Below are 144,179 nucleotides of genomic sequence, written 5' to 3'. Positions count from 1 at the left end.
TCATCTCATGCATTCGAGCATTTTCCCCGTTGTCCGTTTTGCATTCCGGCGCTTCGTTCTCCTCCGGTGGTCATTTCTACCTTTCTTTCGTGCGTGGGGATTAAAAATTTCCGGATTGGACTGAGACTTGCCAAGCGGCCTTGGTTTACTACCGGTAGACCGCCTGTCAAGTTTCGTACCATTTGGACTTCGTTTGATGCTCCAATGGTTAACCGAGGGACCGAAAAGGCCTCGTGTGTGTTGCAGCCCAACACCCCTCCAAGTTGGCCCAAAACCCACCTAAACCCTCTCCATCATCAGGAGCATTCGATCACGATCACGTGGCCGAAAACCTCACCTTATTTGGACTCTCCTAGCTCCCTCTATGTCTATATATAGACCCCTCATTCCAAATCCGGATCTCTCCCCCGTCCAAACCCTAAAACCGCCTCGCGCCGGCCGGACACGTCCGTCCCCGGCCGGACAAATCGCCCCGCCAACCATAGCCTGCCACGTCGCCCCGCCGCCCCAAATCGCCGCCTCAGCGCCGCCGGCCCACCAGGCCCACGTCGGGCCCCCGCAAGCCCGAAACCACCGCCGCCCGCGCCCGTCCGCCCCGCCGCCTCCTTCCCCGCGTCCGGCGCCCGACGCTGCCGCGATCCTCGCCGCTCCTCCGTGACAGGCTCCCCGTCGGTGCCAACCTCCTCGCCGGCCGATGCCGCGGGTCGTCGCCGCGCCGCCGCAAGCTCGCGAGCCGCCCCGCCCATCGCCACTCCGGCCGCTCCTCCCCAACTCCGGCAAGTCCTCCGGCCGCAACTCCTTCTCCGGCGAGCCCGTGCCGCCGACCTCGGTTCGGGCGCCGGTTGCTACAGTGCCCCGGATCCAGATCTGGATCGGATCCGGTTGACCTCTTTTGCCCTAACCCTAATTTATTTGCTCCTTTTCATCGTGCTATAACTCCGCATCCATAGCTCCGTTTTGGGCATATAGCATATCAAAATGTTCGTCTCAGAGAGCACATCATTTCATCTCATTGCATCATTTTCATTTGAGTTCATATTGATGCCCGAAATGCTGTTAGAAGAGTGCTATTTGAGATATTTGTCAGATCTGCTGCTCCAATTAGATATTTGTCATTTTTGCCATGATTTATGTGTGCATGATATGCCCCTGAGTTCTACATATGTTTTGTTAAGGGTTTTGCCATCTTTCCAGAGGTGCAACCCATGTATTTTTGTGATGTGTGTAGCAAAAGCTTGCAAAGTGAGGCATTTGTTAATGTTGATTTCAGAGACTTAGCATTTCCACTAAGTCCTTGAGCTGGTTGTCTCATATTGCCATATGTTCATGTTGTTTCTTAGTGATCCGTGCCTCTTTTGAGGATGATCAATAAGGATGTTTTGTTAATCTTGTAGTGCTCTATCCATCCATGACTTTGTTTGCAATTATGGAGCACCCTAGCTTGAGTCAATCGAGCTCTACTTTTGCTATTTCGTGAATCTGCGCAGATTGTCTACTTGTTAGCGATTTTGCCGAGGATGTTGTAGTTGATCCGTGCATGCTATGTTATTGTTCTTGCCATGTCTAGCTTGTATTTTGTGTATTCTTGATGGATGCATGCTTAGTTTGTCATGACTTGCTCTGTAGTGAGTTCATCGAGCTCGTAAACATGCCTACTTGATATCTGTTTCAGCATGTTCCAGTTTTCACAAAGTCTGAAAACTGATTATGTTTTTGCTATGTTCACATGCTTGCAAATGTATTTTCTGGTCCCTTTTGGCTCAAGGTCACTAAGGGACTTTTGTTAAGCTCTTTGAGTAGCTCCATGCCATGCTTTACTTTGCCATGTTCAGGTCCTGTAGCATATTGTTTTCATGCTCCAAAGAGTGCTATCTAATCTGAAATTCCAGACAAGTGTTAATTTCACTAAGTCTGAAATCTGTTTGTCAAATGCATTTTTGCCATGCTTGTTTGAACCTGTTAACGGATGAATTGGCCGTAGCTCAGTGCTAGGATTTTGTTAAGCATCATGAATGGATTCCTGCCATTTATTTTGATGCCATGTTTGGGTGTTGTAGCATGTTCATCTTGTTGCATTTAGATGGCTACTTGCTGTAAATCGCAAAACGTGGTCATATTTGAATTGCTTGCCATTTCCAAACCGTAACTCCGATTCCGGCGTTCTTTATATCGTTTTCAAGTGATTTCATCTCATATTTCCAGTGGCGCACTTGGATTTCCAAGTTGAGGCCAGGTTCATGCATTCCTTGTCAAATCTTGCATATGCATCCCATATTGCATTCCGCATAGCATACCATCTTTGCACCATGTTGTTTGATCCTTGCACGTGGTTGATTGTGTCCTTGTTGCTTGTTTGTCTTGTTTGGGTAGAGCCGGGAGACGAGTTCGCTAACGAGGAGCCCGTTGAATTTGCTTTCGAGGATCCAGTCAACTCTGACAACTTTGCAGGCAAGATGATCATACCCTCGAAATCACTACTATCTTTGCTATGCTAGATGCTCGCTCTTTTGTTATGCCTATGATACGATGCCTACCACTTGCTTATCATGCCTCCCAAATTTCCATGTCAAATCTCTAACCCACCATGTCCTAGCAAACCGTTGATTGGCTACGTTACCGCTTTGCTCAGCCCCTCTTATAGCGTTGCTAGTTGCAGGTGAAGATTGGAGGCCGTTCCTTGTTGGAACATTATTTACTTGTTGGGATATCATTATATTGCCATGTTATCTTAATGCATCTACATACTTGGTAAAGGGTGGAAGGCTCGGCCTCTCGCCTAGTGCTTTGTTCCACTCTTGCCGCCCTAGTTTCCGTCATATCAGTGTTATGTTCCCGGATTTTGCGTTCCTTACGTGGTTGGGTTATAATGGGAACCCCTTGATAGTTCACCTTGATTAAAGCTTTTCCAGCAATGCCCAACCTTGGTTTTACCATTTGCCACCTAGCCTCTTTTTCCCTTGGGTTTCCGGAGCCCGAGGGTCATCTTATTTAACCCCCCCCCCGGGCCAGTGCTCCTCTGAGTGTTGGTCCAACCGAGTAGACTGCGGGGCCACCTTGGGGCAACTTGAGGGTTGGTTTTACTCGTAGGATGTCTCATCTGAGTGTGCCCTGAGAACGAGATATGTGCAGCTCCTATCGGGATTTGTCGGCACATTCGGGCGGTGTTGCTGGACTTGTTTTAACCTGTCGAAGTGTCTTGAAGAATCGAGATACCGAGTCTGATCAGAACGTCTCGGGAGGAGGTCTATTCCTTCGTTGACCGTGAGAGCTTGTCATGGGCTAAGTTGGGACTCCCCTGCAGGGATTTGAACTTTCGAAAGCCGTGCCCGCGGTTATGGGGAGATGCGAATTTGTTAATGTCCGGTTGTAGATAACTTGAACCTTAACTTAATTAAAATGAATCAACAGTGTGAGTTACCGTGATGGTCTCTTCTCGGCGGAGTCCGGGAAGTGAACACGGTGTTGGAGTAATGCTTGCGCAGGTTGTTCTCTAGTTACTCGTTCGCTCTTTGCCTCCTCTTCCCGCTCTCTTTTGCGAACAGGATAGCCACCATATATGCTAGTCGCTTGCTGCAGCTCCACATATTTTACCTTGCCTTACCTATTAAGATTAAATAGTATTGACCGCGAGGGTGTGAGATTGCTGAGTCCCTGTGGCTCACAGATTACTTCCAAACCAGATGCAGGGCCTGATGTTTCCGCTCCAGATGACGCGCTTGAGCTCAAGTGGGAGTTCGACGAGGACTCTCAATGATACTACGTGTCTTTCCCTAATGATCAGTAGTGGTGCCCAGTTGGGTGTGATCGGGACCATGTCGCATGTTGGGTTATCTTTTATTTTGGCGCCGTAGTCGGGCCATGAGTGTTTGAATGTTGTAATGCTATTTATGTACTTTGTGTGATGTGGCGAGAGTAAGCCAACTATGTATCTCCCCTTTATTATTTATATTACATGGGATGTTGTGATGATTGCCTAACTTGCGACATTGCTTTCAATGCGGTTATGTCTCTAAGTCGTGCCTCGACACGTGGGAGCTATAGCTGCATCGAGGGCGTTACAAGTTGGTAATCAGAGCCTTCCCCGACCTTAGGAGCCCCCATTGCTTGATCGTTTTTAGCAGCCGAGTTGTGTCTAGAAAAATGTTTTGAGTCATTTAGGAATTATATATCGGAGAGTTTAGGAATTCTTTTTACTCCCCAGTCTCCTCATCGCTCTGGTAAGGCATCTTGACGTAGAGTTTTGACTCTTCTCTTCTCAAATTTCACTAAAAAAAATTTAGGATCACGCGGGTATCTTGGAATCGTTCCGATGGTTTTATGACGAGAACATTGTCTTGGTGCCTCCTGTCAGGGGTTTTGTGGAAGTGTCCCGGGGAGTTGAGCTCCGAGGTGTTGTCGTCATAATTTTATCGTTGCAGTTCTGGAATACCTGAGTTTAGTACGCCGACATCGAAAATCTCTTTTATGTAGTTCGTTGGTGAGATAACCTCGACGCCACCCAGTACTGGGGCGGGAGTTCGGGAGTATCGCCATAACTTGTATAACGGATGCTTTTCGAAGGTTGAGGTAGATGGTTTCCGAAGTTTTTCTCGGTTATGTGTTGAAGGATGGATACAGCTGGATGTAGGATTTGCTAGGTTTGGGTGAGATATTATGCTTCCCCTGTATCCCCAACACCTGAGTGCATAACCGAAAAGGTTCGGGAGTTTCATAGGTGGGAATTCTTATAGCTCTAGTTCTTCTTCCATGGATATTTGGTTTGAGATTGGGATTTCTTACCGATTATTCGTTCTTGATCCGTACCTTGTTGATTTATTTCTCTACCTAAATTCTAAGTGGCTTCTCAATTTATGGGTATGTGACCATTTCAAGAGGAATGCATTCGTTCATTTTGTTCGGATGTGAAGACTTTATGTTGCAATTTTCATTCCATTGGATTCAGCTTCATTTATCTGTCAATGTGCTAACGGTGGTTAACCTCTTCAGGATGGCTCCCGCTAAGAGCACCAACCAGAATCAGAATCAGGATCCGCCACCACCTCCACCTCCTCCGTAGGCATGGCAAGCTGTGATGGCCGCAACCAGTGCAAACACACAGTTGATCATGCAAATTCTTCAAGAGCGCAATCAAGGCAACCAAGGGAACCAAGGCAACAATCAGAATCACTTTGCTACACTCAACCAGTTCCTTGCTAACGGGCCAAAAACATTCAGCAATTGTGTTGAGGCAACTGATGCTGACGATTGGCTCGTGGATCTGTGCAAGCATTTCGAGTGCAGTAACGTCAGGCCTGAGGACTTCATCAAGTTTGCTTCCTTCCAACTCAAAGATCAAGTTGTAGAATGGTTCCAGTAGTACAAGGATTCCAGAGGTGGACGTGCGATTACCTGGGATGAATTCCGTCAAGATTTCAGAGCTCATCATATCCCTCAGAGCGTGGTTGAAAGCAAGCGTGAGGAATTCCGCAACCTGAAGCAAGGCTCTTTGTATGTCTATGACTACAACAAGTTGTTTCAAAAGCTCGCCCGCTTTGCTAAGCAGGACGTACCTGATGAGAAGAGCATGATATACCAGTTTAGGGGTGGTCTCAGAGAAGAAATTCAGCTAGCTCTTGTTCTCTTTGAGCCCTTGAGGTACGATGAGTTCTATAACATGGCATTGAAGCAAGAGGCTGCTCAACTGAGGTGCGATGCTTCCAAGAAGCGAGTCAGAGATGCTACTCCTTCTTCCTCTACTCAAGTGGCCAAGCAGCAGAAGTATTGGCTTCCTCCTCCTCCGTTTCGTCAGCCGTATCAGAAGAGCAAAGGTGGCAGTGGATCTTCCCACCCACCCAACCCTGGCTTCCAAAACAAGACTTTGTCTCAAGCTCCAAGATAAAGTGCTCCGTATCACCGTCCGCTTTCAGAGGTCACGTGCAACAAGTGCCAATAGAAGGGTCACTATGCCAACAAGTGTTTCAACCAGAGGCGCCTTCCTCCTCCTCCTCCTGTGAGATTGGAAAGTACAACTGTGGTCAAGCATAACCCCAAGCACGCCAAGGTCAACTTGATGAATGCAGCTCAGGCAGAGGACTCGTCAGATGTCATCATGGGTAACCTTCCTGTTAACAATGTTCCTGCAAAAGTACTTTTTGATACTGGTGCATCGCATTCTTTCTTGTCATGCCCTTTTGCATCGAAGCACAATGTTGATACTGAGATCATGCCCAAAGTCATGCAAGTTGTTTCTCCCGGCAAGCTTTTGACTTCTAGTTTGGTTGCTCCCGATATCTCTATCACGTTGGGCGATTACAAGTTTCTTTCTTCTCCGGTGGTTCTTGGTAACTCGGATATTGATCTTATTCTTGGGATGGATTGGCTTTCTAAGCACAAGGCGCATCTTGATTGTGCAGCCAGGCAGATTCAATTGACTCATTCGTCTGAGGATGTAATTGTCTTTGCCGCTCGTGATGATACCATCCGTCTATTTTCTCTCAATGAGAAGGGTGAACTGGATGCTATCTCGCAAATTCCAGTCGTTTGCGAATATCAAGATGGTTTTCTAGAAGAGCTTCCAGGAATGCCTCCGCACCGGCCAGTTGAATTCGTCATCGATCTTGAGCCTGGCACGGAACCTGTGTGCAAGCGTCCTTACAAGCTCGGACCTGAAGAGTTGAAGGAGCTGAAGAAGCAACTCGATATTCAAGAAAGAATGGATCTCATCTGGCCTAGTTCTTCTCTGTGGGGTTGTGGTGTTCTTTTTGTGAAGAAGGATGGAACGGACCGACTTTGTGTTGATTACCGTCCATTGAACAAGAAGACCATCAAGAACAAATACCCACTTCCCAACATCAACGAGCTGTTCGAACAACTCAAAGGTGCCCAAGTATTTTCCAAGCTTGATCTCCGTATGGGTTATCATCAGATTCGTATCCGTGAGCAAGATATTCCCAAGACGGCTTTCAGGACAAGCTATGGTTCATATGAGTACACTGTCATGTCTTTTGGCCTCGTCAACGCTCCTCCGACTTTCTCTCGCATGATGAACTTCATCTTCAACGCCTACACCAATGACTTTGTTTTGGTCTATCTCGACGACATTCTGGTTTTCTCGAAGAACAAGGAAGATCATGCCAAGCACTTGCGTTTGGTACTCGATAAGTTGAGGGAACACCAGTTCTACGCCAAGTTCTCCAAGTGCGAATTTTAGCTCGATGAGGTTCTTTATCTTGGTCATATCATCTCTGCCAAGGGCATTGCGGTGAATCCTGAGAAGGTGTCTGCAATTGTGAATTGGGAACCTCCTCAGAACGTGAAGCAACTCCGTAGCTTCCTCGGTCTCGCAAGCTATTGCCGAAGATTCATTGAAAACTTTTCTAAGATTACGAAGCCTCTCTCAAATCTTCTCCAGAAGCACGTCAAGTACGTTTGGTCTCCGGAGTGTGACATTGCTTTCAACACTTTGAAAGAGAAATTGGTCACCGCTCCAGTTCTGACTCCGCCTGATGAATCCAAGTCGTACGAGGTCTTTTGTGATGCCTCTCTCCAAGGTCTTGGCGCAGTGTTGATGCAAGAGAAGAAAGTTGTGGCTTATACCTCTCGCCAGTTGAAGCCTAACGAGAAGAATTACCCCACTCATGATCTCGAGTTGCTGGCAGTTGTGCATGCTCTTTTGACTTGGAGACATCTCTTATTGGGAAGAAAAGTGGACATCTTCACTGACCACAAGAGTCTCAAGTACATCTTCACTCAGCCTAATCTCAACCTCAGGCAGACTCGATGGGTCGAAATGATTCAAGAGTATAATCCGAGTATTGAGTATACTCTAGGCAAGGCCAATGTGATTGCTGACGCATTGAGCAGGAAGGCTTATTGCAACAGTCTGATTCTCAAGCCTTATCAACCCGAGCTTTGTGAAGCTTTCCGCAAACTTAATCTGCAAGTTGTTCCTCAAGGTTTCCTCGCCAACCTTCAAGTATCTCCTACCTTGGAAGACCAGATTCGCCAATCTCAGCTTCTTGATGCTATGGTGAAAAAGGTGAAGATTGGGATTGCCAAGAGTGAACCCAAGTACAAGTGCTACCGCCTTGATGACAAGGATACTCTCTTCTTCGAGGATCGTATTGTTGTACCCAAAGGTGACCTTCGTAAAGTGATCATGAACGAGGCTCACAATTCTCTCCTCTCCATCCACCCTGGGAGCAGGAAGATGTATCAGGACCTCAAGCAGGCTTATTGGTGGACTCGAATGAAGCGCGAGATTGCTCAATTCGTGAATGAATGTGATGTCTGCAGAAGAGTGAAGGCAGAACACCAAAGGCCAGCGGGTCTCCTCCAACCTCTTGCCATTCCAGAATGGAAGTTTGACCACATTGAGATGGACTTCGTGACTGGGTTTCCAAAGTCCAAGCATGGCAATGATGCTATATTCGTTGTCATCGACAAACTCACCAAAGTGGCTCAATTTCTGCCTATCAAAGAGTCAATCACTGCAGCTCAATTGGCGGAACTCTATACCTCTCGAATTGTCTCTCTACACGGTATTCCACAGGTGATCTCTTCAGACCGTGGCAGCATCTTTACCTCCAAGTTTTGGGATTCTTTTCAGAAGGCCATGGGCACCAACATCCGCTTCAGCACAGCTTTCCATCCTCAAACTAGCGGTCAAGTCGAGCGTGTCAATCAGATTCTTGAAGATATGCTCAGGGCTTGTGTGATCTCCTTCGGCATGAAGTGGGAGGATTGTCTTCCATATGCTGAATTCTCCTACAACAACAGTTTTCAAGCAAGTTCGGGCAAGGCCCCATTTGAAATTCTGTATGGCAGGAAGTGTCGTACCCCTCTCAACTGGATTGAAACCGGTGAACGTCAGCTTCTCGGAAATGACTTAATCACAGAGGCAGAGGAAATGTGCAAAGTCATTCGAGATAACCTCAAAGCAGCCCAATCCCGCCAGAAGAGCTACTATGACAGTAAGCACCGTGATTTGGCTTTCGAGATCGGAGATCATGTTTACCTCCGCGTCTCTGCAATGAAAGGTACTCGTCGCTTCGGTATCAAAGGGAAGCTTGCCCCTAGATATGTAGGACCTTTCAAGATTGTCAGCAAGAGAGGCGATCTCGCCTATCAACTCGAGCTTCCTTCAAACTTTGCAAATGTTCATGATGTGTTCCATGTCTCTCAGCTCCGAAAGTGCTTCAAGACTCCTGACCACACCGTCAACTTCGAGGACATTGAGCTCCAAGAAGATCTCTCTTATCGTGAGCACCCAGTTGCTATTCTTGAAGAGACTGAACGCAAGACTCGCAACAAGTCAATCAAATTCCTCAAAGTCAAGTGGTCACACCATTCCGACTGTGAAGCTACCTGGGAATGCGAGGATCACCTCCGTTCTGAGTACCCGGCGTTCTTTCAGTCCTAGATCTCGGGACGAGATCCTTTCGTAGTGGTGGAGTGTTGTAACACCCCGGATATGACTTACCCAATATGTACTCCAACTCTTGCCGTTTCTGGCGTTAAGTTATTTTATTTTCTCGGGTTCGGGTTTTTGTCTCTGTGTGTTGTTGTCGTTGTCATGCATCTCATATCATGTCATCATGTGCATTGCATTTGCATACGTGTTCATCTCATGCATTCGAGCATTTTCCCCGTTGTCCGTTTTGCATTCCGGCGCTTTGTTCTTCTCCGGTGGTCATTTCTACCTTTCTTTCGTGTGTGGGGATTAAACATTTCCGGATTGGACCGAGACTTGCCAAGCGGCTTTGGTTTACTACCGGTAGACCGCCTGTCAAGTTTCATACCATTTGGACTTCGTTTGATGCTCCAACGGTTAACCGAGGGACCGAAAAGGCCTTGTGTGTGTTAAAGCCCAACACCCCTAAAAGTTGGCCCAAAACCCACCTAAACCCTCTCCATCATCGAGAGCGTTCGATCATGATCGCGTGGCCGAAAACCACACCTCATTTGGACTCTCCTAGCTCCCTCTATGCCTATATATAGACCCCTCATTCCAAATCCGGATCTCTCCCCCGTCCAAACCCTAAAACCACCTCGCGCCGGCCGGACACGTCCGTCCCCGGCCGGACAAATCGCGCCGCCAACCACAGCCTGCCACATCGCCCCGCCGCCCCACATCACCGCCTCAGCGCCGCCGGCCCGCCAGGCCCACGTCGGGCCCCCGCAAGCCCGAAACCACCGCCGCCCGCGCCCGTCTGCACCGCCGCCTCCTTCCCCGCGTCCGGCGCCCGATGCCGCCGCGATCCTCACCGCTCCGCCGCGACAGGCTCCCCGCCGGCGCCAACCTCCTTGCCGGCCGGTGCCGCGGGTCGTCGCCACGCCGCCGCAAGCTCGCCAGCCGCCCCGCCCGTCGCCGCTCCGGCCGCTCCTCCCCAATTCCGGCAAGTCCTCCGGCCGCAACTCCTTCTCCGGTGAGCCCGCGCTGTCGACCTCAGTTCGCGCGCCGGTTGCTACAGTGCCCCGGATCCAGATCTGGATCGGATCCGGTTGACCTCTTTTGCCCTAACCCTAATTTATTTGCTCCTTTTCATCGTGCTATAACTCCGCATCCGTAGCTCCGTTTTGGGCATATAGCATATCAAAATGTTCGTCTCAGAGAGCACATCATTTTCTCTCATTGCATCATTTTCATTTGAGTTCATCTTGATGCCCGAAATGCTGTTAGAAGAGTGCTATTTGAGATATTTGTCAGATTTGCTCCTCCAATTAGATATTTGTCATTTTTGCCATGATTTATGTGTGCATGATATGCCCCTGAGCTCTACATATGTTTTGTTAAGGGTTTTGACATCTTTCCAGAGGTGCAACCCATGTATTTTTGTGATGTGTGTGGTGACTAGCACAAGCTTGCAAAGTGAGGCATTTGTTAATGCTGATTTCAGGGACTTAGCATTTCCACCAAGTCCTTGAGCTGGTTGTCTCATATTGCCATATCTTCATGTTGTTTCCTAGTGATCCGTGCCTCTTTTGAGGATGATCAGTAAGGATGTTTTGTTAATCTTGTAGTGCTCTATGAATCCATGTATTTGTTTGCAATTATGGAGCACCCTAGCTTGAGTCAATCGAGCTCTACTTTTGCTATTTCGTGAATCTGGGCAGATTATCTACTTGTTAACGATTTTGCCGAGGATGTTGTAGTTGATCCGTGCATGCTATGTTATTGTTCTTGCCATGTCTACCTTGTATTTTGTGTATTCTTGATGGGTGCATGCTTAGTTTGTCATGACTTTCTCTGTAGTGAGTGCATCGAGCTCATAAACATGCCTACTTGATATTTGTTTCAGCATGTTCCAGTTTTCACCAAGTCTGAGAACTGATTATGTTTTTGCCATGTTCACATGCTTGCAAATGTATTTTCTGATCCCTTTTGGCTCAAGGTCACTAAGGTACTTTTGTTAATCTCTTTGAGTAGCTCCATGACATGCTTTACTTTGCCTTGTTCAGGTCCTGTAGCATATTGTTTTCATGCTCCAAAGAGTGCTATCTGATCTGAAATTCCAACAAAGTGTTAATTTCACTAAGTCTGAAATCTGTTTGTCAAATGCATTTTTGCCATGCTTGTTTGAACCTGTTAATGGATGAATTGGCCGTAGCTCAGTGCTAGGCTTTTGTTAAGCATCATGAATGGATTCCTGCCATTTATTTTGATGCCATGTTTGGGTGCTGTAGCATGTTCATCTTGTTGCATTTAGATGGCTACTTGCTGTAAATCGCAGAACGTGGTCATATTTGAATTGCTTGCCATTTCCAAACCGTAACTCCGATTCCGGCGTTCTTTATATCGTTTTCAAGCGATTTCATCTCATCTTTCCAGTGGCGCACTTGTATTTCCAAGTTGAGGCCAGGTTCATGCATTCCTTGTCAAATCTTGCATATGCATCCCATATTGCATCCCGCATAGCATACCATCTTTGCACCATGTTGTTTGAGCCTTGCACGTGGTTGATTGTGTCCTTGTTGCTTGTTTGTCTTGTTTGGGTAGAGCCGGGAGACGAGTTCGCTAACGAGGAGCCCGTTGAGTTTGCCTTCGAGGATCCAGTCAACTCTGACAACTTTGCAGGCAAGATGATCATACCCTCGAAATCACTACTATCTTTGCTATGCTAGATGCTCGCTCTTTTGTTATGCCTATGCTACGATGCCTACCACTTGCTTATCATGCCTCCCAAATTGCCATGTCAAACCTCTAACCCACCATGTCCTAGCAAACCGTTGATTGGCTATGTTACCACTTTGCTCAGCCCCTCTTATAGCGTTGCTAGTTGCAGGTGAAGATTGGAGGCCGTTCCTTGTTGGAACATTATTTACTTGTTGGGATATCATTATATTGCCATGTTATCTTAATGCATCTATATACTTGGTAAAGGGTGGAAGTCTTGGCCTCTCGCCTAGTGTTTTGTTCCACTCTTGCTGCCCTAGTTTCTGTCATATCGGTGTTATGTTCCCGGATTTTGCGTTCCTTACGCGGTTGGGTTATAATGGGAACCCCTTGATAGCTCGCCTTGATTAAAGCTTTTCCAGCAATGCCCAACCTTGGTTTTACCATTTGCCACCTAGCCTCTTTTTCCCTTGGGTTTCCGGAGCCCGAGGGTCATCTTATTTAAACCCCCCCCCCCCGGGCCAGTGCTCCTCTGAGTGTTGGTCCGGCCGAGTAGACTGCGGGGCCACCTCGGGGCAACTTGAGGGTTGGTTTTACTCATAGGATGTCTCATCTGAGTGTGCCCAAAGAACGAGATATGTGTAGCTCCTATCGGGATTTGTCGGCACATTCGGGCGGTGCTGCTGGACTTGTTTTAACCTGTCGAAGTGTCTTGAAGAACCGAGATACCGAGTCTGATCGGAACGTCTCGGGAGGAGGTCTATTCCTTCGTTGACCGTGAGAGCTTGTCATGGGCTAAGTTGGGACTCCCCTGCAGGGATTTGAAATTTTGAAAGCCGTGCCCACGGTTATGGGCAGATGGGAATTTGTTAATGTCCGGTTGTAGATAACTTGAACCTTAACTTAATTAAAATGAATCAACAGTGTGAGTTACCGTGATGGTCTCTTCTCGGCGGAGTCCGGGAAGTGAACACAGTGTTGGAGTAATGCTTGCACAGGTTATTCTCTAGTTACTCGTTCGCGCTTTGCCTCCTCTTCCCGCTCTCTTTTGCGAATAGGATAGCCACCATATATGCTAGTCGCTTGCTGCAGCTCCACATATTTTACCTTGCCTTACCTATTAAGCTTAAATAGTCTTGATCGCGAGGGTGCGAGATTGCTGAGTCCCTGTGGCTCACAGATTACTTCCAAACTAGATGCAGGACCTGATGTTTCCGCTCCAGATGACGCGCTTGAGCTCAAGTGGGAGTTCGACGAGGACTCTCAATGATACTACGTGTCTTTCCCTGATGATCAGTAGTGGTGCCCATTTGGGGGTGATTGGGACCGTGTCGCATGTTGGGTTATCTTTTATTTTGGCACCATAGTCGGGCCATGAGTGTTTTAATGTTGTAATGCTATTTATGCACTTTGCGTGATGTGGCGAGTGTAAGCCAACTATGTATCTCCCCTTTATTATTTATATTACATGGGATGTTGTGATGATTGCCTAACTTGCGACATTGCTTTCAATGCGGTTATGTCTCTAAGTCGTGCCTCGACACATGGGAGCTATAGCCGCATCGAGGGCGTTACACCCTTCCCTTTACATTCTTGCGTGTTGCATGCTTTACTTTCCGCTGCTCATAGACTCTTTGCATGCTTGCTTGAATTGTGTTAAGATTGCTTGACTTGTGCAAAGTTGCTAAAATCTGCCAAGAACTAAAATTGGGAAAAGGCTAGATTTTTATTTGGTCAAGTAGTCTAATCACCCCCCCCTCTAGACATACTTTCGATCCTACACATTTGATATCATTTTCCTTCGAAACACTAAAATAGGCAAAAAAAATCAGCAATTTGGGCTGGGCCTCTTGTTAATAGGTTAGTCCCAAAAATAATATAAAAGTGTATAATAAAGCCCATTAAACATCCAAAACAGAATATAATATAGCATGGAACAATCAAAAATTATAGATACGTTGGAGACGTATCAAGCGTCCCCAAGCTTAATTCCTGCTCGTCCTCGAGTAGGTAAATGATAAAAACAGAATTTTTGATGTGGAATGCTACTTAGCATAATTTTCAATGTAATTCTCTTATTTGTGGTATGAATATTCAGATCCGAAAGATTCAAGACAAAAGTTTAATATTGACATAAAAATAATAATACTTCAAGCATACTAACTAAGCAGTTATGTCTTCTCAAAATAACATGGCCAAAGGAAGTTATCCCTACAAAATCATATAGTCTGGCTATGCTCTATCTTCATCACAAAAAATATTTAAATCATGCACAACCCCGCTGACAAGCCAAGCAATAGTTTCATACTTTTGGTGTTCTCAAAATTTTTCAATCTTCACGCAATACATGAGTGTGAGCCATGGACATAGAACTATATGTGGAATAGAATGGTGGTTGTGGAGAAGACAAAAAAAGGAGAAGATAGTCTCACATCAACTAGGCGTATCAACGGGCTATGGAGATGCCCATCAATAGATATGAATTTGAGTGAGTAGGGATTGCCATGCAACGGATGCACTAGAGCTATAAGTATATGAAAGCTCAACAAAAGAAACTAAGTGGGTGTGCATCCAACTCGCTTGCTCATGAAGACCTAGGGCATTTTGAGGAAGCCCATCATTGGAATATACAAGCCAAGTTCTATAATGAAAAATTCCCACTAGTATATGAAAGTGATATCATGGGAGACTCTCTATCATGAAGATCATGGTGCTACTTTGTAGCAAAAGTGTGGAAAAAGGATAGTAGCATTGTCCCTTCTCTCTTTTTCTCTCATTTTTTGGGCCTTCTCCTTTTTATGGCCTTTTTTCGTCCGGAGTCTCATCCCGACTTGTGGGGGAATCATAGTCTCCATCATCCTTTCCTCACTTGGGACAATGCTCTAATAATGATGATCATCACACTTTTATTTAGTTACAACTCAAGAATTACAACTCAATACTTAGAACAAAATACGACTCTATGTGAATGCCTCCGGTGGTGTACCGGGATGTGCAATGATTCATGGTGACATGTATGAAAGAATTATGAACGATGGCTTTGCCACAAATACGATGTCAACTAGATGATCATGCAAGCAATATGACAATGATGAAGCGTGTCATAACAAACAGAACAGTGGAAAGTTGCATGGCAATATATCTCGGAATGGCTATGGAAATGCCATAATAGGTAGGTATGGTGGATGTTTTGAGGAAGGTGTATGGTGGGTGTTTGATACCGGCGAAAAGTGTGCGGTATTAGAGAGGCTAGCAATGGTGGAAGGGTGAGAGTGTGTATGATCCATGGACTCAACATTGGTCATAAATAACTCACATACTTATTGCAAAAATCTATTAGTTATCGAAACAAAGTATTACGCACATGCTCCTAGGGGGATAGATTGGTAGGAAAACACCATCGCTCATCCCCGACCGCCACTCATAAGACAATCAATAAATAAATCATGCTCCGACTTCATCACATAACGGTTCACCATACGTGCATGCTACGGGAATCACAAACTTCAACACAAGTATTTCTCATATTCACAACCACTCAACTAGCATGACTCTAATATCACCATCTTCATATCTCAAAACAATTATCAAGCATCAAACTTCTCATAGTATTCAACACACTCATAAGATTTTTTTACTAATCTTGGATGCCTATCACTTTAGGACTAATTTTTATGATTAAAGCAAATTACCAAGCTGTTTTGTAGGACTCTAAAAATAATATAAGTTAAGCATGAGAGAACAATAGTTTCTATAAAACAAATCCACCACCGTGCTCTAAAAGATATAAGTGAAGCACTAGAGCAAAAACTATATAGCTCAAAAGATATAAGTGAAGCACATAGAGTATTCTAATAAATTCCGAATCATGTGTGTCTCTCTCAAAAGTTGTGTACATCAAGGATGATTGTGGTAAACTAAAAATCAAAGACTCAAATCATACAATACGCTCGAAGCAAAACACATATCATGTGGTGAATAAAAATATAGCTCCAAGTAAAGTTACCGATGGACGAAGACGAAAGAGGGGATGCCTTCCGGGGCGTCCCCAAGCTTAGAATTTTTGGTGTCCTTGTATTTTACCTTGGGGTGCCATGGTCATCCCCAAGCTTAGGCTCTTGCCACTCCTTGTTCCATAATCCATCAAAACTTTATCAAAAACTTGAAAACTTCACAACACAAAACTCAAAATAGAAAATCTCGTGAGCTCCGTTAGCGAAAGAAAACAAAACACCACTTCAAGGTACTGTAATGAACTCAATCTTTATTTATATTGGTGTTAAACCTAATGTATTGCAACTTCTCTATGGTTTATAAACTCTTTTACTAGCCATAGATTCATCAAAATAAGCAAACAACACACGAAAAACAGAATCTGTCAAAAATAGAACAGTCTGTAGTAATATGTAGCTAACGCAAACTTCTGGAACCCCAAAAATTCTAAAATAATTTGCTGGACGTGAGGAATTTATCTATTAATCATCTGCAAAAATAATTAACTAAATAGCACTCTCCAAATAAAAATTGCAGCAATTCTCGTGAGCGCTAAAGTTTCTGTTCTTTACAGCAAGATCAAAAGGACTTTCTCCAAGTCTTCCCAACGGTTCTACTTGGCACAAACACTAATTAAACACAAAAACACAACCAAAACAGAGGCTAGATAAATTATTTATTACTAAAGAGTATCAAAAATCAAGGAATAAAAATAAAATTGGGTTGCCTCCCAACAAGCGCTATCGTTTAGCGCCCCTAGTTAGGCATAAAAATAAGGATAGATCTAGGTATTGCCATAATAATAGTATAGATCACGAAAACTCATTTCATATTCTCTATGTTCAGCAGCAAGTTTTCTTTGAGTAAAGCAAAAGTAATCAAAAGGGCTAAATTTAATGCGATAGAAGTCCCCAATGTCGGCGTTCTGGGAACGGGGGTCCCCAGACTTGCCTGCCTGCAGCCTGCGGCGTGGCTCAAAGGGGGGCCCAGCATGGCCCATCTTCACCAACACAAACCCAAGACCCTCGCGAGGGGCCAAGACTTGCGGGGCGGACGGCGTGGAGCTTCCTCAGGCACGGCCTCGTCAGGCTGGCTCATGAGGAGGCGGAGAGATCAAGGTGGGGTACCTCACTAGGTGCCCGTGACGCAAGCCATGACGACTCAGGGCGCTGGGCGGGTGCCAGCCCGCGCAACGTCCTCCTTTCCTCTTTGGTGCAAAGGGGGCAAGCGCAGCCGCGGAGTACCGAGGCATCAGGCAAAGGTTGCCATTTCGGTGCAACAAGAGCAAGACCAGGAGGACTACGAGACGGAGGTCACCGTGGAGCCCAAGACGGCGTCATCACCAGAGCTTTGCGCAGGCGAAGACTACTTTTGTCAGGATAGCTGATACTTGTTGTCCCCCTTCAAATTAGCCCGCCATTGTTGGCTCCCTTCCCGGTCGATATTTGGGAAGAGGACCAGGGCCTCTATAAATAGGACCAGCCACCCACATAGCAAGGGGCCGGTTGGAGGAAGCAGAGAAAGAGAAAGAGAGAGAGAGAGAGGAAGGTGACTGAACTCCTCCGAGCAGTTCATCGTCCTAGCCAAGAACAGACCCTCGCGAGGTTGTTCTTCCTTGTATTGTTCATCATCATCAGCCCAAGAGGCAATCCATCACACCACACACTGGAGTAGGGTATTACACCACAACGGTGGCCCGAACCAGTATAAACCCTGTGTCTCTTGTGCTGTTCTTTCCGTAGTTTTAGATCCTAGCATGGCGGAGGGGTGCAGGTAGGTAGGAGGCGAAATCTCCGCGCGCACCCCAGTGTTCGAACCTCAAGGGTCTGCCGAAACCCGAAATCCGACATTTGGCACGCCAGGTAGGGGTGCGCTGGAATTCGTCTTCCACCGCTCCGTGCCCCGTCACGTTGTCATCACCATGCCCGGCGACCGGGAGGGCAACCCAGACCCATGGGCGGCATGGCCCGCCCGCGCAGCGACGCTCGCCTCGGGCGACCCCGTGCCCCAGGCAGCTCGCGGTCCGCAGGGCGCTGCGGGCCGCGGGCGATGCAGACAGGCTTCGACAGCTCTCACACCGTGGCAGGCGCGGTCGGCAGCAAGGGCCTCCAATCACGCCGCGACCACGACACCGTACACCCGCCGGGAGCAAGCGAACTCGAGGGCCGCGCTCACGGTGGCCCGAGAGCTGCTGTAGTGCAGACTGCTGGACGGTGGCCGCGACGTGCTGCTAGAGCGGGTGGCAAAGCTCCTGGGCTTCGCTGCCTCGGGGGCTCACCCCTTCTGCACCCAGCTCCCATCTCCAACCCAGGGCGGCCCGCGCGGGGGCCCCGCGCGCGCCCGCGGGCTCCAAGGCTACTCCAACACCAGCGAGGCTATCAGCACTGGACCGGCGGCGGCGCAGCCCCCGCTCCTAGTCCGCGAAGAAGAACTCGATGCGACCCGCGGCCCCAATGGACAGCCGCGCTGCCACCCCACGGTTGGCGCGTCAGGCAGGACCACGTGGCCCGCAGAGCACTATGGCATGGCCTTCGGGGTGATGGCGCCAGAGGAATACGTGCCCCTCATGATGGACCAAGGACACCCACACGAGGGCGAACAAGGCTCGCTCCTCAGCCCAAGCTGGGGGGACGAGGCGCCAGAAGCTGAGCCCTTCCAGGAGTCTCGGGACGGTCCCACTAGGCACGCTGGAGGCAACGATTATCGGGTACCGCTAATTCTTCAGCAGGCATACGCTAACCATGGATCGCAGGAGGTGCAGGTTGCCACGGCGGGCAGCTGCCCCGCTCCCACAGTCTCCTACCCCTCGGGAGGAGGGCGCAGGGGGCTGCAGGAGAGGGGCAGGGATTCGACATCACCACCGCGGTGTTCGGAGCAAGGTGTTCTCAGGAGGTAGGCCCTTAGCTGGGGAGGTGCCCCAGGGCCTGCCCCGCGGAGGACCCGTGGTCGTCGGGGGAACTGCTGGCGACCGCTCTACCCCATCGGCGCCGTCCTGGTTTCCGGTCGTTGTTGATGGCACTAGAGTGTGGCGCAAGGCGGGCCCCTCATCTGGCGATATGAAGCAAGGCCAGTACCTATGAAGAAGGCCCAGTGCCTGTGAAGCTCGCCGCCCCGTGACACTCTCACGTAATAATGAGTGGGGCTGTACACGCCCCGGAGTCTCAGGGGTGCCGGCCTCAGGCCCTGAGGCTCCCTCCCACGCCCAGTGGTAGCACTTAGCTCCGCGCTGGTGAGAAGACGTCCAAGACTAGACTAGGTGCCGGACGTGGCCTTTTGTTTGCTTTCGTTGCTCTTCCCCTTGGTTGTCGCTTTCCCCCGCTGGATTCAAGTTGGATTCGAATTTGAGATTTGCATGTGTTCGGGGAAGGGGTGCTTAGTCTCGTTCGAGCAATTTGTCGCGTTTTGGTTACCACTTCGCCTCAGCCGCCTCCCCTCGCGAGCCCCTCGCAAGCCGGGTCAGGCCTACCTTGCGCGCAGCCCAGACTGCCGCCGCCGCGTCCTCTCAGGAGGGTGTTTTACTGCAGATCCTACGGATTCAATCAGGGGACACTCAGGATACCACAGCCCCTCGCGGGCTGCCTTAGGGCCAGCATGGAACAAAGGTAAACTAGCCGACCAGCGCGTCGCTTAAGCCAGCCACTTGGCGCGGGCGCATGGGCGATGTAGCTTCTACTGATACGATAAACACAAGTTTTACAAGAGGGGCTCCCCCTCCAAAATGCTCTCACAGCTATCAGGCCAAAACCTGAGTTCTATTCATGCAGGGTGAGAAAGCAGGAACGACGCACAATCAGTCGGATGAATCCCCCAATGCGTCCTCAGGAGCACCACCAGAGCCGTCCATCACGCTGCCCTCGTCAGCCGCCATGATCACATCGTCGTTGTCTGAGGCGAAGGCCCTGATAAGAGCGTCCACATTGTCTTCCACCCAGTGCGCCAGCTCGCCTCGGACGGCCTGGGGGACTGGGGCGATGGCGGCATCAAAATCAAAGTGGGGATCCATGTTCCGGAGGTGGCTGAAGACGCCAGAAAAGGCGCGCCTGAGCAGGGCGTGGCTCCTCTCCTCCACCAACCTGTCAGCCCTGATCGACCGCGCCTCCAGCTGCATCACCACATCAGTGAAGAACTGAAGATTGCCAGCATAGTTGACTGTGTGCGGCTCACCGACGGCCTCCTCGCAGATGTTGCCTAAGGCCGCATTGGCTCTCTCCCGGAGCGTGGTGAGCATGGGGCCGTGCTCGTGCTCCAGGATCCGCCGCTGACGTATCTCATCCGCATTCTGGTGCGCGACGGCCTCAGCCTCCTCCACTCGCTGGCGAAGAAGGAGCACCTTGGCCTGGGAAGTGGTTAACTCACCTTGCGCCACCTCAAGGGCAGCCCGGGAAGAATCGGCCCGCCGCGTCACCTCCTCCAGCTTGGACCTCAAGGCGGCAGTCCTGCCTTCAGCTTCGGCCCGGATCAACCCCAGCTTCTCTTCGAACTCGTGCTCGAGGTTCAAATGCGCCATTGCCACTCGACGTTCGACCTCCTCCAGGACGCGGGCTTCCTGTGCAGCAACATCATCCTCCGCCTGCGTCACCAAGCGCTCCCTCGTCTCCAGACGCTCGTACTCGCAGGTACGTTCGGCGGCTTCTAGCGTCAGCGCCTCCTCACGCTTCTGGAGCTCTGCTGAGTCGCCAAAGGCCGCCTTCATCGACGCGAGGGCTGCCTCACGCAGCTCCACCTGCTCCTCCAGCGAGTGGCACCAGGCTAGAAGCTCCCGAGCCCGCTCCTCCGCAGCCGTTCACCGCCGGTCAGCTTCCCGAGCCTCCTCAGCAGCCCGAGACCGGGCCTCCCGAGAGGCCACCAACGACGCCTTGGCCTCTGCTTCATCAAGATCACGCTGACGGCGCGCAAGGGCGATGGCGCCCTCCAGCTCGCGCCTCTCTGCAGCCAGGCGCAGGCCCTCGGCCTCAAGGCGCGCGTCTTCATCAGCAAGCTCCTCACCAAGCAGGCTCACTGCGTCAGTCGCCCTTCGAAGGAATCCTTGGCGGAGAGCGCGATGCTCCCGAGCACGCTCGAGCACGTCTTCCACACCATCATCTGCCCCAAGCAAGCGCCGGGGGCCACGAGTCAGCACTCCCCCTCTGGGCTGGGGGCTAGGGGCTGGCACCCTCGCGACGGCCGGGCACATCGCGTCAGAAGCCCGGCCTGGGGCCAGCCCGTCCTCAGGAGAAGAGCGCAGGAAACGCCACAGCCAACCGCAGTCCACGACCAGGCGAGAAGCCCATGGCAGGTTAGCTATGCCACGAGAAGGCCCGCGAAGGAGGATCGCAAGGTGCGCAGGGCCACGATATGCCTCGGGATGGTTCGCCTCTTCAATCGCCCTCACCACAAGGGCTCCGCTGCTCGGAGTGCTTGAGGACGATGGAGGGGACGAGGTCAAGAGGGACGGCTCCTCAGCCGTCTCCGCAAGCTCGGCTGGAAGGGGCCTGCGGAGCAAGGGTCAGTACAAGTAACAAAAGGATCGGGAGCCGAGAAAGGAGAAGGCTTACTCATCAGTGGCGAAGTACTTCCTACGCTTCAGCAGGCGACAAGGGTAATCGTCGCCTAGGGCCTCCCTTCTCTTCCGGAGAGCCTCGAAGTTCATGCGGAAGCGGCCCAAGAGTTGGGCGCATGGATCAACCTTCGACGAAGACGGAGCGTCAAGGCGATCTGCGGCAGGGGCGCCTGCCTGATGTGCGCTGCCAATCGCCTCCCCAAGAGAAGCAGCTGGAGCCTCAGGGGCCCCAGTCACAGGCACTGAGGGCAGCTGCTCGTCACCCTCAGCCTCGGCGGCACGGGCCCCAAGAGGTGCTTCCTCATGAGCCTCGCCCGGCGCTGTCACCGCGCTGGGAGCCCCCTCGGCCTCTGGCGCCTCATGCCTCTCTGCTCCGCCACTCGAGGATGAGTCGCCTTGGCCGACTGGAAGGGCAGTCACCACCACTGGGTTCTCACGAGGCCCCTGAAGGCCGGCGGGGCGCGACCCCCACTCATCAAAGACAGGCATCTGCTTCACAAAGTCGCCCCTGCTCTGGCAGAGGTACAGCAAGGCCCCTCCCTGCCGGACACTGCCGGGGTTGGGGTCCCTAGCCAGGGTCAAGAGCGCCATCCTCAGCACCTCAGGAGTCAGGTCCTCTTCCTGGAGCCTCATACGATCCTCGCGCCCATGGAAGGCCCACATCCGGCGAGAGTGGCGTTGAAGAGGAGCAACGCGACATAGCAGGAACTCCTTCACCACCTTGGGTGCTGTCACGCCAAGCGACCACAAGAGCGCGAAGCGGCGCCAGATGAAGACGAGCCGGGGGCTCTCAAGCGTCTCCTGGCCCCAGCCCGAATTGGGGACAACAGGTGAGGTCGGCTCCAATAGCAGGGGGCTGGGCACCCCTCCGTCCACATACAGCCACTGCTCGCGGAACCCAACCGCCGGCAGGGGGAGCTTGAAGTCAATCCCAGAGGCCGCAGTCTCGGATGCGGCAACGAAGCTCACGCAAGCCCAGCATTGGGTAGGGTCGACAAGATGCAACGAGAAGAAGTGGCGCAGCAAGGCAACCGAAGGAGGGATGCCCACCATAGCTTCGCAAACAAAGGCGAAGACCGAAAGGAGGGTGATGGATTCAGGACCCAGATGCATTATGTCGATCTGATAGTGGGAAAGCACGACATTGAAGAAATCAGAAAAGGGAGGAACCAGACCCGCCCACAGGGCGTCGGCAAGATACGGGACCTCGGTGGCTGTCCTGTCGATGAAGAAGTGGGACGCGGGCCAGGCCATCGTCCTCCCGCATTCATTGAAGATGGTGGCCAGAGCCAAGCTGACCTTGCCCAAGCCCTCAGCGGGGGCCGCCGACGGCGGCGGGTAAGGCGGAGACACGGGTTTCTTCCCTCTCCCCTTCTTCGTCGGAGCCATGGCGATGGGAAGGGGGGAGGTTCGAGATCAGGTTGAAAACAGAAGCCGGAGTTCGAGCGGAAGGAGGACAGAGGGCACTCGAGCAACAGAAAAGGGAACGGCTGTGTACGACTACGGGTCCGCCTAGCGTGGCGCAAAATAAGGAGGGCATGGGGGAACAATGCCGCCCACGACCAATCAACCGCCACGCAGCGCCTAAGGCCGCAGGTTGTTAGGGCCCGCGGCGCTTCGCTCTTGCCTTTCCGCCTCCTTGCACGGCCAAGTCCGGACGCGCCTTGGGCCCGGGGGCTACTGTCGGCGTTCTGGGAACGGGGGTCCCCAGACTTGCCTGCCTGCGGCCTGCGGCGTGGCTCAAAGGGGGGCCCAGCACGGCCCATCTTCACCAACACAAACCGAAGACCCTCGCGAGGGGCCAAGCCTCGTGGGGTGGACGACGCGGAGCTTCCTCAGGCACGGCCTCGTCAGGCTGGCTCACGAGGAGGCGGAGAGATCAAGGCGGGGTACCTCACGAGGTGCCCTTGACGCAAGCCATGACGACTCAGGGCGCCGGGCGGGTGCCAGCCCGCGCAGCGTCCTCCTTTCCTCTTTGGTGCAAAGGGGGCAAGCGCAGCCGTGGAGTACCGAGGCATCAGGCAAAGGTTGCCATTTCGGTGCAACGAGACCAAGACCAGGAGGACTACGAGATGGAGGTCACCGTGGAGCCCAAGACGGCGTCATCACCAGAGCTTTGCGCAGGCGAAGACTACTTTTGTCAGGATAGCTGAAACTTGCTGTCCCCCTTCAAATTAGCCCGCCATTGTTGGCTCCCTTCCCGCTCGATATTTGGGAAGAGGACCAGGGCCTCTATAAACAGGACTAGCCACCCACATAGCAAGGGACCGGTTGGAGGAAGCAGAGAAAGAGAAAGAGAGAGAGAGAGAGAGGAAGGTGACTGAACTCCTCCGAGCAGTTCATCGTCCTAGCCAAGAACAGACCCTCGCGAGGCTGTTCTTCCTTGTATTGTTCATCATCATCAGCCCAAGAGGCAATCCATCACACCACACACTGGAGTAGGGTATTACACCACAACGGTGGCCCGAACCAGTATAAACCCTGTGTCTCTTGTGTTGTTCTTTCCGTAGTTTTAGATCCTAGCATGTCGGAGGGGTGCAGGTAGGTAGGAGGCGAAATCTCTGGTGTCAAAACGGAAATGGTGAGGTGGGGGAGAGGAAAATGAGAGGCAAATGGAAAATAATGTAATGCGAGGGATAAGAGTTTGTGATGGGTACTCGGTATGTCTTAACTTGTGCGTAGACTCCCCAGCAACGGCGCCAGAAATGGCTCGTTATCGGGAGTCAAATCTTGACTTGACTTGGCGCAAATCTCCCCGGCAACGGCGCCAGAAATCCTTCTTGCTACCTCTTGAGCACTGTGTTGGTTTTCCCTTCAAGAGGAAAGGGTGATGAAGTAAAGTAGCATAAGTATTTCCCTCAGTTTTTGAGAACCAAGGTATCAATCCAGTAGGAGATCACGTTCGAGTCCCACGCATCTACACGAACAAATAAGAACCTCGCAACCAACGCGATAAAGGTATTGTCGATCCCTTCACGGTCACTTACGAGAGTGAGATCTGATAGATATGATAAGATAATATTTTTTGGTATTTTTATGATAAAGAGAAATAAAGATGCAAAGTAAAATAAACGGCAATAGAAATAGCTAAGTGTTGGAAGATTAATATGATGGAAGATAGACCCAGGGGCCATAGGTTTCACTAGTGGCTTCTCTCGAGAGCATAAGTATTACGACGGGTAAACGAATTACTGTCGAGCAATTGATATAATTGAGCATAGTTATGAGAATATCTAGGTATAATCATGTATATAGGCATCACGTCCGTGACAAGTAGACCAAAACGATTCTGCATCTACTACTATTACTCCACACATCGACCGCTATCCAGCATGCATCTAGAGTATTAAGTTCATAAGAACAGAGTAATGCTTTAAGTAAGATGACATGATGTAGAGGGATAAACTCATGCAATATGATATAAACACCATCTTTTTATCCTCGATGGAAACAATACAATACGTGCCTTGCTGCCCCTGCTGTCACTGGGAAAGGACACCGCAAGATTGAACCCAAAGCTAAGCACTTCTCCCATTGCATGAAAGATCAATCTAGTAGGCCAAACCAAACTAATAATTTGAAGAGACTTAAAAAGATAACCAATCATACATAAAATAATTCAGAGGAGATTCAAATATTGTTCATAGATAAACTTGATACCCACAATTCATCAGATCTCGACAAACACACTGCAAAAGAAGATTACATCGAATAGATCTCCAAGAAAATCAAGGAGAACTTTGTATTGAGATCCAAAGAGAGAGAAGAAGCCATCTAGATAATAACTATGGACCCGAAGGTCTAAGGTAAACTACTCACACATCATCGGAGAGGCTATGGTGTTGATGTAGAAGCCCTTCGTGATCAATGGCCCCTCCGGCGGAGCGCCGAAAAAGGCCCCAAGATGGGATCTCACGGGTACAGAAGGTTGCGGCGGTGGAAATAGGGTTTTTGCTCCCTATCTGATGTTTCTAGGGTATATGGGTATATATAGGAGGAAGAAGTACGTCGGTGGAGCAACGAGGGGCCCACGAGGATGGAGGGCATGCCTGGGGGAGGTGGGCGTGCTCCCCTACCTCGTGCCTTCCTCATTGATTGCTTTACGTAGACTCCAAGTCCTCTGGATCACGTTTGTTCCGAAAATCAGGTTCCTAAAAGTTTCATTCCGTGTGGACTCCGTTTGATATCTTTTTCCTTCAAAACACTAAAATGGGCAAAAAAACAACAATTTGGGTTGGGCCTCCGGTTAATAGGTTAGTCCCAAAAATAATATAAAAGTGTATAATAAAGCCCATTAAACATCCAAAATAGAATATAATATAGCATGGAACAATCAAAAATTATAGATACGTTGGAGACGTATCACCCACCCACCACCGACTTCATCGTCGCAGTAGAGGACTTAACTGACATGCTCGATTACGGCTCCGAAGACATTGACGGTATGGACGACGATGCCGGAGAGGAGCAAGCCGACAACCCGCCGTTTACCGGATGCTAGACGGCCACCTCTTCGTATGAAGTGTACATGGTGGATGCACCCAAGGAGGGTGACAGCGATAAAGAGAAGAATCTAGTAGAGGACAAACCTCTCGAGATACAACAAATGTGCCGACGACGCCGCTCTAAATCACGCTGTAGCAAAGATAGCAATACTGGCACGAGAGACAACAACACCCTGGATGATGTCGAAGACCAAGAAAACCCCGTCGAGCAAAACTCTGAACAAGATAATTGGGAGGATGGGCGAGTTAACCCAGATGAACAGGCTGCAAACGAAGACTCGGAGGACAGTAATTATCTTCCACCCTCCGAGGATGAGGTGAGCCTCGGCGAAGAAGACTTTATCGTGCCTGATGAACCTCTCGAGCTGGAACACTTTAAGCAACGACTAATAGCCACTGCAGGGAGCCTGAAAAAGAAGCAGCAGTAGCTTCAAGCTGATCAAGATCTGCTCAACGATAGATGGACTGATGTCCTGGCAGCAGAAGAATATGGCCTCGAGTGCCCAACCAAAAGTTACCCGAAGCGTAAACAACTAGCTCAATTCAATGACGAAGCACTTGAGCCCGTAACATCAGCGCATAATGCGGCTGATCGACCACCACGTGGCCGGGACAAAACGACAGCTCAAGCCGAACATCGGCCCGCCCTACCTCGCCGTAAAGGCAGAGACAAAGCTGCTCAAGGATACACGTATTACCTGCAGCAGGACCTGAAGAATAAAGAAGGTCCGGCCAGATCGATCTAGGGATCGCGGGGGCGTGCCCCGACGCGCGACGATGGCTATCAAGCCGAACATGGCAAGCACAATTACGTCCGAGCTGAAAATCGCAGACAGACTCCATTCGAATTACGTCACGATCTGGCCCGATATAGAGGCGCCGCACCCCCCCCCTCTGCTTCACTGATGAAGTAATGGAACATGAATTCCCAGAAGGGTTCAAACCCATGAATATCGAATCATACGATGGAACCGCAGAGCAGCGGTATGGATTGAAGACTTTATTCTCCATATTCATATGGCCTGCGGCGATGATCTTCATGCCATCAAATACCTTCCCCTAAAACTCAAGGGGCCAGCCGGCACTGGCTGAACAGCCTGCCTGAAAACTCCATTGGCAGCTGGGAGGACTTGGAAGAAGCCTTCCTTGACAACTTCCAAGGTACATATGTTTGACCTCCGGACGCCGACGACTTAAGTCACATAATTCAATAGCCCGGAGAGTCAGCCAAGAAATTTGGGACTAGGTTCTTAACCAAAAAGAACCAGATCGTCGACTGTCCGGATGCTGAAGCCCTAGCGGCATTTAAACACAGCATCCGGGACGAATGGCTCACCCGGCACCTCGGCCAAGAAAAGCCGAAGTCCATGGAAGCCCTCACGGCACTTATGACCCGCTTTTGTGCGGGCGAAGATAGCTGGCTAGCCCGTAGAAATAACAATGCAATTGAACCTGGCACTTCGGAAGCCAGAAATAGCAACGGCAAGCCCTGGCGCAATAGGCACAAGCGTCGAAACAATGGTGACAATACCGATGACACAGCGGGCAATGCTAGATTTAGTGGCTCCAAATCCGGTCAGCGGAAGAAGCCATATAAAAGAAATAATCAAGGCCCTTCTAGCCTGGAACGCATACTCGATCGTCCATGTCAGATCCATGGCACCCCTGATAAACTAGCCAATCATACTCACCGGAGTTGTTGGGTCTTTAAATAGGTCGGCAAGTTAAATGCCGAAGACAAGGAGAAGGGGTCGCAAAGCGATAATGACGATGAGGAGCCCCATCCATCAAATGCATGGGGACAGAAGAAGTTTCCCCCTCAAATTAAAACGGTGAACATGATATACGCTGCCCATATCCCCAAGAGGGAGCGCAAGCGCGCGCTCAAGGACGTCTATGCGATAGGGCGAGTCGCCCCAAAATTCAACCCATGGTCGTCATGCCCGATCATCTTTGATCACAGGGACGATCCGACCAGTATCCGTCATGGCGGTTCAGCCGCATTAGTCCTCGACCCAATAATTGATGGATTCCACCTCACACGAGTCCTCATGGACGGTGGCAGCAGCCTCAACCTGCTTTATCAAGATACAGTGCACAAAATGGGCATCGATCCATCAAGGATCAAGCCCACCAAAACTACCTTTAAAGGAGTTATACCAGGTGTAGAGGCCCGCTGCTCGGGCTCAATCACATTGGAGGTCGTCTTCGGATCTCTGGGCAACTTTCGAAGCGAAGAGCTAATCTTCGATATCGTCCCCTTCCGCAGCGGCTATCACACACTGCTCGGACAAACCGTGTTTGCCTGATTCAATGCGGTGCCGCACTATGCTTATCTCAAGCTTAATATGCCCAGACCACGCGGTGTCATAACAGTCAATGGAAACACGGACCGTTCACTCCATACCGAGGAGCGCACCGCTGCCCTGGCAGCAGAGGTACAGAGCGGCCTTCACAAGCAGAACCATAATTCAGCGGCCACGCTCCCGGACACCGTCAAACGAGTTCGGACTACTCTGCGGCAGGACAGTCCAGCCCGTCAGGAGCTAGATTAGCAAATTCGACCTCCTTCTTAGTCTCGACCAAGTGGCGGCATACATACCGCCCGTACATAACTACGTGCTAAAAATACCATGGGCAGAGATGGAGGCATAACCAGACTGTGGTCCACAATATGGCTGGACTTTCCTTGGATACACATACTTTTACCTTTCTTTTTATCCTTTTCATGTTTCTTCTCTGTAGGCCCCTCTCGACGGCCTCATAATTGGTCCTTTCGAAGGACGGATATACCAAGGTGGCAAGTAGCACACGTGTGGGGGAATCTCTAGATGTTCTTCTGGATGATCCTTCTACCTGCTTTCAGGACCCGTACACAGCTCCTCCTTGGTCTTGGCATGTTAAATAGCCATTGTTGCTTATCACACTATTTGTACAAAAAATGCTTTGACGTATTAATCAAACTATAATGGAAACAGTTTGCGGCCCAACTTTTGAGGCACTAGCTTGCTACTTCATTTTTTCTTGATAATCTTATCAATTGCGCTCGTACACTTTGGTACGCCTTAAATCGCCAGGAGCTTTACTACGCTCCATTCTATGGCAACAAAGTCCGAACACTTTACAGTACAGTTCGGCACCTCGAATTTCAGCATTATATGCATTGGCTCTGAATCATGTCTTTGGTCAATAGTTGGGTTGCCCGGCTCCTGTGCTTACTACCTTACGTTCTGCTCTATCGGCTAGGGTAGTAAAGGGAGAACTACTGTGATTGTGTCCCGGTTTATCCGGATGAGCACCTCAGTAGGGAAAGTCGAAAACTGACTGCCATGATACGGCGTGAGCCGGTCAGCTGTTCGGAGGTTAGAAATCTTTTGCGATTTTCTCTGCATTATGCGACGAATCGGTCTTTACCCGATCAGGTGTTTACAACACCCTAGTTTGGACTCACGAATACTAGGGGCTGCGCCTAAAAAAATATTTTGTCAAACTCCTATGGCTAAGTGAGGGTGATAAAGCCACATAGCCTGATTGACTGGTTCGTTGCGCTAAACACCTCCTTCAAGGACCAAACTTTTGGATAAAGAGTGTTTTAGATTCATCCCGAACACCCCCGTACTACCTACGTGGGTGCTGAAGCCGACAATTGGTCAACTCACAGACTTAATAAAACAGCCGCACAGGAGGTAAAATTTTAAATAATAAACAGCAAAGCATTATATTACATATCAGACTTGTTTTCATCATACAGGAAGGGACAATATGAATGATTTCATTCAAAGATAATGTCTTTTGAACACTGCCCTTCTACAATACGGGATCCCTTCAAGACATCTTCAAAATACCGCTCGGGTGTGCGGTGCTCCTTGCCCGCGGGCTTCGGTTGCAAGCTTGACAGCATCCATCTTCGCCCATTGTATCTTGACACGGGCGAAGGCCATCCGCACACGTTCTATGCAGACCGATCGCTTCATGGCATCAAGCCGAGGGCAGGCATCGACCAGCCGCTTCACGAGGCCGAGGTAGCTGCTGGGTACGGCTTCGGCATGCCATAGCCGGATTATCAAATCCTTCATGGCTAGTTCGGCCACCCTATGCATCTCGACCAGCTGTATAAGATGATCACTAAAGGGCACCGGATGTTCCAGCACAAGGTATTGCGACCAGAACAGCTTCTCCGTTGAGCTCCCCTCTTCGACTTGGAAGAATTCCGTGGCGTCAGAAACACTACGCGGCAGATGCACAAACGCCCCTGGAGAACTCCAAATCTGGGTCAGTAAGGGATACCTCTTCTTCACATACTTGCTTTGCATAATGAAAGCCTTACCCGCCGCAATTTTCTTGGCCTCTTGGATTTCCTGGAGGGTGCCTTGGGCTTCGGTCCAAGCCTCTTGTGCGCTTTGGCAGGCCTTAGCGAGTTTGGAATCTTGGTCTGCATTCTGGCGCTCCAAGGACTAGCATTTCTTCACGGCATCCTGGAGCTCCTGTTGGACCTCACCAACCCTAGCCTCATGCCTTTCACGGGCGGCTTGTTCCTTTTCCGCTCTCTCCTCTGCCTCGGCCAGCGCCTTCTTGAGGGCCTCCACCTCAGTTGCCTCCCCTAATAAATATCACAGAACTATGGTAAGCACAAAATATCCACCCTTTTTCGGACACGCACAACGTCATTGCATACCTTGGGTGTCATCCAGCTGCTTTTTCGCACGACCGAGCTCTTCCTCGGTCCGCTCTAGCCTTTGCTTCAATCCAGAGACTTCGGCAGCATGAGAAGTCATGGCTAGCAGCGACGCCTTCTTATTCACATAGACATATATAGTTTGTCTCCCACGAAAAACTATTTGATCCTCTGTTCGGCTCTTCTTTCCGAACACCGGACAGAGTCTCAGGGGCTACTGTCTATACTGTAACTTTCTTTTCACATAAATGCAGTGCGTACCTCAAAGCCTGTTAGAAGGCTTGTGCGTGCTTCGGTCAGTCCGCTCTTCACAGACTGAATCTTCTCAATCACCGCACCCATGAGGGTACGGTGTTCCTCGACAATGGAAGCACTTCGTAGCGCTTCCAATAGAGTATCTGGTGCCTGTGGTTGGACAAAGGTCCTCGGCGGAATAAGCATACCTCCTTCTTTCGAACGAGGCTGCTTGCAGGATTCCAGAGCCGTATAGGTCTCCGGGGCCGTATTCGGCTGAGGGCCGAGTTGGATATGGCCCCCATCACCGGTCTCCATGTTGATTCGCTCTCCCATGTGTCCGGCTGCCGAGATTTCACCCTCTGGCGCCACCCTGACAGCCTCTTGCATCTCTCCCTAGCCCGATGTCCTTCGGGACAGTACCTCGGTGTCATCCATGGCCCTGGGAGAGGAGGCCACTGGAAGGGACCTGCTGTCCATCACCTTCGGGTCCAGCGAATTCCCCAAAGATGAGGATCGCTCAAGTTCGGAATGAGCTGGACTGCAAGTGCGTGATTCAACATGTTAAAGCTATAAAGTAAAGGAGCTGATATTTGAGTGCGTCTTTGAGTACTTACGATTCGGCCAGGGGCTTATCCCTGGGGCGCCACTCGGAGCTGCTGTCGATATCACACGCGGGGTTGTCCGCGGCGGAGGCCTTCCCCTTCTTGGACGCCTCTGCCTCCAGTTGCGTGGAGGCCGCCCTTTTCTTCCCTCCCCCTTAAGAGGGAGAATCGCTTTCCTCCTCTTCCTCATCATCGGTGGCGGGAGGGGAGTGGGTGTCGGCGTCTGTGGACGTCACGTATGAAGTGCCCTTGCGGCGGAGACCACCCCTAGTCCCCTTGGACTTCTTCTTGGCCTTATTTTCCGGTGCCTGATAGGGCGCTGGAACCAGCATCTTCGTGAGAAGCGAGATTCCTGGTTCTTCGGGCAGCAGAGCCGGACACTGAATCCACTCCTCCTTCTTTGTCCAGCCCTGAAAAAACAAAACAAGGAAGTTTAGACATCTTCCTTGAGTATACCGGTAAAGGGTACACCTTGAAATATGGAACACTTACCGCACTAGCGGGATGGGCCAGGTCGTGCCCACGGTCCTCGATTGTCGTCGGCCACGTCTCATTGGCCTTGAAGAGTACCTTCCAGATGTCTTCGTGCGTAGTGCTGAAGAACTGTTGCAAGGTCCGGTGCTTGGCCGGGTCCAACTCCCACAAGTGGCAACTCTGGCTTTGGCACGGCAGGATCCGGCGAGCGAGCATCCCCTGAATCACGTTGACAAGCTTGACGTCCTTGTCCACCATGCGCTTGATGCACGTTTGGAGTGCGGTTAGCTTGTACGATGAAGACCAGTCCAGGCCCTTCTCTAGACAGGAGGTGAGCCGCATCGGGGTGCCAGACTGGAATTCGGGAGCTGCGACCCAGGTGGTATCGCGGAGCTTTGTGACATAGAACCACTATTGTTGCCACCCCTTGATGGTCTCCATAAAGGTACCTTTGGTCCATGTGATATTGGGCAGCTTGCTCACCATGGCGCCTCCGCACTGTGCATGTTGGCCATCCACCACCTTCGGCTTCACGTTGAAGACCTTCAGCCACAGTCCAAAGTCGGGAGGGATACGGAGGAAGGCCTCGCACACGACAATGAATGCCGAGACGTTGAGGAAGGAATTGGGGGCCAGATCATGAAAATCTAGCCCGTAGTAGAACATGAGACCGCGGACAAAGGGGTGGAGAGGAAATCCCATCCCATGGATGAAGTGGGGGATGAACATGACCCTCTCATGGGGCTCTGGGGTGGGGACGATCTGTCCCTTGGCCGGAAGCTGGTGGGTGATTTCTTTGGCTAGATACCCGGCCTCCCGGAATCTGGTGATGTCCTTCTCCTTGACATAGGACTCCATCCACTTGCCTTGCGCTCCAGATCCGGACATGACTGGAGTGCTGTTTGGAGGCAGAAAGGATGGGAGCTTGGGCGCTGGAGCTCGAGAACTGATGAGCAGAGAGAGAGAAGGTGTGGGTGCAAGGGGATGAGTCCTTATCCCTTTATAATGGCAGCGAATATCAACCGCCTCCCCACTAGCCTTAAAACTCGCCTGTTTCCCAAGGGCCGTGTAGACGGCACGGTTGGGTTACCCACGCCTGTATTGATGAGAATCCCATAATAAGGGGACATGTTCTCTGCTTTGACAAGACGTGCCAATAAAACTGCATCTCCAAATATGAAGCGACAGGCTGGAAAACGGTTCGAAATAATGACCGGGTGGTGCTGTGGTGTCATGCTACAAAAAGTTGTCAGTGGATTGGACTCGTAAAATATTATACTCTCTGTGGTTGTGTGTGGTGCTTGTTTTGCAGAGCCGGACACGTTCTTTATGTTCGAAAGCTATTCTGAAGTATTCGGAGGAGGAACCCGCCTTGCAATGCTGAAGACAATCTGCACGCCGGACAGGTCGTCATTGAAGCCTGGTTCAGGGGCTACTGAGGGAGTCCTGGACTAAGGGTCCTCGGGCGTCCGGCCTGTTGGACATGGGCCGGACTGTTGGGACATGAAGATACAAGACTAAAGATTCTCTCACCCGTGTCCGAATGGGACTCTCCTTGGCGTGGATGGCAAGCTTGGCGTTCGGATATGAAGATTCCTTTCTCTATAACCGACTTTGTACAACCCTAATCCCCTTGAGTGTCTATATAAACCGGAGGGTTTAGTCCGTGAAGACAATCATAATCATATAGGCTAGGCTTCTAGGGTTTTAGCCATTACGATCTCATGGTAGAACAACTCTTGTAACCCCCATACTCATCAATATTAATCAAGCAGGACATAGGGTATTACCTCCATCATGAGGGCCTAGACCTGGGTAAAACTTCATGTCACCAGTCTCCTGTTACCATCAACCTCAGACGCACAGTTCGGGACCCCCTACCCGAGATCTGCCGGTTTTGACACCGACAGGAATCCCGCCGCGTCGAGTTCCTCACTGTCCACGATCGCACACAGAATGGTAGGGAAGCGATGGCATCCCGCCATGCCCAGTTCATCGCCGCTCGCAACCTCACACCTACGTGGGTGGAATTTGAAGCTACCAAGGCCGAATGGGAGGTAGAGAAAGAGGCGGCCAAAGCCGCACAGAGGGAGCGGAAAAGTTAGAAAAAGCACTCAAGAAAAGAGAGGTCCGCTGAGGGAGTCCTGGACTAAGAGGTCCTCGGACGTCCGGCCTGATATCCATGGGCCGGACTGATGGGCTGTGAAGATCGAAGACCATACTCGTGTCCGGATTGGACTCTGCTTGGCATGAAAGGCAAGCTTGGCGACCGAAGATTCCTTTTTATGTAACCGATTCCATGTAAACCCTAGATCCCCTAGGTGTCTATATAAACCGAAGGGGATAGTCCAGAAAGGACAACACATATACTCATTACCATATTCATAGGCTAGACTTCTAGGGTTTAGCCATTACGATCTTGTGGTAGATCAACTCTTGTAACACTCATATTCATCAAGATCAATCAAGCAGGAAGTAGGGTATTACCTCAATAGAGAGGGCCCGAACCTGGGTAAACATCGTGTCCCCTGTCTCCTGTTACCATCGATCCTAAACGCACAGTTCGAGACCCCCTACCCCAGATCTGCCGGTTTTGACACCGACATTGGTGCTTTCATTGAGAGTTCCACTATGCCGTCGGCAGAAGGCTCGATGGCCCCTTCGATCGTCAATAATGAAGTTGTCCAAGGAGGAACCTTCCTCCCTGGACAGATCTTCGTATTCGGTGGCTTCGTACTATGGGCCAACTCGGTTGGCCATCTAGAGCATATCGACAGCTATGCCCCTGACCATCAGGTCAGATTAGGAAGCCTGAATTACATTGCGGACGTCCGTGGAGGCTTGATCTTCAACAGACACGAGACCGTGGCAACCGCTCCCCATCGCCTCGATGAACATGGCCTAAACCTGTCATCAGGCCGCATCCAGGAGATAGCTCCTGTAACAGCTCTGGCCTTAAATCTGGAGCAGATCAAGTCGCCCGAAGACGGGAAGCTCGACCCCGTCATGAGGGCTACCGATTCCGCGGTGCTGGAGCTGCACACAGATTCCACTACATGCGGTGTCCACATCAACAGAACCTCGGACTCGCCTCTGATGTCGAACTTCGAACCCTGCGAGGTCGCGTATACCGAACTCGATCGGTTATCAATCCTAAAGTTCAGCGCCGCAGATGTCTTCCAACACTCTCCCATGGGTGACATACTAAACTCGCTAAAAAACCTATCACTGGCAAGCGACCCGTTGCCGAACTATGTTTGGTTCGAACTTTCTGAGGACGATGGAGAATTTTGTTTCCCACCCGCCGCCCACTTCGTAGCCAGTGTTGTAGACCTAACCAACACGCCCAACCCCTGCCCCGAAGACATCGACGGTTTGGATGATGATGAGGGGCAAGGCCAGAGATTATTACCCGTTCGACACGGGAAGACCACTTTCTGGTATGACATGTGTATGAAAGACACACCTCACGGCGCTCTTGAGGATGACAAGAAGGATCCGGTCGAGAACAAACCACCTGGTACATAGCCCGGAAACTGGCACCTTAGGCCACATCGCCCAAGAGAAAACACTGCCAACACCAGAGAAAGATGAAACCCTGGACAACAAAGACCCTGCTGAGGTAGAATCCGAGCAGGATGAACAGGAAGGCGGGCAGGACATCTCTGATGAACATACCACATATGGGGACTCGGAGGATAGCAATTATCTCCCACCCTCCGAGGAAGAGGAGATCCTCAGCGACGAAGACTTTATCATGCCCGAGGACCTCTTGAGCAGGAGCGCTTTAAACACCAGCTTATAGCCACTGCAAGGAGCCTAAGAAAGAAGCAGCTGCAGCTTCAAGCAAGCCAAGATTTGCTTAATGATAGATGGACCGAGGTCTTGACCGCTGAATAACACGGCCTTAGTAGCCCAGTCAAAAGCCACCCATAGAATAGGTGGCCCTCTCAATACGATGGCAGGGCGATGGAGCCCATAGCACCATCGAATAATGCGGCAGGCCGACCACAGTTCGGTCCAGTCAAAGCAGCAGCCCAAGCAGAGCACCATACCAACCCATCCGGCCGTCAAAACAAAATAGCTCGGAGGAATACCCGCGATATCAACCAATACACTGAGGGTAGAGCAGGACGTACACGATCAACGTACAGACCACGAAGATATATCCCGACCGACGATGATGGTCGCCTATTCGGACATTATAAAGCCGACCATGCCCGGTCCGTACACCGTAAATGGAACCCGCCGGGGGTGCTTCATAGTGTGGCCCAACATAGAGGAGCCGCACACCCTCTCTGCTTCACTAACGAAGTAATGGAGCATGAATTTACCAGACGGGTTTAAACCCATCAACATCGAATCATACGATGGAACAACAGATCCCGCAGTATGGATCGAGGATTACCTCCTTCATATTCACATGGCCCGTGGAGACGACCTCCACGCCATTAAATACCTACCTCTCAAGCTTAAAGGGCCAGCTCGGTACTATCTAAAGAGTTTGCCAGAAAATTCCATTGGCAACTGGGAAGACTTGGAAGACGCCTTTCGAGGAAATTTCCAGGGAACATATATCCAACCATTGTACGTCGATGACTTAAGTCACATTGTCCAGGAGCCCGACGACTCAGCCAGGGAGCTCTGGACCAGGTTCTTAGTGAAAAAGAACCAAATTGTCGACTGTCCGGACGTAGAAGCCCTTGTGGCCTTCAGACACAGCGTCCGGGACGAATGGCTAGCGCGTCACCTCGGCCAGGAAGGACTCAGATCCAAGTCAGCCCTTACCACTCTAATGACCCGCTTCTGCACGGGAGAAGACAACTGGCTGGCTCATAAAAGCAACGACGCCAGCAGCCCGGGCACCTCCGAAATCCGAGATGGCAACGGCAAGCCACGACAAGCCGAACACAACAGTCGTAGTAATATACGCGACACAGCGGTGAACGTCGGATTTCACAATCCTAAGCCCGGTCAACGGAAGAAGCCACTAAAGGCAAACCAGGATGGACCATCCACCCTCGACGGGATATTGGACCGACCTTGTCAGATTCATGGTCAACCTGATATGCCAGCTAATCATACCAACCGAAACTTTTGGGTCTTCAAGCAGGCATGCAAGCTTAATGCTGATCACAAGGGGAGGAGGCCACCATACGATAAAGAAAACGGATCGGCTCGCCAGCAAAATGCCAGGGGCCAGAAACAGTTTCCCTCCGATGTTCGACTACTCCGGGAACGCGAATAGCAGTCTGTCTTCCGCCACCCACATACTATACTGTAAAAATTTGCACCACACGCACATCACTATGCACTCAGATACCATGGGCATCGGCGGAAGCATAATATGGACACCCTGCAAGCATTCCCGTAACATTTTATATCTGCTTACTTTATTTTTATGTATCATTCCTAAATAATAGGTGACCAGCCGGTCAGCATCTACAATGGACTCTATCGGAATCCAGATCCGTACGCTCACCTAAGGGGCTACTTCTGTTAAGGATTCCTTCCCCTCCCCGAGGATGGGCTACGCAGACGTGCGACAGGAGGTCCAAAAATAACTTTTTGTGGACCGCACTCTTTATTCCGAGCCTATACTATGCTCTTTCCTCTCATCCCGACCCCGTGCATATCAAATAGCTGGGTCCGCGATCTTTTCTTTATTATTATTATTATTATTATTATTATTATTATTATTATTATTATTATTATTATTATTATTATTATATATACAAATTTATCATTGGCACATAACTCCGTTCTTAGTAAGTCTCATCCGAACTGATCTTCCATACTCTTTTAAGTACGGCCTTAATGGCTGCTCTGTAGATACACCTCGGCATACCCTGCCAGGGGCTCGGCATGGGAACGAATGAGCTAACAGTAAAAGTCCGAATAGCTCTATAGCGTACTTTGGCATTGCAAGTTTGGCCTTATATGCATCAGCTCCGAATCATTATCTTGGGTCAATAGTTGGGTTGCCCGGCTCCTGTGTTTGCTACCCTACGTTCCGCCCTATCGGCTAGGGTAGTAAAGGGAGAACTACTGTGATTGTGCCCTGGCCTAGACCGGATGAGCACCTTAGTAGAGAAAGCCGAAAATTGACTGTCATGATGCAGCGAGAGCTGGTCAACCACTTGACGACTTATTGGAATCCTTAGCGATTCTTCGTGTAACACGAAGGATCTTTTTCAGATCAGATATGCAAGGCACCACACGCCACATACACACCAGGGGCTATGTCGCAGCCCCACCATAAAACTCCCAAGGTTAAGTGAAAGTGTTAACGCCTTATAGTCTGATTGCCTGGTTCGCCGCATTATTACCTCCTTCACGGACCAAGACGTTGAATAAAGAGTGATTAAATGCTTTGGCGAACACCCCCGTACTTCCTACGAGGGGGCTAAAGCCGACGAGTTGAAAACTTTCAGATTATATTCAAACAACCGCACAGGAGGAATTCAAGCTTTCGAGCAAAACACAAATAGATTAACTATAAAGTTGTATTTTATAATCATCATACACCTCACTCGAACATAATGTTTTTCGAACATTGACCCTCTATCAAGCGGGCGGCCTCAAGGACGTTTCTAAAGTAACTCTCCGGTTCCGAACGGTCCCTACCCCCGGGCGGACCCTTCGTAGCAATGTCGACGGCCTTCATCTTTCCCCAAAATGTCTTGACTTGGGCAAGGGCCATCCGTCCACCTTCAATGCACGCCGATCGCTTCGCATCATCGATTCGCGACACCACATCGACAAGCTTGTGCACCAAACCGAAATAACTACTTGACGCAGGCTCGGTTGGCCACAGCCGGATTATAACATCCTTCATGGCAGCGCCAGATACCCTATGAAGTTCGGCCCATTGGGACATCTGCTCATTAAGTAGCAGCGGGCGCTTAGACGCACCGAACTATGACCAAAAAAGCTTCTCCGTTGCATATCCAGCTCGCGCTTGGTAATACCGCACTGCATCGGAAGAACTCTTCGGCATGTCCAAATACTTGTCCGGAGAACTCCACACTTGGTTCAGCTGAGCATAGTCCGGGTCGCCGAACTTAGTCTGCAGCAGAAAAGGCTTTCCAGCCACTATCTCTTTCGCCTGCCGAACTTCCTCACAAAGTTCTCTGGACTCTGATTGCGCTTCTTTGGCCTCCTGCCGGGCCTTGTCCAGTTCAGCTGTTAAGGATTCATTCTCCTTATCAAGAAATTCGCAGCGCTCAGTGGCATTCTCCAAAGCGAGTGTCATCGTGGATACCTTCTCCTCGCCCTGGCGTCGCGCAGCTTGTTCGGCCTTTAGTTGAACCGATGCCTCTTTAGCAGTAGCATCACTAAGACAGACCCGCTCCTTAGCCCGGACTAGCTCCGGCCAAAGAACCTCAACGGCGGCAGGACCATCTGCATTTCATGCGCATTTCATATAAAGCTCTTTCCTGTGTCAAGCACACTGCTGTAAAGAATGCTTGAAATACATACCTTGCGAGTCATCAAGACGCCTGTTGATCAATGCAATGTCATCCTCCACAATATCCAGCTTTTGCTGGAGTTCGGCCACTTCCGTATTCCGAGCAGCCACAGGAGGGACAGCAGCCTGTATTTCAAATTAAACCAAGGTTACTACCTGAGCATATCTCTTTGATCCTCCGATTGCTTCCTTCGGAAGACAACCCGAGTCTCAGGGGATACTGCATATACAACAGGTCCATTCTGTCAATAAAATTTAATTGACAAAACTACATCACAAACCTCAAAACCTTGTAGAAGGCTCGTAAAAGCCTCGTTTAATCCACTCTTCGTGGATAGAATCCTTCTAACCACCATAGCCATCAAAGTATGGTGCTCTTTTGAAAGGGATGCTCGTCGTAGCAAGTCCATCAGTGGCCCCGGCACCCTTGGATCTTCGGAAACCACCGCCGAAGTACGGCCTTCCCGTGAAGGATCCTGCTTACTTATCTCTAGAATCATCTCCGGCTGTAAACCTGACGGTTCGAGGACTCAAGTCTTGATCCGGGAACCCCGAGTGACAGAGGCGCCGCCTTCAGGTAACGCCTTCTCCGTTTCTTGTACCACTTGGTGTTCAGGAGGAGCCCTTCGGGACGATACCTCGGTATGATCCCCCTATCGGGTGATGGGGCCGGAGATGGCGTATCACTCTCCATCATCTCCGGAAGAAGATCTCCTGAGGAGGAGAACGATTGAGAAGCACCAGGCATTAACCTGCGTGGATGAACATATATCGGATGATTACTTCACTAATAGGAAAAGAATGAGGTGCCCTAACCATGCTTACGTTTTGCCGTGATGTTCGTCCTCGTCATCGTTCGCCCATCCCAAGCCGCTCCATGACGGCATTTTTTCCTTCTTGGAAGGCTTCCCCTCCTGACCTTCGGAGGCGGCCCTCTTCTTGCCCTGGAAGGCTCCCTCTGCACTTTTGCCCTTGGTTAAAAGGGTTTCGGTTTCCCTGAACGCGGCCACATGGTACGGTGTCGGAACCAGCATCCTCGTCAGCAGGTCGGTCGCAGGGCCTTCGGGAAGAGGCGACGGACACTGGATCAACACCACTTTCTTTATCCAGTCCTGTAGAGGGATGGATTGTTCAATATCTTGTTAAGAGATACTTGAATGGAAGGTGCTTGGACACCGAATACTTACCGAAGTGTCCGGATGATTGCATTCAAGGCCAATGTCTTCGGTGGTGTCCGGCCATTGCTCTCGTTCCCCGAAATATAATTTCCACATTCCTTCGTGCGTGGTGCCGAAGAAGTGTTGTAGGGTCCGCCGCCCTTCTGGGTTAAACTCTCACATACAAAGAGGTCGCCACTGCCATGGCAGGATCCGGCGGACTAGCATTATTTGAACGATGTTCACAAGATCGATGCCCTTCTCAATAAGGCCTCGGATGCGACTTTGCAGAGTCTGCACTTCATTGACGGATCCCCAATCCAATCCCTTATTGACCCATGAAGCAAGCTGAACTGGAGGGCCAGGTCGGAACACAGGTGTAGCCGCCCACTTGGAGCTCCGCGGCTCATTGACATAAAACCACCCCTGCTGCCACAGGTATGAAGATTTGGCGAAAGATCCTTCGGGACAAACCGCGCTGGCCAGTTTGCCTATTATGTCGTCGCCTCACTCTGCCTTCTCCTCCTCTGCCACCTACTTCCTCACATCAAAGGTCTTGAGCCACAAACCGAAGTGTGGAGGGGTCCAGAGTAAGGCCTCACACGTGACGATAAATGTCGAGATGAGGAGAATAGAGTCCGGGGTCAGATCATGAAAATCTTTCCCATAGTAGAACATGAGCCCCCGGAAGAAGGGGTTAAGCGCGAACCCTAGCCCGTGAAGAAAGTGAGACACAAATACAACCCTCTCGCCAGATCTAGGGGTCGGTATGACTTTCCCTCGCGTCGAAAGCCGATGAAAGATTTCTAAGGTCAGGTACCTCGCTACACGAAGCTCCGCAATGTCCTCCTCTGTGACAGAAGAAGCCACCCACCGGCCCTGACGGTTGGATCCGGACATAACTAAGGCTGGTGGTGATTGGAACCCGAGGGTTGGAACTTGGGGTGGCTGGGGTTGAGGGAGGAGCAAGCGCAAGGGAAGAAGAAGGCAAGCTCTCTATATAAAGGCCCCGAATACTGGGCGTCTCCCCCGGGGTCTCTAAACTTACCTGTTACCAAGGAGTTGTACCCAGGGGACGGTTGGGTTACCCATGCCTGCATTAATGAAAATCTCATAAATAAAGGGACACGATCTCTGTCCTGACGAGACGTGCCAGTAAAATCGCACCCCGAGACGTGGGGCGGCTCGCTAGCTGATGGTTGGAAATAGCAACCAGGTAGGCATGATATGATGTCATGTACAGTTATTATATTCTCTGCCAAATACTTCGGACGAATCAACCGGGGTCCTCAGACGTCCGGCTTGATATCCATGGGCTAGACTGATGGACTAAGGGGTCCTCGGACGTCCGGCCTGATATCCATGGGCCGGACTAATGGGCTGTGAAGATTGAAGACCATACTCGTGTCCGGATTGGACTATGCTTGGCGTGGAAGGCAAGCCTGGCGACCAAAGATTCCTTTTTAGGTAACCGACTCCATGTAAACCCTAGACCCCCTCGGTGTCTATATAAACCGAAGGGGATAGTCCGGAAAGGACAACACATATACTCATTACCATATTCATAGGCTAGACTTCTAGGGTTTAGCCAGTACGATCTCATGGTATATCAACTCTTGTAACACTCATATTCATCAAGATCAATCAAGCAGGAAGTAGGCTATTACCTCCATAGAGAGGGCCCGAACCTGGGTAAACATCGTGTCCCCTGTCTCCTGTTACCATCGATCCTAGACGCACAATTCGAGACCCCCTACCCGAGATCCGCCGGTTTTGACACCGACATCCGCCGCTTCAAGAAATAAGAGGACGCATGCGCTGCTACGGAGAGGTCGGCGGAGACCCAAGCACGGTGGGGTGTCGCCGACAAAGCCGGGAAGGAGAACGACGGCTTCTGGCCAGCATGTGAGAAGTAGTAGTACTAGTATTTAGTGTGTGTGTGTGTGTGTCGCCTATACATTTGTTTAATTAATTACGAGCATGTACCAGTACTAGTAACTACTGTAGTTTTTAGAGCAAATTACTAATACATTAGCCTAGACTCAATGGAAAAATTCCTATCCTATGCATCAAATGGCATCTCTTTCTCTATAGGAATTGAGATGCATGTCATCTCACTTCCTATGATTTTCATATTCCTATAAAATTATTATCATGTGAACCAAAGGAGGCCTCTGCTAGAGTAACTACCGTAGCTAGAAGTACTGCTGGTACAGTAGTTTTCTTCAAGAAGCGGAATTCAAAGAAGTCATGATGGTTCCTTCGTCCGAGCAACTTCACAGTGGGAAAGGTTGGGCCTGTGATTTGACGGCTCATTAGTAATTACTGTGGCGCGACGATCGGGGTGACTCTTCCTTGGAGTTCTGTAGGAATGGCAAGTGGACCAGGATGGTCGACGTCCCACATGTTGGCGAATGGAAGTATTCTTTCCGATATCCAGGAGCAAGGAAACCACGTGGTATAGTATCACTGCTGATTTATATTTATTTTTTATTTCTGATGAATGCTAGCATTTCAACTCTTACGACGAAGGAGTGCCAAACACGGCACGTGTTGGATGTCCCACATGTCAGCGAAAGGAGTGGGACATGAACAACGTGGCAGAGCATCTCCACTTCTGGGTCGGAGACCACACGTAGTAGTACTAGTGGTATGAACAATACAAAGTGCGACCCGGAGAGAAAGACATGACAAGTTGGAAGGTCTCGGGGCATACACGTAAACAAATATAAAACCTAATATGTGCCTCCAATTACTATAGTAGTACTCCATAACATCACCGGGCATTGCACGTACAACATTTAGTGGTAGTAAGAGACAAATGCCTATATGCCATGCATGTTCATACTATTTGTGCCTTTCTACTTCACTTAGTGGGCTACATTACTCAGGTTCGTACGTCCACTCCTGGGTACATGTCTGTCTCGTAGTTCCAGTCCCACGTGTTCTTCATAGATGGAATGATCCATAACTGTGGGCAACGGGAATCCATATCATCGCAGTTAGTGTGGCTCCCCACGATGGAGGCTCATCCAAACTATGGCTAGCCTCGACACGGAGCAGTCGCGTGCATCGAGAAGCGGCGCTCTCTCGGCCGTCGCGCTGCTTCAAAGCCGGCGCCACTGAGAGATCGCCTCCGCTCTGGCCAGGCATTAATGTGGCACTCATGTTCTGGGGCGACGCTGACCATTTCACATGGGAAGCGCGCGCCGGCAAGGGAGGGGGGTTGGGTCAGCCAGGGCGGTCAGACGCAGGCATGGTGGTGGTATTGGTTTTGAACCTTTTCAGGTGTAGTACTGGTAGTTTGCAAAACTACTCAATTATTGCACTCAGTTTCCTAAGAAAATGTGGTAAAAACATTACTCCACAGCCCGCTTCCCTTCTTCCTCTTCCGCCGCCCATGCACGTCCGTGGGAAGCGACCGGTCAGCCCTTATATACGAGTGCTAGCACAAAAAGATGTTGCATGACCAATAAAATTTCCAAATTAAAGCACCTCTCCGGCGGGAGTATGCCGTATGTCGTTACCTTCGGCCGGGCCATGGCTAGCTACCGGGATACGGCAACCAGAGAAGAGGCGGTGGGAGGGGAATGAATGCAGCTACTGTTTGGGTTCGCCGTCCGGCTTAAATAAATGCGCACCATCACGTGTACCCTCGGGTGCACAAATTCTAAAATACGTGTCTGCTTAAGTGGGAATCACATAACTGGTGTGCGTGAGAGATTCTAAGCGACAGAGTGCGTGTGTGCGACTCTACTCTTCGGACATGTACTCAACTTTTTGTATCGGGATATAAGTATAATGGTATTACACTTTACGTGGCCATGTTAACGTGGTTGTGTAAAAAAATGTCACTTCCTGCTCGTGATTTGCGTTATATAATTACTAGCAAGATGCTCGTGCATTGCATGGAACATCAATATGAATTTTTTTTACAAAACACCTGTTGTGATTGACCCATCAGGAGTAATCCCATGTGTAAAAACTAATGATATCTCAAGAATTTTATTGGAAAACTGGTATCTCGACAATTTCATCGAAAAAAATGAAAGATGAGAAATAAGGTGAGGAGGAGTGGAGCGAGGTGGTGACTGGTGGTCGGACTGGGCAGAGACATGGGGATGGACGACACCGGCAGGCGGCAGCGGCCACCATGCTATATTGTTCCAGAGACTTCCTTTTTTAATTGCTCAGCAATGAGGTTGTGGGAGATAAGGACGATGAACGAGGCAAGGCCTTGTTTGTAAATGTGGAGAGAGGTGCGGGTATCTTTTGAAAATTGTCATAGTTTGCTTTCTATCCATCAGATATAGATCAGATGGTCTATATTACAAGATGGCAGGACACCATCATTACCAACTCGTTTTTTTATAAGAGTAGAGATGATAAGTTTGCTAACTACTAAAGTAAAGTGGAATTTGTCCATGTTATACAAGTAAATTAAGGTGATTCCTTATCATACGGGTAAGGTCGGACGAAGGGTGGTAGGAACAAATGCTCCACCTAGAGCATGTGTGTGTGAGATGGAGTCTTAGTGTGTGGGGGGATGGGGGGTGGGTGTGTGTGTGTGTGTGACGCGGGTTTCTCGATGGCAGATGTAATTTAAGTGTGCGTGGAGTCATCATAGTGTATGACAGAGGCCACCAACGAGGGGGTGCGAGAGAGAAAAGGCCCGTAGAGAGGGAAGAGAAGGTGTGTGCGCGTGAGTGGAGTCGACATCGAGAGAACGTGTTTCTTCGAGAGACACCGAGGAAGACTACTATATATCGATGGTGCATGTACGCGGGAATTAAAAGAAGGGATGGTCTTATTGGTTTCGGGGATATAGGGGAAGAGTGAGAGAGGGGGGTAGCTAGAAGGAGATTGTTAAGTGTGAGTGTGTGTTTTACCCATCCAGGCGGAAGTTATGTACACACAAGAAGATAACGATTCGATGTGGCGTTAGGGTTGAGGGTAATTAACTATGTATGGAGACATAGGAGACCTTGAACGTGCATGTGCGAAAGGTATACATGTATACGTGGAAAATGTGTGTGTGTGTGTGTGCGTGCGAGCATGATCGAGATAAAAGAAAGAAGACATAAGTCATAAGGTCAATGATATGGGAGAGATCAGTATGACAATATGCATGCATGTGAGAGTGCAGGGAAGAAGGCTCGATAATTGAGCATGTGTTTTTGTCTTTAAGAGATAGTGGCGTGGGCTGGAGCATGCATCTATGGCGAGCAGAGGGAGCGAGACACAACGATTGTGCAAAAGAGATCAACCTATAAATGCATGTATGGAGAGACATATATAGTGTGGGTGATAGGAAACAAGAGTGCGTGCGAGAAAGAAATGTTGACGGAGAAACTATAGATAGATACAGAGATAAAGATGCTAGCTAGAGGGACATCGGCTAGTTTGAGTGTTGGAGATGACCGCGGGGTGGTTCAGAGGGTGAAGTTATGTGTGTGTGAGAGAAAGATAAAAAAGAGGGCACTTGACTGCATGTAGAGACAAACATATATAGTGTGCGTGATAGGAAGCAAGATTGGGGGAGAGAAAGATGGTTGATGGAGAAACAGGTAAATAGAAAGATAAAGACGCTAGCTAGTGTGTGTTAGAGATAGGAGTCGAGTGGATCAGAAGGCTGAGTTATGTGTGTGGGTGTGAGAGAGATAGAGAGTGTGCATGTGAGTCACATACAAACAAATATCAGAGAGAAATGAGATCCCGAGAGATGGATTTTTGTGTCTGCGAGAGAGAAAGATATTTCACAATGAGAGTGATAGCTAGAGAGACATATGAGGGAACACAAGATATCTCTAGGGAGAGGGAGTGTGTGTGAGTGACATACAAGTGAATGGTGGGGAGATATGAGACCCTAGGAGACAGAGTTTGTGTTTGTGTGTGAGAAAGAGATATTTAAGAGGAAGAGTCGTAGCTTCTCATATCTAAGGAGCGATAGACATCTCTGTGTGATAGGGGGTGTCCGAGTGGCACACAGGGGAATAGTAGAGATAAATGAGACCCCGGGAGCTGAAGTTCGTGTTTGTGTGAGAGTAAGAGATTTCACATGGAGAATCATAGTTAGAGACACATAGCAGGGAGCGAGATATACTTAGATAGAGATAGAGTGATGAAGGTCGAGGGAGAGAGTACCGTCAGTGTATTGCGCAGATAAAAGATCATTTTCGACATATAGGTAGCACGAGAGATACTCGAGAGACGATGAACACATATAGGTCTAGAGAGATACTCCTATATAAGCGTGAGTGATAGCTATATGAGACAAATATCTAGATTAAAGGGGATTCAAATATTTAAACTGGAGATCACAACATCGATAATATCATAATGCAAATTGGTGTATCAAACATGCATATTCATTTGAATTTGGGGACACGTGTAATTTTATATAGTTTATCAATATTAGTGATCCATAGATTCTTTAATCAGAGACAATGCATGATTTATATGCAATTATGTCTAAACGGGATTACACTATATGTTACGTGTGTGATACACATTATACATATTTGAGAAGTACAAAAACCCGCATGAAACACACATTAATTGGAGACAGTTAGCGAGGAATGCATACATTGGATTTCAACATAAAGTGATTTCAAATATTTGGAAATCGAAATTATTATGGATATAGCCTTATGAATCTGAGATCATGCCATTTGTAAACTATATTTATGTATAAAGGGTGTTGTGCTTTTGAAAGTATATATAAAATGATGTATATAGAATTTTATTCCAATCGCAAATGGATCCTGCCCAAACAAGAATAGAATAAAAATTGGATTCGAATTGAGTTGGCATGGTAAACGTGCACTCTTGCTCTTCAAAAATTTGAACGAAGCGGAGAAAGTCGCAGTATCCGCTCGAAACCAAAATCTGCAAGATGGAAATTACTGCCTATCCCTGACACGCAAAGCCTATCGGGTCGATTTCTATAGGTTTCGATAGGGGTAGGTTTGTAATTTCACTCAAACGTGACATAACCGCCTCTCACCCAGATTCATACACGGTGGACACCAAAACACAGTGTCTCCTCGGCCGAAATCGACTCCCTCCCCGATTCATACACGGTGGGCGCCAAAAACAAACTCTCGTCGGCAAATATTCAGTGTATGCGAGATTACCGTCCTATCCCCAACCAACTAATATTGTTGCGATGTAGGAAATTTTAAACGGGGGCTAAGTTTGTAAATTTCCTGGCATTTCAGACAAGCGCGCCCTAAAGACATGGTTCCCCCCTTCCTCTCTCCCTCCTTTTCCCCATTCGTACTCCGTGGGCACCAAAACACGCTTTCCACCCCAGCCTCCTCCGTCCGCCACCCCATCCACCGCTGTCCTCCTCCACCATGTTGGAGTTGATACCTCGACGTCGTCGTCCATTACAAGAGATCAACCTCTCTCATCCACGGCTTCGGACCGGGATCCTTGCATCACGTCCTCTCGCTTCATCCCCGCCACCATCCACCTTGCCGGCGCCCCTCCTACGACCATCTCGCCCACCGCGCCCCGCCGCCACCATCTACCCTCCTAGATCTGCTTCCACGCCACCGACAGCCATCGCTTCTGCAGCATCGTCAAATTCTCAGCAGATGCATACACGGCGCCGCACCAGAGGCGGTACTCTTTCATATCTGCTCAACTTATTTATCATAGTAAGAAAATAGGTCGCCACCGCTCTACTCTGATTTCTTGTCCATCACTTACTTTCTAGTTGAAAGCAAACATTGGTTGCAAAGTTGCCTTTGTCCGGTTGCACCTTCATATCTGCCATGGCATGCTCAACACTATACTCGCAATGCTTATGGTTTTCCGCTTTTATATTCCACACTAGTTAAATGATAGTAGACTAAATTTCAAAATTGAGTCAGTTGATTTTTCAGAGCGCGCCAGAGTTTGCCGGTGCGAAGGAAGGGGCTCGGGTGGGGATGGTGGTTGTGGGGCGGTGGAGGGGCCTCGCTAAACGAAGAAAACTCGACGCGGGTGCGGGGCGGGGTTGGTGGCGGAACACAGGTGGTGGGGCTCGGTGGTTCGGCCGGCGGGCCGTGCGGTGTTCTGTATGGGAAGAAGAAGGGTTAGGAGACGTAGGATCTTCATCCAACTTCCTGAAATGGTCGACTGACCCAAATGACAAAAGTCAAGCGACTTGCACGCAGACATGCAGAATATGCTTCCTCTTATTTCTTTAACAGGTTCCTCTTCTGTTCTTCTTTATTAAGCATAGTATGTTCCTTGTCAGGAAGGGGAGCAGGGACATCTGCAGTCGACACCTCTATTGGGCCGGTTCTGCTAAATGATTTTGCACTTCGAGTTGGTCTGCCATAATACCCCGGAAATGGTGGGAGCCGCACGGTCTTTAATAGACTAAACTGATAGTAATAGTTGTGCGCCTTCAGATGAATAGGGCTGGCCTGTAGGTGATCGATAGGCTGCATATTAGTAGCAGCAAAACCCTATGTTTTCCAGCCAGTTCCGCTTTTCCCGATTTATTTGTGGTGGTTATGGTGTACCCCTATTATCTACACTACGATCTGCCTACTGGTTATGCGCTCACATTATCATGGTTTGGCAATAAACTTTCTATACGGTATATTATGAACCTATCGTTTGGCAACAATCCTTACATGTGGGGCCCCAACAGGGAGCTTATTTTTTGTGTAGTTGTGCTAGATTATATTAATCTACTCACCATATTATAGCACACATGGGCTCTCTCATCAGAATCCAATGATAGCACACAAGGGCTTACTGGGAGCCTCTATTATATTACAATATCCTCTACATTACAAAGATAATCTCACAACTATTTGTGTTTTCATGCTTTACAGATATTGTATGTAATCACAATGAATATAAGAATACGCACATTAGAAGAATATTGCGGAACAGTTCAATGGGTAACAAACTTGGCATCAAGGGATTGAGGTCCATTGTGGATGCAATGAAACCCACATGCTCCCGACCTATAGATTCGTATTCAGAATATGATCCTAATGACTATTCTGAGCTCAAGGAGTGAAAGGCAGATGGCCTATCCTGTTCACCCAATAAGGTGCATGTTCTAATTTGGCAAGTTTTTATTGGTTGCACATATCTTGCATAAGGTGTCTTGCATTTCTTTTGCTTCATTGCACCGCCATCTGCTTAGTTTAGTCATGATATATGTGAAGATGCCATGCCCATCCATTATCAACACCTATTCCATTTGTCGTCATACCATGTTTTTGCATTCAAATGTTGTTCTTGTGTTTCACACATCCAAAAGGAAGAGGGTGATTGCAGAACCTGAAGGAGTACAAGCAAAGTCCTTGAAAAAGGTGGTGCTACAGGAGAAATCGCATAGCACCCGACGTATATTGGCGATAGAACCAACGCCTCAAAACCTAGATATCACAACTATGCTGGTCGTTGCTTTGCTCTTGTGAGTACCTACTGTCCTATCATTGTCCTTATATTCATACCTGGTGGATTATGTGACATCATTGTGCATTATAGCTTGCTTATCCACTGTTTGCTCCAAATTATCAGATCTATACTAATGCTTAAATTAATGTAGAATAAACCCAATGCCTATGAATAAATTTAGTTCTGCATTGTTGTTGTAAGTATTTGTTGTCCTTCATCACTATACTTATATTTGTCAGCTAGTTCTTCATGTACACTTTGTAGCTTATTTTCCCTTGTCCTCCATTTTTCTACACATCAGATCAACATTTACTCTTGCCAAAATATTGAATAAAACCAATGTTACTGAAGAAGTTTAGCTCTGCATTGCTCTTGTCAGTGCCTTCTGTCTGTATGTTGTATTTACATTTGTACTCTGCATCTTAAGTTAAATAATCGCCATTTGTTCCTATATTTTCACTCTATATTTACTCTTAACAAAATGTAGAATAAAGGCAATACTCTTGAAGAAGAGTGTGCGGTAAACTTCTTGAATCCCCCCCATCAATATGGACAAGGCCTTTATAGAGCCTGTCTTCACTACTAATGTAAGTTTGTCCTCCTCGAGCCTTCATACTTTGTTGTTTATATTTGGATAGATATGAGTGCAAATGCTGTTTATTTTTGTCCTCTGCATCAAATTGCTTGTTCAAAGTTTATAAAGTAGAAGTAGATAAACATAAGTTTGTCCTTCTCAATTTCAATCTTTAGTTGTACAATCTAGTTCCTTATTCGTACCATGTAAATTAAACTAAACATAGTAAGTTATCTTCTTTAGCACTATGTGTATGCTTGTGTTCTTGATCTGTAATCCAGTGGTGTGATGAGACTACCAACAATAGCACAATGTCATATCCTGCTATCTCTCAACTATGAACAATGCCATATTATATTAACCGTGTCTCTTCATTTACCAATCTGAAATGGTATAAATTGACAGCGCACTCACCATTCATGCTTATACGTTGTTTAGAACTACATCTAAGCTTGTGTTCTTGATTTGTAATCCAGTGATCTGGTGAAGCTGGTCACTCTTGCACAATGCCATTTCCTATCATCTTAACTACGAACAATGCCTATTATGTTAATGCTATTTAAACCGTGTCTTTTATTTCTGACAAAGAAATGAGATGAATTGACATTGCTGATGCTTATATGTGAAAAACCTGTTATCTACCTACTTGTTTCTCTTTCATGGTGACAACGCTGCTGCTAGGAAGAACTGCCACAATGATAGTGAGACGAACCCATTGTTTGTCCGTGTAACACATATTCCAGAGGAAAGGCAACACATATTGAGGGTAGGGATACAACCAGGAAGTCACATCTTGATGTAGTGTCAAACTTACTCAATGACTACAATCTCTATGCAATATTAACCGTAAGTACATGAGGTCTATTGATGCTATGCAGCTTAACTTGGTGGATATGAGCGCCAAAGAAGCGCAGTCTCATCAGGTTGCTAAGCTGCTTGTGCTGCAGCTCATGGGTCGGGCTAACCTTTCTTGAACTATGTTGAAGTGCTGTCAGTTCTGTCTATTATTTTGTTCACCTGTTAACTTCCACTGGTGGCGACCTGCCCAGTTTATGTATCTACTGTCTGGTTGGCCTTTATTATCACTGGCGGCGAACTTTGATGCCGAGGTGATGTATTATGCTGTAATTTCTTTGTTGTATAGTCTAGGTTTATTCTTGGTCAGTATGTTGTAATTTAGGCTGGAAGGTTCAGTGGATCTTAGTGTTGTCGGTCTTCAGGCCGGCCCGTTACTCATATGGGCCAAAACCTAGGCCTATAATCATCTTGGGCCATTAGCAGGTCTAAACCTATAGTTGTTTCCCGCCTTAAATAGGCCGAGTAAAGTTCTGTCCAGCTGGTCCAGAGAATACCATGGGCTTTAACAGGCTAAAACCTAGATTGGGCTAGCGCTAAGCCAAAAAATTCATGGGCCAATATAGGCTGAAACTGCCTAAGGCCCATGTTTGGCCCAAATAGGACGAGCAGTTAACAGGCCAAAATATATCTCGGGCATGTTTGGCCCAATAAAATTATGGGCTTTAAGCAGGCCGGTATCTACGGGGGCCATAGGCCTAAAAGTGTCACGGGCCATTATCAGATGGGCTATAAGTAGGCCGGATTCAATGCGGGCAGTAATTAGGCCCAACTTTTACATGAGCCATTAACATGCCGATAGACCAGTTGGGCTGAAATTATCCACAAAGACTACGGGCCGTTAAGTGGCCTAAACTTACTACGGACAAGAAATAGCCCAGTTTCTACATGGGCCGTTAAATGGCCTAAAGTTAAACAGGCCGACAACATCCCAGATGCACCATGGGCCGCTAACAGGCCGAAACTATTATCGGGCCAAACTGGTAAACGGGCATTTAACAGGCTGAAATACAAACATGTCTTAGTATGGGCCCAAAAGAACAGTGGCATGTTAACCGGCCTGATCCGATATGAGCCATAATTTGGCCCGAAACACGGCAGGTTGTGAACGGGCCTGATCTGGTATGGGCCTCAATTTGACCCAAAACATGGCAGGCTGTTAACGGGCCAGCCCACTAGTGTCTGAAAAAACATGGTGGGCCTTTAGCTGGACCAGCCTTTTCACCGGAATGGGCTTCTGTTGGGCCGTGCCACGTGTCGATGTATCATAGGCGCCTCCTGTCCAATGAGTGGATGACATCTGTCCAAACGTTGAGCCAACACGTGTTTCCTCCGGCCAATGTGAATTTTACACATGGAAAATCCCCATTCGTCCGGGCTGTTAACGGGTTATCGGATCCAAAACCGGACCCGATAGCTCAACAACGACCCGTTACGGTCGATGCCACATGTCAGTCACCCTTGACGAAAGCACTTCTATGACACGCGATTTATCGTCATGGAAGTGAACACTTCCATGATAATAATTTTGGTAATGTCATGGAACAGTTCTACGATAGCATAGGTATGACTATCTTGATTCTGTCATAAAATCATCATGGATGTACACGCATGACAGAAAACGTGACCTACTATGACAAACACATATCATCACGGAAGTGTCTTTTTTTGTAGTGCAAGTCCTTTGGATGTCTTCTGGTCCAAGAAAATCGTCGCGAAAGTTTCATTCCATTTGGACTTTGTTTGGTATTCCTTTTCTGTGAAACTCTAAAACAAGGAAAAAACAGGAACTGGCACTGGGCTCTAGGTTAATAGGATAGTCCCGAAAATAATATAAAATAGCATATTAATGCATATAAAACATCTAAAACAAATAATATAATAGCATGGAACAATCAAAAATTATAGATACATTGGAGACGTATCAAGCACCCCAAGCTTAATTCATGCTCGTCCCCGAGTAGGTAAATGATAAAAACAGAAATTTTGATGTGGAATGCTACCTAACATCTTTATCCATGTATCTTCTTTATTGTGGCATGAATGTTCAGATCCGTATGATTCAAAACAAAAGTTTAATATTGACATAAAAACAATAATACTTCAAGCATACTAACAAAATAATTATGTCTTCTCAAAATATCATGGCCAAAGAAAGCTTATCCCTAAAGAATCATATAGTCTGGCTATGCTCCATCTTCATCACACGATATATTCAAATCATGCACAACCCCGATGACAAGCCAAGCAATCGTTTCATACTTTTGATGTTCTCAAACTTTTTCAACATTCACGCAATACATGAGCGTGAGCCATGGATATAGCACTTAGGTGGAATAGAAGGCGGTTGTGGAGGAGACAAAAAGAAGGAGATAGTCTCACATCAACTAGGCATATCAACAGGCTATGGAAATGCCCATCAATAGGTATCAATGTGAGTGAGTAGGGATTGCCATGCAACAGATGCACTAGAGCTATAAGATTATGAAAGCTCAAAATGAAAACTAAGTGGGTGTGCATACAACTTGCATGCTCATGAAGACCTAGGGCAATTTGAGGAAGCCCACCGTTGGAATATAAAAGCCAAGTTCTATAATGAAAAATTCCCACTAGTATATGAAAGTGACAATATAGGAGACTCTCTATCATGAAGATCATGGTGCTACTTTGAAGCACAAGTGTGGCAAAAGGATAGTAACATTGTCCCTTCTCTCTTTTTCTCTCTTTTTTTGGGCCATCTTTTTTTATTTGTCCTTTTCTCTCTCTTTTTTTATTTCCTCACATGGGACAATGCTCTAATAATGAAGATCGTCACACTTTTATTTACTTACAACTCAAAAATTACAACTCGATACTTAGAAGAAAATATGACTCTATATGAATGCCTCCAGCGGTGTACCGGGATGTGCAATGAATCAAGAGTGACATGTATGAAATAATTATGAATGGTGGCTTTGCCACAAATACGATGTCAACTAGATGATCATGCAAAGAAATATGACAATAATGGAGCGTGTCATATAAATGAAACAGTGGAAAGTTGTATGGCAATATATCTTGGAATGGCTATGGAAATGCCATAATAGGTAGGTATGGTGTCTGTTTTGAGGAATGTATATGGTGGGTTTATGGTACTAGCGAAAGTTGCGCGGTACTAGAGAGGCTAGCAATGGCGGAAAGGTGAGAGTACGTATAATCCATGGACTCAACATTAGTCATAAAGAACTCACATACTTATTGCAAAAATGTATTAGTCATCGAAACAAAGTACTATGCGCATGCTCCTAGGGGGATAGATTGGTAGGAAAAGACCATCGCTCATCCTCAACCGCCACTCATAAGGAAGACAATCAAAAAATATCTCATGCTCCAACTTCGTTACATAACGGTTCACCATACGTGCATGCTACGGGACTCACAAACCTTAACACAAGTATTTCTAAAATTCACAACTACTCACTAGCATGACTCTAATATCACCATCTTCATATCTCAAAACAATCATAAGGACTCAAACTTCTCATAGTATTCTATGCACTTTATATGAAAGTTTTTATTATATCCCTCTTGGATGCCTATCATATTAGGACTAAATTTATAACCAAAGAAAATTACCATTCCGTATTAAAGACTCTCAAAATGATATAAGTGAAGTGCGAGAGTTCATCAATATCTATAAAATAAAATCATTGCCATACTCTAAAAAGATTTAAGTGAAGTACTAGAGCAAATTTGCCTAGCTCAAAAGATATAAGTGAAGCACATAGAGTATTCTAATAACTCATGATTCATGCATGTCTCTCTCAAAAAGTGTGTACATCAAGGATGATTGTGGAAAACTAAAAAGCAAAGACTCAAATCATACAAGACGCTCCAAGCAAAACACATATCATGTGGTGAATAAAAATATAGCCTCAAGTAAAGTTACCGATAGACGAAGACGAAAGAGGGGATGCCTTCCAGGGCATCCCCAACCTTAGGCTCTTGGTTGTCCTTGAATATTACCTTGGGGTGCCTTGGGCATCCCCAAGCTTAGGCTCTTGCCACTCCTTATTCCATAGTCCATCAAATCCTTACCCAAAACTTGAAAACTTCACAACACAAAACTCAATAGAAAATCTCGTAAGCTCCTTTAGTATAAGAAAATAAATCAGCACTTTTTGTATTGTTGTGAACTCATTCTTTATTTATATTGGTGTAATATATACTGTATTCCAAAATTTCCATGGTTCATACTCCGTGATACTAGACATAAATGCATCAAAATAAGCAAACAACACGCGAAAAACAGAATCTGGCAAAAACAGAATAGCCTATAGCAATATGGAGATTTAGAATACTTCTTTAACTCCAAAAATCCTTAAAACTTAGGACGACCTAAGAAATTTGTTTATAAATCCTTTTCAAAAAGAATCAGTATTTTATCGCGCTTCTAGTTAAAAGTAAAACTAATCTCCTGGGTGCAAAAGCTTCTGTTTTTCAGCAGGATCAAATCAAGTATCACCGTAAGCTATCCCAAAGGTCTTACTTGGCACAAACACTAATTGAAACATAAAAACCACGTCTATGCAGAGGCTAGATGAATTTTTTAATGCAAAACAGAACCTAAAAAACAAAAAAATAAAATAAAATTGGGTTGCCTCCCAACAAGTGCTATTGTTTAACGCCCTTAGCTAGGCATAAACACAAATAGATCCAAGTATTATCATCTTTGGCATGCAATCTGTTAGTGGATCTCATAATATATTCATAAGGAAACTTAATTTTCTTTCTAGGAAAGTGTTCCATGCCTTTTCTTAACGGAAATTGAAATCTAATGTTTCCTTCTTTCATATCAACAATTACACCAATCGTTCTAAGAAAGGTCTGCCAAGAATAATAGGACATGTAGGATTGCAATCTATATAAAGAACAATAAAATCTATGGGCACATAATTCCTATTTTCAAGAATAAGAACATCATTACTTCTTCCCATAGGTTTCTTAATAGTGGAATCCGCAAGATGCAAATTTAAGGAACAATCATCAAATTCACGGAAACCTAGCACATCACAAAGAGTTTTTGGAATCGTGGAAACACTAGCACCCAAATCACACAATGCTTGGCATTCATAATCTTTAATCTTAATCTTAATAGTAGGTTCCCACTAATCATAAAGTTTTCTAGGGATATAAATTTCCAATTCAAGCTTTTCTTCAAAAGATTGCATCATAGCATCAACGATATGTTTAGTAAAAGCTTTGTTTGGATTATAAGCATGAGGAGAATTCAACATGTATTGCAACAAGGAAATATAATGTATTAAATAATAATTATCATAATTAAATTCCTTGAAATCCAAAAGAGTGGGTTCATTGCTACTTAAAGTTTTGACCTCTCCAATCCCACTTTTATCAATTTTTTGCATTAAGATCTAAAAACTCTGAATCATTGGGACGCCTTTTGGCTAAAGTTGACTCATCTCCAAACCCATATTTATCAAGATTTATATTGGAAAACAAAGATTCAATAGGAGTCACATCAATCACTTTAAGATCTTCATCATTATTCTCACGAAAGCTAGAAGAACACGCTTTTATAAACCAATCTTTTTTAGCACGCATCTTAGCAGTTCTTTCTTTGCACTAATCAATGGAAATTATCATGGCTTTGAGAGACTCATTGATACCATGCTTAGGTGGAATAGATCTAAGTCTCAATGAATCAACATCAAGAGAAATTCTATCCACGTTCCTAGCCAAATCATCAATCTTAAGCAATTTTTCTTCAATCAAAGCATTGAAATTATTTTGCAAACTTATAAATTCTTTAACACTATACTCAAAATCAGAGGTCATCTTATTATAATTTCCTTAAGAATTGTTGTAGGAATTACCATAATTATTAGAGGAATTAGTAGGAAATGGCCTAGGATTAAAATTACCTCTATAAGCGTTATTACCAAAATTGTTCCTACCAACAAAATTCACATCCATAGATTCATTATTATTTTCAATCAAAGTGGACAAAGGCGTATAATTAGTATCAGTAAGAGCAATCTTATTAGAAAATAATTTCATAAGTTCATCCATCTTTCCACTCAAAACATTAATCTCTTCAATCGCATGCACTTTTTTACTAGTGGAAGATCTTTCGGTATGCCATTGATAATAATTAACCATAATATTATCTAGGAGTTTAGTAGCTTCTCCTAAAGTAATTCCCTTAAAAGTACCTCCTGCGGCCGAATCTAAAAGATTTCTAGAAGCAAAACTCAATCCGGCAAAAAAGTTTTGTATAATCATCCACAATTTCAAACCATGAGTGGGGCAATTTCGTATCATCAATTTTATCCTCTCCCAAGATTGTGAAACATGTTCATGATCAAGTTGCTTAAAATCATAATATCATTCCTAAGGGAGATGATCTTAGCAGGAGGAAAATACTTGGAAATAAAATCATCTTCACACTTATTCCATGAATCAATACTATTTTTAGGCAAAGATGAAAACCAAGTTTTAGCACAACCTCGAAGTGAGAACGGAAATAGCTTAAATTTAACAATATCATTATCCACATCTTTTTTCTTTTGCATATCACACAAATCAATGAAATTGTTTATATGGGATGCGACATCTTCACTTGGAAGGCCGGAAAATTGATCTTTCATAACAAGATTCAGCAAAGCGACATTAATTTCACAAGATTCCACATTAGTAGAGGGAGCAATCCGAGTACTAATAAAATAATTGTTGTTGGTGTTGGAAAAGTCACACAATTTGGTATTATCTTGAGCCATCATGACAAAGCAAGCAATCCAACACACAAGAAGGAAATGAAGAAGACGAACGAAAGAGGGGCGAAGAAAAGGCAAATCTTTTCGAAAATCATTTTAGAAGTGGGGGGAGGAAAACGAGAGGTGAATGGCGAATAATGTAATGCAAGGGGATGATAGTATATGATGCGTACTTGGTATGTCTTGACTTGGCGTAGATCACCCCGGCAACAGCGCCAGAATTTCTTCCTGCTACCTCTTGAGCTTGTGTTGGGTTTTCCCTTGAAGAGGAAAGGGTGATGCAGCAAAGTAGAGAAAGTATTTCCCTCAGTTTTGAGAACCAAGGTATCAATCCAGTAGGAGACAACACACAAGCCACCGAATAGGTGCACAAACAAACACCAACTTGCACCCAATGCGACAAAAATGTTGTCAATCCCTTCACGGTTATTTGCAAAGTGAGATCTGATATAGATGAATAAACGGTAAAGTAATATTTTTGGTTTATGGAATGAAAAGTAAAAATTGCAAAAGAAAGTAAATAGGAAACTAAAATTGTAGATCGAAAACTTATATGATGGAAAATATAAGATTATATGATGGAAAATAGACCCGGGGGCCATAGGTTTCACTAGAGACTTCTCTCAAGATAGAAAATATTACAGTGGGTGAACAAATTACTGCCAAGCAATTGATAGAAAAGCACAAAGTTATGACGATATCTAAGGCAATGATCATGAATATAGGCATCATGTCCGTACCAAGTAGACCGAAACGATTCTGCATCTACTACTATTACTGCACACATCGACCGACTCCTGCCTGCATCTAGAGTATTAAGTTCATAAGGACATAGTAACACATAAGTAAGATGACATGATGTAGCAGAATTAACTCAAGCAATATGATGAAAACCCCATCTTGTTATCCTCGATGGCAACAATACAATACGTGTCGGCTCCCCTTCTGTCACTAGGATCGAGCACTTCAAGATTGAACCCAAAGCTAAGAACTTCTCCCATTGCAAGAAAAACCAATCTAGTTGGCCAAACCAAACCAATAGTTTGAAGAGACTTGCAAAGATATCAAGTCATGCATAAAAGAAATTCAGAGAAGATTCAAATAATATTCATAGATAAGTTGATCATAAATCCACAATTCATCGGATCTCGGCAAACACACCGCAAAAGAGTATTACATCGAATAGATCTCTAAGAACATCGAGGAAAACATGGTATTGAGAATCAAAGAGAGAGAAGAAGCCATCTAGCTTCTAGCTATGGACCCGTAGGTATGTGGTAAACTACTCATGCTTCATCGGAGAGGAAATGGTGTTGATGTAGAAGCCCTCCGTGATCGAATCCCCCTCTGGCAGGACACCCGAAAAGGCCCCTAGATGGGATCTCACGGGTACAGAAGGTTGTGGCAGTGGAAAAGTGGTTTCGTGGCTCCCCTGGAAGGTTTGGGGGTATCTGAGAATATATAGGGGGCAGAAATAGGCCGGTGGAGTCACGAGGGGCCCACAAGGGTGGGGGAGCCCTCCATCCTTGTGGGTGTCTCGTGGCTTCCCTGGCATGTACTCCAAGTCCTCTGGATGTCTTCTGGTCCAAGAAAAATCATCGCGAAAGTTTCATTCTGTTTGGACTCCGTTTGGTATTCATTTTCTGTGGAACTCCAAAACAAGGAAAAATTAGGAACTGGCACTGGGCTCTAGGTTAATAGGTTAGTCCCAAAAATAATATAAAATAGCAGACTAATGCACATAAAACATCAAAAACATATAATATAATAGCATGGAACAATCAAAAATTATAGATACGTTGGAGACGTATCACATGGCGATGTGAACTATAGGTGTTAACCACATAAAGATGTGAACTATTGGTGTTAAATCACATGGCGATGTGAACTAGATTATTGTCTCTAGTGAAAGTGGGAGACTGAAAGAAATATGCCCTAGAGGCAATAATAAAGTTGTTATTTTCTATTTTTCCTTATATCATGATAAATGTTTATTATTCATACTAGAATTGTATTAACCGGAAACTTGATACATGTGTGGATACATAGAGAAAACACTGTGTCCCTGGTAAACCTCCACTAGACTAGCTCGTTAATAAAAGATGGTTAAGTTTGCTATCCATGGACATGAGTTGCAATTTGATAACGGGATCACATCATTAGGAGAATGATGTGATGGACAAGACCCATCTGTTAGCTTAGCATGTTGATCGTTCAGTTTTATTGCTATTGCTTTCTTCATGTCAAATACATATTCCTTCAACTATGAGATCATGCAACTCACGGATACCAGAGGAATACCTTGTGTGCTATCAAATGTCACAACGTAATTGGGTGATTGTAAAGATGCTCTATTGGTATGTCCAAAGATGTTTGTTGGGTTCGCATAGATCGAGATTAGGATTTGTCACTCCGAGTATCGGAGAGGTATCTCTGGGCCCTCTCGGTAATACACATCATAAGAAGCCTTACAAGCAAAGTGACTAATGAGATAGTTACAGGATGATGTATTACGGAACGAGTAAAGAGACTTTCCAGTAACGAGATTGAACTAGGTATGAAGATACCGACGATCGAATCTCGGGCAAGTAACATACAGATAGACAAACGGAATTGTGTATGTTGTCATAATGGTTCGACTAATAAAGATCTTCATAGAATATGTAGGAGACAATATGAGCATCCAGGTTCCGCTATTGGTTATTGACCGGAGAGGTGCCTGGGTCATGTCTACATAGTTCTCGAACCCGTAGGGTCCGCACACTTAAAGTTCGTTGATGATATAATATGATATGAGTTATGTGATTTGGTGACCGAATGTTGTTCGGAGTCCCAGATGAGATCACGGACATGACGAGGAGTCTCAAAATGGTCGAGAGGTAAAGATTTATATATAGGACGATGGTATTCGGACACCAGAAGTGTTCTGGAGGGTACCAGGTACTTATCGGGTCAGCAGAAAGGAGTTTCAGGCACCCCCGGCAATGATATGGGCCTTATGGGCCAAGTGTGGGAACACACCAGCCCTGGTGCACCCCTATAGAGGCCAGCCCTACGAGGAGGATAATGAAAGAGGGAAGGGCAAGGAAAGTGTGGATTAGGATTCCTACTTCCTTCCCTCTCCCCCCCCCTCTTTCCTTCCCCCTCGGTTATATATGTCAGAGGGGGGGCTTGGGAGGGACTCCAAGTAGGATTTATCCTACTTGGGTGTCTCCTTTGGCTGATCCTCCCTCCCTCCCACCTATATATATGAGGAGGGGGGCGCCTAGCACACACCACACAATTGCCTAGCCGTGTGCGGCGCCACCCTCCACCGTTTACTCCCACGGTCAGTGCTTAGGCGAAGCCCTGCGTGGATCACTTCACCATCACCGTCACCATGCCATCATGCTGACGGAACTCATCTACTACCTCGACAACTTGCTGGATCAAGAATACAAGACATGTCATCGAGTTGAACGTGTGCAGAACTCGGAGGTGCCGTACGTTCGGTGCTTCATCGGTCGGAACGAGAAGAAGTTCGACTACATCAACCACATTGTCAAATGCTTCCGCTTTTGGTCTATGAGGGTACGTGGACACACTCTCTCCTTCTTGTTGCTATGCATCTCCTAGATAGATCTTGCATGAGCATAGGATTTTTTTGAAATTGCATTCTATGTTTCCGAACATTGCCACGACAAGCAAGAACTTGTTAATTTGAATGGTTCCATTTCTGCGAGAAATGCAGTACCTTGCAATCACTTTGGCGTTATTAGAAGGCACAAGTGTAATCGACCACGCCGGGAAATCGATCCAGGAATAGCTACAGTGGGCACTTTTTGTTGAAATGTAGAATAAAAACCAATTGTAACATATCATTGAAGATATATAGTTTATGAGCATCAACATAAAATAAGACTTTGTACTACTGTTTTGTGCACACAATTGGTTTTGTTCAATGTGTGCACCATAGGTATAATTGATCCCATCCAAAATCTAGCGTTGATACGTTGTGCTATCTCTGTCAGATTATCAACAAAGTTTATGACATGCTTCAAGTCATTCTAGTGAAATTTGGTACGCTTAGTGATATGTCTCCGTCGTATCTACTTTTCCTAATGCTTTTCCTCCTGTTTTGGACTCTAATTTGCATGATTTGAATGAAACTAACCCCGGACTGACGTTGTTTTCAACAGAACTACCATGGTGTTGTTTTTGTGCAGAAATAAAAGTTCTTGGAATGGAACAAAACTTTGCGAGGTTTTTTTAGACAATATATGAGAATTTTTGGAGCCAAGAACCACCGTATGGGGGCACCTGGATGGGCACAACCCACCAAGGCGCCCCCCCTCCAGGCACACCCAGGTGGGTTGTCCCCACCTGGTGGCCCCATAGACCCTGAAACCGATGCCATAAAATCACATATTTCCAAAAAAAACAGGGAGAAAGAATTATCGCGTTCTCTCGGAGCCGCTGTCACCTCCTGTTCTTCATCGGGAGGCTATATCTGGAGTCCATTTGGGGCTCCGGAGAGGGGGATCTTTGATCTTCGTCATCACCAACCCTTCTCCGTCGCCAATTCCATGATGCTCCCCACCGGGAGTGAGTAATTCCTTCATAGGCTCGCTGGTCGGTGATGAGTTGGATGAGATTCATCATGTAATCTAGTTAGTTTTGTTAGGGCATGATCCCTAGTATCCACTATGTTCTGAGATTGATGTTGCTATGGCTTTGCCATGCTTAATGCTTGTCACTTCAGGCCCGGGTGCCATGATTTCAGATCTGAACCGTTTATGTTATCACCATTATATCTATGTTCTAGATCCGATCTTGCAAGTTATAGTCACCTACTACGTGTTATGATCCGGCAACCCCGGAGTGACAATAGTCGGGACCACTCCCGGTGATGACCGTAGTTTGAGGAGTTCATGTATTCACCGTGTGTTAATGCTTTGTTCTGGTTCTCTATTAAAAGGAGGCCTTAATATCCCTTAGTTTCCAATAGGACCCCGCTGCCATGGGAGGGTAGGACAAAAGATGTCATGCAAGTTCTTTCCATAAGCATGTATGACTATTTATGGAATACATGACTACATTATATTTATGAACTGGAGCTAGTGCCATATCGCCCTAGGTTATGACTGCCACATGATGAATATCATCCAACAAATCATTGATCCAATGCCTATGAATTTCTCTTATATTGTTCTTGCTAATTTAGTACTGCTATCATTACTGTTGCACCCGCTACAAAATTACTGCTATCACTGTTACCGTTACTGTTGCTGCTCCTACTATTATCAAAACTATCATACTACTTGCTACTGATCACTTTGCTGCAGATAATTAATCTCCAGGTGTGGTTGAATTGACAACTTAGCTGCTAATACTTACAAATATTCTTTGGCTCCCCTTGTGTCGAATCTATAAATCTGGGTTGAATACTCTACCCTCAAAAACTGTTGTGATCCCCTATACTTGTGGGTTATCGAGACCTTTTTTTGGCGCCGTTGCCGGGGACCATAGCTATATTTGTTGAATCACTTGGGATTATTATCAATCTATCACTATGAAGAATCTGAAGGATGCTAAGACTAAGATTTTTCCCTCTAAGACGAGGGGAGGTAAGGAATTGACATCTAGCTCTGCTTTAGATTCACCTTCTGTTATAAGTAAACTTGCAACACCACCACATGCTATCAATCATGATATGTTGCAAGTTATTCATGATGCTACATCTGCTATGAATGATACTTATGACGATGCTAGTACCTTGCTTGATGATGATGTGACACTAGGTGAATTTCTTGGTGAAAAAATTGCTAGATTAAGACAACATGATATTGTTTAAACTGATGATGAGCTTGAAACTGAAAATCTTGAAACACCTACTAGAACTAGCCCTCCTAGATATGAATTGCAAAAGGTACCAAAAGGTTATGCTATGGGTGAAGAGGCAACTAGAGATATTCTTGCTTGTAAGGATTATTATGCAAGTATAAAGAAAAATCTTTGAATGCTAGAAGGAAATGTGATCCTAAGTTTGCTACTTCACCTATCTTTATTGATGATGAGGATTATGAATGCTCTGTCGACCCAGAGTTAATTACTTTGGTTGAATCCGATCATTTCCATGGTTATGAAACTAAAACTATTGTGGCACATCTTACTAAGTTGAATGACATAGCCACCCTTTTTGCTCGTGATGAGAAAATTCGCTATTACTATATTGTCAAATTATTTCCATTCTCATTAAAGGGTGATGCTAAATCTTGGTACAATACTCTTGCTCCTGGTTATGTGCGTAGTCCCTAGGATATGATTTATTACATCTCTGAAAAATATCTCCCTGCTCATAAGAAACAAGTTGCCTTGCAGGAAATATTTAACTTTGCGCAAATTGAAGAAGAGAGTCTCCCACAAGCTTGGGGGAGGCTTCTGCAATTGCTTAATGCTTTGCCTGAACATCCTCTGAAGAAAAATGAAATACTTGATATCTTCTATAATGGACTAACCGATGCTTCAAGGGATTCCCTAGATAGTTGTGCTGGTTGTGTTTTCAGGGAACGAACTATTGGGAGAGCTGAAGAATTATTAATAACATATTGAAAAATTATGATGATTGGACTCTTCCTAAACCACCGCTTAAACCCACTCCGAAGAAGAGGGGTATCTTATATCTCAGTCCTGAAGATATGCAAGAGGCAAAGAAATCTATGAAGGAAAAAGGTATTAAAGATGAGGAAATACATGGGCTTGATACAACACCACTACCTAAGGTAGTGGAGGTAAATTCTTTGATGAAATTCAATGATAATGACAATCCTCACAATATGCACCCTAGCCAATGACTTTATGAGTTCAAAAATTATATTAGAAAACAAGATCACTTCAATGCAAATGTTATGAAACAATTGAAATACAATTTTGATATGATTGCTCGCGTGAATGCCTTGTTATTTAGAATCGCAAACGATGTTAGAGGTGTGGGAAATCATGCTTCTATGGTTCAAACTCAATTAGAACAAGTTCTAAATATCAAAGAGTGTTGCTTGATGAAATGAACAATAACATAAGTGACTTTGTTGTTAGAGTAGCAACTAGAGGAGGTAAAATGACTCAGGAACTACTTTATCCTGAGGGACACCCAAAAAGAATTGAACAAGACTCTCAAAGAGCTACCACTGATACACGTAGTCCTCCTAAAAATAAAAATAAAAAGAAAAATGACAGGACTTTACATGCCTCTAGTGAACCTGAAATAGAAAAACCTCCTGATAATGAAGTCTCTATATCTGATGCTGAAACTCAACCCGGTAGTGAACACTTACCTTCCGATAATGAAAAAGATAATGATGAGGTTCATGAAGACACTCAAACAAATAATAAAGAACCAGGCAATGATGTTGAGATAGAACCAGCATCTTATCTTGATAACCCACAACATAAGAATAAAAGATATGATAAAAGAGACTTTGTTGCTAGAAAACATGGTAAGGAAAGAGAACTGTGGGTTCAAAAACCTAAGCCTTTTCCACCTAAGTCAACTAAAAAGAAAGATGATGAAGAATTTGAACGCTTTGCTGAAATGCTGAGGCTAGTCTTTTTGTGTACTCGCTTGACTGATATCCTTAGAATGCCTCCTTATGCAAAGTATATGAAAGACATCGTCACCAATAAGAGAAAAATACCGGAAGCTGAAATCTCCACCATGCTTGATAATTATACTTTTAAAGATGGATTACCTAAGAAACTTGGAGATCGGGGAATACCAACTATACCTATACCTTGCTCCATCAAAAGAAACTATGTGAAAACTGCCTTATGTGATTTGGGAGCTGGTGTTAGTATTATGCCTTTCTCTTTATATAAAAGACTTGATTTGAATAAACTCACACCTGCTAAAATATCTTTGCAAATGGCTGACAAATCAACTGCCATACCTATAGATATTTGTGAGGATGTGCCTGTTGTTGTTGCTAATGTTACTATTTTGACTGACTTTGTTATACTTGAGATGCCCGAGGACGACAACATGTCGATTATCCTTGGTAGACCCTTCTTGAATACTGCAGGGGCTGTTATCGATTGCAATAAAAGCAAGTCACTTTTCATATCAATGGTAATGAGCACATGGTGCACTTTCCGAAGAAACAATTCCAAGTGAATGTTATTAATGTTATTGAAAAATCTTCGACAATCACTATTGGAAGTTTTCAACTACCTCTACCTACTATTAAAAAGAAATATGAAATGCTTATTGTTGGGGACATTCATATACCTGTTGAGGTAACTTAGTGATTTGCGAGATTTCTTCGATTTCATGCTGATCAAAAGTGGTTGTTAATAAGACTTGATCAACCTTATTAATGGATCATTTTTGAGAGGTATGAAGTTGATGAATTTAGTAAGCACTACCTTCTGCCCCTACCTTTTGTTTTCTGTTTTTATTAGTTAAATAAAATTAAATGCCATGTTTTGTCTGTTTTCTGAATTTCCAGTGGAATAAAAAATGACCCAAAGATAAAAGTTCTCAAAATGCCCTAAAAATTTAATACTATTTTTTAATATTTATGAATTTTTGGTGCAAATAACATCAGAGGGAGGTGCACCAGGTGGGCACAACCCACCTGGGCGCGCCAGGATCCCCAGGCGTGCTCTGGTGGGTTGTGGTCCCCACATGGTCCCCCTCACTTATCTCTTCATACCACATCATCACCTACCTCCAGAAAAAAAATCACCATTGCTCTCTCTCTCTCATGTTCTTGCTCTCAAACCCGCGGATTTAGATCTCTTTGCTCGAAGCTTAGAGTCTGAAACTGTTTCGAGGGATTGTTGCTTGGTATGTGACTCCTTCGTTTGTCCAATTAGTTTTTGCTTTAGTGGTTTATATTTTGAATAATTAGCTACTCTTGGTTCTATTGTAGATGAGCTTGCATGTCGAATTCTTACTAAGTAGTTTGAATGCTTGCTATGGCCTCTATGCATCCCTATGAGTAGTTGCTATTAATCTTGTAAATTTTTGTTCAGAAAATTGTGTGGACTAAAATATTTCAGAATTTTGTTCATAGGAAAAAGATGAGTATCTTTAGGAAGTTTGCTTCCAAGAAGAACTCCAAAGGAGTTATTGGGGAGTCGTCTGACAGTGATCTCCACACCCGGAGAATGGCGGAAGTACGGCCGTGTGATACGTCTCTAATGTATCTATAATTTTTTATTGTTCCATGCTATTATATTATCAATGTTGGATGTTTTATAATCATTTTATAGTCATTTTATATCATTTTTTGGTGCTAACCTATTGACATAGTGCGAAGTGCCAGTTGTTGTTTTTTTCCATGTTTTTTACATCGCAGAATATCAATACCAAACGGAGTCCAAATGCCACGAAACTTTACAAAGATTTTTTTATGGACCAGAAGACACCTAATGGGCCCTGGTTGCGCCTGGGGGTGCTCCGAGGAGAGCACAACCCACCAGGGCGCGCTAGGAGGCCCAGGCTGCCCACCTTGGGTGCCGCCCGGACTGCCTCTTTGCTCTATAAATACCCCAATATTCCGAAAACCCTAGGGGAGTTGACAAAATATTGATCCAGCCACCGCAGAGTCCAGAACCACCAGATCCAATCTAGACACCACCTCGGATGGGGTACACCACCTCCATTGGTGCCTCTCTGATGATGTGTGAGTAGTTCTTTGTAGACCTTCGGGTCCATAGTTAGTAGCTAGATGGCTTCCTCTCTCTCTCTCATTTGATTCTCAATACAATGGTCTCTTGGAGATCCATATGATGTAACTCTTTTGCGGTGTGTTTGTTGAGATCGATGAACTTTGAGTTTATGATCAGATCTATCTTTTTATATCCACGAAAGTATTTGAGTTTCTTTGATCTCTTTTATGCATAATTGCTTATAGCCTCGTATTTCTTCTCTGGTATTTGGGTTTTGTTTGGCCAACTTGATCTATTTATCTTGCAATGGGAAGAGGTGCTTTGTAGTGGGTTCGATCTTATGGTGCTTGATCCTAGTGACAGAAGGGGAACCGACACGTATGTATCATTGCTACTAAGGATAAAACAATGGGGAATATCTCTACATAGATAGATCTTGTCTACATCATGTCATCATTCTTATTGCATTACTCCATTTCTCCATGAACTTAATACACTAGATGCATGTTGGATAGCGGTCGATGTGTGGAGTAATAGTAGTAGATGCAGGCAAGAGTCGGTCTACTAATCTTGGATGTGTTGCCTATGTAATGATCATTGCCTAGATATCATCATAATTATTTGACATTCTATCAATTGACCAACAGTAATTTGTTTACCCACCGTTTGCTATTTTTCTCGAGAGAAGCCACTAGTGAAATCTACGGCCCCCGAGTCTCTTTCTCATATATTTGCCTTTGCGATCTACTTTTATTTGCCTTTTATTTTCAGATCTATTCAACCAAAAATACAAAAATACATTGCTGCAATTTATTTAATTTGGCGTTTGATCTATCATTATTTACAACTTTCTCCCGTCCACGCACCAATTTATGGCACTGTACCCGAAAGGGATTGACAACCCCTTTAACATGTCGGGTTGCGAGTATTTGTTATTTGTGTGCAGGGGCTGTTTACGTTGTGTTGCTTGGTTCTCCTACTAGTTCGATAAACTTGGTTTGATATCAGAGGGAAATACCTACCACTGCTATGCTGCATCATCCCTTCCTCTTTAGGGAAATACCGACGTAGCTTCAAGCAACACCAAATGGAATTTCTGGCGCAATTGTCGGGGAGGATCTTCAACATATACCAGGTTCCTAATCAAAAATCCTATCTCCTTGCAATTTACATTATTTGTCATTTTCCTCTCGCCCACTTCACAAAAATTTGCCGTTTTATTTGCCCCTCTTTTTCCGTTCGCCGTTTTCTTGCCGGATCTGTTTTTGAGTGCAATCTTGTTGTGTGGTCATCATTACTCAAGAGAACACCAAGTTGTGTGATTTTTCAAATACCAACAACAATTATTTTATTGACACTCTGATTGCTCCTCCCGTCACTAGTGCAGAGTCTTGTCATATTAATACTGCTTTGCTGAATCTTGTTATGAAAGATCAATTTTCCGGTAATCCTAATGAGGATGTCATGTCCCATCTTAATACCTTCATGGAATTACGCGATATGCAAAAGAAAAAAGATGTGGACAATGACGTGGTGAAAATGAAATTATTTTTGTTTTGTTTGCGTGATTCTGCAAAAAATTAGTTCTCTTCTTTGCCTCGAAATAGTATCGATTCTTGGAATAAGTGCAAAGATGCTTTTATCACTACGTATTTTCCGCCCACAAAATTTATTTCCCTTAGAACCCAGATCATGAATTTCAAGCAACTTGAACATGAGCATGTTGCACAATCTTGGGAAAGGATGAAAATGATGCTAAGGAATTGCCCAACTCATGGGTTAAATCTTTGGATGATCATACAAATTTTTTATGCGGGATTGAATTTTGTTTCTCGTAATCTTTTAGATTCCGCCGCGGGTGGTATTTTTATGGAAATTACTTTGGGTGAAGCCACCAAATTTCTTGATAATATTATGGCAAATTATTCACAATGGCATACCAAAAGAGCTCCTACTAGTAAAAAAGTTAATTCGGTTGAAGAAATTTCTTCTTTGAGTGAAAAAGTTGATGCTCTTATGAAATTGGTTGCTAGTAAAAGTGCTACTATTGATTTTAATGATATGCCTTTGTCTACTTTGATTGGGCAAAATAGTGATGCCATAGATGTGAATTTTATTTCTCGAAATAATTTCAACAACAAAGTTTATAGAGGTAACTTTAATGCTAGGCCTTTTCGTAGTAATTCCTCTAATAATTATGGTAATTCCTATGGAAACCAATCTTATAATAATAATAGGAACACATCTAATATTAAGAATAATATTAAAGAATTTATCAACATGCAAAAAGTTTTCAACACTACCATAGAAGAAAAGTTGAATAAGATTGATGATTTGTCTAGAAGTGTTGATAGAATTTCTCATGATATAGAAAATCTCAAGATGAAATTTTTTGTGCCTAAGGTTGATGAATCAATTAAAGCTCTTTATGTTTCTATGGATGAAAGTAAGAAAAAAACCGCTATGCTTAGAGCTGAAAGAGAATTTTAAGAAAAAGCATTCTCTAGTGATTACTTTCGCAAAAGTGACAATGATCTTAAAATGATTGGTGTTTCTTCTATTGAATCCTTGTTTAGTAAAGTTAAGATGATGAAAAAGGTACTGGAGAAGAGTCAACTTTAGCTAGAAGGCGTCCTGGTAGTTCGGAGGGTGAAAATCTTGTTGAGAAAAATGATAAAAGTGGGTTTGAAGAGGTCAAAACTTTAGATAGTGATGTGCCCACTCTTTTGGATTACAAAGACTTTAATTATGATAGTTGCTCTTTGACTGATTGTATTTCTTTGTTGCAATCCATGATAAATTCACCCCATGCTTATGAACAAAATAAAGCTTTTACTAAACATATTGTTGATGCTATGATGAAAGCTTTAGAAGAAAAGTTGGAATTAGTGGTATCAATTCCTAGAAAATTGCATGATGAATGGGAACCTACTATCAAAGTCAAGATTAAAAATTATGAGTGTTTTGCTTTGTGTGACTTGGGTGCTAGTGTTTCCACAAATCCAAAATCTTCATGTGATGTGCTTGGTCTTACCGATCTTGAATTATGTTCTTTAAATTTCCACTTTGTCGGGGGAAACGACACCTATGGGATCACAGGGAATCCCTTCTACGGTTGGCGGGCGCAGGCTGTGGAAAGAGCGGGTTTAGAAGATCAACACGGGGGATTTATCCAGGTTCGAGCCGCAAGTGATGCGTAATGCCCTACTCCTGCTGGCTTGTGTTTATCTAGTGTTCTTGGACTAGCTACAAAGCATGCAGGGTCCAAAAATTCTGAATCCTTCTCCAGTACGCCTCAAGCCTCCTTTTATAGCCAAAGGGGTCGCCATAGTGGCACACAGGAGGTGGAAAGTTTGTACTATATACAAGTCTATCACTGGGACCATTGGACAAACACATTTAATGCGCTACCGACATGCCCCTCACTTTATAGGGGACGACAAAGAAGCTCGTCTCGTCTATCGCCGCCTTGTCTTGCACTGAGGCGTGTCCAAACTGACTAGGCGTGCAGTGCCACGCTGGCTGGCTCCTGAGTTGGTGCAGTGGAGGAGTCTTCACGAAGATCTGCATGCCACCACACAGGTGCTTGCCGAGTTGGCATGGAAGCTGCACGTCACCACGCAGGTGCCTGCCTTGTTGGCGGGTTAATTGCTGTGTTGGAATGGCGGTAGAGCCTTGGCAGCTGGGGGCCTGGCTGCAGCCCCGCAGATGTCCCCGGCAAGGGTCTTGCCGGGGGTCTTGTGAGTGCCCCGGCAAGGATCTTGCCGGGGGGTTTTCGTCTTCTGGTTCTCATCTAGTCTTGTATGTTCTTGGTCTTCACAAAGATCTGCATGCCACCATGCAGGCGCCTCCCAAGCCTTGGTTCCAATCTTGTCGATGGTGTCGGAACTCTTAGGCTCAAGGGTGGAGGCTCTGCTGGTGTTGGGTAAGTTGCCCCGGCAAGGCTCTTGTCAGGGCTACGTAAGCTTCCCCGGCAAGGCTCTTGCCGGGGAAAGCCCACCTTGTCCCTCTACTCCTCGCGCCTTTGGCTTGGCGCCGCTCTAGTAGTCTTGTGTCTTCGCTTCCTCTGCCCCGCCAAGCGTGGCCGCAGGCGTGTGGCTGCGACTGCCCGCGCACAAGTAAAGTGGTACAAAAAGGACCCCTACTTTTGTACACCGACAGGAGCCCCTGGGCCTAGGCCACATATAAGCATGTAGCGTTATTGGGCCAGGCCCTGAACGGTGCACGGGTACACGTGGCAGAATTTTACCGCAGTAACTCCCTCGCCAGTTGCGCTTCCCCACAACCTGCATTAAATGTGTGACGTGGGGGTCGTGCGTGGAGCGGTTGTTGCACGCTTGAGTCACACCATGGTAAATGGTAAAGAGGCGGCCCGCGCCTTCCCCATAAAAAGGGAAAACCGCAGGCGCGCTGCTCATTTTACCCCCTGTGCCTTTCCCAATCTCGGAACCGTCGCGCCCTTCTTCTTCCTCAAGCTCTTGCCTTTGCCCGCCGCCACCGCGCCCTCATTGCCCTTAATCCTACATACCCTCTCACTCTCTATGGCGCCCAAGACAGGTGAAGGCAAGGGGTAGCCAAGGATGCCGGGGACAAGGAGGCGCCGGAGAGCGAGCTGGCGGCGCTTCGGACGCAGCACGCCTACTTCCCCTCAACGGACAATGCGGTCCATCTCAAGGACTACTTCAGGCCCCTGTGGGGAAGGGAGACAACCAGGCACTGATGACCCACAAGTATAGGGTATCTATCGAGTGTCGAACCCAAGGAGGAGCAGAAGGAAATGATAAGAAGTTTTCAGTAAGGTATTCTCTGCAAGCACTGAAATTATCAGTAACAGGTAGTTTTGTGATAAGGTAATTTGTAACGTGTAACAAGTAGTAAAAGTAAATAAGGTGCAGCAAGATGGCCCAATCCTTTTTGTAGCAAAGGACAAGCCTGGACAAACTCTTATATAAAGGAAAGCGCTCCCGAGGACACATGGGAATTATCGTCAAGCTAGTTTTCATCACGCTCATATGATTCGCGTTCGGTACTTTGATAATTTGATATGTTGGTGGACCGATGCTTGGGTACTTCCCTTCCTTGGACAAGCATCCCACTTATGATTAACCCCTCTTGTAAGCATCTGTAACTACAAAACAAGTATTAAGGTAAACCTAACCATAGCATGAAACATATGGACCCAAATCGGCCCCTTACGAAGCAACTCATAAACTAGGGTTTAAGCTTCTATCACTCTAGCAACCCATCATCTACTTATTACTTCCCAATGCCTTCCCCTAGGCCCAAACAATGGTGAAGTGTCATGTAGTCGACGTTCACATGACACCACTAGAGGAGAGACAACATACATCTCATCAAAATATTGAACGAATACCAAATTCACATGACTAGTTATAGCAAGACTTCTCCCGTGTCCTCAGGAACAAACGTAACTACTCACAAATAATATTCATGTTCATAATCAGAGGGGTAGTAATATACATAAAGGATCTGAACATATGATCTTCCACCGAATAAACCAACTAGCATCAACTACAAGGAGTAATCAACACTACTAGCAACCCACAGGTACCAATCTAAGGCTTTGGGACAAAGATTAAATACAAGAGATGACTAGGGTTTGAGATGAGATGGTGCTGGTGAAGATGTTGATGGAGATTGACCCCCTCCCGATGAGAGGATCGATGGTGATGATGATGGTGATTATTTCCCCCTCCCAGAGGGATGTTTCCCCGGCAGAACAGCTCCATCGGAGCCCTATATTGGTTCCGCCAAGGTTCCACCTCGTGGCGGCGGAGTCTCGTCCTGTGAGCTTGCTTATTATTTTTTCTCGGAAGAAAGACCTCATATAGCAGAAGATGGGCACCGGAGGCCTACCAGGGGGCCCACGAGGCAGGGGGCGCCCCCACCCTCGAGGATGGTGGGTGGCCCCCCTCTGGTGCTTCCTCTGCCCAATATTTTTTATTTATTCTGAAAATAACTCCCGTGGAGTTTCAGGACTTTTGGAGCTGTGCAGAATAGGTCTCTAATATTTGCTCCTTTTCCAGCCCAGAATTCCAGCTACTGGCATTCTCCCTCTTCATGTAAACATTGTAAAATAAGATAGAATAGTCATAAGTATTGTGACATAATGTGTAATAACAGCCCATAATGCAATAAATATAGATATGAAAGCATGATGCAAAATGGACGTATCAACTCCCCCAAGCTTAGACCTCGCTTGTCCTCAACGGAAGCCGATATCGAAAAATATGTCCACATGTTTAGAGATAGAGGTGTCGATAAAATAAAATACGGACATGAGGGCATCATGATCATTCTTAGAACAACAACATATATATATATTGTCATATGATTTATGCTAAAGTAACAATTCATTCACAATTTCAAGTATGAATCAGAAACTTCATTGAAAACTAACAAACTATAATCTCAGTCACTGAAGCAATTGCAATTTGTCATAACATCAAAAAGAGTCAATATAAGAGCTTTTCAGCAAGTCCACATACTCAACTATCATTTAGTCTTTCACAATTGCAAACACTCACGCAATATTTATGGGTACGAAGTTTTAGTCGGACACAGAGAAAGATAGGGGCTTATAGTTTTTCCTCCCAACCTTTTACCTCAAGGGTAATGTCAACAGTAATAGTTCAAGAAAACTCACATCCAATTAGCTATATATATCAAGATCTTTCCAACACATTGTGCTTGCCAAAGGATAAAATGTAAAAAAGGAAAGGTGAAGATCACCATGACTCTTATATGAAGTATAAGACAAGAATGAAAGATAGGCCCTTCGCAGAGGGAAGCAGAGGTTGTCATGTACTTTTATGGTTGGATGCACAAAATCTTAATGCGAAAGAATGTCACTTTATATTGCCACTTGTGATATGGACCTTTATTATGCAGTCCATCACTTTTATTTGTTCCACATCACAAGATTGTATAAAGCTTATTTTCTCCACACTAATAAATCATACATATTTAGAGAGCAATTTTTATTGCTTGCAACAATGACAACTTACTTGAAGGATCTTACTCAATCCATAGGTAGATATGGTGGACTCTCATGGAAAAACTAGGTTTAAGGATATTTGGAAGCACAAGTAGTATCTCTACTTGGTGCAAAGAATTTGGCTAGCATGAGAGGGAAGGGCAAGCTCAACATGTTGGATGATCCATGACAATATAATTTATTTCGGATGTAAGAAAACATAACCCATTATGTTGTCTTCCTTGTCCAACATCAACTCTTTAGCATGTCATATTTTAATGAGTGCTCACAATCATAAAAGATGTCAAAGATAGTATATTTATATGTGAAAACCTCCCTTTCTTTATTACTTCCTATTAATTGCAATGATGGCCAAAACTATGTATGTCAACTCTCAACAACTTTTATTCATCACACTCTTTATATGTGAAGTCATTACTCTCCATAAGATCCATATGATCTCTCTATTTCTTTTTAATCTTTCTCTTCTCTTTTATTTTTATTCCCTCTAGATCATGGCAAAATAATCAGGCCCTTGACTCATAACTAATCTTTATTATATATAGCTCACGAACTCGATTACATAGAAGGATCATAAAGCAAAACTCAAAACTAAATCATACTAAAACTTTATTCTACTAGATCAAGATATAACCAAAAGGATCGAACTGAGAAAAACAGTAAAGATAAAAGTGTGATGGTGATACGATAATGGGGCACTCCCCCAAGCTTGGCAGTTTCCAAGGGGAGTGCCCATACCCATGTGTTTATGTCTCTTTGTTCGGGGTGGAGGAGATGGTGCTGATGATGAAAAGTGTGCCTTCAGCTTTTTCATGTTGTAATTGAGAAGAGCGATCTCCTCCTTTAAATCATCGGCCTCCTATTCGAGCTTCAAGATCTTGTCACATAAATCTCCTTTGCTTTTCTGCCGAAAACGAGAAGGAATAGATCGGTTGTTAGACAGTTTAGCCCTCTTGAGGAGACTAGACTTCTTGAACTTCATGTGCATATCCCTAGGTTGAGGTAGAGGGACATCCTCCTCCTCCGAACTTGAATCATTGATCATCCTCAAGTGAGCGTCCTCCTCATCATCCGTAGTTCGACCACAAGGAGATAGGTCCCCATATGTCTTTGGGTCAGCAATGAGATGTGAGACATAGCTCTCTCTGTCGGAGTCTTGAGAAGACATCCTGATCTAAATCTGCAACAGAACAACTCAAAACAAAAACAGAGGATCTTTGTGTGGTACGGTGGTCAAAACCTTCGGGAGATTATATAATGAATTTTTACCGACCAAAAGAAGTATCGTGTAAGAAAACGGAGTCCGGAGAGCACACGAGGTGCCCACGAGGCAGCGGGCGCGCCCTCCACCCTCGTGGATGCCTCGTGTCCTTCTCGGACTACTTCTTATTTTCCTATTTTCTTAAATATTCCAAAATGGAGAAAAATTGCTATTAGAACTGTTTTGCAGTCGTTTTGCTTACCGTACCACATACCTCTTCCTTTTCGGAGTCTGAAATGTTCTGGAAAGTGTCCCCTATGTATTCCTCCAGGTTTATGGTTCCAATAACATTAGTTTCAACATTTATGGGATTACCTGAGATATAATGTTTGACTCTTTGACCGTTCACCACCCTCGGATTTGTGCCTTCGAAGTTGTTTTTTATGGCACCGGAACGACAGACCTCCTCAATGATGTAAGGCCCTTCCCATTCAGAGATGAGTTTGCCTGCAAAAAATCTTAAACGAGAGTTGTATAACAATACATAATCACCTACATTAAACTCACGTTTTTGTATCCTTTTGTCATGCCATCTTTTAATTTTTTTCTTCAAACAGTTTGCCATTCTCATAGGCCTGAGTTCTCCATTCATCAAGTGAGCTAATGTCAAAAAGCCTCTTCTCACTGGCAAGTTTAAAATCATAATTGAGCTCTTTAATGGCCAAATATGTCTTATGTTCTAGTTCAAGAGGTAAGTGACATGCTTTTCCATAAACCATTCTATACGGAGACATACCCATATGATTTTTATATGCAGTTCTATATGCCCATAATGCATCATCAAGTTTCTTGGACCAATTCTTTCTAGATCTATTAACAGTATTTTGCAAAATTAATTTAAGCTCTATATTACTTAATTCTACTTGACCACTAGACTGCGGGTGATACAGAGATGCAATTCTATGATTAACATCATACTTAGCAATCATCTTACGAAAAGCACCATGAATAAAATGTGAACCACCATCAGTCATTAAATATTTAGGGACTCCAAACCTCGGAAAAATAACTTCTTTAAGCATCTTAATAGAGGTATTATGATCAGCACTACTAGTTGGAATAGCTACTACCCACTTAGTAACGTAATCAACAACTAAAATATATGTATACCCATTAGAGGAAGGAAACGGTCCCATATAATCAAATCCCCAATTATCAAATGGTTCAATAACAAGTGAATAATTCATAGGCATTTCTTGACGTCTACTACTATTACCAATTCTTTGACATTCATCACAAGACAAGGCAAACTTACGGGCATCTTTGAAGAGAGTAGGCCAATAAAAACCCGATTGCAATACCTTATGTGCAGTTCTATGTCCAGCGTGATGTCTGTTGGAAATATGCCCTAGAGGCAATAATAAATTGGTTATTATTATATTTCCTTGTTCATGATAATCGTTTATTATCCATGCTAGAATTGTATTGATAGGAAACTCAGATACATGTGTGGATACATAGACAACACCATGTCCCTAGTAAGCCTCTAGTTGACTAGCTCGTTGATCAATAGATGGTTACGGTTTCCTGACCATGGACATTGGATGTCGTTGATAACGGGATCACATCATTAGGATAATGATGTGATGGACAAGACCCAATCCTAAGCCTAGCACAAGATCATGGAGTTCGTATGCTAAAGCTTTTCTAATGTCAAGTATCATTTCCTTAGACCATGAGATTGTGCAACTCCCGGATACTGTAGGAGTGCTTTGGGTGTGCCAAACGTCACAACGTAACTGGGTGGCTATAAAGGTACACTACAGGTATCTCCGAAAGTGTCTGTTGGGTTGGCACGAATCGAGACTGGGATTTGTCACTCCGTGTAAACGGAGAGGTATCTCTGGGCCCACTCGGTAGGACATCATCATAATGTGCACAATGTGATCAAGGAGTTGATCACGGGATGATGTGTTGCGGAACGAGTAAAGAGACTTGCCAGTAACGAGATTGAACAAGGTATCGGGATACTGACGATCGAATCTCGGGCAAGTATCGTACCGCTAGACAAAGGAAATTGTATACGGGATTGATTAAGTCCTTGACATCGTGGTTCATCCGATGAGATCATCGTGGAACATGTGGGAGCCAACATGGGTATCCAGATCCCGCTGTTGTTTATTGACCGGGAAGGCACCTCCTAGGTGCCTTAGGGAGGATGGACTCCTCCTTGGCCGCACCCTTCCTTGGAGGAAGGGCCAAGGCTGCGCCCCCCCCTCTCCCTTGGCCCTATATATAGTGGGGGGAAGGGAGGGCAGCCGTACCTAAGCCCTGGCGTCTCCCTCTCCCTCCCATGACACATCTCCCTCCTCCCGCAGCGCTTGGCGAAGCCCTGTTGGAATCCCGCTACTTCCACCACCACGCCGTCGTGCTGCTGGATCTCCATCAACATCTCCTCCCCCCTTGCTGGATCAAGAAGGAGGAGACGTCGCTGCTCCGTACGTGTGTTGAACACAGAGGTGCCGTCCGTTCGGTGCTAGGATCATCGGTGATTTGGATCACGACGAGTACGACTCCATCAACCCTGTTCTCTTGAACGCTTCCGCGCGCGATCTACAAGGGTATGTAGATCCACTCCTCCCTCGTTGCTAGATGACTCCATAGATAGATCTTGGTGACACGTAGGAAAATTTTGAATTTCTGCTACGTTCCCCGACAGTGGCATCCATAAGCCTCGGAGTGACACTTGCGTAGGATCTGTTCTTGTTCATGCTCAGGTACACAACATCTAATAACACCATCTACTACTTCTTTATAAAGGTGTGGGTCATCCCAGAAGTAATGTCTTAAATCATAGAAAAACTTTTTCTTGTGCTGGTATGTGAAACTAGGTGGTATAAATTTAGCAACTATGTAATTAGCATAATCAGCATACCATGGAGTAGTACGAGAAGCATTTATAATAGCTAGTTGTTCATCAAGGAAGCTATCATCAATAGGTAGTGGGTCATCAAGAACATTCTCTAACCTAGACAAGTTGTCTGCAACGGGGTTCTCAGCTCCCTTTCTATCAGTAATATGCAAATCAAATTCTTATAGCAAGATAACCCATCTAATAAGTCTAGGTTTAGCATCTTTCTTTTCCATAAGATATTTAATAGCAACATGATTAGTGTGAACAGTTACTTTAGAATCAACAATATAAGGTATGAACTTATCACAAGCAAATACAACTGCTAAAAATCTTTTTCAGCAGTAGCATAATTTCTTTGGGCACTGTCTAGAGTTTTACTAGCATATTGGATAACATTTAATTTCTTATCAACTATTTATCCTAGAACAGCACCTATAGCATAATCACTAGCATCACACATAATTTCAAATGGTAAATTCTAATCAGGAGGCTGAACAATGGGTGCAGAAATCAAGGCTTTCTTAAGTATTTCAAATGCTTCTACACAATCATCATCAAAGACTAAAGGAACACCTTTTTGTAAGAGATTAGTCAGAGGCCTGGAATTTTTTCAGAAGTCTTTAATGAACCTCCTAAAAAACTAGCATGACCAAGGAAGCTTCTTATATGTTTAATGTCCTTAGGACACGACATCTTTTCAATAGCTTCAACTTTAGCTTTATCAACTTCAATACCTCTTTCAGAAATTTTATGCCCCGAAACAATACCTTCATTAACCATAAAGTGGCACTTCTCCCAATTCAATACAAGATTAGTTTCTTCACATCTCTGCAAAACTAGATCAAGGTTGCTTTAGCAATCATCAAAAGAAGTTCCATATACAGAAAAATCATCCATGAATACCTCAACAATCTTTTCACAAAAGTCAGAGAATATAGCAGCCATACATCTTTGAAAGGTAGCAGGTGCATTGCATAAACCAAAAGGCATACGTGTATAAGCAAAGGTACCGAAAGGGCAAGTAAAAGTTGTCTTTTCTTGATCCTCTTTTGACACAGGTATTTGAGAGAAACCAGAATAACCATCTAGGAAGCAAAAATTTCTATGTTTGGATAATCTTTCTAGCATTTGATCAATAAAAGGTAAAGGGTAATGACCCTTTTTAGCAGCTTTATTTAATTTGCGGAAATCAATTACCATTCTATAACCTGTAACAATTCTTTGTGGAATCAATTCATCTTTATCATTAGGAACAACAGTAATACCTCCCTTCTTAGGGACACAATGGACAGGACTTACCCACTGACTATCAGCAATGGGATAAATTATACCTGCCTCCAGAAGCTTTAGTATTTCTTTTCTTACCACTTCTTTCATCTTAGGATTTAACCGTCGTGGGTGATCAACAACCGGTTTCGCGTCTTTCTCCATTTTATTTTGTGCTGGCATAGAGTGGGACTAATGCCCTTAAGATCATCAAGAGTATGTCCAATAGCAGCACGGTGCTTCTTCAGAGTTTTCAATAATTTCTTTTCATCATGCTCTGAAAGGTTAGCACTAATAATAACAAGATATATCTCTTTCTCATGAAGATAAGCATATTTAAGAGTATGAAACAAAGGTTTAAGCTCAAACATGGGATCACCCTTGGGTGGAGGAGGATCCCCTAGAATTTCAACAGGCAAGTTGTGTTTCAAAATAGGTCCCTGTTTAAAAAATACTTCATCTATTTCCCTTCTTTCATTCATAAACATATCATTTTCATGGTCGAGCAAATATTGTTCTAAAGGATCATTAGGAGGCACGGAAATAGAAGCAAGACCAATAATTTCATCTTTACTAGGCAATTATTTATCATGGGGTTGTCTATGAAATTTAGCAAAATTAAACTCGTGAGACATATCCCCCAAACCAATAGTAACTACATCCTTTTTGCAGTCTATCTTAGCATTAACATTATTCAAGAAGGGTCTACCAAATATAATGGGACAAAAGTTACCTTGTGGGGAACCAAGAACAAGAAAATCAGCATGATATTTAACTTTCCCACGCAAGATATCAACATCTCTAACAATCCCCACTAGTGAAATAGTGTCTCTATTGGCAAGCTTAATTGTAACATCAATTTCCTCTATCTCAGCAGGTGCAATATCATGCATAATTTCTTTGTATAAGGAATGAGGTATTGCACTTGCACTAGCACCCATATCACATAAGCCATGATAGCAATGATCTCCTATTTTAATAGAAATAATAGGCATGCCTACAACAGGTCTATATTTATTTTTAGTATCTGGTCTAGCAATTCTAGCAGCTTCATCACAGAAGTAAATAACATGACCATCAATATTATCAGCCAAGAGATCTTTAACCATAGCAATACTAGGTTCAACTTTAATTTGCTCAGAGGGTGTAGGTGTTCTAGTGTTACTCTTACGAACCACAGTTGAAGCTTTAGCATGATCCTTTATTCTAACAGGGAAAGGTGGTTTCTCAATATAAGAAGTAGGAACAACAGGATCAACATTATAAGTGATAGTCTTTTCTTCAACTTTAATAGGTGCAACTACTTTTACTTCAATGGGAGTATTATATTTAAACCACTTCTCCTTAGGGAGATCAACATGAGTAGCAAAGGATTCATAGAAAGAAGCTACTATCTCAGAGTCAAATCCATATTTAGTACTAAATTCACGAAAGGCATCAGTATTCATAGAAGATTTAACACAATCAAACTTTGGGGGTTATACCTGACTCCTTACCTTCGTCGAGATCCCAATCTTCAGAGTTGCGTTTAATTCTCTCCGATAAACCCCATTTGAATTCAATAGTCTTCATCATAAAAGAACCAGTACAAGAATTATCGAGCATGGAACGATTATTGAGAGAAAGCCGAGCATAAGTTTTTTGAATAATAATTTCTCTTGAGAGCTCATGATTGGGGAATGAATATAACATTGACTTAAGCCTCCCCCAAGCTTGAGCGATGCTTTCTCCTTCGTGAGGCCAAAAAATATATATATAATTACGATCACGATGAACAAGATGCATAGGATAAAACTTCTGATGAAATTCCAATTTCAATCGGTTGTAGTTCCATGATCCCATATCATCACATAGCCTAAACCATGTCAATGCCTTTCCCTTAAAATATAAAGGGAAGGCCTTCTTATTGATAACATCCTCGTGCATACCTGCAAGCTTAAATAATCCAAAAACTTCATCCACATAGATTAGGTGCAAATCGGGATGTAATGTTCCATCACCTGCGAAAGGATTAGCTAGCAGTTTCTCTATCATACCTGAAGGAATTTCAAAGTAAACATTTTCAGTAGGTTCAGTAGGTTGAGGGGCAACTCTTTGCTCTACTGGTCGGGGTGAAGATACCCCAAACAAGCCCCTCAAAGGATTATCTTTCATAGTAACAAGTGACAGTAAATTTCAGCACACTATATAAATTTTTCCTTACCAAATTCCACCTACCAAAGGCGCTTCACTCCCCGGCAACGGTGCCAGAAAAGAGTCTTGATGACCCACAAGTATAGGGGATCTATCATAGTCCTTTTGATAAGTAAGAGTGTCGAACCCAACGAGGAGCAGAAGGAAATGATAAGCAGTTTTCAGTAAGGTATTCTCTGCAAGCACTGAAATTATCGGTAACAGGTAGTTTTGTGATAAGGTAATTTGTAACGGGCAACAAGTAATAAAAGTAAATAAGGTACAACAAGATGGCCCAATACTTTTTGTATCAAAGGACAAGCCTGGACAAAATCTTATATAAAGGAAAGCGCTCCCGAGGACACATGGGAATTATCGTCAAGCTAGTTTTCATCACGCTCATATGATTCGCGTTTGGTACTTTGATAACTTGGTACGTGGGTGGACCGGTGATTGGGTACTGCCCTTCCTTGGACAAGCATCCCACTTATGATTAACCCCTCTTGCAAGCATCCGCAACTACAAAAGAAGTATTAAGGTAAACCTAACCATAGCATGAAACATATGGATCCAAATCAGCCCCTTACGAAGCAACTCATAAACTAGGGTTTAAGATTCTATCACTCTAGCAACACATCATGTACTTATTACTTCCCAATGCCTTCCCCTAGGCCCAAACAATGGTGAAGTGTCATGTAGTTAACGTTCACATGACACCACTAGAGGAGAGACAACATACATCTCATCAAAATATCGAATGAATACCAAATTCACATGACTACTTATAGCAAGACTTCTCCCATGTCCTCAGGAACAAACGTAAGTACTCACAAATCATATTCATGTTCATAATCAGAGGGGTAGTAATATGCATAAAGGATCTGAACATATGATCTTCCACCAAACAAACCAACTAGCATCAACTACAAGGAGTAATCAACACTACTAGCAACCCACAGGTACCAATCTGAGGCTTTGGGACAAAGATTAGATACAAGAGATGAACTAGGGTTTGAGATGAGATGGTGCTGATGAAGATGTTGACGGAGATTGACCCCCTCCCGATGAGAGGATCGATGGTGATAATTTCCCCCTCCCGGAGGGATGTTTCCCCGACAGAACAGCTCCGCCGGAGCTCTAGATTGGTTCCGCCAAGGTTCCGCCTCGTGGCGGCGGAGTTTCGTCCAGTGAGATTGCTTATTATTTTTTCTTGGAAGAAAGACCTCATATAGCAGAAGATGGGCACCAGAGGCCTGCCAGGGGGGCCACGAGGCAGGGGGCGCGCCTAGGGGGTAGGGCGCGCCCCCCACCCTCGTGGATGGTGGATGGCCTCCCTCTGGTGATTCCTCTGCCCCATATTTTTTATATATTCTGAAAATGACTCCCGTGGAGTTTCAGGACTTTTGGAGCTGTGCAGAATAGGTCTCTAATATTTGCTCCTTTTCCAGCCCAGAATTCCAGCTGTCGGCATTCTCCCTCTTCATGTAAACCTTGTAAAATAAGAGAGAGGCATAAGTATTGTGACATAATGTGTAATAACAACCCATAGTGCAATAAATATTGATATAAAAGCATGATGCAAAATGGACGTATCAGGCACCCTGCCACGCGCATCGTCCCTGCCAATTTCACTAAGGCCGGCGCAAATCGGTACCCCTTCTTCGTTGACTACTTCTCTTGCGGGCTCTGCCCCCCTTTCTCTGATTTCTTCAATGATGTCATGCACACCTACAACTTTCCATTTGCTGGATCTTAGGCCAAATGCCATGGTGTCCATGGCCTTCTTCGCACATCTCTGCGAGGGCTTCGCCGAGTGCTCCCTAGCACGACGCTCTTCCGCCATTACTTCTACCCTCGCATCCAGTCAGGGGGCTGCATCACCTGGATCCCGAGGTCTTAGGAGAAGGGCACGTATCTGGAGGGTGGCCAGAAGGAGAGGTGGGAGGAGTGGCGGAGCCGGTGGTGCTGGATCGAGGAGGAGGATCCATGGGAGTTTTGCCGGGTTCGCCGGAGTCCGCCGGTCTGCCGTAAGGACTGGAGCGACCTCGATGCGAACGACAAGAAGCTCTCGGCCTCCACCACCAGGATCAATCGCCACACCATGGCCGGGCTCATCCTTGAAATGATTGGGGCTGATTTCATCTGTTGTCGGATTGCCCCACTGCACAACAAGGGGAGGCCGGCCTGGGACTATAGGAACGCGGCTGACGTCATGAGGCTACGCCCTAGCTTCAAGCACAACTTCACGATGATGGGGCATGCTCACTTTTGCGATAGGCTCTTTCAGCTCAAGGTGAGTGACGACGGCAGGGCTGAGAGGACCGGCAAAGCCGAGAAGACCGGCAAGACCGTCAAGACGTCTCTGTTTGGGTTGCCGGCAGGAGTGGTCCCGTTGAGCAACAACTCTCGCCAGACCACCATCGTTGCCATGATGCCGGACTTCAACGCGCATGGCCTCGATCCGCTCTGGGTCAAGCCAGAAGCGGAGGAGGTGCAGGCGTTCTTTGACAACTTGTTGGAGAATTATGTCCGCGACGAGCCACTGCTCATCTGCGACACCACCAAGGAGGAGCTGGACTACATCACCGCTAGGGCAGCGGAGGCGGCGCTCGCCGAGGCTGTCAGCGTCGGCACCATGGAGGACGAGGACGACACAGCTGCGGAGTAGAAAGAGCTCACCGGATGGGTGGAGTCTGCTGGGGTGGCCAGCAGCGTCGGTGCCGGGGCCCCCTCATTGAAGACGTGGTCGAGGAGTCGGCCAAAGAAGAGGCCGAGGCTGACGACCCCTCGGCCACAGGGAAGAGATGCGTCCTATGGCGGTCTAGCTCCGGCGAGCTGGTCCATCCCGGGAGGACCGCACAGAGGCAATAGGTCCAGGAGCAGTCCGTGTGCCAAACAAGGGACATGGTGATGCCGCGACGCAGGCGGTGAAGGCCGCGGTAGCGCAGAAAAAGGCGGCCGCTTCCTCCTCGTCCAAGCGGCGCCATACCCCATCCCCTTCTCCTCCTCCTTCGGATGGCACCTTGGAGGTTAATTTTGACCTCGGGACCTTCAGCCCGAAGAAGAAGAGGAGGCTAGTGGAAGAGGAGGCGGACGATGAGTAAACACTTCACCCTCCATCATCTCCAGACCCCATGCTTGTGCTATCCTCCTTTAACTTAATGTTATCATCACAGGGGCACGAAGACGTTGGCCCAGAGGACGGCGAAGAGGGCCAGGGCCTCGATGGGCGACAAGCCCCCGGCGAGCACTCCACGCACGCCGGAGTTGGTGGTGATCAGCCCGGACGACAGCCTCCGACGCAGCCCTCGCTTCAGCCCCCAGCGTGAGTTCACTACTCACCTCCTGTCAGTGTGTGTTGGGGCACGATCCCTTGGTGCTGACCTTGCCAGGTTCGCAGGAGGAGAGCAACAGCAGGAGGAGCCGCTGAGGGCCAGCCCCAACACGCCTCCCCCGTCGACCATGCCGCCTAGAGGGGCGTCCCCGACAAGGGCACCAAGCACCGAGCCCACACACATGGAGGAGGAGGAGGTGAACTTGGGTGGCAGTGGCTCCATCCCGGCAATGAACGTTGGCGGGGTGGGAACCACTTCTTCCCAGTCGGGCACGGGTATGGCCTGCCTGTTGTCCCTGTCTTTTCTTCTTATTATTTTTTTGAACCTTGATTTTGGCCTCGTCTCATTCTTCTTCTTGGTATCCATACCCACCCTCGGAGGACCAGGAGGATATTGATACCGTCATCGAGGAGGTTGCCAAGGATGCCGAGGCCGAGGCTGAGAAGATTGCTGCTGAGGAGGCCACCAAGACCGCCGTTGAGGAGGCCGCCAAGGGGCCTGCCGGGGAGGCCGGCAAGGGCGCTGCCGAAGAGGCCGGCAAGGCTGCTGCCGAGGAGGCCGGCAAGGGGTCTGCCGGGGAGGAGGTGGCCGATGACCAACCTTCCTCCCCTCCAGCCCCTGTGCCAGGAAAGTACTTGAAGGTGGGCGACGACCTGTTCGTCCACCTCCCAGGAACGGCGAGCACCAGGGCACCAGCCGAGGGGGAGGTGTTTGACGATGAGGCGCTCGCCACCGCCGGGCTCCAGGTTGTTTATGAACCGAGCGCTAGCGGTGGCGGTTCCCAAGAGGAGCAGCTTCTCCGGGCCATGAGCGTCAACTTCCAGAAGCTCCAGGCACTCCACCGTGCCCGCCTAGACAAGGAAAAATCCAGGATGGCGGTAATGGACAAGGCGGAGGCGGATCTTGAGGAGCGCGTCGCTGAGATGCGGGCCTGGCTCGCAAGGCTCAAGAAGAACTGAAGGCTGCCCAGGGCGAGCTGGCTGAGCGCAACGGGAGCTCATCCTGAAGCAGGCTGACGTCAAGAAGGCCCAGGAGGTGGCGAAGGAACATGCCGCCAAGGACGAGGCCGCTCGGCAACAACACCAGGCTCTGCTGAACTCCCAGCTGGAGGACCTTGCCGCCCGTGAGGAGGCGCTCGCCACCACACTCCGCGGCAAGGACGAGGAGGTCGAGAAGCTCGTCGCGCAGCGGACCCAGGAGCTAGAGTAGAGGCACAAGGACGCGCTCGATGCTCGGGCTCGGGTTCACGTCGGCGAAATAGAGAAGCTGGAGCTGGAGCGGGATGGGCTGAAGAAAGTGGTCTTGGAGCTGACAGAGGAGAGGGACACGGCCAAACGCGCTTTGGCGGATGCCCAGGCCGCAGTCTCTGATAAGGCCAAGCCGCTCTCCGAGGCCAATGGCTCCATCAATGACCTTAAGCTGAAACTAGACGGCTTGGACGGGAAGCTTTCAGAGGCCATAGCTCGTAAGGAGACCCTGAACAAGGCCTTGGAGGACGAGAAGCGGCTGCGGAGCAATGACGCCGCCGAACACAAGGATTACACGAAGAGCATAAACCTCTAGATCAGCCGCCTCGTCGATGTCGCAGAGAGGCTCACCACGCAGTTGGCCGCCATGGGCATGCCGAACTTCAAGTACTCCCCGGAGGTGAACATGAGCCCCAACGCCAGTCTGACCTTGTTCTTCAAGGGCGTCCTTGAAGCCCTGGAGCAACTTCATTCCAACTGAGCGACCTCTCTGGCCAATGTGGCCCGAAAGCTCTGCCGGGGCGCCCTGACCAAGGTCCTCACCAAGGTGGCGTACTGGAACCCAAACGTCGACTTTGCCGACACGATGGAGAGCTTGCCGGAGGATGTGGACCTCGCGGCGCTCGAAGAGCGTATCGAGCCCATCATCAGGCGCGTTGACGGAGTCAGGAGGGTGGAGGGCCAGCGCGAGACTAGGCACCCCATTTCTCATTGCTACTGTGAGTTCATGACCAAGAAGATTTTATCTTAAGTTAGAACCACAGCAACCATTGATGTAATATAACTCTGCATTACTTTAAGGAGAAACATGCTATCTTCCTGTATTGATCTTTCTTTGTACATATACACCCTATGCCCAGTAGGATAGGTTTGCCGACGCGTAAACCCATGCTATGGTGCTTTGAGGACGGATCCTTAGGAGCCTGCCAGGGGGCGCTTGAGGGAGTCCTGGACTAAGGGGTCCTCGGGCGTTCGGCCTGTTGGACATGGGCCGGACTAATGGGCTGTGAAGATACAAGACTGAAGACTCTCTCAAGTGTCCGGATGGGACTCTCCTTGGCATGGAAGGCAAGCTTGGCGACCAAATATGAAGATTACTTTCTCTGTAACCGGCCTTGTACAACCCTAGTCCCCTCCAGCGTCTATATAAACCGGAGGGCTTAGTCCGGATTGAGAGATACAATCATAATCATAGTCATACATGCTAGACTTCTAGGGTTTAGCCATTACGATCTCGTGGTAGATCAACTCTTGTAATACTCATATTCAACAAGATCAATCAAGCAGGAAGTAGGGTATTACCTCCATAGAGAGGGCCCGAACCTGGGTAAACATTGTGTCCCCTATCTCGTGTTACCATCGACCTTAGACGCATAGTTCAGGACCCCCTACCCGAGATCCACTGGTTTTGACACCGACATTGGTGCTTTCAATGAGAGTTCCACTGTGCCGTCCTCAAAAGGTTTGATGGATCCTTCAATCATCTACAACAATGTTGTCCAAGGCGAAGTCTTCCTCCCCGGACAAATCTTCATGTTCGGTGGCTTCGCATTGCGGGCCAACTCGCTTGGACATCTGGAGAAGATCAACAGCTACGCCCCTCGCCGTCAGGTCAGATTCGGGAGCTTGAACTACGTCGCAGAAATCCGTGGAGACTTGATCTTCGACGGATTCGAGACCACGGCAGTCGCTCCCCGTCACCTCGATGAAGATGACTTAGATCTGTCATCGAGCCATACCCAGGAAATTGCACCTGTAATCGCTCTGGCCTTAGATCCGGAACAGGTCGCGCCATCTGAGGACGGGAAGCTCAACCCCGCCACGGAAGCCGCAGACTCCACGGTGTTGGAGCCGCACACAGACCTAACCTCCGGTAATGCCTGTGTCACCGGAACCTCGAACTCGTTTCTCGCTATAAGTTCCGAACCATGTGCGTCTACGTATGTCGAGCATGATCAGGCATCTGCCGAAATTTAGCGTCGCAGACATCTTCCGGCACTCACCTTTAGGCGATGTGCTTAACTCATTAAAAAATCTATCCTTAGCGGGGGATTCACAGCCGAACTATATCCGGTTCGAACTAGAAGCTGAAGACGGGGAATTTTGCTTCCCACCCGCCACCGACTTCATAGCCACTGTCGAAGACTTAATCGACATGCTCGATTACAGCTCCGAAGACATCGACAGTATGGACGACGATGTAGATGAGGAGCATGGCCAAAACCCGCCGTTCACCAGACGCTGGATGGCCACTTCTTCATACGACGTGTACATGGTGGATACACCTAAAGAACCTAACGACGACAACAAAGAAGATCCAGTCGAGGATAAACCTCCTGGGACACAGCCTAAGCGCCGATGTCAGTGGCGTCGCTCTAAGTCACGTCGTGCAAAAGATAGAAATACCGGCACAGGAGAAGATAATACTCCGGGCGGTGCCGAAGATAATGAAGACCCCGTTGAAGCAACTTCCGAACAAGAAGAACGGGAAGATGGGCAAGTTAGCCCCGATGAACAGGCCATATACGAAGACTCGGAGGACAATAATTATCTTTCGCTCTCCGAGGATGAGGTGAGCCTCGGCAATGAGGATTTCATCATGCCTGAGGAACCCCTCGGGCAGGAGCGCTTTAAGCGCCACTAATAGCCACTTCAAGGAGCCTGAAAAAGAAGCAGCAGCAGCTTCAAGCTGATCAAGATCTGCTAAATGATAGATGGACCGATGTCCTGACAGCCGAGGAATACGGCCTTAAGCACCCAGACAAAAGTTACCCGAAGCGCAAATTGCTACCTCAGTTCGATGATGAGGCGCTGGAGCCCATACCATCATCAAGCAATGGGGCTGACCGACCACCACGTGGTCGGGATAAAGCGGCAACTCAAGCCGAATACCAGCCCGCCCCGCCTCATTATAAAGGCAAAGATAAAACAGCTCGTGGTCACACATATGACCTTCGGCAGGACCTGAACAACAGAGCAGGATATACTAGATCGATCTACGGATCGCGAGGACGTGCCTCGACACGTATCGACACCTGTCTATTCAGACATGACAAACCCAGTCATGCATGGGCCGAACATCGCAGACGGACTCCATCGGAGCTACGTCGCGATGCAGCCCGATATAAAGGCGCCGCACACCCTCTTTGCTTCATTGACGAAGTAACGGATCATGAATTCCCAGAAGGGTTTAAACCCGTAAATATCGAATCATATGATGGAACAACTGACCCCATTGTGTGGATCGAGGACTTTATTCTCCACATTCATATGGCTCTTGGAGATGACCTCCACGCCATCAAATACCTCGCGTTAAAACTCAAAGGACCAGCTCGACACGAGTTAAACAGTCTGCCTGAAAATTCTATTGGCAGCTGGTAGGACTTGGAAGAAGCCTTCCTTGACAACTTCCAAGGTACATATGTCCGGCCACCAGATGCCGATGACTTAAGTCACATGGTTCAACAGCTTGGGGAGTCAGCCAGGAAATTCTTGACTAGGTTCCTAACCAAAAAGAACCAGATCGTCGACTGTCTGGCTGCCCAAGCCCTAGCAGCCTTTAAACATAGCATCCGTGACGAATGGCTCGCCCGCCACCTCGGCCAGGAAAAGCCGAAGTCCATGGCAGCCCTCACGACACTCATGACCCGTTTTTGTGCGGGTGGGGATAGTTGGCTGGCCCATAGAAAAAATACAACAAATGAAACGGGCACCTCCGAGGCCAAAAATAGCAGCGGCAAGCTCCGATGCAGCAGACACAAACGCTGAAGCAATGGTGATAACACCACAGTCAACGCTGGATTCAGTGGCTCCAAGTTCGATCTGCGGAAGAAGCCATATAAAAGAAACAATCAGGGACCATCCAGCTTGGACTGCATACTCGATCGTCCGTGCCAGATTCATGGCACCCCAAACAAACCAGCCAATCATACCAACAGAGATTGTTGGGTTTTCAAATAGGCCGGCAAATTAAACGCCGAGAACAAGGAAAAGGGATCGCAAAGCAAGGACAATGATGATGAGCCCCAACAACCGAACACAGGGGGACAGAAGAAGTTTCCCCCTCAGGTCAAAAAGGTGAACATGATATATGCTACACACATCCCCAAGAGGGAGCGCAAGCACGCGCTCAGGGACGTTTATGCGATAGAGCCAGTCGCCCCAAAATTCAATCCATGGTCATCATGCCCGATCACTTTTGATCGTTGGGATCATCTGACCAGTATCCGTCATGGTGGTTCAGCCGCACTGGTCCTCGACCAAATCATTGATGGGTTCCACCTAACACGAGTCCTCATGGATGGCGGTAGTAGCTTCAATCTGCTCTATCAGGACATAGTGCGCAAAATGGGCATTAATCCATCACGGATCAAGCCCACAAAGACTACCTTTAAAGGAGTGATACTAGGTGTAGAGGCCCGTTGTACGGGCTCAATCACACTGGAGGTTGTCTTCGGATCGCCGGACAACTTCCGAAGTGAGGAGTTAATCTTCGATATCGTCCCCTTTCGCAGCGGCTATCACGCACTGCTCGGACGAACCACATTTGCTCGATTCAACGTCGTACCACACTATGCCTATCTCAAGCTCAAGATGCCAGGACCGTGCGACGTCATAACAGTTAATGGAAACACAAAACGCTCCCTCCGTACCGAGGAGCACACCGCTGCCTTAGCAGCAGAAGTATAGAGCAGCCTTTTCAAGCAGAACCTCAATTCAGCGATCGAGTCCCCGGACACTATCAAGAGAGTCCGGACTACTCTGCAGCAGGACAGCTCAGCTCGTCAAGAGCTCGACTAGAATTCGGCCTCCGTCCCAGTCCCGATCAAGTAGCGGCGTTCGTACCGCACGTACATAATTATGCACTCAAGATACCATGGGCATAGACGGAGGCATAACTAGCATGTGATCCACAATACGGCTCGGCCGCTCCCAGACACACATACTCTCACTGTTTCCTTTTCTCCTTTTCAGGTTTTCTTTCCACAGGTTCCCCATGGTGGCCCAATCACAAGTCCTTTCAAAGGATAAATATACCAAGATGGCACGAAGCACAGACAAATAGGGGAATTTTTAGGTGGTTTCTTTAACAATCACTCTACCTGTTTTCAGGACCAACATGTAGCTCTCTCTTGGTCGTGGCTTAGCCCATTGCTTATTGCACTATTTGTATCAATGCGCTTCAACATATTAATCAAATTATAACGGAAACAGCTTGAGGCCCAAATTCTGTGGCCTTGGCTCATTACCCTTGCTCTTTTTTTGTTTTCCTTTTTTTATTGATAACTTTATCAGATAGCACCCGTACACTTTGGTACGTTCCAATTTGCCAGGGGCTTCATAGAGCCCCACAACACGGCAACAAAGTACGAACACTCTCTACTGTTCGGCACCCCGAATTTAGCACTATATGCACTGGCTCCGAATCATGTCTTTGGTCAATAGTTGGGTTGCCCGGCTCCTGTGCTTGCTATCCTACGTTCCGCTATATCGGCTAGGGTAGTAAAGGGAGAACTACTATGATTGTGCCCTAGTTTACCCGGATGAGCACCTCAGTATAGAAAGCCGAAAACTGACTGTCATGATGCGGCGAGAGCCGGTCAGCTCTTCATAGGTCTCAAATCATTAGAGATTTTTTCCGCATTACGCGATGGATTGGTACTTGCCCGATCAGGTGTTTATAGCTTCCTAGTTCGGATACCAGGGACTACGCCTAAATTTTTATCGTCAAACTCCTATGGCTAAGTGAGGGTGTTCAAGCCAAATAGTCTGATTGCCTGGTTCGCTGTGCTAAACACCTCCTTCAAGGACCAAACAATTGGATCAAGAGTGTTTAGATTATATCCCGAACACCCCGTCCTTCCTACATGGGGGCAGAAGCCGACGAATGGCCAACTCTCAGATTTCACACAATATGGCCGCACAGGAGGTGAAATTTTTTAAACAAACATTATATTACATAACAAAATTTGTTTCATCATGCAAGGCAGAGACAACATGAATATATTCATTCAAAAATAATGTCTTGCGCACATTGCGTCGCCACAATGCGGGACCCCTGCAGGACGTCTTCAAAATACCGCTCCGGCGTGCGGTGCTCCTTGCCTTCAGGTAGCCCCTTGGTCACAAGCTTGACGACATCCATCTTCGCCCACCACACCTCGACGCGGGCGAAGGCCCTGCGCGCACCCTCGATGCAGGCCGACCTCTTGAGGATGTCCAATCGAGGGCAGGCACCTACCAGCTGCTTCACGAGTCCGAAGTAGCTGTTGGGTATAACTTCGGTAGGCCATATCCGGATTATTAAATCCTTCATGGAAAGTTCAGCCACCCTATGCAGCTCGACCAGCTGTCTTAGCTGATCGGTGAAGGGCACTGGATGTTCTGGCGCAAGGTATTGCGACCAGAACAAATTCTCCGTTGAGCTCCCTTCTTCGGCTCGGAAGAACTACACAGCGTCGGACACACTACGCGGAAGATCCGCAAATGCTCCTGGAGAACTCCGAATCCAGGTTAGTAAGAAATACTTCTTCATCACATACTTGCTTTGCATACTAAATGCCTTGCCCGTCGTGATCTTCTTGGCCTCCTGGATCTCCTGGAGGGCACCCTGGGCTTCAACTCGTGCCGCTTCCATGCTTTGGCGAGCCTTGGCGAGTTCGGTCTCTCGAGCCGAAACATCGCACTCCAAGGTCTCACACTTCTTCATAGTGTCCTGGAGCTCTTGCTGGACCTCGTTCAGCCTGGCCTTAAGCTTCTTACGAGCGGCCTGCTCCTTGATAGCTTTCCCCTCGGCTTCGGTCAGGGCCTTTTTAAGGGCCTCGACCTCGGTCGTCGCTCCTACACATATTGTGACACTACAATTAATATACATCATTTATTCTTTTCGAATATATAGCGAGTCACTACATACCTTGCTGGTCTTCCAGCCGCTTCCTCGCTTGGCCGAGCTCCTCCTCGTCCCGCTTCAGTCTCTGCTTTAGTCTGGAGACACATTTAGTTAGTTTCCTGCGAAATTTAATTGATCCTCTATCCGACTTTTCTTTCTGAACACCGAACCGTGTCTCAGGGGCTACTGTCTATATTGGGGTTTTCTCTTTTGAGCCGCTTACCTCAAAACCTGTCAGTAGGCCGCTGCAGGCTTCAGTCAGTCTGCTCTTGATGGACTGAACCTTCTCAATCACCGTACCCATAAGGATACGGTGTTCTTCCACAATGGAAGCGCCTCATAGCGCTTCCAATAGATTATCCGGTGCCACTGGTTGGATAGAAGTCACCGGCGGGATAGGCATGCCCCCTTCTCTTGAAGGAGGATGCTTGTCGGATTCCGGAGCCGTATGGGTGTCTGAATCCGTGTTCGGATGGGGGCAGAACTGAGCATGGCCCCCATCGTCAGTATCCATGGGGGTATGTTCCCCAATGTGTCCGGCAACCGAGGTTTCGCCCTCCAGTGCCACCATGACGGCCTCCTGAACCTCTCCCTGGCCTGGGAAGGTCCTTTGGGACAGGACCTCGTCGTCTCCCTTGGCCTTGGGAGAGTAAGCAGCCGGCGGTGACTCGCTGACCATCGCCTTTGAATCCAACGAGCCTCTTGATGAGGACGGCTGGGAGCTGTCGTGGGCCAGACTGCAATAACATGATTAACCATATTAATACCATAAAGTGGAGAGGCCGGATAAATGGACGCGTGCGGGTTATTAGTACTCAAGATGTGGCCAGGGGCTTGTTTCGGGGGCATCGCCCTGGACTGCTGTCGATGTCCCACACAGAGTGATCCACAAGAGGGCCTTTCCCCTTCTTGGGCGCCTCCGCCTCCAGATTTGTGGAGGTCGCCCTCTTCTTCCTCCCCCCATCAGGGGGAGAGTCACTCTCCTCCTCCTCCTCCTCCTCGTCTTCAGCGGCAGAGGAGTGAGTTATGTTCGGACATCGCGTCCGAAGCGCCCTTGCGGTGGGAGCCACTCCAGACCCCCTTAGATTTCTTCTTGGCCTTCTTCTCCTACACCTTATAGGGTGCCGGTACCAGCATCTTTGCCAGGCGCGGGATGACTGGTTCCTCGGGTATCGAAGCCGGACACCTAATCCGCTCCGCTCTCTCCGCCCATACCTGAGATAATAAAGTTTAGATATCCTCCTTGAAACAAGCAAGTATAGGATGCGTAAAAGGCTTACCTCGTTGGCGGAATGGGTAATGTCGTGCCCGCGGTCCGAGTCTATGGCTGGTGGTGTCTCGTTGCCTTCAAAGAGCAACTTCCAGGCATCTTCGTGAGTGGTTCCGAAGAGCCTTTCCAGAGTTTGGTGCTTCTTTGGATTGAATTCCCATAAAGGGCGGCTTCGGCTTTGGCATGGGAGAATCCGGCGAACTAGCACCATGTGGATTACGTCGACGAGCTTAATGTTTTTATCCACCATGCTTTGAACGCGCATTTGCAGCGTTATCAGCTCGTCTGACGAAGACCAATTTGGGCCCTTCTCAATCCTGGAGGTGAGCCACATTGGAACTCCGGAGTTGAACTCGGCAGCCGCGGCCCAGGTGGCGCCGCTAGGCTCTGTGATGTAGAACCACAGTTTCTGCCACTCCTTGACAGTCTCCACGAAAGTACCTTTTGGCCAGGTGATATTGGGTAGCTTGCTCACCATGGCGCCTTCGAACTCCGCATGCTGGCCATCCACCACCTTCGGCTTCACGTTGAAGAGCTTGAGCCACAGTCCGAAGTGGGGTTGGATGCGGAGGAAAGCCTCGCACACGAGAATGAATGCCGAGATGTTGAGGAAAGAGTTCGACGCTAAATCATGGAAGTCTAGCTCGTAATAGAACATCAGCCCACGGACTAAATGAGGGATGAATACCACCCTCTCGTTGGGCTTCGGTGTAGGGACGACTTGCCCCTTGGTCGGAAGACGGTTGGCGATTTCCTTCGCCAGATACCCGGCTGCTCGAAGCTCAGTAATGTCCTTCTCCTTGACGGAGGAGGCCATCCACTTGCCTTAACCTCCGGATCCGTACATGGTTGAGTGCTTGCTCGAGTTGGGAAATATGAGAACTTGGGTGCTGGAGCTCAAGAATGGAAGGGCAGAGGAAGAGAGAAGGCGTGGGAGAAGAAAGGGATTCCTTATCCCCTTATAAAGATAGTGAATATCGAACACCTCCCCACTCACCTTAAAACTCGCCTATTCCCAAGGGCTGTACAAACGGCACGGTTGGATTACCCACGCCCGCATTGATGAGGATCCCGCAATAAGGGGACATGATCTCTGCTTTGACAAGATGTGCCAATGGAAACCGCATCTCAAAACGCGGAACAGCAAACAAAAATGGTTCGATATAATGACCGGACAGACGTGATGCCATCTTGCAAAAAGTTCTCACAGATGGGACTCGTGAAATATTATACTCTCTACGGCTGTGTGTGTGGTACTTGTGTTACAGATCCGGACACGTTCATTTCATCCGAAGACTATCTTGGAGTATTCGGAAAGGGGAACCCGCCTTGCAATACCGAAGACAATCTGCGCGCCGGACACCTCGTCATTGAAGCCTGGTTCAGGGGCTACTGAGGGAGTCCTGGACTAAGGGTTCCTCAGGCGTCCGGCCTTTTGGACATGGGCCGGACTAATGGGCTGTGAAGATACAAGACCGAAGACTCTCTCCCATGTCCGGATGGGACTCTCCTTGGCGTGGAAGGCAAGCTTGGTGACCAAATATGAAGATTCCGTTCTCTATAACTGACCTTGTACAACTCTAGTCCCCTCCGGTGTCTATATAAACTGGAGGGCTTAGTCCGGATTGAGAGATACAATCATAATCATAGTCATACAGGCTAGACTTCTAGGGTTTAGCCATTACGATCTCATGGTAAATCAACTCTTGTAATACTCATATTCATCAAGATCAATCAAGTAGGAAGTAGGGTATTACCTCCATAGAGAGAGCTCGAACCTAGGTAAACATTGTGTCCCCTGTCTCCTGTTACAATCGACCTTAGACGCACAGTTCGGGACCCCCTACCCGAGATCCGTCGGTTTTGACACCAATAGCGCTTGCTGCCGGACAAACCACCTTGCAGCTCTTAGTGCGGCCGCTTGAACTGTTGAGCGGACTCGAAGCAGAACAAGGGAATTGCTAATAGCGGGCAGGTCACCTTGCCTTCTCAGTGCGGCCTCTTGAACTGTTGAGCGGACTCGAAACAGAACAAGGGCATTGCCAATAGCGGAAGGGTCCCATTGCATGCAGGTTTTTCGTACAAAGAGCAAGATCTTTCGAGGAGAATAACCTTACATTAAGAAGAATTCCTCAAAGTTGTGCATGACTTAGCTTTTGCGGCCACGCGGATGGTCGTTGCAGCTACGTACGGCACCAGGGTGCGGCTGATTGACGTCGCCTTCTCTTCTCGAGCCATCGCGACGAAGGAATCGGTAAGTTGGCTCCAAAACTGGATTTTCACAGCTTGCGCCCCCTTCCTGGCGTGCCAAAGATGTCGGGGGAAACGACACCTATGGGATCACAGGGAATCCCTTGTACGGTTGGCAGGCATGGGGCTGTGGAAAGAGCGGGTTTAGAAGATCAACACGGGGGAATTTATCCAGGTTTGGGCCGCAAGTGATGCGTAATGCCCTACTCCCGTTGGCTTGTGTTTATCTGGTGTTCTTGGACTAGCTACAAAGTGTGCAGGGTCCAAAAAGTCTGAATCCTTCTCCAGTACACCTCGGGCCTCCTTTTATAGGCAAAGGGGTCGCCATAGTGGCACATAGGAGGTGGAAAGATTGTATTGTATACAAGTCTATCGCCTGGTACCGTAGGACAAATGCATTTAATGCACTGCCGACGTGCCCCCTCACTTTATCGAGGACAGCAAAGAAGCTCGTCTCGTCCATCGCCGCCTCGTCTCGCACTGACGCGCGTCCAAGCTGACTAGGCGTGCAGCGCCACGCTGGCTGGCTGGCTGTTGAGTTGGTGCGGTGGCGGAGTCTTCACGAAGATCTGCATGCCACCTCGCAGGTGCTTGCTGAGTTGGCCTGGAAGCTGCACGTCGCCACGCGGGTGCCTGCCTTGTTGGAGGGTTGACTGCTGTGTTGGAACGGCGGTGGAGCCTTGGCAGGTGGGGGCCTGGCTGCGGCCCCGCATATGTCCCCGGCAAGGGCCTTGCCGGGGTCTCGCAGGTGTCTCTGGCAAGGGTCTTGCTGGGGGTCTTGTGAGCGTCACTGACAAGGATCTTGTCGGGGGGCGGTCGTCTACTGGTTCTCATCTAGTCTTGTATGTTCTTGGTCTTCACAAAGATCTGCATGCGACCATGTAGGCGCCTCCCGAGCCTTGGTTCCAATGTAGTCGACAGTGTCGGAACTCTTAGGCTCAAGGGTGGCGACTCTGCTGGTGTTGGGCAAGTTGCCCCGGCAAGGCTCTTGCCGGGGCTACTTAAGCTGCCCCGGCAAGGCTCTTGCCGGGGAAATCCCACCTTGTCCCTCTGCTCCTTGCGCCTTTGGCGTGGCGCTGCTCTAGTAGTCTTGTGTCTTTGCTTCCTCTGCCCCGCCAAGCGTGGCCACAGGAGTGTGGTTGCGACTGTCCGTGCACAAGTAAAGGGGTACAAAAAGGACCCCTACTTTTGTACACCGACACACTTGGTGGATTCTACTATTCAAAAGCCTATGAGAAGAATTAATGATGTTCTTCTTCTTGCAAATAGGAATTATGTGCCATAGATATTATTGTTCTTGATATTGATTGCAATCTGTCTTGTTCTTGATATTCTTGGTAAACCGTTTTTACGCACTACTGGTGTCGTGATTGATATGAAAGAAGGCAATATTAATTTCCAATTTCCTCTGAGGAAGGGTATGGAACACTTTCCTAGAACAAGAATGAGGCCACCATATGAATCAATCATGAGAGTATCTTATGGATCTCGAGACAAGGATGACAAAACTTAGATCCTTGCTTTATACCTAGCTAAGTGCATAAAACTATAGCGCTTGTTGGGAGGCAACCCAATGAATAAAATTTATTTTTGCTTTTTGCTTCCTGTTTTTTAAGTGTTAGCACAATTATGCTACTGTTATGATTGTGTTTTTTATGTTTTAATTCGTGTTTGTGCCAAGTAATGCCTTTAGGATCTTCTTGGGTGATAGTTCTTTGATCTTGCTGAAAAAACAGAAACTTTTGCGCTCACTAAAATAATTCTCATTTTTAACCAGAGAGCAATAAAATACCCATTCCTTTCGTAGTAAATCAGTATACAAATTTCTCAGACCTTTCTATTTTTCATATTTTTTTTGAGTTACAGAAGTATTCGAAATAGTCAGATTGCTACAGACTGTTTTGTTTTGACAGATTCTGTTTTCTTTGCGTTGTGTGCTTGTTTTGATGGCTCTATGATTTTCTTTGATGATTTTTTGCCATAGAGAAGTTGGAATACAGTAGTTATAATGCAAGAACAAAATATGAATTGGTTTGATACAACACTTATAGTAGTGATTTATTTTTTCTTATACTAACGGATCTCACGAAGGTTTTGTTGAGTTTTGTGTGATTGAAGTTTTCAAGTTTTGGGTTATCTTACGATGGATGAAGGAATAAGGAGTAAGAAGAGCCTAAGCTTGGAGATGCCCCAGCATCCCCGGCTATTATCCAAAAGATAGCAAGCAACTAAGCTTGGGGATGCCCCCGAGTGGCATCCCCTCTTTCTTCTAACGACCATCGGTATTTTACTCGAAGCTATATTTTTATTCGTCACATACTATGTGTTTTGCTTGGAGCGTCTTGTATGATATGAGTCTTTGCTTGTTTTATTTTGTGTTTTAAGTCTTGATTCCTTGCTGGACACACCTATTTGAGAGAGCCAAAATTATGTCATGACTTGTTAGAATTGCTCTCTATGCTTCACTTAAAAAATTTATGAGCTATCGACTTTCTCTAGTGCTTCACTTATATCTTTTTGAGCATGATGTGCTTTAGTATTTTTGAAGAAATGCTCTCTTGCTTCACTTAGATTTATTTGAGAGTCTATAAAATTTTCAAGAAATTCTCTCTTGCTTCACTTAAATTATTTTGAGAGAAAGAAAAATTATGCTCATGATCTTCACTTATATTTGTTTGAGCCTATCAAAAGCACCATATGAAAATTAGTGCCAAAGTGATAGATATCCAAGAAGGACATAATAAGAACTTTCATGAAGCTCATTGGACAAAATATACTTCATTCTTACTAATAGTTTTGAGATATGATGATGTGATATGTGAGTTATGTTGATGAGTAATTAGGCTTTTGTTAGAATATTCGTGTTAATGTTTGTGATTCCCTATGCAAGCACGAAAGTCAATAATTATGCAATGAAATTATATCCAACTTTTGGTGCATTATTTGGTGTTAATTATTCTTAATGCTCGCTTATGAGATTATTCGTTTCTTGGTTGGTCACTTCCCAATCTTTTGCTAGCCTTCATTTTGCACTAAGTATGGTCACTACTTGTGCATCCAAAAACATTTAAACCAGTTTTGGCACATGAGTCCACTATATCTACCTATATGCAATATTCTTTTGACGTTCTAAGCAAATTTGTATGTGCCATCTCTAATTTTCAAAATAAAAGTCTCTTTTGTGTGTTCGTTTCGCTCGCGAAACAGTGAGGGGTGGCTAATATTTTCCATGCTAGATGTGTTATTCTCACGATGAGTGTTTATTCACTTGTCATTGCACGAGAGTAAGGCAAAGGTATTAGGGATGCCCAGTCCCGAAATGAAAAATGAATTTACTTTATGTTGTCAAATAATAAATTCCTTGGAAAGTGTTGGTATGGAAGGCACCCGTGGATACGATTAGCCATGGAAAGTGAAAGTATGGTGGAAAAAGGTAAACTTTATTTTCTGCTTGGGAACTGCCTATGATATATCTAGCATGGAAAGTGTTGGGAACTCTAAGTTGTTTTCGTTGGTGGGATGAATACACCTCCCAAAATGTTTTTATCTCTATTTTTTGGCTTTGAGCTCTGGCACCTCTACAAATCCCTACTTCCCTCTATGAAGGGCCTTTATTTTACTTTATGCAATTTTTATTTTTGAATTTGAGTCTCCATCTTATCTTATAAAAGCACCAACTAGGAGGCAATATGAACATACTTGAGTATTGGGTGTAGTTAATATGCGAGTGTGTTTCATGAATGGATCAATGGTTGAGCATGATGGGCTAGGGATAACTTATTTTAGCATTGATATTTTCAAAGACATGGTTGCTTGTTGATATGCTTGAGTATTTAAATTATCATGTCAAAACTAGACTATTGCTTTGAACAATGTAAAAGTCCAAATGCCCATGCTATAAAGAAAGATTATGATATGACATCTTAGGCATCATTCCACATCAAAAATTCTATTTTTATCACTTACCTTGTCGAGGACGAGTAGGGGTAAAGCTTGGGGATGCTGATACATCTCCAATTTTTGATTGTTTCGTGCTGTTATATTATCAATCTTGGATGTTTCATAATCATTTTATATCATTTTTTGGTACTAACCTATTGACATAGTGCCAAGTGCCAGTTGTTGTTTTTCCATGTTTTTTACATCGCAGAAAATCAATACCAAACGGAGTCCAAATGCCACGAAACTTTATGAAGATTTTTTATGGACCAGAAGACACATAATGGCCCTGGTTGTGCCTGGGGGTACTTTGAGGAGAGCATAACCAACCAGGGCGCGCCAGGAGGCCCAGGCGCGCCTGGTGGGTTGTGCCCACCTCGGGTGCCCCCCGGACCGCCTCTTTGCTCTATAAATACCCCAATATTCCCAAAACCCTAAGGGAGTCGAAAAAATATTGATCCAGGCACCGAAGAGTCCAGAACCACCAGATCCAATCTAGACACCATCTCGGATGGGGTTCACCACCTCCATTGGTGCCTCTCCGATGATGCGTGAGTAGTTCTTTGTTGACCTTCAGGTCCGTAGTTAGTAGCTAGATGGCTTCCTCTCTCTCTCTCGTTTGATTCTCAATACAATGGTCTCTTGGAGATCCATATGATGTAAATATTTTGCAGTGTGTTTGTTGGGATCGATGAATTTTGAGTTTATGATCAGATCTATCTTTTTATATCCATGAAAGTATTTGAGTTTCTTTGATCTCTTTTATGCATGATTTCTTATAGCCTCGTATTTCTTCTCCGATATTTGGGTTTTGTTTGGCCAACTTGATCTATTTATCTTGCAATTGGAAGAGGTGCTTTGTAGTGGGTTCGATCTTACGATGTTTGATCCTAGTGACAGAAGGGGAACCGACATGTATGTATCGTTGCTACTAAGGATAAAACGATGGGGTCTATCTCTACATATATAGATCTTGTCTACATCATGTCATCATTCTTATTGCATTACTCTATTTCTCCATGAACTTAATACACTAGATGCATGCTGGATAGCGGTCGATGTGTGGAGTAATAGTAGTAGATGCAGGCAGGAGTTGGTCTACTAATCTTGGACGTGATGCCTATGTAATGATCATTGCTTGGATATCGTCATAATTATTTAAAGTTCTATCAATTTCCCAACAGTAATTTGTTTACCCACCGTTTGCTATTTTTCTCGAGAGAGGCCACTAGTGAAATCTACAGCCCCCGGGTCTCTTTCTCTTATATTTGCCTTTGCGATCTACTTTTATTTTCCTTTTATTTTCAGATCTATTAAACCAAAAATACAAAAATACCTTGCTGCAATTTATTTTATTCGGTGTTCGGTCTATCATTATTTACAACTTTCTCCCATCCACGCACCAATTTCTGGCACCATTCCCGAAAGGGATTGACAACCCCTTTAATACGTCGGGTTGCGAGTATTTGTTATTTGTGTGCAGGGGTTGTTTACATTGTGTTGCTTGGTTCTCCTACTGGTTCGATAACCTTGGTTTCATATCTGAGGGTAATACCTACCGCTGATGTGCTACATCATCCCTTCCTCTTTGGGGAAATACCGACGTAGCTTCAAGCGACATCACCGTGCGAATGGACGCATACCCCGTTCATGGAAGGGGCCGGAATCCTTCAAGAGTTTGCACAATATGTTGCTAATGCCGGCCTCACCAACTCAATCGCAGCTGAATGTGAACAGTATCATCTCCTCACAAATTCCTTTGTGCAAAGTTTTAATTTTCTTCCTAGGAATAATCCCCCTAAGGTGCAGTTTAAATTATATGTTAAACCCCATCACATACCGCTTACTGAATTTTGTGAAATATGCTTTCTTCATTCTGATGGTGGTTTGGTAGATCCTAGGCCCACGTGGTTCAAGGGCTTTTATCGTACTCTAACATTGGGCGATGAGAGAGGGGTGTCGAGTGTCACCGCCGCTGGCTTGCATTTTCCTGCTGTTCAATACTTTACCCTTTTCATTGCAAAATGCTTGCTTGCTAGAGAGAAGGTGGGTGCGCTCAGTGCCCCAAACCTTGTTGTTTTATGTCGTGCACTTGAAGGCAACAACACTTATAGCTTGGGAGCTATTGTGGCACATCGCCTTCACATTAATAAATCCAAGGGTAAAATACATGGTGGTATTTACGCTACTCGTTTGGCGGCTCGCTTTAACATTCGGATACGCTTGCATGATTATCCTTTGCCCAAGGTTTACCTAGATCGCGCGGCCATGGAACACCACCAGTTTATTGCTGCCGATTACCCTAACATCCCTATTCCGTATAACCTGGTTTTCAATGTGAGAACTCGTGATATTATTCCATTTCCTACACCTACTTTGTTTGATCTTATTGCCAGGGGTGGATACAGGATTATGCCTGCGGACATCATCGCCTACCGGAATAGCCAGGCTGCAGCAGAGGAGGAGCCTCGGCAGTGGGATCCGCAGGTGCCCGATCCTCAACATTTTGACATGGGACCCCATAGTTTCTTCGACTACTGACTGATTACCAAGTTAGGCCAAAAGCCTAAGCTTGGGGGAGTACGTATTCCCACCGACATTACATTCATGCTCACTCATTTCATTTTTTAGTGCCCGCACTTTTTCATTGTACCATCTATGTTAAATTTATTTTCTTGTTTTATTCTTGTGTGTTTGAAAAACTTTGAGAAAATCCCAAAATATTTCCTGCTTCTTTTTTATTTTTCTTTCTAGAGTAGTTAGCAGTAGCACTAAAAAGAAAACCCAAAAAGATTTCCTTGTTCTTCTTTTGCTTATTGGGAGCTTGCTCGTGTAAATAGTTTTTCTTGTTTTTGCTTTTCCCTTTTATTTGCTTATTTAAGAAAACCAAAAACTCCAAAAATATTTCAGTGTGTTTCTGATACGTTTCCAACGTATCTATAATTTATGAAGTATTCATGTTGTTTTATTATCATTCTTGGATGTTTTACAATCATTTTATAGCAACTTTATATCATTTTTTGGGACTAACCTATTGACCCAATGCCAGTTGTTGTTTTTTGCTTGTTTTTTACATCGCAGGAAATCAATATCAAACGGAGTACAAACACCGTGAAACTTTTGTGGATTTTTTATGGACTAGAAGACTCCCGATGGGCCAGACCGGCACCTAGGGGTGCCCCGAGGGGGGCACAACCCACCAGGGCATGCCTGGGGGTCCAGGCGCGCCCAGGTTGGTTGTGCCCACCTTGGTGGCCTCCCGCACCCCCTCTTTGCCATATAAAATCCCAAATTTTCCAAAAACCCTCAGGTTAACCTAGATCAGTAGTTTTGCCGTCGCAAGGCTCTGTAGCCACCGAAAACTAATCTAGACCCCGTTCCAACACTCTCCCGGAGGGGAAATCGTCACCGGTGGCCATCTTCATCATCCCGGCGGCCACCACGATGAGGAGGGAGTAGTCCACCCTCGGGGTTGAGGGTTTGTACCAGTAGCTATGTGTTTAATCTCTCTCTCTCTCTCTCTCGTGTTCTTGAGATGTCACGATCTTGATGTATCGCGGGCTTTGTTAATATAGTCAGATCATATGGTGTTTTCCGCTCTCTATCTTGTTGTGATGAATTGAGTTTTCCCTTTGAGATTTCATTTTATTGGATTGAATACTTTAATGGATTTGAGAGCACTTGATATATGTCTTGCAAATGAATACTCATGGTGACAATGGGGTATTATTTTGATTCACTTGATATATGTTTTGGCACTCAATTCGTGGATTCCCGAGGTGACATTGGGGTAATCTACTCATAGGGGTTGATGCACGTTCCTGTCTTTGTTTCTCCGGTAGAAATCTTGGGGCACTCTTTGAAGTTCTTTGTGTTGGATTGAGTATTATGAATCTGAAATTATTTGGTGTTATTTTAGTATGATCTCTAGGATAGATCGATCGGAAAGAATAGCTTTGACGTGGTTTCATACCCTAGAAACGATTTCTTCTCATGTTCTCCGCTAGATAGGAACTTTGGGGCGAGTCTTCATCACACTCTAAGGGGTGGTTATAGGAACTTTTTGTGCCCGTTTACTATTTGCTACCTTGCTGTTTTTATTTATTCAGATTATAAAAATATATTTCTACCATCAATATTACACTTTTATCACCATCTCTTCGCCGAACTAGTGCACCTATACAACTTGCCATTGTATTAGGTGTGTTGGGGACACAAGAGACTTTTTATTATTTGGTTGCAGGGTTTTTTGAGAGAGACCATCTTCATCCTATGCCTCCCATGGATTGATAAACCTTAGGCCATCCACTTGAGGTAAAATTGCTACTATCCTACAAAACTCTGCGATTGGAGGCCCAACACATGTCTACAAGAATAAAGTTGCATAGTAGACATCAAGCTCTTTTCTGGCGCCATTGCCGGGGAGGTGAGTGCATGAAGGTATATCTTTAGATCTTGTAATCAAATCTTTTAGTTTCTTGTTTTATCACTAGTTTGGTTTATAAAAGCAAACTATATAAAAATGGAATTGAGGTTGCATCATATTATAGATCATCTTTATAATATCTTTCTTGAAAATGATGGTTCGGAAAGTTGTCCTCAATTGTTAGAAGAAGAAGTCAATAAAATGTTTGGCACAAAATATTTGAATGATGAGCATGATTGCAATGTTGTTAGTATGAATTCTTTGAATATCCAAAATGCTAATGATGATTGCACAAGCCATGACAAAAATGTTTCTTATAAGCATGTCAATTTTTGTGGAGTGCATAAAGTTTGTGAAGACGTGCCTTATAGGGAAGATAAACATGATAGAACCAATTCTATGCTCAAAGTGATAGATGAATTTGCTACAAAATTATGTTCTCTTTGTCCTATTACTTGTGAACTTTGCAATAAGGTTGGTCATCTTAATTTCCAATGCATGCTTTTTCATGATCAAATCGTGTCCAAATATTGCATAACTTGATCGCCCTTGAACTTTATAGTGAGTTTTGTCTATTTTTGGGGAGTGAAGAATTGACACATAAAAATAGTTGGTTTGAAGTGTTCATTCTCATGGATGACATTGAAACCAAACTAAAGAATACCTATATGTTTTGCACGGTAAATGAAAGGGTACAGATTTCCACTTTCCCCCCTATTGTGTCTCATGATAAAATAGGTAACAAGGAGGAGCTTTCTATCCAATCAATCTATTCAACAGGAAGCTTGAACAAATTAATTAAACCCACACATGATGTGGTGAAGAAGAAGAAAAAAGAAGAAAGAATAAAGGTAAAAGGTATCTCTACCAAATAGTGTTGCTCCTATTATTGTTGTGCCTCATGAAAATGAATCAAAAATAATTGTGGAGGATGATGCACTTGATGATGATATTGCTTCTATGTCTTATGGCACAATGTCCGAGAGCACTATTGATGATGATTTTGTTATGCCCATTTATTGTTGTGATGATTATGATTGGGAAGATAATGATACTTCTTATAATCTTGGAAATCTTTTTTGCACCAACTTGGGAAGTTATGATGATAACAATTGTCATACCGTTGGTGCTATTCATACTATTAATAATGAGAGTGATTATGCTTATAATATGCCAAGCCACAAGCTTGGGGATGTTATGTTTGATGATAATGACATGTTTGAGAATTTATTTGCCGCAATTAATGTTTGTCCCAAGCTTGGGGATGATATGCTTAATGAAGATCATCTGTTTAGTCCCCTAACTTTGAATGGTCAAATTTGTTATGATGATTGCATGCCTCCCACCTATGATGATTATTGTGATGATACTTATGTTATAAAATTAGTGATAATTATTGTCATAATTTTGAATATCCTTTTACTGAACATTACTATTTTAATTTGGGAACAATTTATAGTATTCGAGTTTCCTATGATACTCCCACGATTGTGAATGAGAATAAAATTGCTTATATGGAGAGTAATAAATTGTCTATGCTTTTGGATCATGAAAAGAATGATTTATGTGATGGTTATATTGATGAATTTATTCATGATTCTAATGAAAATTATTATGAGAGAGGAACTTATGATTCATCATGCTCTATTTATGTTTCAATTCTTATCTTTTATGTGAGCATCATTGAAATCATCATGCCTAGCTAGAAGGCATTAAAGAAAAGTGCTTGTTGGGAGACAACCCAAGACTTTTACCTACTATTTTTCTATGTTCACATGATTAGGCTACTGTAGTAATCATGTTTTATTGCTTTCGTTTCAATAAAGTGCCAAGTAAGACCTTTGGGATGGCTTACGGTGATAGTTGATTTGATCTTGCTGAAAAACAGAAACTTTTGCGCTCAGAAAAACAATTCTCATTTTTAACAGAAGCATGATAAAATTATGATTATTTGTGCATAATATTAATAGAAAAATTACCCAGGTTTTCTTATTTTCAAACTTTTTGGAGTAGCAGAAATATGGTTGGAGTACAGATTACTACAGACTGTTCTGTGTTTGACAAATTCTGTTTTCAATCATAGTTTGCTTGTTTCTAGTTTCAATGGCTTATATTACTCAATATAAATTGTGGAAATGATATGGTATAGTAGGAATTGTGGGAGAAAAATTATGAATCTTGTCTTTGAAAGTAGCAAAGTGAAATGGTTTGCTTTATATCATACTAACCAATCTCACGAAGTTCCATTAAGTTTTGTGTGATTGAAGTTTTCAAGTTTTGGGTGAGATGTCGATAAGAGGAGAATAAAGAGTGAAAAGACCCTAAGCTTGGGGATTCCAAAGGAACCCCAAGGTAATATTCAAGGAAGACCTAAGCAACTAAGCTTGGGGATGCCCCGGAAGGCATCCCCTCTTTCGTCGTCAACATTATCGGTAACCTCACTTGGAGCTATGTCTTCATTCGTCACATGGTATGAGTTTTACTTTGAGCGTCATTTTATTTTGTTAGGATTTTATTGCTGTTATTTAGAATAATTTTTTGCATCTTTTATTTCAATAAAAGTGGCAATGATAGCCTTTGCCATGCTTATTTTGCAAGTATACATGTTGCTGTTTGAAAACAGAAAGTTTCCCATTGTTGCAAAAATTCCCTAGAAAAGTCAGAATGTGATAAAATGTTGAAACTTTTTGCAAAATTAGCTCTAATAAATTTTCTGCAGTGTGGAAAATTTTCATAACTTTTGGAGTTAGGGAAGTAGTGATACTCTTGCATTCTTTACAGACTATACTGTTTTGGTAGATTGTTGTTATGTTTGCATTATTTGCCTATGTTTGCTTGTTTAATGATTCTATTTGAGGATAGGTCTACTAAATATGCAGAGGCATTTAGTGTGCAATGTTGAATGATAACTAGTGGTTGGGGCACACCCTTGGTGTGCCGCTTGAAAGGAAGCTGGGCGGTGCCAGGTAGAGTGCGTCCCTTTCACCTTCTTATATGTAATAAGCATGTATGGATCCATTCCTATTAGCATTTTTCAATTGGCATAACACAATTGCGTGAACTCAGCTTACTACAGTGACAATTTATTCATTTGGTACTAAGTAGAAATTTAGCATGGAATCATCAATACAAACCACTACAGCGTATACTGGCACACTAAGATAGTTCCCCATCAAACAAAGAACTGCATATATAGCCGCACTTCCAGCTCTTGGCCTCCTTGTCCGTCTCTCCAGTACCGCCGCGCACCAAGAGGACGACGATGAAGATGCCACAGATTACTTGGTATCCTCGGCTCCACACGCCGAGGGAAGAGCACGAAGGCACAGACTGCTCGACCTTGTTCGTGTCTCCGACGTCACGCGCGATGGTGCGAGGACGACAACAGCGCCCAAATGGGACATAACAGGTTACTACACAGGATTAAGGCTATAGTTCATGTGTGCTGGGAGATAAGGAGCCATATGATACATACCTGATCCAAAAGGTTGTATTTGCAGTAGGTGCCCCTCAAAGCACGAACTGAAGGTGTCACCGTCATCGCAACTACAAGATTCTTTGCAGCCTGTGATGCAAACACAAATAAAAATCTAGCCAGCCGGATAAAAAATTTGGTATTAAACAACAGTGACAGAAAATGCAACCCGTAAATTAAGTGGCTCAAAACTGGCAACCCAACACATGAGTAAAGCGGTGTCGATCTAAAACGCAGTGCCTAAAGTAACATGTATTTAAAAAAGGCTCGTGTTCCGTTGAACATGAAAAACCTCATGATTCCCTAGCTGGACAACCATAGCGAGATGATAAGGAAAAATCAGCACAAGGAAAGAAGAGAAACATATTTATTTATACCCTAACCCAGTTGCCCCAGCCCTGGGTACACCCAGTCTTAGTTCAGATCGATCTGTGTTATACTATCATGCATGTCATTTATGGGCACACCAATCATACACATACGGCATACAACCATACATGACATGGTCAAACTAGTTCTGAACATGCTAATGCAACCATAAAAATGCCATGGATGATAAGTAGCATGCAAAAAAGTTGAATTCTAGTGAGCTGCAGATTTATATCTTGTTTATGGATCATCAAGTTAAACAAAGCATCTGTAACTTTGTCAGGAGACTGTAGTTTTTCCCAATGAAATTTGTTGCATGGGTGGTCATTCACATATCTGAAAGGGAACCGAAAGCCCTGAACGTCAAAATGCTTGCAAGTACTGGTGAGATAAGACATATAATACTATTTTGAAAGACAACTTGGATGGTCTAGAACCAGAAATTCACAACATTTAACATTGGCTAAAGGACATGATCAAATTAGTGGTACACAAATGTTCCATTTCTAAAACCAAAACAATGTTCAGCGGCCACCGCCAGCAAACCAGTAGGGTTGAGCGGCATGCTTTTTATGGTTTCATTGATGTAGCATCTTACTTCTAATTCAGATTATTATATTAACTCTGAAATTGTGTTCCCATCATATGTTACTTTCTTCCATCCTGTTATTGTTCGTCTCTCACCTGCCGTGGGAAATATGGGGTTTTCTTTCTTGCTCATTTGTCAGAAGAGCAACCTATGTTAACTAATGATTATTTGCGACAAATTTGTCCAAGGAAAAATGCATTCTTATGACAGAACTGTATGATCTCAGTTCACTAACCTGAAAAGGATTTAACAAACAAAGTACTGAATGCAGCAATTAAAGTTTGAACTTGATATTATCATATACTGGCAGGAGAGGTATGCTACTTCATTTACTGCTTGCTATAGCCAAAAGGCACTGCTATATGTACTTTCTAATAATAGAAATAACCAGAACCAATACAACATTCAGAATATTAATAAGAAGAGATAACATCTAATAATGTATTGCGACCATGAAGTTCAAGACAGGTTATGTGTATGAGTAAACATGGGATATACCTCACCCCTTCAACAGATCCATTTCATTTTGAATGTAAAACCCATAGCAATCACTGTCTTTTTTCAGAATAATCAGTACGAGCCTATTGATATTGTTGGCTTTGACATTCACAATCCAAAGAGCCACCATAGGTCTGTCCCTCAGGCACCATAAAAGGGTATGTAGAAGAACAGCAACCAAAATCATGTGATCCAAGATAATGACAGTACTACAAAAATTTTGAAGCCCCATATTCACAATTCTCTGCATAGGAAAGCAATTAGTACCTTATGGCTTATTAAAATACTCCCTGTTTCATGAGATGATCAAAAGATGAACTATTTGCCTGTTTGGCTATCAAACCAAGCTTTTAAAAGTTTGTCAACGCATTTTTCTGCTATAGAGTCATAAGACAATGTGATATGCCAATATGTTCTTTGTTTTATTATGGCCCATGTATGAAAACATGAAGATACTGACGAGGAGGATCCGATTAGGTTAGATCAACAGAAGTAATGACGACTTACATATTGAGGAGGAGGTCCTCGTCCTCTTCATCAGTGGTGATGGCAACCTCCTCAAGCCTCACGGTGGGAGCGATTTGAATGTCAATGTCCTCTTCCTCTCCACCGGTTGGCAACCGCGTGAGGAAGAACATGGTGACACCCGAGGGAAGTGGCTGGTTGGCGTCGGCTGCGGGGTCAAGTCGTCCTCCTCACTGGCCACTTAGCCAGATCCAGCCGCCACCATCGGAATCTCTCTCTGCACTGAGAGGAAGGCAAGGACGAGGCACGCCACCCCTGCTTCGGCCGGTGAGGTGGCGGTGGTGCGGGGATGGAGGAACAATTAGACACAACCCAAATTGAGCAAAAATCTACACAGAGACAAACGACAGCAAAATCAGATCAACTCTTCATGTACTTTAAAATAAAAGTAAATTACCTGATCTATTGTCACCTCAGTTTCAGCAGATTCTCTCTTAATTCTCGCACTTTGAGTACTGCTTCTCCTACAACAAAAAATGGCATGCATCAGAACATATGGTATTGATATAAATAATCACCTGAACGACTAAGGAACCAAATGAAGAGAACACCTTTCAAAGTCCTCCAGAGGCTTGGCATCATCCATTTCCACATCAGAATCAGCATGATGTCTTTCGTCGGGTCTCATGGTCTTCATCTTGATGTAGCCAACACAAATGCGACTTACCAATATATGATAGACTGCTAGCATGCTACTTTTGAAGCTACAACTACAGTCAATAAGCACTAGTGATCACATCTAAAGCTAACTAAGGTGGGTCAACTCCGGAAGCATCAGAACAACCTGCTCTTCATCACAGGGTCGAGCTATTAGGGTGAAAAACACTTCACCACACACCACAAAATTGGCATTAACAAATATTTACCTATTTTCGTATATATCTTCGAAACAATAATGCATACATATATATCTGTTTGCATATATTTCTTCAAAACAGGAAATAACAAGATAAGACGCTACACTGCATACTTTGAGGTAGCTGAAAGGTTTGTGACTTAACAAAGCATCGGTTAATATTACATGTCCAACTGGACTTTTTAGGGTCATTTATCCTATAGTGAATAATCCAAACAAATGTAAGATGGAATTACCATTAGGTCATCAACATCAATTGTCAGGAACATCAGTTGAGGTCTTGAGGATAATTTTTGACATTTCAGCATAAACAGATGCAATGACACGACAGGGCCTACAACACGAAGCCCTGAAGTTTGCCACAACCTACAAAAGAAATCGATGAGTGTATATATATATCCAACGTTGATGTATGGATTTTGATTGAAGTAAAATGCCTATAATCAATTCAGTCAATGGAACCTAAGTTAAGCTTTTGGATATTACTTTGAATTCATAATAGCAAAGCCATGGCAACATATCAACTACTAATGATTTTAAAGTTCAAAGGCCTTCATAAGATGGCCTACAACATTGCCTTCCTGGTATACCAGAAATGTGCAATGAGCTCATATTTGATGCTTATCTGCTTCTAATTGCTATTTGTAAACCCTAAGCAACTATTACTTTTTACCCTGTTGTTTAGATAAATATTTTACAGCGATGCATGCAGAACAAGATCTTCCATGAAAAGCAATTTATATCTTGTTTAGTTTCGTGATCAAAAGAAGGAAAATGGGAATAGATCTCTAGATACTTCTGTAGTAGATCTATAGCAATAGGGCACCCTATAAATGGCAGAAAAAACTTCACATACATACATGCATACCAAACTAATGCACCTAGACTAACAAAAGAATATGAGAAAACATCAGGTAATAATTATTCAGAAGTCAGCAGGGCTGAAAACCCAACAAACTAAATAAGACAATCACCGAGAGTAAGCAATTCCACCACGAAACAAAATAAGATGGGTGGCTAAAAGCATAATAGCATAGTGCAGATTCCTCTAACAAAATATATTAGTGCCTAGGTAAGAAATTCTACCAAAAACAATTGAAGAAAAGTTAAGAGGCATTTATATGCACGGGAAATTCAGTGCGAGCTTAGTACTTTTGCAGAGATATTAGATTCATGATTAGTATTGAAGACTCACATTTCCACCTCCCATTTAGAAACAAGTGTGCTTTGTATGATGAAGGTGATGCCCAACATGACTATGAAATGTTGAAATCCTAGTATTGCGGCCTCGGCTGCGTCGATCTGCACACATCATGTTTATAAAATCAATAAATTGGCAAACTACAATATGAGTAACGAGGGAAGCAAGAGAGAGATCAGAGGATCATCGAGTTCAGATACATCTTGGGCTAGCTGCATCTCCATGACCACGGTAAGCTAACATTGCAAGAACATATGTCAGCATATGTAATTCATATTCCATCCAGCCCTTCGTCTAGCACAGCAAGATGGATCCATATCAAAGTTTCCTTCATTAAATCTAGTCTGACACACACACACACACACACACACACACAGAGGGAGAGGGGGAGTACCTGCGCTTGAAGGGGATGCTGGCCTCGCAAGCGTCCAACCGTGGTGGTGAGGAGGAGCTTTAGGAGGAACACGTGGATGGCACTCAATTTCCTTGGCGTGAACCACTCAGCCAACTCCAGCCGCTGGTGATGAAGTGATGTACCTAGGGTAGGGTCATAAGCTTGTCCTAGACACCCTCCCCTAGGACATCACCCTACAGACAAAAACATTCAAGGGATACCATCATCCACTCGACCAGAAGCATTCCACTCGGAAGACCCAATATCACTCGACCATGGAGATAACCACTCAACAGACAGAAGATCAAAGGTCATTCGGAACAGCAACGGTCAGACGTTTACCTTGTAGATATAATGATCATTTATGTCTCTTTATGACTAGCGTTACCAGTAACGCTCACATCTTTATGTACCTTAAACCCTGTGTAACTAAGGGCAGGGGAGGTCTGGCGAACTCTATATAAGCCACCCCCTCCTCAGGGACAAGGGTTCGCACCCCCGGTAACACACACACACACACACGCATAATCCAATCGACTGCCTCCGCGCACCGAGACATAGGGCTATTACTTCCACCATGAAGGGCCTGAAATCGTAAATCTCGTGCGTCCAACTTCACCATAAGCTAGGATCTTGCCTCCTCATACCTACCCCCCATTCTACTGTCAGTATTAGAACCACGACAATTGGCGCCCACCGTGGGGCAGGTGTCTTAGCGACCTTTTTGGTGAAGTTGCGATTTTGTCCGATTCATATCATCATGGTTTCCGGCGGTGGATTGGCTGAGGGCCGCGAGATCCGTCTCGGCGCACTCATCTTCCTAGCCGACGACTCCGCCTGGCTTCAGGAGGCTCCCCACGACATCGAGGCACTCCCCGTCCGCGGGGCGACGCACTTTCGCGCGTGCGGCCATGGCGTCCTTCTCCGGCAGCCATCGACCCAGTATCGGTCGACTCCCGTGGTGCCCTCGCTCCCCGTTGTTCACCGACGCAAGTGATCCGGTCGGTCACGGCTTCAACGATGGGTGAGACATGCGGTAGCTCGCCAGTCGGCCACCCCGCAACTCGCGGCAATCGAGCCCGACGAAACTCTCTACGGCATGTTCGACCTGTCGACTGGCTCCGTCGAGACTGCATCCGAATGCGATAGCAGTGATCCTGTAGCTAAAGTTTTGATGGTCGACGGCCCACAGACACCCCTTGGCTTCCGCCACGATGACGGTGGTGATGGTGGCGTCGATCCGTCACGCACTCACTCGAAATATCGCCCCGAGCCCCTTTCTTTGCAGCAGAGGGAAGAGCTTCGCCGCCGCAACATGGATGCGCTTCACACGCCCATCGTTGGGGAAACATCTGAGGCCCGGGCCTTGGAGGGGACGCGTCTGGCCAACTTGGCTGAGCGCACTCGACTGGAGAACCTTCAGCGTGCACTCGACGAGTGCGCTCGGGAACAGATCCCTGAATCCAGTGGACGACAGCTTTTTCCGCCTCAACCTCAGGTATACCGCACTCCAATTCAAAACCTCACAGCTGCAGCCCGTATAGCAGAATCAATTCAGCCTTCCCAGTCGAAGGCTGGTAGAGGTTTGATGCAGATCTGGGCCTTACTCCGAGCGGCAGGAGAGCAAAATACCGCAGTGTCTCAGTCGAGGAATAGGATTCAAAGCAGATTTGTGATAGCAGATACAATTCAGTCAGCCCACGGCCCAAGATCGCCCCCGTGGCATGAGGGACGTGGGCACCGGCAAGATCAATACAGAAACCACGAGCAGTATGATCACCGACTCAGCTATGATGGTCGTCATCGAGTGCGCACACCTCCTCCGAGGAGTGGATCATATGTGCCAGAGTAAGTCTCCTTCTTCCTCTGCGGGGGCGCGTTGGCGCACCCGCGGGCTGTAGTCCCCGAGATTCGGGCCGACTGCTGAGCAGTCGGGCCGGATCTTCCTGGCGACTTCATCTTTCTTTGCTGACTTTTGTCGTTTCTTTCTCTTTTTTCTTTTCGCAGAAGCCAACACTATTCTTCAACGACAACAGGGCGAAGCCAACGCCGCACTGTGAGCCAAGGAGGCGGACTGTGGCAAGCTGGCTGAAGAGCACGACCGTCTTGCTGCGCAGTTGGTGGACCAGAAGGAGCTCCTCAAGAAAGCCCAGGGAGACCAGACTCCTCGCTGAATTTGCGGTCGAGCGCTCCGCCTGGAACGACAAGGAAATGGAGCTGACTTCTGGCTTTCACGCGATCGAAGACATAGTCGATGGTGAGTTTCTCTTTCTTTCCTTCTTTGAACTGTCGGCTTGTTGGTTGAGCGGCTTCTTATTTTTAACTTTGGCTTTCTGCCTTCTGTTTTGGCAGACTTCTTCCCTGGCCACTCGGACGCCGCCAACCAGGCCATCGAAGTTGATCGCGAAGGACGGAGGGCGGATGGTGCGCAGATCGCTGCCAACGCCCCCTAGACCCTTAGCGAGCAGATCGTAAGCATCGAGGCCCATCTTGGCCAGCCCACCGGATGCTGCGCCGGCTTCAGTGTGTTGGCACCCAGGCGATCGCTGCCCTATGGCCTGACATGCCGGCACCGCGCACTCCCAGTCAGACTGCCGCCTGGCTGGAGGTGGCGGCCGGCCGTCTTGAGGCCTGGAAGGGCTCCTCGGCCCGGGCTGGAGCGCGCCGAGCCTTGGAGTTTGTCAAGGCATGGTATCCTGGGCTGAGTCTAGCCCAGCTAGTCACGTTCCGACTGGAGGCTCAGGAGGAGTTGGCGGGTATGGAGGATGAACTTGTCAAGCGCGCGGCGTCGATCACCGAGTACACCGACACTAGCATCTTCGTCCCGGAGCGGGTTGAGGACGGCACTGAGGCGCCGCCGGAATGGTTCGGGCTGAACCCGGCAGACGGCGAAGACTCGGCGGAGGTGATTGACTTCAGTGGCGAGGAAGAGGGCGAGTCAGAGGAGGAAGGTGAAGAAGAGGCGCCAGAGGTCGAAGCGGGCGGCCAGCCCCAGCCTAATCGCGCTTCAAGCAACGAGTCGCACCCAACCGAGCCGACTGTCGCCAGTTGCGACCAGGCGGAAACTGACCAGCCGGCCGCTCCACCAACCGGCGCCGCTGATTCCTCCACTCCACCGAACCCTTCTGCCACTTCCTAGGCTGTTAGCTTATCTTTGTTTTGCCTGTCTATCAGCCTTGATGAACTTGTTAATTTTGCACAATTCCACCCGCGGGGTGTATCTTAAACTTGTGTTTTGAAGATTGGCCAAGGGCCTTTGTTATGTAAATATTATTCCAAGTTCTATCATTTCTTGCTTGTTGTTCTTTGGCTTTTTCCATTGCCGCCTTCCCTTGGTTGCCGTCTTGCCAGCCGAACAGCTGCTCTGCGGACTGTGGCTAGGTCAAGTACTTAGCTACTTCTGGGAAGGCAAGTACTAAGCCATTTTTAGAACATTCTAGCAAGTTAAGTAGAAGTCGGTAGGCCGGCTGCTCAACAGTCGGTCATAGGAGGCGGGAAACCGGCTCGAACTATGAGTGTGCTTTGTGTCCTTAGTCATTTTTCATGCATGCACCCTTTCTGCCTTGCTCCTGCCCACCAGTCAGTCGCTCTGCGAGCTGTGGCTTCTGGCAAGAGACGGCTTAAGTGCCAACACACTACTTGTCCGGCTGTAGGAAGCACTTCATAGTTCAAGACGGCAAGTCCCCGGGCCGACTAGTCGGACCCGGCGCCAATCGGTATAAAGGAAATGACATACTTATAGGCATAATTCTTATCGTATAGATAAAAGAGGGCAGTCCCCGAGCTCTTCTCGGGGGACCCGGAGTCTTCGTACTTTAATACAAAAGGTAGTGTGGTACATACTGCATCAACTGTAAAATCTTCGAAGGAGGTTTGCATTCCATGGACGCTCCGTCTCCTTGCTAGAGTCGTCCCTCTTGCGCGCTCAAGGCTTCTGAGCATCAATTAGGTAGTAGGAGTCGTTGCCCAACACCTTGCTGATGATGAAGGGGCCTTCCCAAGGCGCCGAGAGCTTGTGCTAGCCGGCTGTTCGCTGGATCAGCCAGAGCACAAGGTCTCCTTCTTGGAAATATCTCGGCTTGACCTTCCGGTTGTAGTATCGGTGTAGTCTCTGCTGGTAGATACTGGACCGGCTGAGTGCCAGCAGCCGGCCCTCTTCCAGTAGATCGACGCCGTCTTGACGTGCTTCTTCTGCCTCCTCTTTGGTGTACATGGTGACTCGAGGGGAGTCAAATTCTATGTCCGTTGGGATGACGGCTTCGGCACCATAGACGAGGAAGAAAGGCGTAAAGCCAGTTGACTTGTTCGGAGTTGTGCGCAGACTCCAGAGGACGGTCGGCAACTCGTCGAGCCAGTAGCCAGCCGATCGTCCCAAGGGCTCGACCAGTCGGGGCTTGATGCCGGACAAAATGAGGCCATTTTCTCGCTCTACCTGGCCGTTCGACTGCGGATGGGCAACAGACGCTAGGTCCAGTCGGATGCCCTATGACGCGCATAAACGGACCAAGGCACCTTTGGCGAAATTCGTGCCGTTGTCGGTGATGATGCTATGTGGCATGCCATACCGGACGGTGATGTCAGAGATGAAAGTCACAGCAGTCGGAACATTCAACTTCTTGATTGGTTTTGCCTCTATCGACTTGGTGAACTTGTCCACCGTGAAAAGTAGATGAGTCAGGCCACCTCTCGCCATCTTGAATGGTCCCACCATATCCAGGCCCCAGACGGCGAAGGGCCAGGCTATGGGAATAGTCTTGAGTGTAGAAGCCGGCTGATGAGGCTTTGAACGAAACTTCTGGCACCCTTTGCATTTATGGACCAAACTCTTGGCGTCTTCCAGGGCATTTGGCCAGAAAAAACCATGGAGGAAAGCCTTGGCGACAAGCGCTCTTGAAGCCGCATGGTGGCCACATTCGCCTTGATGGATGTCTTTGAGGATCGCTAGGCCTTGCTCCGGCTCCACGCAGCGCTAGTAGACACCAGTGACGCTGCGCCTCACAAGCTCTCTGTTGACTATGTTGTGTGCTGCTGCCCGGCGTTGCACTTGCCGGGCCGAGATCTCATCAATCGGCAGCTCTTTGTTTACCAGGAAGTTGAGGATGGGCTGGGCCCATGAAGGTGCTGCGATTTCTTCGATTGTCAGGACTGCAACTTGGACGAGGGTGGTTGGGCCGGGAGGCGGCGGGTTGGAGTCGGCTGTCGCTTGCTGGATCGATGAAGTCTCCGAACCGACTGCGGCCATCCTCGGGCGAGGTTCTGAAGTCCCCGGGCTGGCCGCTGCAGTTCCCGGGCCGGGCACTGAAGCCCCTGGGCCGGGTGCGACTGCTGCAGCCCTCGGGCCACCTGCCAGAATTCCCGTGCCGACTGCTGGAGCTCTAGAGTCGGATCCGACTGCTTCAAGAGGAGCCGACACGGAGATATAATCTGATTCTGGCGATGGTTTGACAGACGGCTTGAGGAGGCATTGTAGGGCGACACCGGTTGGTATTCCTTGACGGGTGGAGCCGATTCATGCCAAGGCGTCTGCTTGCTCATTATCGTTTCTTGGCACATGAAGAAACTCGCATCCATCAAAATACCCACTGAGTTGTTGTACGAGGAAACGATAGCTCGCCATGTTTGCATCCTTGGCGTCCCAGTCGCCTGACGACTACTGGACCACCAAGTCGGAGTCACCATAGCACAGGATCCGGCGAATGCCGAGTTCTTTGGCAAGCCGGAGCCCGTGAATGAGTGCCTCGTATTCAGCGATGTTGTTGGAGGCGGCAAAATGGATTTGCAGCACATATCTGAGCTTGTCGCCTTTGGGAGAGGTGAGGACGATGTTGGATCCCAAACCGGTGAGCATCTTGGAGCCATCAAAGTGCATCCGCCAATGGGTTTGAGTCCGGCGCCAGTGGCAGGTACTGGGTCTCGGCCCAGTCGACGAGGAAATCGGCCAGCGCCTGTGACTTGATGGCGGTGAGAGGCTGGTAGTAGATGGTGTAGGGGGCCAAATCTATGGCCCATTTGGCCACTCGGCCGGAGGCATCTCGGCTTCCAATGATCTCGGCGAGCGGAGCAGTGTAGATAACAGTTATTGGGTGCTCTTGAAAGTACGGCTTCAATTTTTTGGCGGCAAAATGTATGCCATAGCACATCTTCTGATAGTGGGGGTAGTTTTGCTTGGAGGCTGACAGTACTTCGCTTAGGTAATATACCGGTCTCTGGACTGGTAATGCCTAGCCTTCCTCCTTGCGTTCTACCACTATGACTGTGCTGACCACCTAGTTGGTGGCGGCGATGTAGTGGAGCATGGGCTCCTTAGGAGTTAGAGCTTCCAGGACAGGTGGAGTGGTCAACATCTTCTTGAGTTGGAGAAATGCTTCATCTGCCTTGTCGTTCCACTCGAAAAAAGTGATCTTCTTCATGAGCTGGTACAGGGGGAGAGCCTTCTCCCAGCCGGCTGATGAAACGGCTGTTGGATGCCAAGCAGTCGGTGAACTTCTGCACGTCGAGCAGTCGGGTGGGCACCTCCATCCTCTCGATGGCCTTGATCTTCACAGGGTTGCAATCTATGCCGTGTTCTAAGACCAGGAAGCCAAGGAGGTGGCCAGCTGGTACCCCGGAGACGCATTTCTCCGGATTGAGCTTGATTTGAAATCGGCGCAGGTTCTCAAAGGTCTCCTTGAGGTCTTCTAGCAGCGTTCCACGCTTCTCCGTCTTCACCACAACATCGTCCACATACACATGGGTGTTCTTGCTGAGTTGCTTGAGGAGACACTTCTGCATGCAACGTCGAAACATGGTGCCGGCATTCCTCAAGCCGAATGTCATGGTTAAGTAGAAGAAGGCTCCAAATGGCGTGATGAAGGCGGTCTTCAGCCAGTCAGCCGGATTCAGCTTGATCTGATGGTACCCTGAGTATGTATCCAAGAAACTCAACAGCTCGCATCCGGCTGTGGAGTCTATTACTTGGTCAATTCTTGGCAAAGCGAACGGGTCTTTGGGGCAGGCTTTGTTGAGGCTGGTGTAATCAATACACATGCGCCACTGCTTGTTTTTCTTCAGCACAAGGACTAGATTGGCCAGCCACTCTGGAAAGAATACTTTCATGATGAAGCCGGCTGCTAGCAACCGGGTTATCTCTTCCCCGAAAACTCTTCTCTTCTCTTCTGACAGGTGGCGCAACGGCTGCCTGACTAGCTTGGCATCATATCGGACATGTAACTTGTGCTCGGCGAAATCCGTCGGAACACCCAGCTTGTCTTTTGGTGACCATGCAAAGATGTCCCGATTCTCACAGAGAAAAAAGACGAGCTCGCCTTCCTATTTGCTGTCAAGGTTTGCACCTACGACAGCGTACCTCTCCGGGTGCTCCGGGTCCAAGGGAATCTTCTTTGTCTCTTTGGCCGGCTTGAACGAGCCCTCGGCTTCCGAGTCCTTGGGGTGAGGTGACATCTCCGGCTGCTTGCCTGCCATCGCCACAACTCGGTCAAGAAGCCGCCTCTCGGCTGCAATCACGAGAGATTCGGCCAACCGACTGCTTTCAGCCACACAAGCGGACGACTTCTTGTAGTCCCCGGTTATGGTCAGAATTCCCTTAGAACTCGGCATCTTCATCTCGAGGTAAGCATAATGGGGGACCGCCATGAACTTGGCCAGTGCAGGTCGGCCAAGTAGCGCATGGTATGGGCTCTTGAAGTCCACCACTTCAAACCAGACTGGCTCTCGTCGGAAGTGATCCTTGTCCCCAAAGAGGACGTCGATCTAGATCTTGCCGATTGGTGAGCAGGAAAGGCCAGGGACTATGCCATAGAATACCGTCCAGCCGAGCTGAAGCTGCCTCTGTCTAATTCCTAACTTCTCCATGGTATCTTTGTACATAATGTTGATCCTGCTGCCGCCATCTATGAGAACTCGGGAAAATCGAGCAGCTCGCTTATCAGTGGCAAAGGTGGCATCCAGAACTAGGGCGTAGGAGCCGGGATTGGGCATCACATCCGGGTGGTCGGCTCTACTCCAGTTGATGGGCTTCTCGGACCAATGCAGGAACTCCAGAGTGTCTGATGTTACTGCATTCACTTCTTGCCGTCGTTGTTGTCTGTTGTGCTTATCGTCGGCCATGCTGGTGAACACGACATAAGCTCCATGCTCTTCAGGGTAATCATCTTGTACGGCTCCGACTGGTTGAACGGCCGGCTACTGAGGGGGAGGGGGCGGCTGCTGCCCAGCAGGCGGAGGAGGCAGAAGGCCGTCTCCCTTGGCAATCTTGGTGAGCCAATGACACTTCCGAGTGGTATGGTTGGATGGCTTCGCACCACTGTGGAATTTGCAGGGTGCGTCAAGAGCCTGCTCATATGAGAAGGCTGGCAGCCAACTGGACTTGCCGCCCTTCGGGCGCTTGGACGGAGGCTGCCCGTCCGGCTGCTGGTCTTCGACTGCTGCCACCTGCCGGCTTACGGAAGCCGGCTGTATGGCTTTGCGCTTGCTGTCGCTCTGTTGCTGGCACCGGCTGCTGTCTACAGTCGGCATTCGAGGAGCCCGAGGGGCTACCTTGCCAAAGGCATCAACCTGGATTTCCGCCTTCATGGAGGAGTCGGCCGTGGCATATTTATCTGCTATGATCAGCAGCTCGTCGAGGGTCGCCGGCTCGTCGCAGAGGAGTTTGTGCTTGAGGAGGGTGCCCTCCCGGCACCCAGCGGTGAAGTACTTGATAGCCTACACCTCGTGCACGCCCTCGCAAGAGTTGCGGAGCTCGGCCCAGCGCGTGAGGTAGTCGCGAGTCGACTCGTTGGGGCCTTGCACGCACAAGGAGAGCTAGTGAGGCTTGGGCGGCCGCTTGTACGTGCTGGTGAAGTTGCGGGTGAAGGCTTCGGTAAAGTCGACCCAACTGTTGATGTTGCGGGGCTTCAGACTGTTCAGCCAGGTCCGGGTTGTGCCCTGGAGCATGAGCGGAACATACTTTACAGCAACGCGCTTGTTACCGTTTGCTATGCTGACGCCGGTGGAGTAGTCGACCAGCCAGTCCTCCAGCTTCACGGAGCCGGTGTATTTGGGCGTGTCTCTCGGGAGCGTGAACCCTCTGGGGAAAGGCTCATATCGAATGCGGGGGCTGAAATAGGGCAGGCCCAATTCATCTTCCTCTTCTAGCGCCAGGGACCAGTGGAGACGGTCGATCCGGTGGTGGGCATCATTCTCTCCGACTCCCTCTCGGCGGCCAAGGAGGTCGCCGAGTGTCGGGTGATCAACAGGCGGCGGGGTGACGCGCCTTTCCCTTCGAGGGGGAGGAGGCGGACAGTCATCCCATCGTTCCACTCCCCTTGGGCGACCGTCTTGGTCGCGCTCAATGGTGATGCGAGTCCGGCTGCGGCTAGCAGCCGGCTCCTTGTCTCTTCTCCCGCGGACGTCACCAGTCGGCATCCGGGATGTTGCACCTTGATCACGGTGGGGAGGCATATCGTCATTTTGCCGGTGGGGCGCCTCAGTGCGGCAGCCGGCCTCGTGCTGCTCAGCAGCCGCGTCAAGGAGCCGCTGGACGCGCTCCGCCATCAGGCGACGTTCTTCGCCCTCAAACTTGTCTAATTCTTCTGCTGCCGCCTGGGCAGCTTGGATATTCTTTGCGGGCGTGGCGTAGACGGGGCGATCTTCCCCGAGTAGGTTGGCGATGGCTACGCCACGCTGCTGGACCGCGCCAAGGCGGCTGGGCCCCGCGGGAGCCGGCGTGCTGCCCACAGCACGGTCCATCTCGCGCCGGTAGGCTTCCGACAGGAGTCTCATGCTAGCCAGCTTCTTGGCGCCCTCGACGAGCTGGAGGCGGCGTGCTTCCAGCATCTCGGCGTCAGCGTCCTCTGGGATGTGTGCCGTCAGGTCTTCTAGTGCCGCGTTGAGCGGGTCGTGAGCGTCTCCGCCAGAGTGCTCACTGTGGCCGATGACAAGCACCTCTATGATGGCGCTTTTGCTGCTCTCCTCACGAGGAGGCGGCTCGTCGTAGACTACCATGTTGGTGGGGAATGGGTCGAGCGATGCAGTGTCAGGGTCGACAAGCATCGGGTCGGTGGAGCCACCAGATTCCAAATCCGCAGCGGGCTCGCTGGCGGCGTGGAGCTGATCGAGGAGGCTGATGAGGTGGCTCTCGGGGCCGTCATTGCCCGTGTCGGACGCCGGCTCGTCGGAGAGGAGAACCTCGCCAACAAGGTCGGCGAGGAAGCTCGCCGCGCAGTGCGTCGGCACAGACTCCGTCTGGTGTGCCGGGCTGGCTATGCTCGCCAGGGAGGAAAAGGGTTCCCGTCCAGAACAAGTCTCCGGACGATGGTGCCTCGCCCCACGGTGGGCTCCAAATGTTGGGGGTTGGGTGCGACATATGCCGATGGATGGCTTATCATGGTGGGAGCGAGTAGAACATCGCCGGTGCCCGAAAGTGGGATGAGGCGTAGACACGTACGCCGGCGAACTTTACCCAGGTTCGGGGCTCTCCTAGGAGATAACACCCCTAGTCCTGCTCTGCGGGGTCTCCGCATGATCACTAAGGCTCAAGTGTGTACAATGGTGCTCCTCGAGCTGTATGCTAGAGGTGGGAGAAGGCAAGGCTTGCTCTCTCCTCCCCTAGGTATGAATCTAGTCCTATCTGGGTGCGAACCCTTTGCATGGGTGCCCTGGGGGGTTTATATAGGCCTACCCCCAGGGGTACAATGGTAATCTAGCCGGGCGCAGGGCCCGACTGTCAGTCTCTCTGGCCGCCGGCTTCTCCGCCGGCTACTGGGGCCCGCCGCTTGGTGGGTCCTGCCGGCTGGTCCGGTATGGAGCCGACAGGCCGCCCCCGCCGCTCTCGGGTCTTGTCGGCTGCTGATCACTGTAGCCGTGACTCTAATGACGCAGGCTTGGTCAGGGGATCGTGGCTGCAGCTCCTGCCGCCTGGTGGGCGGTTACTATAGCCACTCCGTGTCTCGTTTGGTTAATGGCCCGTGGGACCCAAGGAAAGGGCGGGCCGACTGCTGGGGGCCGACGTCCCTTGGGTCTGACTGGTGAGGCTTTGGCCGTCTTCCGAGCTCTCGCTGACTGGTGGGACCCGTTGTCCTTGGGCCGTACCGACAGGCCTTCATGGGAGTAGGGGCCCGCCTGCTTGTGGTGATGTCAGGAGTGGCATGGCAACAGTGCCGCGCCGGACGGAGATCTCCGCCAGTACGGCGCACCGTGGCCACGCCCGTCCCTGGATCAGGGGGGTGGTCTATAGTGTAGCCATTTCCAGTCTTGTCTTTTTTAATGGGGGCGTGGGCTTCGTTAGCACCACGGGCCGACTGGTAGGGGCCGGCTTCTCTAGAAGCCGCCAACTAGGAGTCAGCTGGTCTTGAAGTCGGTCTCTGGAAATCGGCCGCCTGCAGGCAGCCGGCTATTCCTCCAGCCGGCCGCTAGGAGGCGGCACTCCATCTTGGTGCCTTGAGGGGCGCAGCCCGCCCCGAAGTCTTGAAAGGTTCTAGCCCTCGGGTTAGCCTACCCATGGCCCATTACTCCAACACTCCTAGAGAGAAGTTTTCCTGGCAGAACAGCTCCGCCAGAGTCCTAGATTGGTTCCGCCAAGGTTCCGCCTCGTGGCGGCAGAGTCTCGTCCGGGAAGATGGCTTATGATTTTTTTTCCTCATCGAAAGACTCCATATAGCAGAAGATGGCCATCGGAGGGCCACCAGGGGGCCCATGAGGTAGGGGGCGCGCCCCCACCCTCGTGGGCAGGGTGTGGCCCCCCTGGTGAACTTCTTGCGCTCAGTATTTATTATATATTCTGACAAAGGCTTCCGTGAAGTTTCAGGACTTTTGGAGCTGTGCAGAATAGGTCTCTAATATTTGCTCCTTTTCCAGCCCAGAATCCCAGTTGCCGGCATTCTCCCTCTTTATGTAAACCTTGTAAAATAAGAGATAATAGGCATAAGTATTGTGACATAATGTGTAATAACAGCCCATAATGCAATAGATATAAAAGCATGATGCAAAATGGATGTATCAACTCCCCCAAGCTTAGACCTCGCTTGTCCTCAAGCGAAAGCCGAAATCGAAAAATATGTCCACATGTTTAGAGATAGAGGTGTTGACAAAAATAAAATACGGACATGAGGGCATCATGATCATTCTTAAAATAGCAACTTATATAATTCTTGTCATATGATCTCTTATGCTAGAGTAACAATTCAATCACAATTTCAAGTATGAATCATAAACTTCATTGAAAACTAACAAACTATAATCTCAGTCATTGAAGCAATTGCAATTTATCATAACATAGGAAAGATTCAATATAAGAGCTTTTCAGCAAGTCCACATACTCAACTATCATTTAGTCTTTCACCATTGCTAACACTCATGCAATACTTATGGGTATGGAGTTTTAATCGGACACGGAGAAAGATAGGGGCTTATCGTTTTGCCTCCCCACGTTTTACATCAAGGGTAATGTCAACAATAATAGTTCATGAAAACTCACATCCAATTAGCCATATATACCAGGATCCTTCCAACATGTTGTGCTTGCCAAAAGATAAAATGTAAAAAGGAAGGGTGAAGATCACCATGACTCTTATGTAAGGTAGGAGATAAAGGTAAAAGATAGGCCCTTCGCAGAGGGAAGCAGAGGTTGTCATGCGCTTTTATGGTTGGATGCACAAAATCTTAATGCGAAAGAACGTCACTTTATATTGCCACTTGTGATATGGACCTTTATTATGCAGTCTGTCGCTTTAATTTCTTCCACATCACACGATCATATAAAGCTTATTTCCTCCACACCAATCAATCATACATATTTAGAGAGCAATTTTTATTGCTTGCATAGATGACAACTTACTTGAAGGATCTTACTCAATCCATAGGTAGATATGGTGGACTCTCATGGCAAAACTGATTTAAGGGTGTTTGGAAGCACAAGTAGTATCTCTACTTTGTGCAAAGAATTTGGCTAGCATGAGAGGGGAAGGCAAGCTCAACCATGTTGGATGATCCATGACAATATAATTTATCTCAGATGTAAGAAAACATAACCCATTACATTGTCTTCCTTGTCCAACGTCAACTCTTTAGCATGTCATATTTTAATGAGTCCTCACAATCATAAAAGATGTCCAAGATAGTATATTTATATGTGAAGACCTCTCTTTCTTTATTACTTCCTATTAATTGCAACGATGACCAAAACTATGTTTGTCAAATCTCAACAACTTTTATTCATCATACTTTTTCTATGTGAGCTCATTACTCTCCATAAGATCAATATGATCTCTTTGTGTCTTTTTATTTCTTTCTCTTTTCTTTTATTCACTTAAGATCATGGAAAAATAACAAAGCCCTTGAGTCAACACTAATCTTTATTATATATAGCTCACGGACTCAATTACATAGAAGGATCATAAAGCAAAACTCACAACAAGATCATACTAAAAACTTTTATTCTACTAGATCAAGATATTACCAAAAGGGTTGAACTAAGAAAAATGGTAAAGATAAAAAGTGATGGTGATACGATATCGGGGCACTCCCCCAAGCTTGGCAGTTGCCAAGGGGAGTGCCCATACCCATGTGATTATGTCTCCTTTTTCGGGGATGGTGATGTGATATTCTTGGCGATGATGCCCCTCAGGATACGATTCTCCTCCTCGAGCTTATTGACTTGCTGCTTGAGGTCCATTGTTTCCTTTCGAAGTTTTCCTATAAAAGCCAAAGCTCCCTGCACCCAAGGGTGTTGCATAGCTGCGGGAGAACCAGTGACACTCTTTTGCATATTCTCATAAGAAAGAAATCTAACATTGGAAGGGATAACCAAGTTTGGAATAGGCGAGCTCTGCAGTTCCCCCATGGTGAATCCAACTCGGAAGCGAGAAGTGACTTCTTGATCCTCCTCCATGGCATCTATTCTCTTCAAATCAGCCTCCATCTCTTCCTCCGTTGTTGGCCCAAAGTGGTCAACGTTGTTGTTTGTCATTGATCTCGGTGCCGGATGAGACACCCGGCTCTCCCCGACTGACTCTTGCGAAGACATCTTGCTCTAATCTGCAGAAGCAATAGCTCGAAACACAAACAGAGGATAATTGCATGATACGTGAGTCAAAACCTTCGGGAGATTATATAATGAATTTTTACCGACCAAAATACATAACATGTACGAAAATGGAGTCCGGAGAGCACACAAGGTGCCCACGAGGTAGGGGGCGCGCCCAGGGGGGTAGGGCGCATCCTCCACCCTCGTGGAGCCCTCGTGTCCTTCCCGGACTGCTTCTTATTTTTCTATTTTTCTAAATATTCCAAAACGGAAGAAAATTGCCATTAGAACTGTTTTGGAGTCGGTTTACTTATCGTACCACATACCGATTCCTTTTCGGAGTCTGGAACTTTCCGGAAAGTGTCCCTTATGTATTCCTCTGGGGTTACGGTTTCAATAACATTGGTTTCAACATTTATAGGATTACCTAAGATATAATGTTTAATTCTTTGACCGTTCACCACCTTCGGATTTGTGCCTTCGAAGTTATTGATTTTTATGGCACCGGAACGATAGACCTCCTCGATAACGTAAGGACCTTCCCATTTAGAGAGAAGTTTTCCTGCAAAAAATCTTAAACGAGAGTTGTATAGCAATACATAATCACCTACATTAAACTGACGCTTTTGTATTCTTTTGTCATGCCATCTTTTAACTTTTTCTTGAAATAATTTGGCATTCTCATAGGCTTGGGTTCTCCATTCATCAAGTGAGCTAATATCAAATAACCTCTTTTCACCGGCAAGTTTAAAATCATAATTGAGCTCTTTAATAGCCCAATAAGCCTTATGTTCTAGTTCGAGAGGTAAGTGACATGCTTTTCCATAAACCATTTTATACGGAGACATACCCATAGGATTTTTATATGCAGTTCTATAGGCCCATAATGCATCATCAACTTTTTTGGACCAATTCTTTCTAGATCTATTAACAGTCTTTTGCAAAATTAATTTGAGTTCTCTATTACTCAATTCTACTTGACCACTAGACTGCGGGTGATAAGGAGATGCAATTCTATGATTAACATCATACTTAGCCAGCATTTTACAGAAAGCACCCTGAATAAAATGTGAACCACCATCAGTCATTAAATATCTAGGGACTCCAAACCTCAGAAAATAACTTTTTTAAGCATTTTAATAGAAGTGTTATGATCAGCACTACTAGTTGGAATAGCTTCTACCCACTTAGTAACGTAATCAACAGCAACTAAAATATGTGTATAACCATTAGAGGCAGGAAAAGGTCCCATATAATCAAAGCCCCAAACATCAAATGGTTCAATAACAAGTGAATAATTCATAGGCATTTCTTGACGTCTACTAATATTACCAATTCTTTGGCATTCATCACAAGATAAGACAAACTTACGGGCATCCTTGAAGAGAGTAGGCCAGTCGCCTCTCTCTCTCTGCTGGGGTTCTACCAGATCTCTCCGGGGTGTCTCTACTCTGTGGTGGCTAGCTCTATTTATAAAGGCCCCGGGCCTCTCCCCAAATAATGAGCGGTAAGGGCGCCAACAATTGGCCATTTCAATGGGAAACATGTTGTACAAATTATCCTGACCAAAGGTGGTCTTCGGCTGCCAAAGGCACTGACGATGACGCCGTCTTGGGCTCCACGATGACCTCCGTCCTGCCATCCGGCTGGTCTAGGTCTCGTTGCATCGGTATGGTAACCTTTTCCTGATGCCTTGGTATGTGCTTGCCCCCTTTGCACCAAAGGGGAAACAAGGACACTGCGCAGGCCGACGCCCGCCTGGTCTCGATCGTCATGACTTGCGTCACGGGTTTCTCGCGAGGTACCCTTGCCTTGATCTCTCCTCCTCCTCGCGAGCCTGCCTGATGAGGTTGCCTCTGAGGAAGCTTCCTGTCGTCCGCCCCGCAAGGCTTGGCCCCTCGCGAGGGTCTTGAGTTTGAGCTGATGAAGACGGGCCGCGCTGGGCCCCCGCTTGGGCCACGCCGCAGGCCGCAGACAGGCAAGTCTGGGGACCCCCATTCCCAGAATGCCAACAGTAGCTCCGGGCCCAAGGCACGCGCGGGCTTGGCTTATTAGAGAAGCGAAGGGGCAAGTGCGAAGCGCCGCGGGCCCTAACAGCCTGCGGCCTTGGGCGCCGCGTGGCGGTTGATTAGGCGTGGGCGTCTGCACCTCCCACGACGCCTTGCTGCGCGCCCGGCTAAGCGAACTCGTAGTTGCACACAGTTGTTCCTCCTTTGGCTGCCCGCTCGCCTCCTACCTTTCCTATTCTTCGAGCGCCAACCTCCGCCGCCAATCCGGCTCGAGCTCTTCCCTTTCCCCAACGCCATGGCGCCGACAAAGAAGGGAAGGGGGAAGAAGCCCGATATTTCTTCAATGATGTGCTCTCCCATTATCAGATCCACATGATGCACCTCGGGCCGGAGTCCGTTACCCTCTTGGCCGTCTTTGCTTTCGTGTGCGAGGCGATGATAGGCATCCCTCCTTCTGTTACTCTGTTGTGACACTTCTTCTCTTTGCGCCTGAGCGATCCCACTCAGTGCTCGGGGTGTGTAAGCTTCTTCGCCGTGCCCGAGACGGCTGCTTCAGGGATTGACTTCGGCCTTCCGCCTTCTCAGGCCAGGTTCAGAGAGCGGTGGCTGTACGTGGACGTCGGGGTGCCCAGCCCCTTGCTTTCGCACCTGACCTTGCCTGTTGTTCCCAACCCAGGCTGGGGTCATGAACCGCTCGCGAGCCCCCAGCTCGCTTTCGTCTGGCGCCGCTTCGAAAGTTTGAGGGCGCACAATGTGACAGCGCCCAAGGTGGTGAGGGAGTTCCTTCTGTGTCGCATTGCTCCTCTCCAGCGCCACTCTCGCCGGATGTGGGACTTTGCGGGGTGCGGAGACCGCATGCGGCTTCGGGAGGAGGATTTGGCGCCCGAAGTGCTGCGGACTGTGCTTCGGGTCTTGACTGGTGATCCTTCCCCAGGCAGCCTACGGAGCGGTGGCGTCCTTCTGTACCTTTGTTCCGGCAGGGCCGATTTCGTGAAGCAGATGCCCAGCTTCGACGAGTGGGGGCTGTGCCCGGCTGGCCTCACGGGGCCACGCGAGAACCCAGTTGTCGTGGTTTCTCCCCCCGCCGCCCACAGCGGTCCCTCCCCAGGCGACAGAGCGGGAAGAGAGCCGGCGGGGGCTGAGGTGGCTGATGTCGAGGTGGTGGCGCCGCATGAAGCCTCGAAGGCGGCATCTCCCGAGGCCCGCCCTAGGCCGGCGGTTGATGCAGGGTTTTGGCCTTCGGCTCCTGAGGCCGGGGCTCCCGAGCCCCCAACCGTTCTTCGTGAGGCGACGCCCGACGGTGACCCAAAGCTGACTCCTCCGGCGCCGACAATCCTGAGGCTTCTCCTGCGCCCTAGGCCGACCCCCGCCCCAGGCACTTGGGTCGGTTTCGTGTAGACTTCGAGGCCCTTCGCAAGAGGAAGGAGGCCTCAGGCGGCAGCGACCGCCCTTGCCGCTTGTTGAAGCGCAGGAAGTACTTTGCCATGGACGAGTAAGCCTTCTTCTTTCCCTGCTCACTTGCTCTATTATCCTTGTGGCTGATCGTGGCCCTTCAGGTCCCGCCTTGCTGAGTCCGTCGAGTCGACCCAGGAGCCAGCCCCCGCAGCTTCGCCCCCTTTGCTGGCTCCGGGTCCGCCGAGCTCACGTGGCGCCCTCGCCACTGGACCGGTTGGTGGAGTGATATGCTCCATAGGGCGCCTCGAGCTTGCCTGCACGATGCCCTTTCTTCGCGAGTCTTCTTGGGGCGCGTCAGGCTTGCCCCGTGCCCCTTCTCTGGTCATAGAAGGCGAATGGCTGAGGTCTGTCCTTGGCTCCTCCTCCGTGGGTGGATCGACGCCGGGCCGGACTCTCAGGGCGGTCCATCTGGCGACGGCTGGGGCGGCAGCCCCCTGCCCCACGCCTGGAGGGGGCTTACCGCCCCGAGGCCCTCTGCATGCTCCAGCGGAAGAAGGTGATGTGGAAGAGGTGCTCAGGCATGCTCGGGAGCGTCGTGCCCTTCGTGAAGAGTTCCTCCAGGGGGCGGCGGATGCGATGAGCCGAATCAGGATAGAGCTTGCTGACGAGGATGCGCACCTCGAGGCCGAAGGTTTGCGCCTTGTTGAGGAGAAGTGCAAACTAAAGGTTGCCGTAGCCCTCGCGCGTCATCAACATGATCTTAACAACGCGAAGGCTGAGGCGTCGCTGGCAGCTTCGCGGGAGGCCTGCTCCCTGGCCGTTGAGGAGGCTCGGGAGGTAGACCGGCGGCGCAAGGATGCGGAGGAGCACGCACGGGAGCTCCAAGCCTGGAGCAACTCCCTGGAGCAGCAAGTGGAATTGCGCCAGGCGGCCCTTGAGTCGATGGGGGCGGCCTCTGTCGACCGGGTGGAGCTTCTGAAGCACGAGGAGGTGCTGGCGCTGGAGGCCGCCGAGCGCAACCTTGACCTTGAGCGGTTGGAGACAAGGGAGCGCCTGGTGGCCCAGGAGGAGGATGATGTTGCTGCGCGCGAAGCCCGAGCCCAGGAAGAAGTCGATCGCCGCGTGGCGGAAGCTCGCTCGTCCCTCGAGCGCGAACACGGGACGAGGTTGGGGCTGATCAAGGCCGAGGCCAAGGGCAGGACCGCAGCCCTCAGGGCCAAACTGACCGAAGCAACGTGGCGTGCGGACTCCTCCGTAGCCGCCCTCGGCGCGGCGCAGGCGGAGCTGTCCTCTTCCCGGGCCGAGCAGCTTCTTCAACAGAGGGTTGATGACGCTGAGGCCTTCGCGCAGCGAAGTGAGGACGAGCTCTGTCGGCGGCGGGTTCTGGAGCATGTGGATGCCCCCATGCTTCAAACGCTTCGAGAGAGGGCGAACACAGCTTTGGGCTATGTCTACGAGGCTGCTACTAGGGAGCCGCACGAGGTCAACTACGCCGGCAACCTCCAATTTTTCACTGATGTGGTGACGCTTCTGGAGAACCGGTCCGAGAGGTCCCGCTGGCTTGTCGAAGAGAGGAGCTGAGCCTTGCTCGGGCGTGCCTTCTCCAGTGTCTTCAACTATCTGCAGGACAGGGACCCCCGCTTCGACTTCGATGCTGCCATCGAACCTGTGCCCATTGCCGTCCGGGGTTACCTGGTGCGGTGGGTGGACAACGTGGACGCCCTCGTCAGGGCCTTCGCGTCTGATGACGACGGCGTGGTCGTGGGCGCCAATGAAGGCGACGTTGTGGACGATCCTGGCGATGATGGGGGTGCTGGCGGCGGTGGTGACAATGTCGACGACGCCAGTGACGCTTCCGAGGCCGCCTCAGAAGACGTGGCGAGTGATATGTCCGACTGACCGCATGTCTCCGTAGTTTATCCTGCATGAAGAAGACTAGGGCTTGGCCTTAAAGAATATAAGAGCATTTTGGGAGGGGAGGCCCCTCATATAAAGATTTGTAATCCGTACTCTGGTGAGCACAATGTTATGCGTGAGTTTAGTCGCTAGCCCGGTGATGGTTTGGTTGATTCGTTTACCTTCCGGCCCTGGCGTGCCCTGAGCGGGCCTGCAGGGGGATGCTACGCCTCCGGCGTCCCTCGATTAACCTGCTGATCCTGTGATGAGGACCTCCGGAGAGGGTGCGGAGACAGTGGTCCTGGCTGTAGGCGTGCCTGGCCCGACCCGGCTCACGAGGGGCTCGTGAGGGGGGGGGGGCAGCTGACGCTAGCTTGGGGCGTAAATCCGAAACCAGAACGCGAGAGATTGCTCGAACGAGACTAAACACCCCCTCCCCGAATGCACGCTAGCTTCGAACTCAAATCCAAACCAAAGAAACTTGCTGACAAGGAAGAAGCAAAAAAGCAAAAAGGCAGAAGAAAAGCAAAAAAGCCGCGTCCGGCACCTAGTCTAGTCTTCGACGTCTTCTCACCAGCGCGGAGCTAAGTGCTGCCATTGGGCGTGGGCGGGAGCCCCAGGGCCTGAGGCCGGCGCTCCTGAGACTCTGGGGGGCGTGTACAGCCGCACTCATTATTACTTGAGAGTGTCACGGGGCGGCGAGCTTCACAGGCACTGGGCCTTCTTCACAGGTACTGGCCTTACTTCATATCGCCAGACGAGGGCCCTGCCTTGTGCCTCACTCTGCCGCCATTGACGGTGACCGGAAACCAAGGACGACACCAATGGGGTAGAGCGGTCGCCAACGGTTCCCCCGACGACCACGGGTCCTCCGCCGGGGGCAGGCCATGGGCACCTCCCCGGCAGAGGGCCTACCTCCGGAGAACATCTTGACCCGACCGCCGCGAGAGTGAGCCCGGATCTCGGCCCCTTTCCTGCAGCCCCCTCCACCCTCCTCCCGAGGGATAAGAGGCTGCAGCGTTGGGGCAGCCATCCGCTGCGGCGACCTGTACCTCCTGCGACCCATGGTTAGCGTAAGCTTGCTCCTGAGGGATGAGTGGTACCCGATAGTTGCTGCTGTCGGCGCGATTGTCGATGCTCTCTTGGGGTTCCTGAAAGAGCTCGGCTTCCGGCGCCTCCTCGTCCCAGCCGGGCCCGAGGAACGAGCCGTGACCTTCTTCCATCTCGCGCCCTTGATCCACCATGCGGGGTACATAGGCCTCCGGGGCGACCACCTCGTGGACCTTGCTGTAGCGCCCCGCATGCCACGCAGTCTGGCTCGGGGCCTCGCCTTGTATGTAATGACGCGGTGGTCCGCCGAGGCCAAAGGCCGCGGCGCGCATCCCTTCGTTGGCCTGGGGAAGGGCCGGCGCGATCTGCCGCCCGATGCCAGCGGAGGTGTTGGCGCTGGACTTGCCCTGGGGCCCGCCTGAAATCGCGTGGGCGCGCATAATGCCATCGTGCGACCTGTCCTGGATCTAGGGCGACAGCTGGATGCAGAATGAGGGCGCTCCTGAGGCGGCGGCGTCCAGGAGCTCGGCCACTCGCTCCAACAACACGTCGCGGCCGCCTTCCAGCAAGCGGCACCATAGTAGCTCTCGGGCCACCGTGAGCGCGGCCCTGGAGTTCGCCTGCTCCTGTCGGGTGTATGGTGCCGTGGCAGCGGCATGGTTCGAGGCCCTTGCTGCGGCCCGCACCTGCCGTGGCGTGAGGGCAGGCGGCGTCTGGCCACGTCGCCCGCGCCCCGCAGCGCCCTGCGGAGCGCGAGCTGCCTAAGGCGCAAGGTTGAGGTCGCCCTGAGACGGCGACATGGCGTGGGCGGGCCACGCCGCCCAGCAGTTGGCGTTGGCAGCCTGGTTGCTTGACATCTGGGTGGAGAAGCGGCGGAACGCAACACGGAGGAAGGAGGACTCCGGCGCACCCCTACCTGGCGCGCCAAATGTTGGGTTTCGGGTTCCGGCAGACCCTTGAGGTTCAAACACTGGGGTGCGCGCGGAGATCTCTCCCCTACCAATCTACGTCGATCCTCTTGTGCGAACTAAGATGAAAATGATGAACAACACAAGAGACACGATGTTTATACTGGTTTGGGCCACCATTGTGGTGTAATACCCTACTCCAGTGTGTGGTGTGGTGGATTGCCTCTGGGGCTGATGATGGACAGTACAAGGGAAGAACAGCCTCGCGAGAGGTGTTCTTGAGCTGGTGCGATGAACTGCTAGGGTGAGTTCAGTCGCCTCTCTGTCTGATGGGGTTCTACCAGATCTCTCCAGGGTGTCTCTCTACTTTGTGGTGGCTAGCTCTATTTATAGAGGCCCTGAGCCTCTCCCCAAATAATGAGCGGGAAGGGCGTCAACAATTGGCCAATTCGAAGGGGAACATGTAGTACAAGTTATCCTGACCAAAGGTGGTCTTCGGCTGCCAAAGGCACTGACGATGACGCCGTCTTGGACTCCACGATGACCTCCGTCCTACCGTCCGGCTGGTCTTGGTATCGTTGCACCAGAATGGTAACCTTTGCCTGATGCCTTGGCCTGTGCTTGCCCCCTTTGCACCAAAGGGGAAACAAGGTCACTGCGCAGGCCGGCGCCCGCCTGGTCTCGATCGCCATGGCTTGCGTCACGCGTTCCTCGCGAGGTACCCTTGCCTTGATCTCTCCGCCTCCTCGTGAGGTTGCCCGATGAGGCTGCCTCTGAGGAAGCTTCCTGTCATCTGCCCCGCGAGGCTTGGCCCCTCGCGAGGGTCTTGAGCTTGAGCTGATGAAGACGGGCCGCGCTGGGCCCCCGCTTGGGCCACGCCGCAGGCCGCAGGCAAGCAAGTCTGGGGACCCCCGTTCCCAGAACACTGACAGTGATCACTTCGGGAGGTGATCACGGGTACATATACTATATACTTTTACCCTACCTATGTTATTATTCGGAGATGGTGGCTGAAGGGGCAGGTGGTTCCATCCAGGTAGTGATGGGCCTGGATTCTCGATAGCCCCCTGATGGTTACTTTGTGGCGGAGCGACAGGGCAGGTTGAGACAACCTAGGTGAGACGTGGTCCTCGCCCTGGTCGGCCTCTGCGATTACTTCAAAATAACACGCCTAACGAGATCTTGGTATTTGATCTGAGTCTGGCCACTGGCCTATACGCACTAACCAACTACGCAGGAACAATTATGGGCACTCTACGTCGTGGTATCAGCCGAAGCCTTCTTGACGTTAGCGACTAAGCGGCGCGTGCCGGATTGGACTGGTGCGCCTCCTCTTGTATTAGGGAGGCTCAGTCTGATTACTGGCCGCGTTCGCAGCGTGCAGGTGTGCAATGGGTGATGGTCCCAGACCCCTACTGTTGGGGAACGTAGCAGAAATTCAAAATTTTCCTACGTGTCACCAAGATCTATCTATGGAGAGACTAGCAACGAGGGGAAGGAGAGTGCATCTACATACCTTTGTAGATCGCTAAGCGGAAGCGTTCAAGAGAACGGGGTTGATGGAGTCGTACTCGTCGTGATTCAAATCACCGATGATCAAGTGCCGAACGCGCGGCACCTCCGCGTTCAACACACGTACAGCCCGATGACGTCTCCCACGCCTTGATCCAGCAAGGAGAGAGGGAGAGGTTGATGGAGATCCAACAGCACGACGGCGTGGTGGAAGTAGCGGGATTCCAACAGGGCTTCGCTAAGCGCTGCGGGAGGAGGTAGATGTGTCACGGGAGGGAGAGGGAGGCGCCAGGCCTTAGATTGGTTTGCTCCTCCTTTTTCCCCACAATATATAGGGCCAAGGGAGAGGGGGAGGCGCAGCCCTTGCCCCTTCCTCCAAGGAAGGGTGCGGCCAAGGGTGGGGAGGAGTCCATCCTCCCCAAGGCACCTCGGAGGTGCCTTCCCCCTTTAGGACTCTCCTCTTTTCCCATCTCTTGGCGCATGGGCCTCTTGGGGCTGGTGCCCTTGGCCCATATAGGCCAAGGCACACCCCCTACAGCCCATGTGGCCCCCCGGGGCAGGTGGCCCCACCCGGTGGACCCTCGGGACCCTTCCGGTGGTCCCGGTACAATACCGATGACCCCGAAACTTGTCCCGATGGCCGAAATGGCACTTCCTATATATAATTCTTTACCTCTGGACCATTCTGGAACTCCTCGTGACGTCCGGGATCTCATCCGGGACTCCGAACAACATTCGGGTTACCGCATATTAATATCTCCATAACCCTAGCGTCACCGAACCTTAAGTGTGTAGACCCTACGGGTTCGGGAGACATGCAGACATGACCGAGACGTTCTCCGGTCAATAACCAACAGCGGGATCTGGATACCCATGATGGCTCCCACATGTTCCACGATGATCTCATCGGATGAACCACGATGTCAAGGACTTAATCAATCCCGTATACAATTCCCTTTGTCTATCGGTATGTTACTTGCCCGAGATTCGATCGTCGGTATCCATATACCTTGTTCAATCTCGTTACCGGCAAGTCTCTTTACTCGTTCCGTAACACATCATCCCGTGATCAACTCCTTGGTCACATTGCGCATATGATGATGTCCTACCGAGTGGGCCTAGAGATACCTCTCCGTTTACACGGAGTGACAAATCCCAGTCTCGATTCGTGCCAACCCAACAGACACTTTCGGAGATACCTGTAATGCACCTTTAGAGTCACCCAGTTACGTTGTGACGTTTGATACACCCAAAGCATTCCTACGGTATCCGGGAGTTGCACAATCTCATAGTCTAAGGAAATGATACTTGACATTAGAAAAGCTATAGCATATGAACTACACGATCTAGTGCTATGCTTAGGATTGGGTCTTGTCCATCACATCATTCTCCTAATGATGTGATCCCGTTATCAACGACATCCAATGTCCATGGTTAGGAAACCGTAACCATCTATTGATCAACGAGCTAGTCAACTAGAGGCTTACTAGGGACATATTATGGTCTATGTATTCACACATGTATTACGATTTCTGGATAATACAGTTATAGCATGAATAAAGACAATTATCATGAACAAGGAAATATAATAATAATAACCAATTTATTATTGCCTCTAGGGCATATTTCCAACACCTACGCGCATAGGATTTAGACCGGCGTGCTAACCTCTCTGTTGTGCCTAGGTAGGGCTGCGACGTGTTGATCTTCCAAGGCCGGGCATGACCCAGGAAAGTGTGTCTGGCCAGAGGGATCGAGCGTGTTGGGTTATGTGGTGCACCCCTGCAGGGAAGTTTATCTATTCGAATAGCCGTGTCCCTCGGTAAAAGGATGACCCGGAGTTGTACCTTGAACTTATGACAACTAGAACCAGATATGTCGGTGTACAGAAGTAGGCGTCCTTTTTGTACCCCTTTACTTGGCGGGACAGAAGAGGAAGTAAAGACACAATACTACCAGAGCCGTGCTTGAGGCCAGAGGCATGAAGAGCAGAGGGGGTGGCCTTCACGGCCCCGGCAAGAGCCTTGCCGGGGCGACTTGCCCAACACCAACAAGGCTGCCACCCCTGAGTCTAAGAGTCTTGATGCCATCAACCACATCGGAACCAAGGCTCAGGAGGCGCCTCCATGGTGGCATGCAGATATTTGTGAAGACAAAGGGCCTGCGAGGCCTAGATAGGAACCAAGAAACAAGAAAACAGCAAGGCTCCTTGCCGAGGATGCCCACAAGGCCCCGGCAAGGCTCCTTGCCGAGGATGCCCACGTGGCCCTGGCAAGGCTCCTGCCAAGGGCGCCCACAAGGCCCCAGCAAGACCCTTGTCGGGAAGATCAGCAAGACCGCCGCAAGGCCTTGCCGCCCCATCGCCACCCTAGCTCAGCGGCCGACCCACCAACTAAGCAGGTACCCACGTGGCAGTACGTGGCTCCTAAGCCAACTAGTCAAGAACCTACGTGGTGGCATGCAGATCTTTGTGAAGACCCTGCCACCACGCCAGCTCAGCAGCCTGCTAGCCTACATGGCGCTGCATGCCTTGTTGGCCTGGACGCGTGTCGGAGCAAGGCGAACGGGCTTCATTGCCGTCCCTGATAAAGCAAGAGGACACCTAAGTAGCGCATTTAATGCATTTTTTCTCGTGATGTCAGGCGATAAACTCGACTACTGTACAACTTTCCACCTCCTGTGTGCCACCGTGGCAGCCCTTTTGACTATAAAAGGAGGCCCGTGGCATACTGTGAGAGGATTCAGAATTTTTGGACCCTACACGCTTTGTAGCTAGTCCAAGAACACCAGATAAACACAAACCAGCAGGAGTAGGGTATTACGCACGATTTGCGGCCCGAACCTGGATAAACTCCCCCTTCCCCGCGTTGATCTTCTAAACCCTCTTTTTTTACAGCCCCGCGCCCCAGCAACCGTAGTAGGGATTCCCTGTGATCCCATAGGTGTCGTTCCTGAGTCCTGACATGTTTGGCGTGCCAGGTAGGGGGCGTAAGCTGTGAAAATCTGGTTTTGAAGTGAACTTATCAACTGCATCATCGTCATGGCCCCGAAGAAAAAGACGATCACGACGATCGGTTTGTCTGGAGCCGGACCACCCGCGCTAGCACGGGCGGGGGACGGGACAACCGCAGATGGCGGCGGAGGAGTGGTCCGTGAGCATCCACGACACTCTGGCGATCGGAGCCAGGCGAGCGACGTCGTTCGCGTCCGCAATGATGAGCCGCACGCGGCTGGGTCCAGGAGCAGGACCGTGCTGCCCACGGGCGGCGCGGCAACCTCCAGGATGCCCGAGCTAGCGCCCACGCTACGACCTTCCCAGGTCGCACGCGATGAGCAACATCGCTACATCGGTGCCCCCGGGCACCGACACGGGTAGAGCCCCATGCGTCATTCCCAGGACGCATCGGTCCAGCATGCGCATCCAGGCGCTGGTGGGAATGGCGCGCAACCGAGAAACCATGATAGAGCTCCCTCTAACGTGGTTAGAGGTCGCAACGCGTCACGGTCCATGCAGCTTTCGCCGCCGCCCACGCCATCGGAGGCATTAGCGCGCGTACAACTGCTCCTCGACTTTCCTCCTACTGCGGAGAAGCTCGACGACTTGAGAGCCACCATTATAAGCCTCATCAACATCGCCAACAAAGACGACCTGCGACTAATAGGGCCCTCGTATCAGCGCTCTGTTGAGCCGGCGTGTGCCAATGGAGGGAAGACTGGAGGCACTGCAACCACGATGCACTCCCCTCCTCCACGCCCGCGGCCGCATTCACTGGCTCGTCAGGTCGACACCTGTGATAATGTTTCCACAGCGTCGTCTGACCCACGAACCCACCGCGGCCAGCGTCAAGTTCTTCGAGAACGAGCGCATGAAGACACTCGAACCACCATCGAGCGGTGGCGCGAAGTGTGAGACCAGTCAGATAAGCGGGCGGGGCCCACTATGGACCACCCAACACCTGGAGGCTCTGGTGGCCTACCTTATGAGGTGGGTTGTCCGGCCTTTACCCGCAAGTTGTGGCAGTTCCAGTGGCCCACTCACTGCACGTTCAAGCGTGATGTCGGCGAGAAATACAATGGCAAAACTCACCCGTCGGAGTTCCTCAACATCTACACCATCACGATGCAAGCTGCTGGAGCTCGCGATGACAAGGTGCTTGCCAATTACTTCTCGTTGGCGCTTAAACCCATCGTCATGTCATGGTTGATGCACTTGCCAGTGGATTCCATTTCTTCTTGGTCGGATTTGTGCCATGAGTTTGTTGGCGCCTTTACTGGAGGCCACCAAGCTCCTGGCCAGGCAAGCGATCTGCATGTCATCCCCCAGAAAGAAGGCGAAAACCTGCATAAGTACATACAAAGGTTCAGCCGGATGCAGTACAACATCCCAGATGTTCATCCCGCCACTGTCATGAGCGCATTCCATCAGAATGTGTGCAACCACAAGATGAGCAAAGAGCTGGCGATGAACAAGGTCAAGGATGTGGTCGAACTATATGTTCAGGCCGACAAATGCGCTCGAGCTAAAGAAGGAAGAAAGTACCCCGACGAAGATGCCGGCGCGGAAACTGTCGGGGATATACCCCGCAGTATGACACGATCGGAGTTATAAACCGGCTGGGACTTGGTAAACCGGCGGATGGTTACCGGCGGAGAGTTAAGACAGAGAGTCAAGACAGATGGCTAAGACAGACGGTAAACCGGCTGGTGGTAAACCGGCAGACAATGTTAAACCGGTAGACAATGTTAAACCGGCAGACAATGTTAAACGGGCAGACAATGTTAAACCGGCAGACAATGTTAAACCGGCAAACAGTGATAACTGGGTTGTCATGGGTTATGAAGCCCGAGATGTTATGAAGCCCAAGATGTTAAGAAGCCCATGAAGATAAGTTAGAATAGTTAAGTCTTAAGTCCGAGTTGGACTCTACATGTAACCCGCCTCTTCAACATATACAAGGAGGGGTAGGGCTCCCCAAAGAGGGAGGGGGAGGAAGAAACAATCTTAGGGCTAGACACAAAGAGGAGAGCCGGTTTACGGCGACTACCTCGTGATGATAATGAGACCTAGCCTCAAACAGCATGTAGGGTTGTTACCGGATGATGTTTCCCGGGGCCCGAAGCTGTCTAAATCCCTGTCTTGTGTTGCGTCTCTCGATTCCGCTCAACCCCTCTCAAGCTACCAAATAGATGCCTTGGTCTCACGACTAAGTCCTCACACTAGGACATCTGCTGTGACAATTCCACGACAGAAACCGATTCCACAGATGAAGATGTCGTCGCCCTAGCAAAGAAGGGTCGGCGCCGCAACAGAAAGCGTAAGGGCAAGACTGTACTTGCCGTCGAGGGATCTGATGACCTCGGCGCCACCAAGAAGGCCAAGGCTGATGACCTCGGCAAGGAAGTTGCCGGGTGCGCCGCCTGTCGGGCCTTGGCAGCTACCGACAAGCCGGGAGGCTCCGAGAAGCAGTACTGCAAGATCCATCGCACGAAGGGTCATGACCTCTAGAACTGCCAGCAGGTTGAGCTGCTCGCAGAAAACTAGAAGGCTGAGTATGAGAGGCGGGACAAGGAGAAGGGTCAAGATGGTGCTGAGGGGTCTGGCAAGAAGCGTAGTGGCCAAGGAGGTCGCTGCGGCAAGGAAAATTAACAAGAGAGGCCCGCTCGGGGCTGAGATAAGAAGGAGGGAGATGGTGATCATGATGAAGACGACGAGTCCGGTGAGCACGAGTTCCAGAAAGCTACGGAGGCCATGTGCGCCGATGGTGGGGCCTTGTTGCATACCTCTCACCGCCAACTAAAGCAGTGGGCGCATGAAGTCACTGCGGTGGAGCCATCGTTTGACACCCAGACGCCAATGTTAAACCGACAGACAATGTTAAACCGGCAGACAATGTTAAACAGGCAAACAATGATAACTGGGTTGTCATGGGTTATGAAGCCCGAGATGTTATGAAGCCCAAGATGTTAAGAAGCCCATGAAGATAAGTTAGAATAGTTAAGTCTTAAGTCCGAGTTGGACTCTACATGTAACCCGCCTCTTCAACATATATAAGGAGGGGTAGGGCTCCCCAAAGAGGGAGAGGGAGGAAGAAACAATCTTAGGGCTAGACACAAAGAGGAGAACCGGTTTATGGCGACTCCCTCGTGATGATAATGAGACCTAGACTCAAACATCATGTAGGGTTGTTACCGGATGATGTTTCCCGGGGCCCGAAGCTGTCTAAATCCCTGTCTTGTGTTGCGTCTCTCAATTCCGCTCAACCCCTCTTAAGCTACCACATAGATGCGTTGGTCTCATGACTAAGTCCTCACGCCAGGACATCTGTCGTGACAATTCCACGACAGTTGGCGCCCACCGTGGGGCTTGCGCACGATGATGTTGAGTTCTTGGAGGGATCTTCTTTAAGGATCGAGAAGTTTGCAGTTTTTCGTGGCTATCCCACGTCTCAAGAAATTTCATGGGGTGAAGAAAAGACAGCAGCAGAAATATCTACATCGACGAGCAGTCGAAAACAGCATGCTCAGATTCGATCTAGGCGGGTTAGGGTTCTGCAAGTCGACCAGGTCAAGACTGTCGCGCGGGATGCCGAGTCACGACTGCCCACACGTTGCCGGATCGAGAACGTCCAGAACTTTCAGAGCAAGCGCAACCCACCAGAAGTTATTGTGCTACTCTTCCCCACGTCATGACACCAGACACTAGGGATCAATCAAATTATCATTGACTGCACTATGTCGAGCGATCAAATCGCCAAAAAGGACCCAAAGACTGCCGGCACTGCTACTCTCCTCAACTCGAATTCGATTTAGACATTAAATAAAACGAAGGAAAAGGGCCGCAACCCGGGAGCAATTGTCCTCGGACTCGGGTTCTTCCGTTGAACTGCCTCGTGGTTGACCTTGCCTCGTGTCCAGCTAGTAGCTGCCTTCTGTCGCCGATGTCTGACTCTCCTTCTGCTGGCTCACCCCCCGGCGTCAAAGTCGCCTCTTTCCAAGAGCCACTGCGGGTTTTCTTCTCTGCCTCCACCGCACGAGAGTTGCTCCGCGCCCCGTTAAGCCGTTAGATGCCTCGCGGTCCCTTTCCTTCCGACCGGGCATGAGCCGCCTGTCGGTGAGTAGCCCCGGCCGAGGCGCTGCTGCTTGAGCGCTTCGCCGGTTCTGGCCTTGTCCGGCTCACCCCGCGCGTAGACCAAGCCGCCCGCTGGTTCGCCTGCTACAGCCGTCGTCGTCCGAGCTCAACTTTGCTTCCGATGGCCGTAGTTTTCTCCTTCCTTGGAGTGTTTTTCGCAGCCGCAGCTCCACCCTCAAACCGATTGTGCCGCCTCAAGATGATGTTTCCGTACCAAACCGCAGCTGCACTTGCCTTGCTACCCGTGGTCCTGTTTTCGTCGCTCTGCTTCTAAACCGCCGTTGCGCTGGCCTCGCCGCCCGCGGCCCCGCCCGGGTCGCAGTGAGCTGCCCTCATCTCCATTACAACGATTGCAGCTCCTGGATGCCCTTGTGAGCTTCAAAAGCCATCCCGACGACATAACACTAACCACTACCACAAGGGCAGCACA

This window comes from Triticum urartu, chromosome 5A, assembly GCF_056163025.1.
Source record: "Triticum urartu cultivar PI428250 chromosome 5A, HENAU_Tu73, whole genome shotgun sequence".
In the NCBI taxonomy this organism is placed as follows: domain Eukaryota; kingdom Viridiplantae; phylum Streptophyta; class Magnoliopsida; order Poales; family Poaceae; genus Triticum; species Triticum urartu.
This window is presented reverse-complemented; position numbering follows the sequence as displayed.